This window comes from Arachis hypogaea, chromosome 3 (genome assembly GCF_003086295.3).
Source record: "Arachis hypogaea cultivar Tifrunner chromosome 3, arahy.Tifrunner.gnm2.J5K5, whole genome shotgun sequence".
NCBI lineage: Eukaryota > Viridiplantae > Streptophyta > Magnoliopsida > Fabales > Fabaceae > Arachis > Arachis hypogaea.
The window spans coordinates 127,031,064-127,175,242 of record NC_092038.1 but is presented as its reverse complement, the minus strand read 5'-3'; the positions used below and the strand labels follow the sequence as shown (position 1 = coordinate 127,175,242).

Sequence of the window (144,179 nt, the reverse complement as noted above, 5' to 3'; positions counted from 1 at the left end):
TTTGTTACTGTGAACAGTCATGTAAATCACGGGTAACAGTTTCAAACTATTTAATGATGACTTTTATTTGAAGTTTGACCACGTGTATTTTTAAAGTGTAGGATCCGAATGACATTTTATAATGTATGTATAAAAAATTGTTAATATATATTAAAATTTGACTATTAAATTAATCATTATATATATATATATAATTATTTGAGTTATTTCACATATTTTAAATTTAATATGTATTTTATATTTTAATAATACGTAACTGGTTTTTTATATATATTTAATTAGCAAGATGAATAATATATTATTAATATTTTATTGCTCAAAATATACTTTCATGTTTTATTATTTGAGCCAGTGAAATATGTTTACTGTTTTCAAATGCACACTTTTATTTTGAATACTTTTGCTTTTCACTAGTAAAATAATTATGAACAAAATTTTAACAAGCAAATTTTAAAATTAGGGCAAAAAACGTATTTAAGCCATGGAAATAAAAAATTTACCGAAATCAGCCAAACTGAATTCCTAGACACCATTCAACCAGAACCAAATTTTTATATAATTCGAATTTAATCGACTCAAATTATACTCTCATGTAGTTCGAAATAAGTTAATTCGAATTACAATGGAAGGAATAGCATCAAGTAATTCGAAACAATATGTTACGAATTATAAAAGAGTAATTCGAATTAAGTTAATTCGAATTACTATGATAGGCTGAAATAGCACATAATTCGAAAGATATTGATTCGAATTATTGAGCAATTGTAATTATACTATAAAAAATATTTTATTCAATGCAAAATAATTTTAAAAAAATAGCTTAAAAAATATTTTTTTGTGGTATAATTTAAATAAATTTATTAAAAAATATTCATGAGCTATCAAGAATGGGCAGAAGAGTATTGTATAAAATTCGAATTGCTCACCGTATAATTTGAATAAGGCTTGGTTTGGTAAAGTTTTTACTTTTTAAGAGTAGCTTATGAAAGCTGTCTTTTAAAAGACGACTTTTTAAAAGCTACAGCACTTGCGTTTGGTAAAATCACATTAAAAATAGTTTTTAATAAGCACAAGTACTATAATTGTGTTTGGTAAAACAGCTTTTAAAAATTAAAAAAAATATAATAAACATATTTATAACGAAGAATAATATTTTTTTTTCAAATTTTAGAGACCAATAATTTAAATATTTATTTGATTTACTCTCTATATTAATATAAATAGAGTTATCATTAGTCAATAATAAAACTTGTACTGATACGTCTATTACCCATTTATAAACTTGGAGTTCGAATTGTATCAATTCGAATTAGTAGGGAGACGTGCTTTGAAGGGAGTTCGAATCAAGTTGATTCGAATTACTCCCTTTTCGTAACAAATTCTAATAAATATTTTTAATAAATTTATTTAAATTATACTACAAAAAATATTTTATTCTATGTAAAATAATTTTAAAAAATAGCTTAAAAAATGTTAGGAGTACTATAAAAATTTGTAATGTTCTAATGACTTAGGTACTCAAATTTTAAATAAAGTACTCTACATAGTCAATAATAATTTAGAAATTAAAGAAAATATTTTATTCCATACAAAACAATTAAAAATATATTTTATTTATTTTTCCACACATATGTCCTGTCATTATATTGTCATTGGAATCCTCATATATTTCTAATTTCTCAACCTAACCTTCACAAATTCTAACATAATCTTCATGTAATTTTACTTGAGAGATGTGTCTCATATTTTGTGATTTGTATAAGTGAGTCAATATATATAAATGGGTAATAGATGTATCAGTACAAGTTTTATTATTGACTAATGATAACTCTATTTATATTAATATAGAGAGTAAATCAAATAAATATTTAAATTATTGGTCTCTAAAATTTGAAAAAAAATATTATTCTTCGTTATAAATATGTTTATTATATATTTTTTTAATTTTTAAAAGCTGTTTTACCAAACACAATTATAGTACTTGTGCTTATTAAAAACTATTTTTAATGTGATTTTACCAAACGCAAGTGCTGTAACTTTTAAAAAGTCGTCTTCTAAAAGACAGCTTTCATAAACTACTCTTAAAAAGTAAAAACTTTACCAAACCAAGCCTTATTCAAATTATACGGTGAGCAATTCGAATTTTATACAATACTCTTCTGCCCATTCTTCATAGCTCATGAATATTTTTTAATAAATTTATTTAAATTATACCACAAAAAAATATTTTATTGTATGCAAAATAATTTAAAAAATATTTTTTAAGCTATTTTTTTAAAATTATTTTGCATTGAATAAAATATTTTTTATAGTATAATTACAATTGCTCAATAATTCGAATCAATATCTTTCGAATTATGTGCTATTTCAGCCTATCATAGTAATTCGAATTAACTTAATTCGAATTACTCTTTTATAATTCGTAACATATTGTTTCGAATTACTTGATACTATTCCTTCCATTGTAATTCGAATTAACTTATTTCGAACTACATGAAAGTATAATTCGAGTCGATTAAATTCGAATTATATAAAAATTTGGTTCTGGTTGAATGGTGTCTAAGAATTCAGTTTGGCTGATTTCGGTAAATTTTTCACTCCCATGGCTTAAATACGTTTTTTGCCCTTAAAATTATATAGTATCAAATCTCGCCCTATTTTTGTTAAATTTATAAATTTTATTATATCTGAATTTTAATATCTTTATTTAAAAATAAGAATTTAATTTTTTTGTATTATCAGATAAAATAATTATATATATATATATTTAATTACATAATATTATATTAATAAAAATAATTATTTTTTATATTAATTACGTAAATATTTATATAAAAATCCAAATATAATTATATAAATATATAAAATATTTTACACTCTCAGTACGTTAAAATTAAACTCTAAAAATAATTGAAGTTTTATTTTTGGACTTTACTAATAATTAACTTGTGTTACAAGTCAAGTACTAAAGTGGCCTCAAATATCATGACATATTAGAAGTTTCCATCCACAACTAGAAGACACACCGCAAGAAGGTACTGAGCACCTTCTCATTTCATATGAATCTCAATCTCATTTGTTTTCTCTTTCTACCTTATTAGCAACCCTCTACTTGGTCCCTGTGACTTCAAATATCAACAAAACGTTTTTTTTTTTCTTTTTAGAAATTGAGACCATTCATGCATGATGCATGGAATATATATATATATTTATAGATTCTGTATTAAGACACAAATACAAAGATAAACACGAAAAACAGAAATAGAAAAATGTTTGGAAAGAAAGACAGAGACAAAACATTGTTAGGTGACAGAAATTTGTTATACCTCTTTTTTCTTTTTTCCTTTCATTTTGTCTTCATAAAAATATCATTTTAAATTTTAACCCTCATTCTTCCTGTTTAGCTTCTCCTTTTTTTTTTTATTTTTTTAAATTTTATTTGATTTTTTATTTAACTCGATGATTCAAATATTATATTCTAATATTTGTGAATTTTGGTTTACAATTTAGTATCTAACATTTGCTAGCCACATATATCACAACATGATTTCATTCACAGTCGGTATAAGTTTTACTTAAATCCAATAGTCGTATTTTCTTCTATTTTTAAAACTATAATATATGTAAAGTAACAGTAAGGTGATATAATGACATATTAAATCAATAATTCTAGGAAGTTATTCAATTGTGTAAGTCAATAAAACTTACCTGATATAAACAGATCAATAAAAAAACGTGTGACGTATGTTATTTTAAATATGGTTTAATTATTCTCTAAGTATTTATAATTTTATATTTATTTAGGTTATATAATTTAAAAAATTGTAATTGAATCGCTGATTTTTTATATTAGATACAGATTTAAAAAGTTTGATATAGGACAAGTTATAGAAGGATAAATTTTATTTAAAATCAAAGTGGGTTTAAATTTGAACATGAGTTCAAAACTCTTTTAAATAAAAATTTTAACTTGCATTTTCATTTAGATAGTGGTAGAAGTCCTTGCAAAAAACATCAATTTAACAAAAAATTTATATAAATTTAGGTGAACTGAATTTGATGTGATATTTATAGGAATACGTAATGACTTAACCATTATTTTTGTATCTTTTTACTTGTAATAATAGATAGTTTTTTCTTAATATTTATTAAGACACGTTGTGTTGGAGATTAAGGTATGGATAATATCTAAAATAATGGATGACAAAGTTTTGTTTGTAATGCAAGTTGAACCGGCACACAATTTATAACGCCCATGTCCCAAATATATCACGTAGGTTAACTATTATAACTTTTTAGATTAATCTTATTGAATCTGCTGGTAGACTTTTATAGGTTCTTTGAATGGTTAGATTAACTTTATCTGAACTATGACTTTATTTTTATGCCATAGTATAAACACATTTTATTTCTAAAATTTTTAGAGAAATTTTAAAAATATATTTAACTTTTTAATTTATTTTAATTTTACTCCTAATATTTTAAAGGGAAAACACTGCGTACAAGCGATTAGGGCTTGTAAGTATTACAAGCCAATTAAACTCTAATTCCCAAAATTCGCTGCAAGTGCTACGATTCCTTACACGCGCTACATCCCTTCTTCTTCTCCTTCTTTTTCGATCGTTCTTTTTTCCTCCTTTTTCACTGGTTTGTTCTTCGTCGTTGAGGTTAGTTCCTCCACATACTGTTACGGCACGTTTTCATTGCACCTTCTTCTTCTTTTTGCTGCACGTTCTTCTTCCTCTTCCTCTTCTTCTTCTTTTCTTTTGTTTCTTGCCTTCTCTTTCTCCTTCTTCATTTATGTGCTTTTTTCTCTGTTTTCTTTTTTCGTTATTCTCGATTTCTATTGTTTTTTGACATCAAGCTCTGAAATCGTTTTTGAAGAAGAAGAAGTAGCAAAAGATGAGGAGGAGAAAGAGAAAGAGTTTTGAATTATGCAAGATTTTGGGTGTATTTCTTAAATCCTTTGGGTGTATTTTCTGTAATCTTTTGGGTGTATTTCTATAATCGTTTGGGTGAATTCCTGTAACCGTTTGGGTGTATTTCTGTAATATCTTGGGTGTATTTTATGTAATCTTTTGGGTGTATTTCTGTAATCTCTTGGGTGTATTTTATGTAATCGTTTGGGTGTATTTCTGTAATGCTTGCCATTTTTTTTGAAATGAAAAATACACCCATAGATATCAGTAAGATACACCCATAGATATGAGTCAGATACACCCATAGATATCAGTCAGATATCACTCAAATACACCCAAATGATTACAGAAATACACCCAAATGATTACAGAAAATACACCCAAACGGTTACAAGAATTCACCCAAACGATTATAGGAATACACCCAAAGGGTTACAGAAAATACACCCAAAGGATTTAAAAAAATACACCCAAAATTCGTTGAAATACATCTTATGCATAATTCAGAACTCTTTCTCTTTCTCCTCCTCATCTGCTGCTGCTTCTTCTTCTTCAAAAACGATTTTACCATGAAAAATCGAAAAAAAAGAGAAAATAGAGAGAAAAGACGTAAATGAAGAAGAAGAAGAAGAAGAGGAAAACGAGGAAGAAGAACGTGCAGAAACGAAAGAAACTGAGAAGAAGAAGAGTAAGAGGAAGAGCAAGAAGAAGAAGAAGAATTTCAGAAACCATGAAAATCGAAAAAAAAAACGAAGAAGAAGAAGAAGAAGAGGAAGAGGAAGAGGAAGAGGAAGAGGAAGAGGAAGAAGACGAAGACGAAGACGAAGAAGAAGAAGAGAAGAAGAAGAAGAAGAAGACGAAGAGGAACCGTTTGAGTGGGGCGCGTGTAGTTACGCTCCATTCAAAATGAGTTAATGCGCGTGTTAATGAAATTTAGGCTGATAACTTGTAAAACTTGTACGGCCTTTTTAGTTGTATGTGTAGCAGGCCCCTATTTTAAATATTTCTCAATTATACATTTGGAGTTTACATTGTAATGAAAATGTTAACCTCTCATTTAGCAGGTGAGATTTAACAATGATTTTTTTTGTCTTCTTTGAATTAATTTCATGACTGAATTTCTTTTGACAAATTTTTTTCTGGTTCAAAAAGTTAAAAAGATTAACAAAAATATAATCGTTGTGTCAAAAGAATATTCCTTGATCCTTTTATTTATTTAGTTAATTTTTTTTTTGTTTTGGGGGGGGGGTTCTTCAGGAATATTGCTTGATCAAATCTAACGGTTCAGTAGTGAGTTGGTCCCGATCTGATTTTACGTGAGGCTATTTCGGACCAAAATGGGCCTAGCTAAAGATAAAAGTTCGGCCCATTTAAGATGAACCCGCTAAAAACAAACCGGGTTCGGACCGACCACAGCCATCGACCGAAAGTTCTTGCACCCTCCAGGCCCAGAGCTAGCTACTCTGCCTGCGCGGAGAGAGAGAGAGAGAGAGAGAGGGGTCGCCAGAACCTACATAGACACTCATTGCGGAATCGTCTTTTGTCGGAATTACTTTCCCGGAAAATAACAGTTCTACTATATTTTCCCTGAAAATACTTTTTGCGGTAAAATCACATTCTGCCGACCTTTATTTTCTTTTTTGTTTTTTGGTTTTGACCTGGATTTTAGTTCAGGAATATATAATTTAACGGTTTCGATAGTTTCTTGCAGTGCAGGGAGACCGTCGTCGTTTCGCTTCGCCTCGGACTTAATGGAGTTGAAGCTGGTGCACTGATGTCACTATTCTGGATTGTTATTCGTGAGCTCGCAGAAATCGAGGCAATGGTAATTTAATTATTTTTATTTGTTTATTTTTTAACAGTTTCTTTAGGTATTAGTTTTGAGCAAAGGATTCCCTATTTGTGTTTCCTTAATTAACAGCTGATGATGCTTTATTTTACGTTTATTTGCATGATTCTGAATAGATTTAGAAAGATAGTTCGGATTTCATGTAATTTTGAGATTTCCTTTCACTGATTGTGAAATGCTTTATACAATGCTTTGATTGTAATGATAGGGTAGTGGGAGGAGATTGGTTTAGTTTAGCGTGTGAGGTGTTTTCTTATGTTATACTATGTTAAAATTAAAAAGAGTAAAGTACTATTTTGGTACCCAATGTTTGGGCCAAATCCTAATTTGATCCCTAACATTTTAAACATCATATTTCTGTTCCAAAAAGTTTTATACAGGCTCAATATTGTCCTACGGTTAAATTTGACACTAATAGTTAACAAAATAAGTGACATGGATGTGAATAACGTTGCTAATTAAGTCATGTCTTCTTCTATGTGGAAAAAATATAACGAAAACCTTCTTGTAACACTTCTCTCCTCAATTTTTTTTATACTAAACTCCAAATCCTTACATTCAATCATCAACGCTTCAAAATCGAAAGAAAACTTTTATATTTCGTTGGACATTGATAGATCGATTTTACTTACATAATAAAATCGAATGCTATTGGCACTTCAATATGCGAATTGTTTGTGTCAAATTTAATGGTGCGACAGCATTGAACCCGCTTAAAACTATTTTGGAATTGAAATAGGACGTTTGAAAGTTTTTGGGATTGAAATAGGACGTTTGAAACATTAGGGACCAAATTAGGATTCGGCCCAAATGTTGGGGACCAAAATAATACTTTATCCGATTAAAAATGGTTGAAGAATTGCGATGTTCTATGTACTTATTGCTCAATTTATTCAATTGGTTGCTTCTTTTTTCTTCCGGAAGTTACTGTGTATCGAGAATGAAGTAATTGTGGACAGTGTTATGCGGACTTAATGGAATGTGTAAATTACAAATGTCTCTGCGGTGGCATGCTAATGCATTTTTCTTTGAACTTGTTTGTGCTAAGGCTGCATCAAAGAAGGTGATAACAAGAGAAGAGTGGGAGAAGAAGCTTAATGATGTGAAGATCAGGAAAGAAGACATGAATAAATTGGTCATGAATTTCCTTGTGACTGAGGGTTATGTTGAAGCTGCTGAGAAATTCCAGATGGAGTCTGGAACTGAACGTATCCTTCATTAAACCATGTCTCACTGTTTCTTTTAATTTATGTATTTCTTTTCATTATTTTATTGGAATCACGTCTTTGCTGTTTTCTGCTTTGGTTTTCCTATAGACACACAGCAGACATAGATCTCGCAACAATCACTGATCGCATGGCTGTTAAGAAGGCAGTTCAAAGTGGTAATGTTGAGGACGCAATTGAAAAAGTGAATGACCTAAATCCAGAGGTAGGTTGTCAATACCTTTAGTTTACCCTTGCAATTGTAATGCAGCGTTAACAATATAGTACGTTAATTACTTTTATACGAATAAACCTGTTCTCAATCTACTATATACCACAATGCATGTAATACAATTTTTGGTGTAATCATCAGATTTTTGTTCATCTTTTTATGAACTTAATATTTGTTTTGGAATGCTGTTTGCAGATACTAGATACAAATCCACAACTATTTTTCCATCTCCAACAACAGCGGCTGATAGAATTGATTCGGAATGGAAAAGTAGAAGAAGCTCTAGAGTTTGCCCAGGAGGAGCTTGCCCCAAGGGGGGAGGAAAATGTAAGTCTAAATTTGATTAGTGTTTTCTTTTAATCTATATTTTCCTCTGTGGTATCTTGATTAATGAAGTATTTTATTAGCTTATTTATCTTTTTTAGTGGTAGATTGCTTGCACCCTTAGTTTACTCTGGTTGAATGAAGCTTGGAAAGATGCAGAATGTGAAAATAATTTTTCATCACAGAGAAGTTTATATATAGCATTATTAGTTGCACTAGTGTTACCCACTAATGCTTAATTTAACTTTTTAATTACCTCCAGCAAAGCTTCTTAGAAGATTTGGAGAGGACTGTTGCACTTCTTGCCTTTGAAGATGTCTCTAACTGTCCTATTGGAGAGCTTCTTGATATATCACAGCGTCTAAAGACGGCAAGTGAGGTGAATGCTGCCATCCTTACAAGCCAGAGTCATGAAAAAGGTCTGTATCTGCTGCACCATCTGTTTTCTAGTATTTATGACTTGAGCATGGACCCTGGTTTTTTACTTTGTCATATTCCACATGTATACATCTGAGGAATCTGTCTAACAAGCATGTATTCCTACTAGCTTTTCCTGATTGACTTATAAAGTTTGTTAGGTAGCATAGCAAATTAGCAGATGTTATAAAATTTCTGGGCATAATTTTCTGAGATTCTATGTCTGCACCGAAAGATGGATTCAAATTTGTTGTGCTTGTAACTTATTCATTACCTGAAATATATGCCCCCTTTAACAAATATAAATTGCAAGAGGACAAGGAGTGCACATATGATACTATCGTTTTGTAGTTTTTTTTATTCCATGTTATGTCATTGGGGGACGTCAAAAGCATGTTTGGATGTGCTTTTATTCCATCATATGTGTACTTGAATTAAAGACTTGGCCTGTTATGAGCTTTTCATAGAGAAAGAGAGAATATAGAAGTAAACTGAAAGTATTGAATTGATATGAATGTGTTATGTTCTGATACAAAGAGATATGCTATTTATAGTAGTGGTTGTTAGCTCTGACCACATTCTGTTATCTGTTATACTATATATAGCCTAATACTTGTAAAGCCAGGAATGAGTTGTCTATGTATGACTTATGGCCTTCAATTTGCTTCCACTTGAGAGATGAGCAATGAGAATTTTCTTCCATTTGGTGATTTAAAATTTCTTCTAAAACTTCTTTATTTTGATTTCTGCAAGTAGATTAAAAATATGTGGAACCAAGTCCACAGGATACATGCCTAACAAGAGAATATATGCATAATAGCAAAGCATGAGGTAGTGGCTGTATATAATGTTTGAGTGACTGATATTAAATTTTGTTTTTCTTTGGTTATAGAGATATAGTTGTCAGCTTTTGCTAACTGGGGGGTTGCTAGTTTGAAATTCGCACTTGTTTTTTTGGTCTTGTTCCATTCCTCCACAATTGGATTTAATAACCTTGCCTGACTTTTGTTGTATCAGATCCTAAACTTCCAAGCTTGTTGAAGATGTTGATATGGGCCCAAAAAGAGTTGGATGAGAAAGCTGCTTATCCTCACATTAATGATCTATCCAAGGCTGTACTAGAAGACCCTGCTGTTTGAATGCTTGCAAGTTTACTTGCAATTGCATTGTGCAAGTTTTAGATGAAGATATGGTCATCATTCGCATCAAATGCGACATTTAATCCGAACATGGCCAATCCAATGTCCAGATTCTCGTAGATAGTTCGTTTAAGTGGTGTTATACCGTTGTAAAAAGATAATTCAGTACATTTATCAATTCTTTCGTTAAACTTGGTGTTTGCAGCATTTTCATATGCATGCTTTTCGTTACAATCTATAGAATTTGTCCTGAAATTGCTTCTGAGTGTAGGCGATCTTTTCACTTTCGCTGTCTTAACTCCTAAATGCGTAATCTGTCCTGGACTATTGATTTTTCTTATTCTGGACTCGTGATTGGCGATTACATTTACCTCCCAGGCATTTATTATTTTGACATTGTGTTCTAGCTGGATTTAGCTCGGATAGCTAGTTAAAGGATGTGCTATTAACTAACAGCTACAAGTGAATCAAATTCGAAAGTTCACCAAAACGAATAAAGCTTAGATAAACTTAATCGGAAAAGCTTAACTGGTAAACACTACTAGTGAAATTAAGATCATGGGCTAACTATAAAAAATCGCACCTAATTCGAGATAGAAAACCTATTTATAAGAAAATAACCGTATTTTCATTTTGCAAGCCAACCTATTCGTGGTATGATCCAGGGGCATGGAGATTCTTGCAAGTCCAAGAAGAAGGTTAACAAGAAGAAGAACTGGTGAGATTAGTAATGAGGTCATGCATGCATGGTTTGATTAGAGTAGTATATGGGCGTGATGGATCTTCGCTAATGATAGTAGCTTTGAAGAAGTGGATTCTCTTAATTTAATTTTTTTAGTTGACAAAGATAAGTATAATCCTTATCATACGATTTCTAAATGAGATCAATATATTCAATACAAGGCATTTACCAATTTATTTCTTTAGGGATTTAGAAAATAATAGATATAGGAATGAATGATGCATTCTCAAGGTTTGATATTTCAATTATAGCTGCATACCCCAAGTACATCACATCAGATTTACTAACTAAGATGGCACGTTACTCAAATAAAACAAAACACCACTCAATGGATCACTTTACAAAGTCTCAATGCCTTGTCCAACTTCAAAATCCACGCCTCTAAGGAGACATTAAACAATTTGCTTTTAATCCAATCAATTGATTACAAGTATTTAATACTTGCTACAAAAACCTTGTAGAATCCGGAAAATTCATGTTTTAGCTTTATGTTTAAGAGATAAAAAGACAACAGTGCATACAATGGGCAACAATATATCAAATGTGTTACAATGTTATCACCACAAGTTGATGTTAACACGCAAACTCTGATCTATATGCATTTTATTTTTGTTTTCTCCGCCAACCTTCCCTACAAATATCACTCTTCTTCATACTGTAACACTTCCCAGTTCCCAGTGGCAACTTACACAAAACACACATAAGAGTGATCATTAACAGTATCCCAAAAAGAATGGGTTCCCTCTCATGTTTGTCAAGGCCAATGGAGGATGATTTTCTTTCCAATTATGCAATAGTTGCTGTGTTTTGTCCTACAAAACCAACAACCGACAATAAAGCTATTGTTCCTAACTCAATGGAGCTCTTTAATCCATCCACCAACACATGGAGCCATGTGACCTCAATTCCAGGACTAATTGAAGGCCAAATCTTGAAAGCCTTTTCCATGGTCTCCTTAGGGGACTCTGTTTACATAATTGGTGGCCTAGTTTGCCACAAAGAAAGGGTTCATGTGTCTGATGACTCAGCTGAATTGGTTGATGTGGGTATCCATGTTTCACCAAATGTCCTGCGTTACAACATAACAACCAATCAATGGTTCCATTGCGCGCCACTTGGCATGCCAAGGTATGATTTTGCCTGCACCATTTGCAATAACAGAATCTACGTGGCAGGGGGGAAATCCAAGCTGGCGAGCGCACACGGGATCTCGTCGGCTGAGGTGTATGATCCTAGTCTTGACACATGGACACCTTTGCCTAGTATGCATATTTTGAGATATAAATGTGTAGGGGTGACATGGCAAGGAAAAGTATATATTATTGGAGGGTTCACAATACCTAGCCTAGTGGAGCGTAGCTCTGCTGAGGTGTACGACACGCTAGCAAAAAAGTGGGACCTTGTGGCAGGGATGTGGCAGTTGGATGTGCCTCCTAATCAAATCGTGGCGGTTAATGACTCCCTTTTTAGCTCAGGGGATTGCTTGAATGCATGGAAGGGACATGTTGAGGCCTATGATGGGAAGCTTTGGAATGAAGTTGAAGGGTCACAGAAACCAAGCCTTTCCACATTGGAGACCAACTATGAGAATTGGCCTCATAGCCAAAGATCATACCTAACTATGGCCCCAATAGGGACTCAATTATTTTTCTTGGCAGGGTACAAGACAGGTAATGATTATGATGAGATAGAAAGATCAATGTCCCTTGTCCACTTGTTTGATACAACAAGGGGTGCATGGAGGAGCCTTGAGCCTGTGGAATTGGAGGGTGAGAAAGAGCTCTGTAGTCATTGTTGTGTTGTGCAACTATCATAAACATTTATTTTTCTAAAAAGTATGTTTAGATCAATGGTAATCCAAATCCAATAAAGATATCATACAGAATAGTAGTGGCATTAATCAATGCATGCATGACTTTTCGATTAAGACACTCTGCATTTTCCAAGGCAGCTGTCTTTGTTTGGATTGATTATAATGATGGGGCAAATCAAAACAAGAAAAGATCTTGTACCATGTTTTTAGAATGTAGGAACGTGATATTATAGTATTTAGATATTAATGAATATTAAATCTTATTAGATGTTTGGATATATATAACTCTGATAACTCTCACCCTTTGGGTGATGGGAGGATTTAGAATAATTCTCTGAAATTAGAAAGAAACTAGTGATCCAAATCATGGTTACCTTTTGGTTAGCAATGTTTCAGAAAGTTAATTAATTTGCTCCGCACTTTGCAAACAGACATGACAAACGGACTGAATTGAATAAATGATCAACACGTGTTATTTGCACAACTTTTTTTCTTTTTTGGTTGCACACAGTATCCTCAAACTCGACAAGTCAAATACTAATTCGTTGCGAATCTGAGTTCTATTTAAGGGTCTGCCGCTGACCAATGGATTGCTGCATTCACGATGTGAGATTCAAATTCCCGACACTTGTTTAAACGGACAAGTAAACTGACCACTTGACCAACCAAAATTAATTTATTTGCACAACTTTTTCTAACACATTTATGTTCTCTGAGTTGGGGCTAGGGGAGAGTCCTTGGTCTATATCATGAAAACGATGTACAATATTACTATTTATGTGAGAATGCTTTTTATTAGCAGAAATATTGTGCGATTAATTTAAGAGTAACATACTATATAGAAATTTTAAAGATAAACACACAAATTTTTTAAGAGTAACATAGGATAAAAATTTTGACTTAATCAGATAAATTTTTTATGCTAAACGAAAAAATTCTTTAAAAATAAACACACAAATTTTTGAAGAGAAATATGAAAGAAATACACAGAACATTTTTTTCTAATTACATAAATTTTTTATGTCAAACATAAAAATTTTATGATGTAAACATAGAAATATTTTGAAGATAAACATACAAATTTTTTTATTAGGTATACTACAAAGGAGGGGTATTAAAGGCTAACAAAGAGATGAATGGAATGTGTTTAAGGAGCAAATAAATCTTTGTGGGTGAGGCTAAGTACAGGAGGAGAATTGATGTCCGGAAAAAAAATCACTACGCATGATGAAGATTCTCTTGATGTAAAACAAGAAAAAATTAAAGAAAAGGATAGTGAGGTGAACGAGAAAGAGAGAGTTGTTTTGGAACACCATAGAAATGAAGAATTAGAAATTCAGAGGGAACCATTGGAGTTGGAATGGGATGCGGTGGTAATGATGCCACAGGAGTTACGGGAGGTAGAGCATGACAAGGATAGAAAGGTATTTGCTGTTGAGGATTTGGATGAGTGGCACGAGCGTTTTTTGAAAACGTGAACGGATAATCCTTTGGTGTATCCGGCAGTTATGGTGAGTGCGAAATCTATGGGATCTCAAACAATCAGTAATGAAGTAATCTCTAAAAGAATAGAGACTTGAGAATACGGGGATAAACGAAAAGAAGGGGTTGATCTGGTGTTGAACAAAAGTTCAGTTGGGGTTGGGTTGAAACATATAAGACCCAATATGTTAGTGGGGTGTGGCGGCGAAGTGGCTGTGTGGTGCGATGGAGAGTACGTCATTGTGCGTTTTAAAAGAGCCTCCTTGCTGGCTGCTGCGGGCGACGATGAAGAGAGGGTCGTGGCTGGTCATGGAGTTCATGAAGGGATTGATGCTACGATGAATAACGCCGACGAGGTAGATCTGAGAGCAGTGCGGAAGTCAGCTGCTAGTGGCAGAAGTGATAATGTCCACGCTGAACTTGATGGCATGGAGGGCAGGGAGGAGCGTGAAGCCCCTTATGCACCCGACGAGCAGAATCAATCCGGAAAAGAGATTGGCAGAGGTGCAGATAATTATTCGAACAGCACAGCGAAGAAAAAAAATTCCACCAAGTGTAGTTAATGAGATCCACGCCAGTTTAGACGACAGTAGTAAGCAGCATGTTGGCATATGTCTGATGAGGGGTGATGCAGGAAATTGGGTTAGATGATAACTTGGAAGATTCGGACGACTCAGAGCAGGATGCAGATGGTGAAACTAATCAAGATGAACACGGAGGAAGTTGAGATAAAGATATGGCTGAAAATAAGGCTACTTGGGATCTGACTGTCGAATTAGGAGCTGTTTTATATGACGAGAATGAGGACAATGGTTATTCTCCAAGCTCAGAATGAAGTATTGGCAAAACAGAAAGAGAAAGCAAGAAGGTGCCGCCCCAAAAACCGAAATAAGGTGTGTAATAAAGTTTTTAAATGATTTTAGTTCGTGGAATATGAGGGGTTTAGGGAGTGTTGGAAAGTGAAAAATGGTAAAAAATTTAAGCGTAAAAATAATGTGAATATGTTAAGATTGATAGAAACAAAGAAGGAGGTGATTTCTAAGTTGGATATAGTACAATTTTAGGATAATGATGCGGTGAGTTTGGAATTTGTAGGATCGAAAGGTGCTTCTGGAGGTTTATTAATAATGTGAGATGTTATGATGTTTAGCTTGAGTAATTGTTACAAAGGATAGAGATGGTTATGTATAAAAGGGGAATTGACAAATAATAATTTTTATTTGTGCTGCTTGCTTGGTATACGGTGCATATACAAAGGAAAAGAAGCTTGCTGTGTGGAAAGAGTTGAATTTTTTATCGAAAATATGTCAGGTTCTTCTTTGCTACATGGGTGTCTTCAATGAGGTTGTGCAGTTGGAAGAAAGAAAAAGTGCTAGTGTTTTAACAGCATTATCAAACTAGTAGATATAAAGCTGAATGACCGTAAATTTACATGGTTCAGGGTCAATCGTGCAGTCAAATTAATAGAATATTGGTGAGTTTGATTTCATTGTTATCATTTGAAATCAGTGACGGATTTAGAAAATTTTGACAGTGGGACAAAATATATATAATATAATAATAATTTTTATAATAAAAATATTATATATACATAAAAATTAACTATCAAAATATTCATTAATTATTATATATGTATATAAATATATGTATTATTTAATTTATTTTTAATGTGTATTTTTTATTTTAATATATATATAATGTGTATTTTTTATTTTAATATATATATATATATATATATATAGAGGTGGTTATTTTCTATGTACATATAATATGATTAGTCTTTAAAATATTTAAATTACAAATTAAAACATTAAAATAATAATTTAAATAATAACACATAATTTAAAATATTATTATTTAGGTTTTATATTTTTAAAAAATTGAGTAATCTTTTCCTTAACAATACAATCGAAATATCTCTCTTTTTATGTAAAATAATACTACACATTCAAGTATTTTTTGTTAAATAAGTCCAACCAAATTAATCTAAGATAACAAAAATCAATTATGACTAACATTATTCTAATCTTATTATTTAACTTGCTTAGACTTAGTTCATAAAAAGACTTAAATGTGTAGTATTACTCTTTTATATATATATATATATATATATATATATATATATATATATATATAGTAAATGCTTATTTAGAAATTTACTTCTCATATAATTAGAAGCCAACTTTTATTGAAATTTATAATAAAAAAATTTCTTTCAATTAATGCAGTTGTTACAAAAAATATTAAAACTAATATAAAAAAAGATAAGTAATACTCTTTTAAGTTGATTTCTAAAAAAAAACATAAATTTTATTTAAATTGATAATTGATCATTCTAATGACATCTAATATGAAATTTTTAAATTGATTATCAAGTATCAAAAATTGAATAAAAAATTATTGTGGGGTCAAATTTAATAATTTAGTGGGACAAATAAATATTATTATCATATACTAGTTAAAAAAATTTCAAATTGTAGTGGAGGCGGTTGCCCCCACAACCAAACATATAGATTCATCCCTGTTTGAAACACTTGATTGAAAATGAATGATAGGAATCAAGAATCAAGTGTTGCAGGAGTATTTAATAGGTTGATTAAGAGTTACAAAAAATGGAGTGATATATGATCTTTTGGATTGTTGATGACTTTGGTCGAAGATAATTAAAAATTAGTTTATTTTAACTGTTTAATACTTTTCTGTTGAGACGTTGATACTCCAACTTATTATGTTGAACTTTTTATTTAAAAAAAAACAACAAAAACCAAATATATAATTTTTTTACGATAAGCATACGAAAAAAAATTTAATGTAAGAACACAACTTTTTTATACTATTAATTTATCTATACTCGATGGAAAGATTTTTCAGTCATGATTAATATATATTTCTCTCTGCAAGACACACTTATTAACGTTACTATATATATACACACTAGCGTGATAACCCATGCAATGCACGGACTTCACGAAATTTAAATCTTTTTTTTTAAAAAATACTAAGAATATAACTAAAATGTATTCTATAAAAATAGATATGTTGTATTAAATTTAGATAATTATAAAATTATCACTACACTAAAATAAAAAAATAAAATATAATAATTATTCAATATGTCAATAAATGGTATAACATATTTTTTAAGATAATAAAAAATAATAAAATATTCAAATAATTGTTAGCCATTAAAAAAAATAGAAAAAAAAGTTCAACAGAGATGTAGTTTACTATTACGTATTATCTTAAAAATACATAACGTCAAGATACCTACTGATAGCAAAACAAAATATATACAACATATATAAATTTGTTCATTAAACAAAAAACAAAATATGTCCAAGACAACTTAACGTATAATTCAAAATATCCATTAAATAGAGTTATACATAGGAGGCCTAACGTCGCTGAATCGATAACTCTATCTGGCGGTTAGCTATTGAGCTGAGTTTCAAGGTAATGATATCACCCTCCTTTAAATTGTATACTCTACAACATTCATTCCACCCGACCCCAAGTTTCCATTCTCCACCTCTTCCTCCATTTTTCAGTAAGTGGAAAAAGAATACATTCTTCTTTACATTAGAATCTAGATCGGTGATCGTCCAAATCAAACCATCTCCAGATAATTTAAGATACGCAGCAAATTTTGAAGCCAAATACTGCAACGAATAATTCATAGTTAACATAAACATAATATTTTCATACACAATGAATAACAGATTTAGGAAGAACATCCAATAAGCTTGCAAGAAAAAAAATAAAAGAAATCACTCTTTTGAGATGAAGTTACCAATCTAGATTGACTCAGATCCGAAGCCGTGATGATCTTTTCGTAATAAACCTTTGGAGCGTATCTAATTCAGGACAATTTAAATATGTTAGTCACCACCCTAAAAAATAGCAAGCTATGCTATGATATTAAAATCCAAACAAACAAACAACAACAAAGCCTTGTCCCACTAAGTGGGGTCGGCTACATGAATCAAACGACGCCATTGTGCTCTGTCATGTATCATGTCTACAGAGAGACCGTTTACATGTAGATCTCGTTTGACCACCTCATGGATGGTCTTCTTAGGTCTTCCTCTGCCTTTCGCCCTTTGTCCATCTTCCATCTCATCCACCCTCTTGACTGGATGTTCTATCGGTCTTCTTCTCACATGTCCAAACCACCTGAGACGCGATTCAACCATCTTTTCCACAATGGGTGCTACTCCAACTCTCTCCCTTATATCTTCATTCCTTATTTTATCCAATCGCGTATGACCATTCATCCATCTCAACATCTTCATCTCTACTACACTCAGTTTATGTTCGTACTCCCCTTTAGCCGCCCAACACTCCGTACCATACAGCATAGCCGGTCTTATAGCGGTGCAATAGAATTTACCTTTAAGTTTTAAAGGCACTTTTTTGTCGCATATAAAACCAGATGCACTTCGCCATTTTGACCAACTTGCTTGGATCCTATGATTTACATCTTGTTCAATCTCTCCATTATCCTGTATGATGCACCCAAGATACTTAAAACTTTTAACTTTTCCTAGGATGTTTTCTCCAATCTTCACCTCTATATTGGGTTTTCCCTTCTCAGACTGAATTTACATTCCATATATTCCGTCTTGCTACGGCTTATGCGCAGACCATACACTTCTAAAGCTTCTCTCCATAACTCCAACTTCTTATTTAGGTCTTCCCTTGACTCTCCCATAAGGACGATATCATCGGCAAAAAGCATGCACCATGGCACAGGCTCTTGGATGTGCTCTGTGAGTACTTCCAAGACTAATGTGAAAAGGTATGGACTTAAGGATGATCCCTGATGTAATCCTATACCAATAGGGAATTCCTCCGTCACACCACCTTGACTCTTCACACTAGTTGTGGCCCCATCATACATGTCTTTAATTGCCCGAATATATGCGACCCTTACTCTCCTCTTTTCTAAAACCTTCCATAAGACCTCCATTGGTACCCTATCATACGCTTTTTCCAAATTAATAAATACCATATGTAGATCCCTTTTATTACTACGATACCTCTCCATCATCCTTCTTAATAGGTATATCACTTTAGTGGTAGATCTTCCTGGCATAAATCCAAATTGGTTCTCTGTTACTTGTGTCTCTTTTCTTAACCTCCGTTCTATCACCCTTTCTCATAACTTCATAGTATGAGTCATAAGCTTAATCCCTCTATAGTTTTTGCAACTTTGTATATCCCCCTTATTCTTGTAGATAGGTACCAAGGTGCTCTTTCTCCACTCATCAGGCATCTTCTTTGACCTTAAAATCTCATTAAAAAGCTTGGTTAACCAGTTGATACCTTTTTCTCCAAGACCCTTCCAAACCTCAATTGGGATATTATCAGGTCCTACTGCCCTGCCATTTTTCATCTGCTTTAGAGCCTCTTTTACCTCGAAGTCTCGAATCCTTCGATAGTAGTCAAAGTTTTGATCTTCTTCCCTTGTGAATAATCGACCAAGGCTCATAAGAGTCTTTTGTCCCTCATTAAATAACTCGTAGAAGTAGCTCTTCCACCTTTCATTAATCTTCTCCTCTTGAGCAAACACCTTTCCATCCTTATCCTTTATGCACTTAACCTGATCCAAATCTCTCGTTCTTCTTTCCTGACTCTTTGCGATTCTATATATACCTTTTTCTCCTTCTTTCGTGTCCAAAGACTGGTAGAGACCCTCATATGCTCTTGTTTTTGCTTCACTTACAGCCACTTTTGTCTCTTTCTTAGCCGCCTTATATTTTTCCCAGTTATCTGCATTGCGGCATAAAGACCACTCTTTAAAGCATTCCCTTTTTATCTTTATCTTTTCTTGTATACTCGCATTCCACCACCAAGACTCCTTGTCTCTTGGTCCTATTCCTTTAGATTCACCAAAACTTTCTTTTGCCGTTCTTCTAATAACTTCTGCCATCTCCCTCCACATCTCTTCCGCGCTTCCATTCCCATCCCACTTTGCCTCTTTTCCTACCCGTCTTAGGAAGCTTCTTTGTTCCTCACCTTTCATCCGCCACCACCTCGTCTTTGGGTTCTTCGTATGATGTCTTTTTCTCAATTTTTTCTCAACGCGAAAATCCATGACGAGTACCCTATGTTGTGTTGTCAAACTCTCTCCCGGGATAATTTTACAGTTAATGCAAAATTTCTTGTCGACTCTCCTCAACAAGAAGAAGTCGATTTGAGAGCTTGTCATGCCACTCTTATAGGTTATAAGATGTTCGTCTCTCTTTTTAAAACATGTATTTGCGATGAGAAGATCAAAGGTTGAGGAAAAGTCCAAAATAGTTTTACCCTCGGCATTGATCACCCCGAAACCATGGCCTCCGTGAATACTCCCATATCCAGTTACTTCTCTCTCAACATGGCCATTTAAATCTCCTCCTAAGAAAATCTTAACTCCCAAAGGTATGCCTTGAACCAAACTCTCTAGATCCTCCCAAAACCTTATCTTGTGTTCGTCCGAACCCACTTGCGGTGCATAGGCGCTAATCACATGGAAAGCACCTTCCTTCACCACAAGTTTGATAGAGATGATCCGATCTTTCACCCTCTTGACATCCACTACGTCCTTCTTTCACTGCTTATCCACAATTATTCCAACCCCATTCTTATTCTTCACCTTTCCTGTATACCAAAGTTTGAAACCAGAAGTATCCAACTCCCTAGCCTTTGCACCAACCCATTTCGTTTCTTGTAGGCACATAATGTTAATCTTCCTCCTTGTCATGGTGTCCATCACCTCCATGGACTTTCCTGTTAGAGTGCCTATGTTCCATGTCCCAAATCTCAACCTTCTGTCGTTTCGACCTTTACCTTTTACTTTGTGAACTAGCTTATTTACCCTCGTCTGTTCATGAAAATGCGAGAACCCTTGCTCATTTAACACTACATCCGGGCACCGATGCAGCGGATCTTGCTTTGACACTGTACTCAGGCCATAAGGTGCGTTACTTCCGGGCAACGACCTAGCTTTAGCGCAATAATGTCTTTGATTCATGTCATGGGGGTTCGGCTATATTTTTATGTTGGTTGCCGAAGACCTAACACAACCCTCCTCCTTTATCCGGGCTTGGGACCGACTATGTACCACAAATATAACATAGGCGGAGTTATGATATTAAAATCCAAAACAGAAGGAAAAAAAGTTACATCTAGCATTACATAGGATCAGACAATTCATTTGCCGCGTTACTTTGTTCGTTGACCTCCAATGATAAACTGCTTCCATAGACAAATCTATCAGATTATACGGATTATCCCCTATCAGTGTCCCATCTTGATCATTGTTTTCATCACCATCTGATGAAAATTGATCATCAGATGGTTCAGACCCAGATAGAACCATCACATCAGCTGATGACTCCTCATCAATCCTAGTATACTTGATGTAGAACACTCTTGATACATTATTCAAGTTCCATTAGCTCAGGCACATATGCATCAGGATCAAGGTGAACTTGGATGGGTTGGTTGTCCTTATTCCACAATGAAATAAAAAAAATTCCAAAACTAACATACCTAAATTGAACAGATGCCCCTCTATCGATAAAATAGAAAGTTCTAATCTGTTCAAATGAGCAGTCAGTTATGAGCAACTGATCATTCTTTCTTATCACCTCCAGGAGTAAACAATTATCTAGCTCGTCAATGACATAGAACATTGGCCCAAATCATTCGCCATGAGTTGAAACAAAAGTTGAGGAAAGAGGTCTCTCACCCTATATTCAAATTTGTTTCCAAAGTTAATTCATGTCTAACAAAAGATGCTAAAAATGCTTTAGGTAATTTTACCTAATTATTTAGCAAAGAGGGCTATATATACCTTTAAATCTACCATTATTACCAACTGAGCAACACAAGAGAACAATAATCACGTAAATGAATAGACATTATAATCAGCATCACAAAAACAGGTAACTAAGTAACTAACACATATGAGGTCTTTTTGAATGTCCAAGAAAAAAATACTAAAGTTCTGAAAGAAACAATGAAAAAGAAATTATTGTTATCTTGATGGATTCTGAAACCAAATCATGTACATAAACTTCGAATCATCTTTTCACATATTAATAAATGATGAATTTTTAAAGTCAGTATCAATATATGTATGATTAGTAAAGATTATATTATTTATTTTGAATAGACATTGATAATTTATGAAAACTAATCTTTTTAGATTTGTTTAGTCTACACCCATTTGAGATTAGAAATATCAAGAACTCAGAATTAGCTAATCAAACTCACCTAACAGGAAAAAGAAACTATCAAGAGGAGGAAAGTAGAAAAGACCACTAACTGAATATAAATTAAAAACAAACCATTCAAAGTTAAAGATTAAACCCACCTCTTTAATCGGTTAACATGCATGATATAATATTCCATAATATATTTCGTTACCTGGTCACTGAAAAGGCAAAATCTAAAATTCAGTTCTTTTTCGTTGGGCCAATATTGCTGGGTTGCTAAAAACCTCCTATTAGCACATAATGGTACGATTAGAATATAAGACTGAGACTTTTAACCAAGAAATGAACTAACTAAGTATACAAAAAAAAGTTAAGTAACAAATCAAAAGCATATTAATGAAAAATACCTAAGAAACCACTTTGGAAAACCACTATACAACATATTTTACAGATTAGGACAACTTATGAAATCTGGCCTACATATAAATGCGAAGACAATAAAATTAAATTACAACATGAAAAATATCTGAGAAAAAATTTTAAAAAAATTATAGATGGCATAACACGATATTTAATTGACATTAAAATTTTCAAAAGCTAATCTGAAATATATTGAATGGAAAAATAAATGAGATTTCAATGGAATTGAAAATGCAGTAAAGAAAACATCTTTTCTAATGCTCAACACCATACCTGTTTGGATCTTCTCTATTAGCATTCATCGCCATTCAGCCTTATCAGATAGAGAGACTTGGTATAAAGATTCAAGAACAGAGAAAAGATCTTGTGTCTTACTGCAAAAGAGAGTACTATAATAAAGTAAACCCTAATATGAGATTTCAACAAATTCAAGAAAAATAACTGATAAAATTGAATCCAGAAAGATAAAGAACAAACATAAAGAAGGAACAACAACCATTGATAAACAAAAGAAGAAATAGATGAACAAAAATATGGTTATTTATTCTAGTAAATTAAATTTCTGCTAATGCTAATTATAAAGCCGAGAAGTTTTAGAAAGCTAACCACTACTACTAATAATAATTTAAACAAACAATCATGAATTATCAATTTGTTAATTACAATACGCATTACAAACGATATGGAAAAAAGAAAATATACAAAAATTAGATCAATATTAAAATATAAAAGACCAGAATGAATATTCAAAAATTATAAATATGATAAAACTGATTTCAAGAAAATCTTTTTTATATTTTAAAATGATCGATAAAATAATGTAAACAATGATTATATGTTTTAGGTTGAGGAAGAGTTTACAAAACTTAAAAGAGTAAAGCCATACCTGAGAATATGAAATTGGGATTAATAGTTGGAGTACTTTGCAAAATAACTGATCCTTGTAGGGAACAAAAAAAAATTTAAAAGTAAAATTAAAATCATGCTAAGAGAAAGCATAAAAGAACAACTTGATAAGAATCAGATGTTGCGATCAAGGAAGTATGAGACATGTCATGTGCTGAAAATCAACTGTGAAGGTTGTGGTAGGCTTAGAGAAGGGGGTTGAATCTATGCCTTCCTTTTCGTAGCTGTTATAAACCTTTTTAAACAAAAATTTCAAATCTGATTCTATTTGTACTCAACAGCGAAAATTTATGAGATAATTTATTTTTGTCTCATGAATAGCAGAAAAACAGAACACAACAGAGAAGAGAAAAGCTAACACCAGCATATATCTTGGTTCGGTTGCCTTGTGCTATGCAACCTACGTCCAATCTCCTCCACAACAATGAAGGAATTTCCACTATAGTTAAAAGTATTACATACACCAATTTCACACTCAAGTTCTAACCTAACTTGACATTGGCTATGCTAACACCTAACTATTCACTCTTAATGCTAACCCAACTAAGAAAGGGATACCAAATATGTACAAGATACAAGACACTTAATCAACCTAAAGAAATCAGAAAATAACTCTAGGCTTTTCTCTCAAGTGTATCACTCAGCCTTTTTTCACTCATGGCTTTTACTTGAGCTTTCTCACAATGTCTTTTCTCACAAGAAATTACAGAAAGATAAACTTAGAAAAGTACATTACAATCAGTAAAACATGAAGGATATTGACTTCATCAACAGCCTTTGTGCTATGCGAAAACTAGATTAGCAAGCCTCTGATTCAGTTCTTCTTACTGACGGAATGCACCTTTGATTAGGTTACACTGTCAGTTAGTTGAACTCTCTCAAATAACACTTCTCAGAACAAAACCTCAATATTCTGGTTATCTCTCCTTAGTTTCTGAATGAACACCAAACTTCTTTTATCTCCTTGCATGTTACTTGGTTCTTCTTCTAAGGTCAACACCTTGAGCCTTGAGCTTCACCAACCCACAGATTCACTTTTTCTCATTAAACCTTAGAGTAGAAACTTTTTCTTCTGACTCATTCATCTTGGCCGAAAGCCATAAATCAGCAACCACAAAAGCCTTCTAGTGGTCAACTTAATCTGGACCCTTGAAAACCAACTTGGTCCCCAAGACAAATTTGAAACCGTGGATACATAGCAGATTGGGGCTGAAGGCAACTTTCCCTTGTATGCCATTTTCGGACTTGCAGAGAGTTGGGAAGAAGAGAAGAAGATCTGATGCATGGAAGAGGAAATAGTTTACCTCTAATATTGACCTAAGCTTGATTTGGTTTGAACTGGATGATTAGACTTCGGCCTCTCAAGCTTGATCTTTCTCTTTCTTTCTTCTTTTGTGAATGGCGTGTGGAAGAAGCTCTTTCTCTTTCTCTTTCTTACTTTTCTGAAACTCTAATTTGACTAAGACAAAAGAGAGAGGAACGTTACTTTGGTAAGAGCAAGATGGAGGGAATTGCTTGCTGAAGTAAAATCGGGCTTAGATCGGGTAGTGATATGCTTGGCCCGTTCTGATTTCTTCATCTTTGTTTCCTTATGGGCTTCGTTTACATTGTTGGCCCATCAGCCTTGTTTTATTTCTCATTCTATTTGGGCTGTAATTCACATTTTGGCCTGTAATATTTTATAAATAATTAGTAATATGCAATTATAATTAATCAACACTAATTATTCATTTTGTCCAAAAATAATGTTTGTCATCACTAATTAATTTAGTTAATTTCTTAACTCAACAAACTGTTTCTTTCTTTCCCTTTAAATTTGCAGCTAAACTTTCACCGAATAATACATGCATGTCCAGAAAAAAAAGAGTTTAAAGGCAAAGAAAGCTAGCAGAACTGAAAAGAAAACGAAAAGGAAAAATACAAAATAGAAAACTTAGTTACCAGTGCAACCATTAGAGCAAAAGCTGAAATTGATCATTGATTTTCGGTTTTTAAAGGATTTACCTTAACAACACCTCCCTTGTTACTTGGCTGAAGTTTAGTGTCTCGATCTGTCAAAACCTAAAGATAAAGAAGTATCTGCTGAGTCACCGAGGTAGACTGGTCTGTCGGAGGGATTCGAAGCACTGGGAGCCACCGTAGATGAGGACAGCTTGGTATCCTATAGGAGGATATGGGGTTTTGAATATGGAAAAGTTTGGTTGTAGACTTTGCGGGTTGAGCGAGGTGAGACGATACAGAGAAAGACGAAGGAGCTTCAGTAAGTATGTTGTTGTCGAAGGAGCTTCAGTAAGTATGTTGTTGTCGCGTTTCTTTCCTTTTTTTTCGCTGGGGGAAAGGTGGAGAGAGTGGGTCATGACCTTTGGGTTTTTACTCTTTGCTGGTGATTACTGTTGATCTTCTTAAACCTAGGAAAAAATTAAAGAAATACAAAAATAAAAGATAGTTAATTTTAAAAAAAAAAAAGATTATACTGGACCATTATAAAGAATTAATTACTAATGATCATAAAGACTTTTAATATTCAAATTGTTAAGAAGCACTTATTTTTTTTAGTATTTATGACAATTAAAAAGAAGGGTTAAATGTTGAAAAAAATATATCATGAATTATTTTCTTTATTTATTTCTGAATTTTTTATAGAGTTAATACTCAAAATCGTCCCTGAAAGATACCCCAATCTCCATTTTGGTCCTCGAAAGATAAAGTTAATCAAAATCGTCCCCGAAAAATACACGACTTGGTCACGTTAGTCCTTCCGTCAGTTGGCTGATGACGTGGTGGGTGATGCCATGTATCACGACATGATTGGTTGACGTGTCAGATCAGTGACGCGTGGCACGCCACATGTCAGGTCAGTGACACGTGTCACTTGACATGTAAAAAAGTTATTTTTAATCAAAATAGTCCTTGAAAGTTCAGACGTAAGTCATTTTCATCCCTAAAATTTTAAAAAATAATCAAAATTAGTCCTTATATAATTTTTTTAATTTTTTCTTGATAATATTAAATTTGAAATATTTTTTGATACTACTAATTTTAATAGAAATATAATTGACAAACAAAAAATTAGTAATTATATCTTTTATTCTTAAAAATTTTGTCAATAAAATTATCTCTCTCCTTTAAATATTTTTAAAATCTCTCTTATTCTTTTCTATTCTAAAACTTTTTTCTTATATTATCATATTTTGCTAGAATATATATATATATATATATATATATATATATATATATATATATATATATATATATATATACTCAAAATTGAAATGTATGTATTTGTTAACCTAAACAAAGTTATATGCTCAAAATCAAAATTTATGTATTAAAAAAAATTATATAATCTATCTCAAACATATGAAACACACAAAAATTATATAATCTTTCACAATTATAAATTGAAACTAATTAAATTTAGAAAGTTCTAAGAAAAATTGAATTTCTTTTCAAATTCATTATTTAGAAAAAGTAAAATGACACTCCTTCGACCCTTGAATAACATCACTTATAAATTTAGATGTGATAATCACGTAATTAGTTTAATAATTTCGTTTGTGCTTTTTTATAGTTGTTTCTTGTAAATATTTAAAAAAAAAGAAAATATTTGGATCTCTTAATAGATCTATTTGACTCAAACCAAAATAATTTGACAACTAAGATATTAACGCTGGTAACGAATATATATTATGACCAGATTAATATTTTCTATTTTGTGTGTTTCATATGTTTGAGATAGAGTATATACTTTTTCTTTGAATACATAAATTTTGATTTTGAGCATATAATTTTGTTTAGGTTAATAAATACATACATTTTAATTTTAAGTATATATATATATATATATATATATATATATATATATATATATATATATATATATATATATATATATATATTCTAGCAAAATGTGATAATGTAAGAAAAATATTTTAGAATAGAAAAGAGTAAGAGAGATTTTGAGAAGACTTAAAGGAGAGAGATAATTTTATTGACAAAATGTTTAAGAAAAAAAGATACCATTACTAATTTTTTGTTTGTCAATTATATTTCTCTTAAAATTAGTAGTATAAAAAAATATTTCAAATTTAATATTATCAAGAAAAAATAAAAAAATTATATAAGGACTAATTTTGATTATTTTTTAAAATTTTAGGATGAAAATGAGTTACGTTTGAATTTTTAAGGACTATTTTGATAAAAAAATAAATTTTTTACATGTTAAGTGACATGTCAACCAATCATGTCATGACACGTGGCATCACCCACTACGTCATCATGTGCCACGTGGCACTTAACGTGACACGTCATCAGCCAACTGACGGAAGGACTAACGTGACTAAGTCGTATATCTTTCGAGGGCGATTTTGATTAACTTTATCTTTCGAGGACCAAAATGAAAATCGGAGTATCTTTCAACGACGATTTTGAGTATTAACTCATTTTTTATATTAATAAATTTTATGTATCCTAAAGTTTAAGTAATGTTCACATTTTTTTCAATTGTTTTTTCTATTGTTAATGCGTATAAAAATGACGAAAAATCACAAAAAGCTAAAAAAAACAATAAATAACTAAATTATTGATAAAAATTTTACGTGACACAAAAAATCATTAAAATACAAATTATGAAAATTACATAAGAAAATAATTACGGATATATTTATTTTTTTATAAAATATTTGCTCCTTCTTAAATATGATACATGTTTAAACAAAAGTTGATTATTTTTAACAAATTTGGTACTAAAAGTCTTTTTAATAGGACTTAATTAATGATCTTGAGTTCAAATAATAAAAAACTGACCTTTTCAATCTCAACTTTTACTCTCTTTTTAATTAGATTTTTTTTTTATATAATCTTGTAGTAGAATAACAATAAGACATTTTTATAAAATTTTAATCAACTCAAAGAAAATTAGAACCAACTAATATTCGCAATAATTATAGTTTGAAAAATTAATATTTACTTGTTAATGATTCAAATGAAATTTATAGACCAGAATGAAAAATATTTTACTCAAATCACCAATAATAAGATATTTCTTCACTTTTGAATAGATATTCTTGTGTTCATGTAAAACTTTCCTAAAAAAGTCAAACGTGCCTCAACCTTGAACCAATACCAAACTGCTCTATAAGAATTTATGATACATGTTAAAAAAAATTTGATTATTGTTACTAATTTTGGCATTAAAATTATTTTTAATAAGACTTAATTAATAATTTTGAGTTCAAGTAATAAAAAACTGACCTTTTCTATTCTCAACTTCTCCTCTCTTTTTAATTAGATATTGTTTTGATATAATGTTGAGTGGAATAAGATTAACAGATTTTTATAAAATTTTAATCAATTTAAAGATAATTAGAACCAACTAATATTCACCATAATTATAGTTTGAAAAAATTAATATTTATTTCTTAATGACTCAAATGAAATCTATAGACAACAATGAAAAGTATTTTAGTTAAAAATTATTATTCAAATCACCAACAATCAGATCTTTCTTTACTTTTGAACAGACCTTATCAAAGCAAAGGTAATATCCTAGGAATCTTTCTTGATAGATGTCTATGTCAGTACGATGTTATCAACTTGTAATCAGAGTATCAAAGCAAAGGTAAAATTCTAGGAATCTTTTTCCACCACATAAGTAAAACTAGAATGAAACTTGAATATCTATGAAAGTGAATTTTATATAATGCAATGTGCAAAATAATGGAAAATGAAAACAATAAGGACCACACTTTAAAATATATCGTGTTGCAAACCTAATGAAGTCTCACAAATTGCAAAATCACACTAATAGAAAATGGATCCAGCAAGAGCATAATATTCGAGAACCCAATTTGCAAATAAATCAGAATATTTTCTCTAGAAAATTTATTTAAACACATCAGTTATGAAGATTGACCTAAATGAAAATAAAATAAAAAATACAAACTTTTATCACTCATGCAAAAGAGTTCAGGTGAAACTTCAAAAGATTTGAAAAACAAAATAAAACCTACACCCAAAAATAGAAAAATTTGAGACGAATCCACACCAATTCAAAATCAACTAATCACATTTTTTGTCATTGATAATTTTCTTTCAACCTGAACCTAGATTAGAAAATCATTAAGGAAGTTGATTAAAGTCTTACTTTATCACTTTACCAACTTCCTGAAAACATATGAAGATAAGTCAATTTTTATCCTACCATACCAAAGATAACATAACTAAAGGGAGGGAGAGAGAGAGAGAGAGAGAGAGAGAGAGAGAGAGAGAGAGAGAGAGAGAGAGAGAGAGAGAGAGAGAGAGAGAGAGAGAGAGAGAGAGAGAGAGAGAGAGAGACTATTATCATGGGCGCTGCTAGCAAGACTGCTGCCTCCATCAAAAGAAAAGACTCCATTAACCAAAGAATCAGCTCAAAATCATGATTCTTGGTGGATGAGTAAACCAATTGACATGTGATGTTTAATATCACAGAGAGGAAACACCTTCCTACATAATTACAAGAAGAAGTTAGAAAATATACTAACATAAGTTTAATTAATGTTAATGATGAATTCCTACAAACTAATAAGCATAAAATTGAATCTGAAAACACATAATTAACTAACAATCAGAAGATAAAAGCATCAAAGATTGTAAACACATAATAATCAAAACCCACCATTTGTTGCAAGGGATCCATATCCACAGGAAATAAAATTTAAAGAGAAGAAAATACCTACTTATTACACATAACATTATAATCTACTAACTTTAAAACATCTGCACTAAAAAATATTTCTCCTTCATTTTCTTTACAGTGCATATCGAAATTATAGTTATATGAAAGTGCTCAAGCTTAACTTCAACCGGGATAGCAATAATTCAAACTTTCATCCATGTACATCAGAAATCCAAAAAGCACACAGTTATACCTAAGAGACACCTAATGAAGAACTAAGAGATAGAGAAGAGGAAACCACAACGAAACCCAAGAATCTAATATTATGCACAATTTCACTTAACTCTTAAAAAATATCCCACTTCTAACCGAAATGAGACGAAACAGAACAGACAAAACCCCCCCAATTACTACCTCTTTCCCCTAACTTACCCCTAAACACAATAAAATCTCGCCTAACCATAGAACAGATAGCAAACATGATCACAATTTGCACAATCAGAAATTTCAAAAACCCTAGACAATAGAATCTCGGTTAACCATGGAACAGATACAAAAAATGATCACATTTTGCACAATTAGGAATTTCTCAAACCCTAGACAATTGAATCTGGGTTAACCCTGCAACAGTAACCAAGATTGATCAGAAGAATGTACACAATGAAGAAAAAGAAATAGGATGAAGAGGAAAATAGGTTTGAACGCACCTGATTGATTAATCATAGATCTTCCATTTGAGCCTCCACTAGAAAATGGCTAAGCTGGATGAATGGCGACGAACCAAAGTCCCAGGAAAACAGGGCTCCTGAACAGAACTTCCTAGGGCAAAGTAAGGAGAAGAAAGCAAAGCTCGTAGGCTTTCAAGTAATCATTACTTGTTCAAATAAATCGATGGAGAAGCCAGGTTGCGTGAAAGACTCGCTGAAAGGGAAGGTAAGAAAAAAATCAGACATGAAAGAAGGGGGATAATAAAAGGTTCCTAGAGAGAGAAAGGCTAGGATTTTGATACAGAGAGAGAAAGAGCATGAACTCACAGTGACATTGAGGTGGCTCCATTGAAGTTCGAGACTGATTCCCCCCCCCGCCCCGCCCCGCCCCGAAGAGTGTCGAGCCAAAGCGTTAGGGTTTTAAAAAGGGAATATGTTAAACAAAAAAAAAGGAATATGCATCTAATATTACTTTATGCATTTATAAATAACAAAATTTATATAACAAAATACATACATATTAAAAAAATAATGAGTGAAAGATATGTTAAACAAAATAGACAGAATAAAAAAATAAAAAATTAAAAAAAAAAGAAAAAGAAAATAGAGAAAAAGAATTTATAAAAAATAAAAAAGGATGAGAAACAGTAAAGTGTAAATTTAGTAATATACATTCCATGAATTTTTTTTAATAAATTTAAAAATCATTTAACCTTTTTAACTTGGTCAAAATTTAAAAGTGTAAAAAGATTATATGTGAGCATGTAATCCATTAATGTGAGCATAAAAAGATTATATGTGACCGAAAAAGTTTGCATAATGGAATAGAAACATATTGTTCACATATAATCTTTTCACACTTTTTAAATTTGACCAAATTAAAAAAGTTAAATGATTTTTAAATTTAAAAAAAAAATTAATAAAATGTATATTACTAAATTTATACTTTACTGTTTCTCATCCTTTTTTAATTTTTTTATAAATCTTTTTTCTTTTTTTTTCTTCTTCTTTCTTTTAATTTTTTATTTTTTTTATTCTGTCTCTATTTTGTTTAACATATATTTGACTCATTATTTTTTTAATATGTATACATTTATATATATATATATGTTATTTATAAATGCATAAAGTAATTTTTTTCACTGATTATTTATAAATGTATTATATTTTTTCCGATAAAAAAGGAAAGAAAGAAATCATAAAAAGAATATCTCAATAACAAGAACACACACATATTTATAATGTTTCAATTTTTATTCTATTAACAGAAAAAAATAACTTTCTTTGTATAAAAAAGGAAAATAGAAATAAGTACAAATTATTAACAGAAAAAAATACATTTTTTAATGATTTTGGGTTCATTATTTATATTATTGCATACATTTAAATAACTTGTAAGAATATATATATATATATATATACCAAACAAAGTACATGTATATATATAATAACCATGGTTTATTCAACAACACAGAGAAACATACTGGTGCACGAAATTGTGATCGTCAACAATGGCGCCAAAAATTTGGTAGCGCTCTCAAACGTAAATCACACTTAGTCATAACTTCGCACAACTAACCAGCAAGTGCACTGGGTCGTCCAAGTAATACCTTACGTGAGTAAGGATCGATCCCACGGAGATTGTTGGTATGAAGCAAGCTATGGTCATCTTGTAAATCTCAGTTAGGCGGATAATAAATGTTATGAAGTTTTCGAATAATAAATAAAGCAAAAAATAAAGATAGAGTTACTCATGTAATTCAATGGTTGGAATTTCAGATAAGTGTGTAGAGGTGCTTGTCCCTGTTGGATCTCTGTTTTCCTACTGTCTTCCTTCAATCCTTCTTATTCCTTTCCATGACAAGCTGTATGTAGGACATCACCGTTGTCAATGGCTACATCCCATCCTCTCAGTGAAAAAGGTCCAAATGCTCTGTCACGGCACGACTAATCATCTGTCGGTTCTCCATCATGTTGGAATAGAATCCCTTGATTCTTTTGCGTTTGTCATCACGCCCAACAATCGCGAGTTTGAAGCTCGTCACAGTCATTCAATCCCTGAATCCTACTCGGAATACCACAGACAAGGTTTATACTTTCCGGATTCTCATGAATGCCGCCATCAATCTAGCTTATACCACGAAGATTTTGGTTAAGGAATCCAAGAGACATGCGCCCGGTCTAAGGTAGAACGTAAGTGGTTGTCAGTCACGTGTTCATAGGTGAGAATGATGACGAGTGTCACGGATCATCACATTCATCATGTTGAAGTGCAACGAATATCTTAGAATAAGAACAAGCGGAATTGAATAGAAAATAGTAGTAATTGCATTGAAACTTGAGGTACAGCAGAGCTCCACACCCTTAATCTATGGTGTGTAGAAACTCCACCGTTAAAAATACATAAGTGATGAAGGTCCAGGCATGGCCAAATGGCCAGCCCCCAAACGTGATCAAAAGATCGAAAAATACAATCAAAGACATTGAATACAATAGTAAAAAGTCCTATTTATACTAGACTAGCTACTAGGGTTTATAGAAGTAAGTAATTGATGCAGAAATCCACTTCCGGGGCCACTTGGTGTGTGCTTGGGCTGAGCTTGAGCTTTACACGTGCAGAGGATTCTTTTGGATTTGAACGCCAAGTTGTAACGTGTTTTTGGCGTTCAACTCTGGTTCGTGACGTGTTTCTGGCGTTTGACTCCAGAATGCAGCATGGAACTGGCGTTGAGCGCCAGTTTACGTCATCTAATCTCGAATAAAGTATGGACTATTATATATTTCTGGAAAGCTCTAGATGTCTACTTTCCAACGCCGTTAAGAGCGCGCCATTTGGAGTTCTGTAGCTCCAGAAAATCTATTTCGAGTGCAGGGAGGTCAGAATCCAACAGCATCAGCAGTCCTTTGTCAGCCTTTTATCAGAGTTTTGCTCAGGTCCCTCAATTTAAGCCAGAAATTACCTAAAATCACAAAAAAATACACAAACTCATAGTAAAGTTCAGAAATATAAATTTAGCATAAAAACTAATGAAAACATCCCTAAAAGTAGCTAGATCCTACTAAAAACTACCTAAAAACAATGCCAAAAAGCGTATAAATTATCCGCTCATCACATACCCACACATATAAATTTAAATATACGAAAGAGAACAATAAGTTTCATAAACATCACAACTCCGAAAATGAGTTGATATTACATACCAAAATAGATATGTTGACAACAGATTTTACCAATTTTCCAACTACTTAACACAACTAAGCAAACTTCTGACAATTCTTTACAGAGTTGAAATTATATTATAGATATCTATATATATTGTAATGTAACAAATGATTAGCCACTAAACTCATCCATCATTTCAACAGCCTCGACAGTATTTTCACATTGTCCAAAAGCACTCCGAAGCTCTTCCCTAATAGTGAGAGGCTGATGACTCCCAAATAAATTCGAACCTTGTGAGGAAGAGATTCTTGCATGAAAATCATGGTTAACAGTCTACAAATAACACAAAAAATATAAGAACAATGAATGAAGAAGCCACAAAAAAAGAAATGAGAAAGAAACCAGGTATGATGAAACTTTGAAGAGTAATAAAACAAATATTAAACAAATAAAGTAAAAAAATTTAAGCGATACATATGTAGGAATATATTTGTTACTGTTCACATAGTTTAGCAAGAGATAAAGAATCAAAGTGCATTAGGTCAACAAATACCCAACAATTCCAGTTGAGAATAGAAATGGGTGAAGCCTGACCCACTGCAGGACCTGAGCTCGATGAACATTGAATGCTTGCATTGTAGTGAAACTGAACTGGATTCTTAAATTCGAAAGGAAAATGAGGAACAAAGGGATCCAGATCAAATTTCTAAATTGAACAACAGAGGAATAACATCAGTAACCATTAACACATGACACATGGAAAACACAGAACAATATAGCTAATTCAGGTTGACCTGATTAGAAACAAATTCGACTAACTCAACATCAGATTCACTTAACAATCTTATCGCCTGCTGTTAATTATCATGGCTGGAGTCCTCCAAAAATTTCACAATTTCAACATCATCACATACTGCACGAACAACGTGAAGAGATGTATTCAATTTATATCCAACAGGTCTAGGATCTACTATGAAGACAATTTTTTTGTTCATCAACTGAGAAATCATCCCATTTGGAACAGTGTAATCATCGGTTGACTAAAAAAAAAGAAGAAGGTACATTAGCAAAATCCACATACCTGAACCATAAATACTAAACCGAAAAGAAGAACAACTAAATTAAATTAAAACCAAAATGATTACTTGGGAGGATTTTCTTTCGTCTATCAAAAAGTCTGAACAACTCTTTTTGAGTAATTGCATCACCTCATCATCCTCAAGTATGAAAATATTGCTGCCATTTGAATGGGAAACAATAATTTTGATCCGATACCTAAATAATGTAAACAAAAAAAATATACAATAAGAAACATGTGCAGAAGATACAATAAACCAAAAAGAAAACTGGTACCAACAACTCCGAGAGATAAAATAGATACCTTCTTATGGCATCAACACACTCAACTCTACATAGATAACAATAAAATACATTTTCAACATGAGAAACAGGTGCATTACACAAACAACAGTAGTACCACCACTTCTAATGTTTCAGCACATCAATAATCTCACCGATCAAAAAATAAATCTGATTCTGTAGACAAACAATAATTGGTATATTATGATACATGTTTTATCATACTACACATTTTGAAACACAGTTTAGATGGTTAAAAACAAAAACATAAATATTAACATTTCTTGATGCAGAAGAATATATCTTAGCACAAAGAATGTCAGCAAGCATCTCTTTAATGCTATGCAGTTGGATTGGAACACCAGATATGACTTGGTTCTCATAACTTCTAAGCTGTCCATATGGAGAGAAGTCTTTAAATATTGGCCTAAAGGCCAAATCAGAACTAACATCCTTAAAATTTGGAAAGAAAACATGAATTATTAAACGCAGCCAACTTTGTAAAGTATGAGGCAAAATCATATTGGCATATAAAGGATACCATTCAAAATAACAGCCAAATAATTAGAAAATGGGGATTAACAAACTATATATAAAAATGATTCCTCCAATTCATCCATATCTAACATAAAGAAAGAATACTAACCTTGATGCACTTATCAGCCTGAAGTTTATTGAAAAAACGTGCATCACTAATGACATTGATGACTTTAAAGGTACCACAATAACCCTGAGTGCTAATCCTCTTTGCTTGAACTTTGAAAACAATTTCTTTTCCAAGGAGTTTATGAAAAAACTGTGGACAATATCGGTGCTCAATTCTCTATCATAGATATTGAAAAGTGATCACTAATTAGTGGACAAAAATGAAGTATAAGAAATACTTATTCATAGAGTATACAGCAATAAAATCTAAGTGGATAAACCATACATCCATTTTATCTTCTAACAACAAAAAGACATCAGAACAGGTTCTCCCTAATAGCTTAGTGGCTGGGCTGTCTAACAAGACAAACATTCCATAAGAAGTACCGTCTTCAACAAGTATCTTAATCCTGTAACTATAACAAAGAAAGTAAATATGAGATTCACCTATTTCTGAGTCCAAGAAGAGGCTGATACATGAAGGCTACTTATATTATTCAATCAGAACACACGAAAGAAAATTTGTGAATCATAACCTGGATTTACCTTATCATAAAATGCTGAACCTCTCTGCTGCACAGCTGACAATGGAACACATTATCATCACCTACAATAGGATGACCGCAAACACAAGAAAAAATCCACCACTCCGGATCTTCAACAATCTCCTTAATTTTTCCAACCACAAAGAATTGTCCATCCTATTAAAAAAATTATGAATTGAATGGGTAAGGGATGTCTACAATTTTCAAAAATTAATTAACATGAGTACTTCTTACATAGCACTAAAACATGTTAAAAAACTAATAGTGCGCACCTCATTGTTTGCCTGAAGATTATCAATAGTGCGTATTAGCTTCCAATCAAAATATTCATTATCAATTACACATACTAAATCCCCAACCTCATTACTACGGAGTCTGCTGAAATGGTGGCTCACAATACCATATCTATTTTTTTAAAAAAATAATATTAGGATAAAAGAATTTCAAGAAGAGAGTTATAGAGGGACACAAAGAGAAAGAAAGAAACAGAAAGAGATAGAGAGAGAGTGAGTCATAGAGAGGGAGGCACAAATTTCGAGTTTAGAAAGACAAAACTTAAAGAGAACTGAATAAAACTAATTGATTCAGAAAATTCACAGTTTCCTGCATATCAGGGTTGATCAAAACTCGGGAAATATTGATGACATTTTGGAGACTGACTTTATCTACAAATCAGAGAAGACAATAAGAAGAAATTAATTCATAAAGAAAGTATTCATTCGTATAAAAAAATATTTAAACAAATCAAACTGAGACATGTGCAACATGGACAACTCTTCACCTCCATTGACTTTGATCTTGAAAGATTACAGAATTACAACAGGTGGTCTCTGGTACCTTTTCAAAGTATTCATGTCTATAAGAGCAGGACAATCACCAACAAAATTGCAGGAGATCTTCTTCTTGGGTAATGATTATAAGAAAGGATGGACAATAATAGAATAATTCAAGAGCAGTAAAAAAACAAGAAAAACAAACACAATGTAATTTAAAAAAAGGATGAGAAACAGAAACATAATCGATACCCATCAGCAAAAACTTCAAGGGTTAGAACTTTCAATATCTTTCCATTACACTCAACATCCCTTCTCTTTTTCAATCCGCAAAGGACCCCAACAAAATATGTTTAGTAAAATTATAGAAGACAAGATTAAACCCTCAGATAGAATACCATGAGACATTTGTTGAATTTTTATTAATTTCAATTGAAAACACCTTTATAATGGTTCATATTTCAAAAAGTGAAACTTAGCTATTAAGTACTCATAGCCAATGCACTTCTGAAGAATCTGGTCCATAGAAGTTACACTTAAACCAGGGTTGGGTATGACTGTACTTGCAGCAGCAACAACAGAGGTACTACACTTGAAAAGGATGCGAAACCGATGTCTTGTAACCCTGACCAATCCACGATTAGGTATCACTTTGAAGTCGAAAATAATGAATACTTCTCCTTCTTTTAACTGATCAATAAAAGTTGCAATCAAATCATCCTCAACAGTTGCTTGGATTTTATGGTGCTGAAAAAAAAGAAAAAAAACACCTCAGCCTTTATAAATATTATACCATGAGACATTACATGCTAAAAATTATCACATATAGAATTTTAAAAAACAGAATTTAGTTAACTAAAAAATAAGTTTTTGATAGAACATACGCACACACGAACACACAAACACACACACACACACACATATTCACCTGTTTATCCATCAAGACCATGTGTAAGAGTTTCTGCATATTTTCATTAACAATCATAACATCTTTTCAAATGGTCAAGATCTTAGCCTCAATACTCCAAGCTTCCTTCCATGGAGAGATTTTTCCAAGAGCATCAATAGCAAGACTCATCTTATAAATAGTAAAGATGAAAGAATGTAGATGAAAAAAATAGAAAGCAAAATGTTGGCAAGAGAAAACTGTGTCAGATCTGAGTCTTATCTCAATGGAAGGGAATGCAAGAGAAGAAAAGCAAGTAAGGGACAAATGATAGCTTCTGAGAGATCAGCACAATACTCCATCACCTCATCACTACTTATAGCAGAGAAATGAGCAAACATGTAATGCAAAGCTTGTAGAATACGTTTCTGTTGAAGTCCTTGCATAGATTGATTGATTGATTGATTGACATATGACTTTCAATGTGTCCATACTTAATTAAATTACATATACTCATACCTCTATATATAGCTATGTCATATCAACCTATCTATGAATCTATATACATCTATCTATCTATCTATCTATAAACAAACCATACCTATTGATTCATGATATCTTTGACTATATAATTATACTGTTTCCCACCAATATGAGTGGTGAGATAGAACACATGATCAAGATTCACACAAATAAAAATAAAATAAAAGCTACAAAATTTTATCAATCATGCCCAAGAGCTCAGCTGAAACTCCAAGAGAGCTGAAAAAGAAAGTAAAAACTACACGCAAAAAAAGATAAATTTCAAACCAACCCAGACTAATTCAAAATCAACAAATCACTTGTTTTGTGGTCAATAATTTTGTTTTTAACCTGAAACAGAAATCAACATAAAAAACGATATCCCTTTTTCAAATTGTTATCTTTTAAATATAGTAGAGCTCCCAATAACGACAGGCTTTGGAGATATTTCAATTGAAGAAATGTTAACATCTTAGTTTGATTCTTATCAGCATAGATTTTAAGGACACCATTTTCCTGAGACCAAACATGGAAAAAAATCTACAAATGAAAACAAGTATACTGTCCCAAGAGCCCCATAGATTTTAAGGACACCATTTTCCTGAGACAAACATGGAAAAAAACCTACAAATGAAAACAAGTATACTGTCCCAAGAGCCCCTGTATAAACGGTATAATCCCTTGCATGCTTCCCACTTGAATCCGTTCTCTCCTTCACTACCTGAACACACTCAGAAAGAAACCAAATGACCCAAAACAGCTGGTGAGAAAAATAAAAAAAGCTGATCACAATTGAACATAGTTTCTACACAAATAGCTCAGAAGAAAAATTATTTAACTTAACTTTCTTGCAAATTTTTTGACCACATCTCGATTTTCAGTGGAACCTGGTTGCAATTTCAGATCCAAAACCAGCTCCATTCTCAATTGATCTCTTATACATCTTCATCTACCAACGGATTACAGTATAAAAATTACTAAATTAGAATTCTATTTTAAACAAAAGGAAAAAAATCACAGAAAAAACGATGATGATAGGAATACTGTTCCGAGGGGACCTTTGAGACCAAAAATGTCAATCGAAGTGGGTAACCTTGATGCACAGTTTTCCAATAGAGAGAAAACTCAGTTAATCCAAGAAAGGATCCAGAAACACGAACTGCATAGGGATAAAGAAAACCAGGTTGAGGATGCTGAGGGACGAATCGGGGTCACAACAACCACAGAGAAGAAAGAAGCAGGAACGCGAGAGTGGCAACAGCTAGCAAAAGGAGAAAAGAGAAAGATAAGGCTGAGGTCTCGGTAAGGAAGGAGAAAGTTATGAGGAAGATGACTATTGATGTTCCAACCCATTGAGCACCAAACAAAGTAATGAAACCAAAATAAACCAATACTAAACATTCGAAGATTATCATAATGTTGTTTTATTAATCCAATACTATTGTAATTAAAAGCAAATAAAATCAACAACAATGAAAGCTCATCCTTAAACACTCTTTGTTAAGTATGGAGTGTTGCACATTTTGTTAATTCATTAAATCTGAATTATTTATTTTCTATATCTTATTTGAATGGTCTAGATTTAAAAACCTAACATGTTAATTAGGTGAACCATTTTTTTATGTTTTAGATTCTTTTATAAGTTTCAGATATTAGCTTGAAGTCCAAAACAAAAATAAAATAGTATAAAAATATTAAAATCAACATATCTGTACAACAAAAGAAATTACTGGTCTTTAAAACTAAAATAAATAATATACGAAAAAAAGTTGAAAATCTATGTACTAAATTATGAAAAAAAAGATATATTAGAATCTTAAAAAAATTAATATTAAATATATATTAGGTATATAATATGAAAATTTAAATAAATTTTGTTTTGTATAAAACAAAATTATAATATTAAATGTAAATACAATAATAGAAGCATTTATGTTATATAAAAGAATATTTAAAATATATATTATTTTGTATTATAGCTTTAGTGATTGATGAGACGGCTGATGCTACAACACCCTACCATCACGACCACGCCACCGACACCACTACCCTATGATAATGATACGATGTTCACCTCACTAAGTAAACTAACTAAAATTGTATATATATGTATATTAATTAGATTTATATATTATTATAAAAGAATATTTAAAATTTATTATTTTGTTTTAAAGATATATTATGAGTTTTTATTAAAATAAGATTTTCTTTTTTTGTTCAAATACCATGAAAAAATTTTTACACCACAATTCAATAAACATTATATAAGATCTTTTAGGTGAGCATGAAAAGAGTACACCAATAAGTTTAAAGTTTAATTATTTTTTAATAAATTAATAAAAAATAATACAAATAATTCTTTAAATATAATTGTATTTTAATTTTTCATGTTATTACGTACACGTTGAGAATAATTTGAAATAAAAGATAATGGACTTGTTGTAACTACAATATATTTTGTCTTTTGACTACGTTGTCATAAAAAATCCTTTCATGAACACCGGAGTTCTTCTACAGAATCGATTCTGTATTTGGAGTTAGCCAACCAGCAATAGCTTTTATATTTATATTTCAATTTGAAATGTTATAAATTTTTAAATGAAGACAAGATATATATATATTTTAATAACAATTAAATTTAACTTTAGCTTGAATACATTTAAAAATGTAAATGTAAAGCATTTTATTAACCAACATCTATATCTTTTTGGCCGATTATAATTTTTTTTTGTTTTTATCAACAGAGTAATAATTAATTAATTATTGAACCAGTTCATTTGAAATTGATAAAATAAACGAATATTTTCTTTTCTTGTAATTAAAAATAACTTTCATTAAATACATAAATATCACAATTATATCCATATTAGAATTCAAGAGACACTAAGTATCACAAATCAAACAACAATTTAAAGTAGTATGTGAACACATTAAACTAAAAAGCATGCAGATCCTCCACAACCTCATGATTGCTTTCACATTAGCTGAAAGCATCTTCAACTTCAGGCATAGAATCAACCAGAACATGAATCTAAAGAAAATTAAAATCCTCTTAGTTATTGATATTTTTAAACACTAATAATTGAACAAATTAAAAAAATATACAACAGACCTTATGCTCATTCATCTCAACAGCAGCCTCAAAAACATTAATAACAGAGGCATCATCCCAAATTTGTTGAACAATATACACAGATCGATTCATCTCATAACCCACAGGCCTAGCATCAACCATGAATACAACTTTTTTGTGCAAAAGACTTGAAATGAGTTTCAATAGAACAACTTTGCAATAAGATCCCTAAAAACAAAAAAAAAAACAAAAAAACAAAACAAAATACTTAACAAAATACGTCAATAATAATTTATGTTTTCTCTAGGAATTTCAAAAGAAACAAAGTAACTATATCTATATCTATATACTAATTAAAACCACAATTGGATGACAATCTGATTCAACTCTGGGTGATTATCCAAAAAGCTCGAGCATCTTGTCTTTATTATTTGGATGACTTCACGATCTTTAAGAACAAATATATTATTCCCATTTGAATGAGACACTACAACCTTCAAGCAGAACCTTCCAAAGCATGAGAAAACAACAAAAATTTGAGTTAACATTGAAATAATAATTAGTTACCAAAACAGAATAAAATGAAAGAACAAAACACCTTGGGACAGCATCAATACATTGAAGTTGACATAGATCACATGATAAATTATTTTTATTAGTTGACACAAGAGAACCACATAAACAAGTTGAGAACTACCACTTATGATTCTTCAAGACAGATGATATAGTTCCCAGAATAAAAATGAAACCACCTTGCAGCAAAGAAAAAAGGATTACAGCATTTAAAATTTCAAATAATTTACAAAACTATCATTTACTAACTTTTCGAGTTATGATATAACAAGATTAACAAAAACGAATGATCTAAGAGATTTTATTCCAAATGAGGAAAAAATATACGTTCTCAGCATCAGAATAGCAGCGGTTCGGTGAAATAAGATCAGTGATAATATCTTCAATAGTTTCTTATTGAATATCATTATCACACATTACTCGAGTCTTGTAATCTTCGCCATTTGCATACTGCAAGTAGCTATCATAGATTGGTGAGAAAATGGGACCATGAAGCATTGCATACGATAAGTTGGTTAGAATAAGTATCGAATGCCGAATGCATTGATTGAGAAAAAAACAATTGCATAAACATGTTGTAACATAAGGTGAGGAATCATACATTAATATAATCATCGGTTGCAACTAGTTCCGGATTATGACTAAAAATATTTACAATTTTAAAGCAGCTGGAGTAATCTGGATCAACTACAGAATCAATTTCAACCTTGAAAACTGTCTCCTTTCCAACAACATCATCAAACATTTGTGGAGAATATGACCGACAGACCTTAGGAGTTTAATATAAAAGAATCAATAAACTTGAACACAAAATATAAATAATAAAGATTAAATGAGGTTCGCTATGAAAGAGTTCATACTGCAAGCACACTAGGATCAACAGAAAATTCTTCTTCTATCCTGAGAAATGCTTCAGAGCAGGTTCTTCCAAATAGTTTTGTTGCCGCACTATCAAGTAAAACAAACAAAACAGTACACCCACCATCCTGAATCTTTACCCGAATCCCATATCTAACACAATTAACAACCAAGAATGATAACTAAAACCAAGAAATCTGCTTAACAACACATAGAGTGGGGCATAACAAAGAACTAACAAAAAATCCATAAGATTATTAATTAATCTATTCCAAAATAAAGTTACATATGAAGCTCACTTGACCATAACATGTTCAACACATGAACCACAAGCATCACAAAGGTAGAGATCCTCATGTTCAACAACGGCATGACCACATACACATGTGTAGTACCACCAATCTGATTCATCTATAACTTCCTTAATTATCCCAATAACAAAGTAATGAGGATCCTGTAAAATTTTAAAAACAATGATATATTATACAATAATCATTAACAAACCATATTACAAAACCTAAGACACATGTTTAAGAAATTCAAGTTTAAGTATTAAATGAAGAGTTTGCCAATCTAAAATAGTACCCCATTATCTGAATGAAGATCTTGAATATTACTGATCTCTTTGGGATTGAAATAATCACCATCAACTTTAGAAACTAAGTATCCAAGGTCATTGGTCACAAGTCTTGAGAATCCATACTGGCTACACTAAATCTACACACAAGATACAATAACTAATCTTCATAACACAAAACATATACATGAATACCAACAAAATAGGCATAGCAGCTTATAGGTTTTCAATATTTTTTTCACAACTAACCTGCTTAAGAACTCAACAGACTCAGGAATGTCAGGATTAATGAATAACCTAGAGACATTTATCACATTCTGTAGGATTACCCCACCTGCATGCAAGAATCCTATTCTATTAGCCTCAAACCATATTTAGAATAAAAGGTCAAAAAATAGAAAACTAAATATTAGAGTAAAAATTCGCTGAATATGGGTGAAACTAACCTTCAATTGCTTTGATTTTAAAAGACTCGAGGAAAACCAGCGGAGATCTTGGATATTTTTGTAACTCATCATATTCTAACATATCACAAGCATTTCCAAACACATTGCATTGTACCCTTTTGCTGAACAGATAAGTTTCAAAAGATCAAAAGGATCCAACTATATATTTATTCTTAGAAACATAAAGACTGGAAGAAAAAAAATAGAATGAATAGAAGATAATTATTGATATAGGAGACAGTCAGAGAGATATTACCCATCAGCAAAAACTTCTAGCACCACTGCTTTGACCAGCTTCCCATATGATGCTACATCTCTTTCTTTTCGAACACCAATAATGATCACAACAAAGTCTAATAATTAGATTGAAACATATACAAATTTCAATGAGAAACCACACTTTTCAAAACATAATACTATGATAGTAAAAGGGAAGAGTAAGAAACTTGTACGAACCAATGAGGAAATTATCGTCCTTTGTCATTTGATCAATTTCATCTATTGATGCAAAACACAGACCCGAATGAGGTATCCTTGGAGATACCACAGAAACGACAGAGGTGTTGTATTGGAACAAAAGTCTGAACCGATGTTTCGTTACCCTGTTCAAACCAGTGTTCGGTACAACTGTAAAATGGGTCATCAAGTACACATCCCCTTCATTTAGAGACACCGCAAAATTTGATATAAGCTGATCTCTAATGGTGGCTTGGATCTTGTGTAGCTGCAGTTGAAAAAAAGTGCTTCATATTTTGAATTTATTAACATATTTAGGTATCCAAACATCATAACAACACTTGATTAAAAAAATAAAACAACAAAAACATATCAGTTTCCAACCTTCCCTTCTGCATATTAAAAAAAAAGAAATAAAATAACAAAAACATATCAGTTTCCAACCTTCCCTTCTGCATATTAAAAAAAAAAGAAGAAAACTTGCAACAACCTAAGGAAATGCTAACATAAAATAAAATTCACCTTCTCATCCATTAAGAACATATGCAACAGATTTTGAGAAGGATCCAAAGCAGGATTCTTGTGGTACCACAACTTCACAACTTTAACATGAACTTTTCATGATTTTCTCCATGGAGTGATTTTCTCTACCAGATCAACACAGTTATTCATTCCCAAAATATGTAGGATAAGAACACCAAACGGAGAAAATATACAGAGAAGAATTCAGAACTAAGATGAGAAGATAAACACATGAGTTGGAGTTATAAACTCCCAAATTTAAGAAACACTAAAGCTTACAATGTAAGCTTCACATATAGGACAGAGATAGACTAATAGGCATACATAGATTGATATGGCTACACACATCATTTAGGAAGATATCACAAGTAACCAAATACTCATGGGAAAAGAGCAAAAACAATATGGAAAGAGGCCTGTTGCAAATTACCAAATACCTACCTCATATAATTGATTTGACAATTCACAATAAAGCAAAAACAAAATTTCATCAGTCAACTATACCAAACACTACAGTTAACTTCAGTCTAATAGCAGAAAGAAAATTATATAATTTATAATGAGCAAACCCCCCAAGAAGTAAATTATTTCACAGAAACACCAACAGCACAAACATAGGAGAGAACCATTGATTTATAAAAACAAGTAACAATCACTATGATTAAATCAGAAACCAAACAACTCAAAATTAAATGATAGATCCAGAAAACAGCAACAATTAACACAAAAAAAAGAAATTGAAACTGCAGAAGGAATCAAAAAAGAGATTGAACAGGAGGAGAATAGAACCATAGCCCACATATACCTCTTGAACCGCGGTGGCAATGTCTGCTATCCAAAACCAAGAAATCAAGATGGAGAATGAGATATGCTCGACAGAGAGAGACAGAGCAACCCTGGGGAGAAGGAACAGACACAACGAAGAGAACAACACCCTCATGGTGGGATCGAATGGAATCGCAGAGATAGCCATAGCTTCTCTGCATGAGGCCAGAACCGAGGAGGAAAGCCGAAATATTAGTCGAGGATGGGGGTGCAGACATCATGCGACGGATGGAGATTGGGTTAGGGATAGAGGAGATGGGGTGAGGTAGAAACGCCTTTTAGGATCCCTAATCAACCGAAAGTGATGAATTTGCTGAAAAAAATTAGAATAATCTCACTTTAATTAAGTTTATCGTTTAATTGAGATGATTATATTAATAAAAACAAAATCCTGCAACCAAGTGTTTTTTAGACTCGTACTAAAAAAAAGAAAATCAATAATTTTATATATTTAATTTTTTTATTTTATGCAAATTCAATGTATTAAAAAAATAATTTAAATTGAAATTTTTAAAAAATAAAAATCTCGTTCATCTATTAAAACAGATACATTTTAACTAACAAAAAAAAACAAAATCAATTGAGATTTAGATAAATTCACAAAAAAAATATAAAATAATAACAATATATTTTATTTGAAAAAAAAAAACAATATCAGATTTACAAAAGTAAATAATCAAGTTTTTTAATAAAATTTAATATTTTCAAAAAGATATAGGGCCCGTTTGCAAAATTTTAGAAGTAACTTTTTTTAACTTTTAACTTATGAAAAGTATTAGTATTAATGTCTGATACAATTTTCAAAACCAAATTGCAACTTTCTAAGAAGCTATTTAGGAGCTTATAAAGAAGTTAAAAAAAGTGACTTCTCTCATAATACATTTACTTTTCATCACATTTCTATAAAATAAGCACTTTTAGAGTTAAAAATTCAAACACAAAATAACCTATTTATAAGTTACTTTTAATAGAGTCATTTATTATTTAAGTTATTTTATCAAAAGGAGAAGTTGGTTACCCAAACTGGGCCATAGTCAATAAACTTTTTGATAGTCGATAAAATAACTGTATTTAAAAACTGACTTTTTTAAATGAAAAAAATCAAAGTAAAATATGAACCATCAATTCTATTCATTAAACAAGAGGGTATATCTTAAATGAGAACAACAATTATGTACTTATAGAGTATGCCATATTTGTATAGAGCATTAGATTATATTACATAGAGATCAAAGGTTAATATAAAAGAAGAACATTGATAGACTGTAATAGATACATAATATTTTAGTGCATAATTAAGTACTTTAAATAACAATACTATAACAATATTTAAATTCGTACAAAATTATTTTGAACTAAAACAAAATATTTAAAATATTAGACATTAAATTAGAATTTTTACTAAATATTAAAACCAAAATAATAAAAAAATAGAAGACAGAAGGCACCAAAAATAATTGATACATACATTATAAAAAAGTTATTACTAATAATATATATTACCTAAATATATATCATAGAAATAATTAACAAAAATAAAATAAAATTGTATGGACCGAGTCTAATTAAGATTAAAATAAATTTTTTGTTTATAACATTAAAATGAAACTTGCATTGGTATCATATGACTTTTCTTGCTGTAAGAAGATAAATAATTATTTTTCATTAATAAGGTTGTCATATTTTATTTTTATTAATATATTAACAATATAATTTTTTTCTATTTTTTGGAAAAAATAATATTAGAATTAAAAAAGTAAATAATCAAATTTTTGAATAAAATTTAATATTTTCAAAAAGACACAATATATGGAAGAACATCATTATATGTGTAGAAGACATTTTTAGGGAAAGATAACAAAGGACCATGATGCCAACTTGGTGTCACAACACCCATTCCTTTCTCAATGAAGCTATTAAATTCAGCGCAAACAACTTTATGTCTACGAAATGCAACAGATGAAATATAAAATAGTTTTTATTAAAAAAATAAAAAAAATTAAACAATATAATAAACAATTTAAATGGATTATTGAATGAGAAGGAAAATCGAAATGCAAAACTCGAATAGGAGAGGGTGGATCCATAAACTCACTTTGTTGGAAAAACTCTGCCAATTACATCACTGTTGACGAAGTAGACTAGGTAGAAACCCAATACCTAGACAATGACTGACAAAACCAAACCATGATCTATAAATATAAGAAAACATAAGTAGAAATTTCATCTTTCTAATCATTATAAAAACCAAAATATTGATAAAATAGACAAACCACATACAAAAAAAAACCTCAACAACTAACAAAAGGAGAAATGATAATCAAATTAACACGAAATTGCAGACAATGAAGGTGAAGAAGATGAATCCAATTGATAGACCATATTCAAATTAACATCAACTTCCAAAGAATATAAAAAAGAACATGAACCCAGAAACATACAAAGCCAGATAGACAATTCACAAATTAGCAGATTCACAAACCCTAGACAGTAAAACCTGGATTAACAGTGTAAGAGATACGAAATTTGATCACAAGAATATACACAATGAACAAAAAGAAAAACGATGAAGACGAAAACAGGTTTGGAAGTAAAGAGACCAGAAGAGTGTACCTGATTGATTGGTTGCAGATCTTCTATTTGAGACTCTATGGGAAAATCCTTAACCTGCACTAAATGACAAGGAACCAAAGACCGAAGAAATAGAGGCTATATACAATGTTTGGTAGGGCAGAGGGAAGCAGATCAGGAGATGAAAACAAAGGGGCTCGGGTTCAATTTGATGATTACCTGATCAACTAAATCTACAAAAAAGGGCTTGCATGAAGGAATCGCGAGTAAAGACAGCTGACGGCAAAAGCAAAGAGGAGCACCTGCACCCTTCCTGAGGAGAAGCCACGCTGGAGAAGAACGTCCAGCTTGGATGTCTGCAGGCCTGAAACGCGGATAGCTCTCCACATCGGAGATAAAACCACGCGTATGCTAATATATAGTAATATATTCTATATTTATAAATCATATGAATACTCTTCTTTCATAACATCCTTTGATTTTCATTTAATAGAATCTAACGGTTCATAAAAAATGGTGCATCTAGTGCACACAAAATGGTTGAGACGATTTTACACATACCCCAAAGAAACTATCCCTCTCTAAAGAAAACATAGACCAAAATAAAACTATAAATTACATAGATAAGATTGGAATGTATAAGAAGAAACTACATTATATCTTATCAAAAACTTCCGTAAATACAACGTTTTCAGTCCTGATAGGATCAACTAATCCATCATCACAAAGTAAAATCTTAAGACCATTTCTATTCCTAACTCGGGAAACAGCTACATAAAGTTGACCGTGACAAAATACAGGATGACGCAAGAACAAACCAACTCTTGATAATGTCTGACCCTGGCTTTTGTTTATTGTCATCGCAAACGACAGAGAAATCGGAAACTGACGGCGTTGGAATTTAAATGGTATAACTGTATCACTGGAAATCATATTCATTCTACTGATAAAAATTTATCCCCAACATTGCTACCAGAAACAATATCCGCACCGATCACATTTCTCCCTAAATCTCACACAAGTCGGGTCCCATTACACAAACCCCCAGCTAGATCAATATTCCTCAACAAAATAATAGGCACGCCTATTTTCAACTTCAACGAATGATTAGGTAGACCAGAACACCTAATCTGATTCAAGAATTCAACATTTATCCAATCAACATCAACATCAGAATAGACATCACTACCACATATCGAATCAGTACTAAGATAATTTTTCTTCTCCCCAGGCAACAAGTCAACTATATAATTGTTTATCTCTTCAACATTGTCGACAGTCGGAGCCAAAATTGCCCTATCCTGGAAAAAACTTAGATCACAAAAATTCTGAACCAAATTCGAATAGATTGTATTTACAATATCTTCCACTGGATTTTCCAAGACAAGAATGATTAGATCAGAAGGAATATCAACAAAAAGTTTATCATTGACCACTGTTCCACATCGACCTTCACCGATTTGAAGTATCCAATTTGAAAATGACCTTAACTCTTAAGGAGTTGATTGTTCCAATCCCATTGTTAACCTCATATTTTTCGTCAGACACAAAACTTCACAATATTTCTAGAGGACAGAAGAATTTATCGAAGCCATGACAATCTCATCACGAGAACCTTTCGGAATAACTGGCAAGACCTGCCTGAAATCACCACCGAGAACAACCACCTTCCCACCAAAAGGTAAATCTTTATTCCTATCAGAGACCGAAACCATTATATCACGTAACATCCTATCGAGCGCTTTAAATGCCAATTTGTTAGTCATCGGTGCCTCATCCCAAATCAAATCGGCTAATCGAATTACCTCAGCTTTTGCACTATCCTTCTTAATCCGACAAACAGTATCTTTAGTCAGCTCAACAGGAATATTGAACATAGAGTGAGTCGTCTTACCATCAGGTAACAACAGAGAAGCAATACCACTAGAAGCAACGTTTATAACAATCCTTTTCTCAGATCGCAATCTAGCCGACAAAACCCTGTATAAAAAAGTTTTTCCAGAGCCACCAAACCCATACACAAAAAAGAATCCGTGCCTCTTATTCGAAATGCAATCAATGATTTTATCGTAGACCACCCTCTGTTCTTCATTTAACTTTAACACATTTGCATCATGCTCACGAGTCAAAGAAATAGTGTCATACTGCAACTCACGCAGCAGCATCAAGTTGCTAAATTGAGATACTAAAGAGTTATTAGGAACCGGCATGCCAGCATAATTTCTCAATGATTTTCCATTACTCTGCAATAGTTTCTCAATCTCCAACAAACAAAATGTTTGCAAATCGTCCTGACTAATTGTTAGATCTACGTTTAACAATAATTAATAAATATTAGCACGATAATATAATTTCTGCATTGTCTGTGTCTGTGTGTGACTGCTTGTCATATAATAAAATCACCATGAACAAAATTTTTACCAGGATATTGCAGCTCATGCCTTCTACGATAAAGAATATCATCAGACAAATAAGCCCAAGTTTGTTCCCAAACTGACAGAGGCCTTCCCATGGAACCAGATAGCAACAACATCACAAAAGGCTTCCTTAGCTGTGCAGCGGACGCTACCTCAGCGACTTCCTTAATAGTAGAAACATACTCCTTATCATCTATCAAGAATCCCATGGCAGAACATGCCTCCTGAAATGTATCATAAGTAACACCATTCACGGTTCTTATACTTCGAAAACTGGTACAACCTCTCTGCACATTCAAAAGCATCCGCATATAGAAAAGTTCACCAGATGAGGGATGAGAAAAACTCAATCTTCCAATTGAGAATCCCCTCTGTCTCGGCTTCCACTCCCTACTATTCGAACAATAGACAAATTTTCCTGGATATTCAACATATGTTAAAGACCACCCATCCGAGAATCGCCTGTTGGCCATCATCCAACCCGTAAACATCGTCAGCAAATCTTTGTTGAGCAAATAAACATGAGTAGTGATATCACCATCATCGAATACAACATGCTGCTGGTTCGGTAAGTGAAAAGTCAACCTCTGTACTGACGTCCATCTATGATGAATATCATAAGCAAAAATTCTCCACATGGATTCAGACGGTGATAAATAACGACAATCGTAATACTGTTTTATCTCATCAACCACCTGAGAAGATTCACCAACATGATATGTTTCTCCAACAGTTGTAGCCACCCAATCCGGACCCTTATTGATATACTTAAAAAGATACTTGATGACGTTTGACTTGTTATAGAACTCAAGATTTATGTGTTATAACCGAAGAAAAAAAAAAGGAAGAGGGGTTTAATGAGTCACGTGACTCACCCCCCTCCCCAGCCCCACTTATTTTCTTTTACCCGAAACCCGTCTCCCTCTTTTTCAATTTCATTTCTTCTTCTTCTTCTTTTTCTTCTTCTTCTTCTTCTTCCTTTCCATCTTCTCATCTCTTCTTCTTGAAATCATACACTATCTTTAAATCCACTTCTTTCATTTTACTTCCTTCTCCTTCTCTTCTCTTCTTTATTTTATTCATTCAAATTTCTTTTATCACAACCCTAAATCATGGAGCTTCAACCTATTTAGTGAAGAAAATATTCAAATTTTGAGTTCTGATTATTATTGAGGCTTCAAGGTAACTCTTTGACTCAATAATTAGCTATATCTCAAATTTTTAGCATCCCTATACTTGTGGGTATAGCAAAATCCAAATTAGGGTTATTATGGTTAGAAAATTTGGGGCTTTTGTCAATGTGAGTAAGATTATGTTAATTGACGATATTAGTAGCTCACAAATATCATTATTGTCATATTTCTAGAGTTGTAGAGTTATTGGACATCATTTGGTAGCTCGTTGACGCGCTCAGAGTTGCTTCCGGTTCTTTGGAATAAGTTGTGAGTGGATATTATATCTATAATTGTTTTTAAATATATTATTATCAATATCTATGTTGAATCATTAATTTTGGAGTTTGAAAATATTTTATTATTGTGATTTCTGAATTTTTGAAAATAAATATTGATTTGTGAAACTTACAATTTTATAAAAATACACACGAGATGATATTTATATATTTTGTAAAGTATAAATGTTTTCTTATTTGACCTTATGTAAATTTTAATTAAATTTTAGTATGCAATCCTATATATATTGATTTGCTATGGAATTTAGTAGTATGTTATAAGCACTAGAGATTTTTATAAGTGATTTGGTTTGGATTGGTTTGGGAGACTCTGACTAGAAAACCGTAGTTAACGGCGGTTATGACGTTAACCTAGATGCATCTGGCTCAGACCTCAGCTAGCAGGGGCGTTGCTAGCCTAACGTGTAGGCCACACGTTGGATCTGTTATACCGTACGGGCACACTAGAGGAAAGGGCTACCCTTAGAGGTGGAGCCGCCCTAGATGTGTAATATTTGATTTGATTTGACTTCTTGAATGAGAACTCCCATTTCAGTTCATCCGCTTAACTATTTATCTAATGTTTGTATAATTAATTAATATGAATTCCTCATCTTCGAAAAGAAATATAATTTTCAAGGTAAACTCTGTATTGTCTCGTGTGGGTTATAGATGTAATGTTTGCTCACTGAGTTGCAAAACTCACCCTATTATATTCTCATATTTTTCAGATACAGGAGTCATTCCAGGTTCCATTCCACCAGCCCCTCAGTAGATCTTAATCATTTTGGTGAGCCCTTCTTCTTTCCAAGGGCTAAGTAATTATGTAATGGAACCTTTGCTCAAAATCTAGATTATGTCAATGCTCCATATGTCATAGGCAGGATCCTCGTGTGGGTTATGTTATTTTGAATCTTGAACTGTTTAGGTAGTGATTATGATTTGGTTACGTAAGACTTATGGTTTTAACTATATACTCTAGTTATCAACTTGATATATATATGATGCGTATTTTGGATATATTTGGTTGTGGATATAATTTGGAGTATGTTGTTGTTGTTGTCTTGGAAATGGAGGTTTATTATTAATACAGGAAGTTAATATTTATGTTGGTAAGGTCCTAGAAACAGAAGAGATTCTGTCCATTTTTCTGAAAATTTAGTCGTTTGGCTTGCTGAGGGACTTGTCCCTTGAGCGCCAGTCATGGCTTGGTTCGGGTCATGACATTATGTGAGCTTGATATTTCATTAACAGCAGTGGATTTTAAGGCACAACAAATCTGTTGCCAATATCAACGTCGTTGATCTTCACTGTCACACCCATATTACGACGTCTATATATCGGATAGCCATCTTCATCAAAGCTCGTTTGATCAACGAATCTTTTCGGATAAAATTTTGAGCACTTACCATCTTTCATGCAAGGAGAACTCGGTCTAAGTCGACCGCAGGGACCATGGATCATGTACTTAGTGACGACATTATAAAGAGCTAGAAATTTGAGGGGATTGGGTAGCTCGGCACATATGAATTCATCAACAATTTCAACACTTTGTAAGTTTCTTTCCCCGTTAAGCCATAGTAACATGTGTGCATGTGGTAGAACTCTTTTTTGGAACTCAATAGTATACATACCTAAAAAAATACAAAAGCATCATTAAGAAGCCAGACAACAACATGTCCGAGCACAACAGACAAAAATTGAAATGCCAAGCAAGAAATAACATACTTGTACTAAGTGAACCAAAAAACACACCTTCCTTGAGATCGCTTAGAAGGCATTTCAACTTAGCATGAAAAACACGGCAAGAGATATCAGGACGATCAGCGATGGGAATTCGCTTTCGCTCTGTGAATTGCTGAAATTCAGGCCAATTTGGATTACATGTAATAGTAAGGAATAAATCTGGATAGCCAAAATATTTACAGATTGCCATCGCATCCTGACAATGATTAAACATATAACGTCTACTACCAGTGAACGAAGAAGGCAAGATGACTCGTGTCTCAATTGAAGAAGCTTCATCATCACCACGACACATAGCCTCTTCTATTCCTTGAAGCACTTCTCCTCTAATTGTACTTTGCTTTATTCTAATCTCATACAACCTCTGGGACTCAATCATGGTGAAACAGTCAACAACAAATTGATGAAATAATCACCTACACTTGTGAATAATTCCATCTTCTTGCTCTCTAATCTGTAGACAAAAACATATGAATTCCCTGAGAGAAACCTTTGTTCTCCTTCCAGGGACATATCCCTCCTGTTGACCTCGATAAAGAATATTCAACTGGTAACCATTCTCGCCATATGGAAACAACAACGGATACTGTAAAGGCCAATACAGAGAATGAGTTTCATAGATACGTTGCAACTGACCAGCAGTAGATCGAACAATAATGTCACGACCATGATCCGACGAATCAAAATCTCCAACAATTAGAGCAGCAACTTCGTCACAAGAGGGAGTATTGTAAGTTCTTCGATCAATTTTCCTATGCGAATACAACTTCAAAAAGAAGATCTCGGATGGATGACACTGATAGAATTCTCTGACTCTTCGAAATAACTGCGATATGACATTATGAGTATCGATCATTTGCAATAACTCAGTTATCAATTCTTTATCTATCTCAGATGTTTGCCTAAAACAAATATACATTAACCACAAAAATATATTAAAAACCACACAGAATACAATTTTGATATGTTTTGATACATCATTATAAGTCAGAAATGATTAATAACACATTATAACGGGAATAAAACACAATATAACTATGCAATGACAGATATAAACGTGTTTTTCAATGCAAATAACATTAAAAAATTAGGGAAATAAAATAAAAAAAAACTTAACAACAAAACTTCAAACACACATACCGAAAGATTCCCTGCCTATGCATTATCTCATGCTGAGTGTCGTATATATATAATTGCGCAAATTTAGGCTTCTGACCAGGATCCGGGAGCAAACTTTCAATCCGATGATAATTTTGACTAGTTATTATAAATTGCAGTGGACCACTCCCATTATTCACTGAATCCAAAACCTTACCACCAAGATACGTGAAGGCAAACATACTGTTATAAGATCGAATATTTTTTTGGAAATACAAACTCTTCCTATCATGTCCATTAATCAAATTATATAGTAGATCTGGGGGCTTTCGGAGATAAGGTAACTGAATTTTTCCTTTTGAGCAACAAATAGTAAAAACAGGACGATTAATTGTAGAGTCTATTTCAACACGTTCTGATAATCAGAAACACGCCCCACAGATTGAACATTCATAGCTAGGATTCACCAACATCAAGACAACCTGGTAAAGATAAAGCAGAAAAAAACATGCATAACAATAAAAAAAATTATCTCAATTAGATGGCATGAAATAGATTCAACATAAAATGAATAAACCATTAGCTTACTGATATAATATATAATAAATACTTGACTCGTTTAAATTTTGTCAAAAGAATATATCACAAAATACTATTTCTATTTTACACTGTCTGAATAATATCTCATCATGGAAGTATAATGGAATCTTTTAAAACTAAGTAAATAAGATTTCTATTTGACTATTGATTTAAGAAAGAGAGCGTACCTTGTATCTCACTTTGCAAGAACAGAGGATGATCAATAACAGAACCAACTTGACTGAATAAATTTATCGAATGATCATATATTTCTGATTGGTCTATATTATCCATTTTAATTTAAGATAACAACACAAATTTATGTAAATATATATTTCACAACCAAACATAAAAAAAAGTTAATGATGAAATAAGAAATCAATTAATTATTTAATAATCAGCATGCAAATTGAACATTAAAAATGTAATAAACTACAAAAACCAATCTGAATTATTTTAATGCAGATTCAAGAACAGTTTGATTTTAAATAACTATTTAATAAACTACAAAAACCAATCAATTAATTATTTAATAATCATCCATTATTAAATAAGTAAATTTAAATAAAGCTTAATGCAGATTCAAGAACAGTTTGATTTTTTTTAATGTTAGAATAGACTTTGTTTCATTATTTTAATCACTCATACTAACTATCTAGGTTGCAATTAAATAACCTAAGTCACTATTAGAATCATTTTGTATTTTTTTAGACTTTAATCACTCTATTGCTCCATAGAATCCTGTAAAATTTTTAACCAAGTGCGTATATTTTTTTTTCCACTATCAAGGGAGGCATAATAAAATATTTTTATTAACCTCTAGTACTTGTGTATGTTTGAAACAACAATATAAATTAAACCTATATACTAATCTAAATCATTCCATATAAAAATTTATAACAGTGTAAAAAAAATAATAAATCAACAAACCAATCTATTATTAGATATAAATCAAAAGAATTTAAAATATAATTTAACAAAAACAAAATTGGACAGGGATAAAATACTTAAAGATATTATTATACCTGACAAGATAAGATTTGAACTCTGATTAACATTCTGGGACACCTCAACAAAATTTTCTAAAAAATAAAAATAAACAAAAACATTGGAAACATATAAAATAAACAGATAAATTTTTAAAAACACAAAGATTAACTAAAAAATATAGGTAGAGCAAAATAATTACCCATATAATCATTAAAAGAGAGAGCAGGCATCGAGGAATCGAGGACCTCTAAAACATTAAAAAACAAAAGAAAATTACAAAAGATTCCCATAGATATAAAATCACTGAAAAATAGAACATAAAACACTAAAAATATCACGAAGGTCAATTCAGTACTGACCTCTTACATTTCGATGGTGACTTTGTGTTCGCTTTTTTTTTCAAAGAATTTCGCCTATATTCTCTGGCACGAACAGAATTATGAGACATCTTTGTTACTCGTACTAAAGAAAACAAGAGGTTGAAACATAAATCGCAAAAACTACCCTTAATTCATTGCCCAAAAGACATCCACATTGTTAAGTTCCTATAAGCAAGAGGTAAAAAAAGCGGGGGGTTGAGTGGAAAGAGAACTTGTGAAACACACCAACAAAGAACTTATACAACCATGCACACCTTTGATAACGCAGAACATAAAAAAAATAAAGTATTATAATCAACACCAATAACCAATTGACATGAAAAGATAAAGTTGTACAACAATAAAGAAATAAAAATAAGAACTGCCGCATTTCATTAAAATAGTGATAGTGATATACACAATTACATATGGGTATCTCTCCTATGATAAGGAGGATCCCAAGATCTGATACATATCCTAGTATATAACCTAAAGAGGGTACAACATTGAAAATGTGTCCAATTCCTAGCAAAGTCACTATTACAAAAGAAGGAGTTGACAATAGACATAGTTGACAGATGACACGAGCCAACAGAAAAGAAAAACCCCTATATCTGACAATCCTATTTGTTGGACACAATCCAAAAAGGTCAAATTAAAATACCATCCAGCCAGCATGATTATATTTTGATGTATTTGGAATCACAAGCCTTCCTAAACACTTGTAGATATACTATATAAACTACCTACACCTAGACACATCAGCTCAATTCCACACCTTAGATCAAACTCCATTAACCTTGGCAATCTTGAACCCACGCCCATCTACATCAGCAGCCGCCTCTTCAAATTGGGGATTCAGATTCCTTTTGCCCTTGAAGGTGACAACATCATTTTCATGAATAAGCTTCTCTCTATATTTGGAAGGTGCATCAATAACGTGGGACAACACCTCCTATCACAAAGAAATTAACAAAAGGTATGAAAGTCAGTCAAGATATGCAAAATCCATTTAGAAACAACACACGTGAGAAGGAGAAAAAAATATTATATAACAGCACCTGAGTTTCTTTTTCTGGTGAGCTAAGCAATATATCTAGTTCAGCAGAAAGATCATCACTAACAGTATCATTGCTGGGTGTTTTCTCATCTTTTCCATGTTCATCATTAATTAAGGAAGCAAACTCAGTCCTTCCGGAAACAACTGGCTATTTTCCAGCCAGAAAATCAATAAGAATTAGGGATTTAGATAAAATCCCAGAAGACTCACCAGTAACTTTCTCACTTTTGATCAAATTCTTTGATGAATTCTTCTTAACACCAATATCCCCTTCTCCATAGGGAACAGATTTGTGTAAATCAGCCTCCTATTCATATGCCACAAGAGTTTAAAAATACATAAGACCGTAAGAAAAATTCACCACAGCACAATAAATAAAAAAATGAACAAAACATGAATTTACACAATCTAAAAATAATTATATTTATATCTAACCTTTTTTGGAGTAGACTCATCATCAGCATCATAATCGGGAAGCTCAAACATGGCAATAATGGTGGGATCATCACATATTCTCCTAACTCGGAAAGTGCCATAAAATGTATCATGTGGCACACCTTTGGTATCAACCTTCAGCAGTAACTTCTTTCCAATGAGCCCTTGGAATAAGGAAGGATAAGTATCCCCACATACAAGCTATTTTGAAATAATACATAACAAATACAGAGTTTAAATAACACATATCACATCCCATAAAGGGAACAATACACTAAAGAAAACTAAGAACATACACTTGCATATATTTGAACCTCGGTAAACAAATCAGCACATGATTTTTTAAGCAAATAAGATGCCTCACGATCAAAGAGAAGAAAAATACCCTCCCCACTATGATCTTCAACTGTTATTTTAAATTTAAATCTACAGAGAAAAAAAGGAACACAATGATTCGGAATAAATAATACCAAGAAACATTATTTTCATAAACAATCCACAAGACAAAATGAAAAGACATTTTGAAAAAAATTTCTGACCTTGGAGTCACATTAGTTATGTGCTTCAAACAAAAATCACAGTAATATGCACCATTTTGAGGATAGATACCCTTTTCACACACACAAGCAGAATACCATCAATTGATGATTTGTTCGATCAACTTCAAGGAGCTACATGTTTCTCAAAAATTGACCTACGTTCAGGGTACCATCAATTGAAGATAAAAGAGGAAGACATTCCAAAAACTGCTTTTCGTACTCGCTATGGGCACTATGAGTTCTTAGTAATGTCCTTTGGTCTGACGAATGCGCCTGCAGCTTTCATGGACTTAATGAATCGAGTCTTCAAACCTTTCTTAGATCGCTTTGTTATCGTCTTCATCGATGATATCTTGGTGTATTCGAAAAGTGCTACGGAGCATGAGTATCATTTGAGGATTGTGTTACAAACCTTAAGGGATCACAAGCTCTATGCTAAGTTTTCTAAATGTGAGTTTTGGCTTGATCAAGTGACATTCTTGGGACATATGGTATCAAAAGATGGAATTATGGTGGATCCAAAGAAGGTTGAAGCCGTTCAGAAGTGGCCAAGGCCTACTATAGTGACAGAAATTCGTAGCTTTCTAGGGTTGGCCGGCTACTATCGGCGATTCATCAAGGACTTCTCGAGAATTTCTGCACCATTAACCAAGTTAACTCAGAAGAATGTAAAGTTTCAATGGTCAGAAGCTTGTGAGGAAAGTTTTCAGACACTTAAGGCTTGTCTAACCTCAGCACCAGTTCTTGTTTTACCTTCTGGGTCCGGGGGATTCTCAGTCTTTTGCGATGCATCTCGGATAGGACTTGGTTGTGTATTAATGCAGCATGGCCGCATTATTGCCTATGCCTCGCGACAACTCAAGAAGCATGAGCAGAATTATCCAACTCATGACCTGGAAATGGCAGCGGTTGTCTTTGCTTTAAAGATTTGGAGACATTACCTTTATGGTGAGACCTGTGAGATCTATATGGATCACAAGAGTTTGAAGTATATATTTCAACAGAAGGATTTAAATTTGAGGCAACGGAGATGGATGGAGTTGCTAAAAGATTACGATTGTACCATTTTGTATCATCCTGGAAAGGCAAATGTTGTAGCAGATGCCCTCAGTAGAAAATCTATGGGTAGCTTGGCCCATATCACTCTTGGAAGGAGACCAATTGTTGAAGAAGTCCATCAATTGGAGGCCAGTGGATTTCAATTTGACCTTGGAGAATCAGGAGTTTTCTTAGCACATGTTCGAGCCCAATCTTCCCTAATAGAACAGATCAAGGTTGCACAAAGTGATAATCCGAAACTAAGAAAGCTTATGAAAGATGTTCGTAATGGGAGGAACTCAGACTTTTCTCTTGATCAAGATGTATTACGTTGTGGTCAACGCTTATGTGTGCCAGATAACCCCGACTTGAAGAAAGCTATTTTGGAGGAGGCTCACAATTCTAAGTATACCGTTCATCCAGGCTCCAATAAGATGTATCAAGATTTGAAACAATTGTTTTGGTGGGAAGGCATGAAGAAAGACATAGGAGTTTTTGTTTCTCATTGCTTAACTTGCCAACAAGTTAAAGCTGAACATCAAAGACCTGCTGGGTTATTACAACAGATTGAGATACCTGAATGGAAGTGGGAAAGGATTACAATGGATTTTGTAACAGGTTTACCTCGTAGTTTTAAAGGATTTGATTCAATTTGGGTAATTGTGGATAGAATGACGAAGTCAGCTCACTTTCTTCCGGTGAAAACAACTTTCAGTGCAGCTCGGTATGCTCAACTTTATGTTGATGAGATAGTTAAGCTACATGGAATTCCAGTGTCCATTATTTCAGATCGCGGGCCCCAGTTCACCTCTCATTTTTGGAAATCTTTTCAAAAAGCGTTAGGAACTCGTCTAGATCTTGGCACAGCTTTTCACCCTCAAACCGATGGGCAATCAGAGAGGACGATCCAGATATTGGAAGACATGTTAAGGTGTTGTGTTCTAGATTTTGGTGGGAATTGGGACAGCTATCTACCTTTGATCGAGTTCTCTTATAATAATAGTTATCAAGCCAGCATTCAAATGGCACCATTTGAGGCTCTTTATGGGAGAAGATGCAGGTCACCTATTGGGTGGTTTGAGGTTGGTGAGGTTAAGCTTTTAGGGCCAAATTTGGTACAAGATGCGGTTGAGAAGGTTCACATAATAAGAGAACGTTTATTAGTAGCTCGGAGTAGGCAGAAGGCTTATGTTGATAACAGAAGGCGTAACTTAGAGTTTTCAGTGGGTGATCAGGTATTTCTGAGAGTGTCGCCTATGAAGGGAGTGATGAGGTTTGGGAAAAGAGGCAAGCTTAGTCCTCGATACATTGGTCCATTTGAGATACTGGACAGAATAGGTGCAGTTGCTTACCGCTTGGCATTGCCGTCTGAGTTGTCTATGATTCATCCAGTATTTCATGTATCAATGCTGCGCAAATACCTTCCCGACCTATCTCATGTGCTTGCACCACAAGCCATAGAGCTAAACGAAGATTTATCATTTGAAGAGAAACCGGTGACTATAATAGATCGTCAAGTAAAGAAACTACGTTCTAAAGAGATAGCATCTGTAAAAGTTGTTTGGAAGAATCATTCGGTAGAAGAAGCAACTTGGGAAGTGGAGGACGCTATGCGCGACAAATATCCGTATTTGTTTGAGTCTGAAGGTAACTATCACACTTATCATAGTTTATGGGTTTGAAATTCGGGGATCGAATTTCTTAAGGGGGAGAGAATGTTATAATCGAAGAAAAAAAAAGGAAGATGGGTTTAATGAGTCACGTGACTCACCCCCTCCCCAGCCCCACTTATTTTCTTTTACCCGAAACCCTTCTCCCTCTTTTTCAATTTCATTTCTTCTTCTTCTTCTTTTTCTTCTTCTTCTTCTTCTCCCTTTCCATCTTCTCATCTCTTCTTCTTGAAATCATACACTATCTTTAAATCCACTTCTTTCATTTTACTTCCTTCTCCTTCTCTTCTCTTCTTTATTTTATTCATTCAAATTTCTTTTATCACAACCCTAAATCATAGAGCTTCAACCTATTTAGTGAAGAAAATATTCAACTTTTAAGTTCTGATTATTATTGAGGCTTCAAGGTAACTCTTTGACTCAATAATTAGCTATATCTCAAATTTTTAGCATCCTTATACTTGTGGGTATAGCAAAATCCGAATTAGGGTTATTATGGTTAGAAAATTTGGGGCTTTTGTCAATGTGAGTAAGATTATGTTAATTGACGATATTAGTAGCTCACAAATATCATTATTGTCATATTTCTAGAGTTGTAGAGTTATTGGACATCATTTGGTAGCTCGTTGACGCGCTCAGAGTTGCTTTCGGTTCTTTGGAATAAGTTGTGAGTGGATATTATATCTATAATTGTTTTTAAATATATTATTATCAATATCTATGTTGAATCATTAATTTTGGAGTTTGAAAATATTTTATTATTGTGATTTCTGAATTTTTGAAAATAAATATTGATTTGTGAAACTTACAATTTTATAAAAATACACACGAGATGATATTTATATATTTTGTAAAGTATAAATGTTTTCTTATTTGACCTTATGTAAATTTTAATTAAATTTTAGTATGCAATCCTATATATATTGATTTGCTATGGAATTTAGTAGTATGTTATAAGCACTAGAGATTTTTATAAGTGATTTGGTTTGGATTGGTTTGGGAGACTCTGACTAGAAAACCGTAGTTAACGGCGGTTATGACGTTAACCTAGATGCATCTGGCTCAGACCTCAGCTAGCAGGGGCGTTGCTAGCCTAACGTGTAGGCCACACGTTGGATCTGTTATACCGTACGGGCACACTAGAGGAAAGGGCTACCCTTAGAGGTGGAGCCGCCCTAGATGTGTAATATTTGATTTGATTTGACTTCTTGAATGAGAACTCCCATTTCAGTTCATCCGCTTAACTATTTATCTAATGTTTGTATAATTAATTAATATGAATTCCTCATCTTCGAAAAGAAATATAATTTTCAAGGTAAACTCTGTATTGTCTCGTGTGGGTTATAGATGTAATGTTTGCTCACTGAGTTGCAAAACTCACCCTATTATATTCTCATATTTTTCAGATACAGGAGTCATTCCAGGTTCCATTCCACCAGCCCCTCAGTAGATCTTAATCATTTTGGTGAGCCCTTCTTCTTTCCAAGGGCTAAGTAATTATGTAATGGAACCTTTGCTCAAAATCTAGATTATGTCAATGCTCCATATGTCATAGGCAGGATCCTCGTGTGGGTTATGTTATTTTGAATCTTGAACTGTTTAGGTAGTGATTATGATTTGGTTACGTAAGACTTATGGTTTTAACTATATACTCTAGTTATCAACTTGATATATATATGATGCGTATTTTGGATATATTTGGTTGTGGATATAATTTGGAGTATGTTGTTGTTGTTGTCTTGGAAATGGAGGTTTATTATTAATACAGGAAGTTAATATTTATGTTGGTAAGGTCCTAGAAATAGAAGAGATTCTGTCCGTTTTTCTGAAAATTTAGTCGTTTGGCTTGCTGAGGGACTTGTCCCTTGAGCGCCAGTCATGGCTTGGTTCGGGTCATGACAAAGTGGTATCAGAGCTTTAGGTTTTCCTGTGTAATATGGAGCAAGTGTTCTTTAGTAAGATCACAATTGTGCAAATGGAAGCCGGCCCATTTTCACAAAGTGTGATGTTACTAGAGGCCTATAGGAAGTTGTCATCAATCCTTTGTTCTTATAATTCTTTCTGTCTATCCTATTGTCTTTGAACTCCATATACGTATGTCGTTGGTGACTCAATCGCTCTACTTACTCGATAGGTGGAAGATGCCACCTAAGAAAAGACGTGGTGGAACTGTTGGTGCTCCTGATACTGCTGAATCCAATAGGGCAGTTTCTCCGCCCCTTGGAGCGCTTCGACAAAGGCCAAGGAGCCAAAGGATAGCTGATAGGCGCGAAGGAGAGATACCCCGCGAGAGAGTTCAAGAGAACCCCACAGTAAGAGAGGCTCAACCGGACTTAGCAGCTGAATTGAGGGGAATGAATCAAACTCTTAATGCGGTGTTACAGGTTCTAACAAATCAAAATAGGGGTGAAGCGAGACTTCCTAATGCGCCAAATCCTCAGCCTCATAGGGTTCATCAATTGTTTGGGGATCAAGAGCCGCCAATTGAAAAGTATTTGAAGTTGAATTCGTCCACTTTCAAGGGAGATTCATTGGATGAAGATCCACAACAATATCTAGAGGATGCAAAGAAAGCTATTCGAGCTCTCAAGTGCACTAAAGAATGGGCTGTTGAGTTAGTATCCTACAACTTGCGTGGTTCAGCAAGATATTGGTATGAGTCTCTTCTTGAGAGCAAAGAAGCAGCTGGGCTTCCTCCTCCTTCCTGGGAAGAGTTTACTGAAGAGTTTCTTGCTCGATTTTATCCAGCTAACAAGCAAGCAGAAGATGCAATTGCCTTTGAAAGATTAAGGCAAGAGAATATGACAGTGACTGAGTATGCTAAGGAGTTTACTAGACTTTCTAAGAGTGCTCCGTACTTGGTGAATTCAGAAGAGATGAAAGTTCGTCGTTTCGTTCGTGGATTGGCAGAACCTATGTTCACTACTCTTATGCCTGAAGTCGGACGCATGTCTTTTAAGGATGTCCTAAACTCTGCCTATGGAATTGAAGCTGGGATAGCGGAGAGAAATGCTTTTAAGGATGTTGGTAAGAAGCCCAAGATGAAGGGACAATTTTCTGGTGGATCTAGTTTAGGAGGATTTCAGTCTCATCATGGTCAAACTAATCAGCAAGGTTATTTGGGGTATCGAGCTCGTCCTTAAACATCTTTTGGTGGGGTTGCTTCTTCTGGATCTGCTCCCATGAGTGTTTCGAATCCCAGACCTTTTGTTAAGAGCACCTCTCAATCTAGTGCACAGGGTTCAAATCAGACAAGGCCAGCTCAGCCCTATTGTCTTCAGTGTGGGAGTTACCATTCCGGTATATGTTTCAAGGCTACTGGTGCATGTTTTGGTTGTGGTCAATCTGGTCATCTTAGGAGGGATTGTCCAAATCCTAGAGGAGGCTTTGCTCCAGGTATTGCACGTCCTACAACACCAATGCCATCATCTTCAACTATGTCTCTTGGAAATTCTTCTGGTCCTAGTGGCAGAGGAGCAGGTGGCAAGGGTCAGACTTATAACAGAGGAGGGAGCCAAAGAGGAAGAGGTCAGGCACGTGTGTATGCCTTAACACGTCAAGATGCTCAAGCTTCTCATGCTGTGGTGGCAGGTACTTTACAAGTTTGTTCTTTAGATGCTCGAGTGTTATTTGATACGGGTTCTCATTATTCATATGTATCTCCACATCTTGCATCTTGTTTCGGTAAACAACCTGAACTGTTATCCTACCCATTTCATGTTGGCACTCCGCTTGGAGTCTCCACGATGGTTCGAGTCGTATTTCGGTCTTGTGTTGTTAGAATTAATACCGTTGAAACCTTAGCTGATTTGATCCTTTTAGAACCAATGGAAGATATTGATGTCATCTTAGGCATGGATTGGTTAGCAGCTTGTCATGCTGATGTGGGCTGTTACTCCAAAACTGTGAAGTTTGACATACCGGGTATCTCACCTTTTGTTTTTAAGGGTGATGACTGTCCCACTTTAGCTAGCATCATCTCATCTATGAGTGCTATGCAATTGATGGATAAGGGAAACCAAGGATTTCTGGCAGTTGTTAGAGATGTTGATGCCGAAGTGCCTAGTCTTGATCATGTTTCGATTGTTAGAGAATTCCCTGACGTGTTCCCTGATGAGCTACCGGGGATGCCGCCTGATCGTGAGGTTGAGTTTTCCATAGAATTGGCTCCGGGAGTCCAACCTGTGTCCATTACTCCCTATCGTATGGCTCCAACTGAGTTACGAGAATTAAAAGTTCAATTGGAAGACATGCTAGAGAAAGGATTCATCCGTCCTAGCACTTCTCCGTGGGGAGCTCCTGTTCTATTCGTAAAGAAGAAGGATGGAACGATGCGACTATGTGTGGATTATCGTCAGCTCAATAAGATAACTGTTCGCAACAAGTATCCATTGCCAAGGATTGATGATTTGTTCGATCAACTTCAAGGAGCTACATGTTTCTCAAAAATTGACCTACGTTCAGGGTACCATCAATTGAAGATAAAAGAGGAAGACATTCCAAAAACTGCTTTTCGTACTCGCTATGGGCACTATGAGTTCTTAGTAATGTCCTTTGGTCTGACGAATGCGCCTGCAGCTTTCATGGACTTAATGAATCGAGTCTTCAAACCTTTCTTAGATCGCTTTGTTATCGTCTTCATCGATGATATCTTGGTGTATTCGAAAAGTGCTACGGAGCATGAGTATCATTTGAGGATTGTGTTACAAACCTTAAGGGATCACAAGCTCTATGCTAAGTTTTCTAAATGTGAGTTTTGGCTTGATCAAGTGACATTCTTGGGACATATGGTATCAAAAGATGGAATTATGGTGGATCCAAAGAAGGTTGAAGCCGTTCAGAAGTGGCCAAGGCCTACTATAGTGACAGAAATTCGTAGCTTTCTAGGGTTGGCCGGCTACTATCGGCGATTCATCAAGGACTTCTCGAGAATTTCTGCACCATTAACCAAGTTAACTCAGAAGAATGTAAAGTTTCAATGGTCAGAAGCTTGTGAGGAAAGTTTTCAGACACTTAAGGCTTGTCTAACCTCAGCACCAGTTCTTGTTTTACCTTCTGGGTCCGGGGGATTCTCAGTCTTTTGCGATGCATCTCGGATAGGACTTGGTTGTGTATTAATGCAGCATGGCCGCATTATTGCCTATGCCTCGCGACAACTCAAGAAGCATGAGCAGAATTATCCAACTCATGACCTGGAAATGGCAGCGGTTGTCTTTGCTTTAAAGATTTGGAGACATTACCTTTATGGTGAGACCTGTGAGATCTATATGGATCACAAGAGTTTGAAGTATATATTTCAACAGAAGGATTTAAATTTGAGGCAACGGAGATGGATGGAGTTGCTAAAAGATTACGATTGTACCATTTTGTATCATCCTGGAAAGGCAAATGTTGTAGCAGATGCCCTCAGTAGAAAATCTATGGGTAGCTTGGCCCATATCACTCTTGGAAGGAGACCAATTGTTGAAGAAGTCCATCAATTGGAGGCCAGTGGATTTCAATTTGACCTTGGAGAATCAGGAGTTTTCTTAGCACATGTTCGAGCCCAATCTTCCCTAATAGAACAGATCAAGGTTGCACAAAGTGATAATCCGAAACTAAGAAAGCTTATGAAAGATGTTCGTAATGGGAGGAACTCAGACTTTTCTCTTGATCAAGATGTATTACGTTGTGGTCAACGCTTATGTGTGCCAGATAACCCCGACTTGAAGAAAGCTATTTTGGAGGAGGCTCACAATTCTAAGTATACCGTTCATCCAGGCTCCAATAAGATGTATCAAGATTTGAAACAATTGTTTTGGTGGGAAGGCATGAAGAAAGACATAGGAGTTTTTGTTTCTCATTGCTTAACTTGCCAACAAGTTAAAGCTGAACATCAAAGACCTGCTGGGTTATTACAACAGATTGAGATACCTGAATGGAAGTGGGAAAGGATTACAATGGATTTTGTAACAGGTTTACCTCGTAGTTTTAAAGGATTTGATTCAATTTGGGTAATTGTGGATAGAATGACGAAGTCAGCTCACTTTCTTCCGGTGAAAACAACTTTCAGTGCAGCTCGGTATGCTCAACTTTATGTTGATGAGATAGTTAAGCTACATGGAATTCCAGTGTCCATTATTTCAGATCGCGGGCCCCAGTTCACCTCTCATTTTTGGAAATCTTTTCAAAAAGCGTTAGGAACTCGTCTAGATCTTGGCACAGCTTTTCACCCTCAAACCGATGGGCAATCAGAGAGGACGATCCAGATATTGGAAGACATGTTAAGGTGTTGTGTTCTAGATTTTGGTGGGAATTGGGACAGCTATCTACCTTTGATCGAGTTCTCTTATAATAATAGTTATCAAGCCAGCATTCAAATGGCACCATTTGAGGCTCTTTATGGGAGAAGATGCAGGTCACCTATTGGGTGGTTTGAGGTTGGTGAGGTTAAGCTTTTAGGGCCAAATTTGGTACAAGATGCGGTTGAGAAGGTTCACATAATAAGAGAACGTTTATTAGTAGCTCGGAGTAGGCAGAAGGCTTATGTTGATAACAGAAGGCGTAACTTAGAGTTTTCAGTGGGTGATCAGGTATTTCTGAGAGTGTCGCCTATGAAGGGAGTGATGAGGTTTGGGAAAAGAGGCAAGCTTAGTCCTCGATACATTGGTCCATTTGAGATACTGGACAGAATAGGTGCAGTTGCTTACCGCTTGGCATTGCCGTCTGAGTTGTCTATGATTCATCCAGTATTTCATGTATCAATGCTGCGCAAATACCTTCCCGACCTATCTCATGTGCTTGCACCACAAGCCATAGAGCTAAACGAAGATTTATCATTTGAAGAGAAACCGGTGACTATAATAGATCGTCAAGTAAAGAAACTACGTTCTAAAGAGATAGCATCTGTAAAAGTTGTTTGGAAGAATCATTCGGTAGAAGAAGCAACTTGGGAAGTGGAGGACGCTATGCGCGACAAATATCCGTATTTGTTTGAGTCTGAAGGTAACTATCACACTTATCATAGTTTATGGGTTTGAAATTCGGGGATCGAATTTCTTAAGGGGGAGAGAATGTTATAATCGAAGAAAAAAAAAGGAAGATGGGTTTAATGAGTCACGTGACTCACCCCCTCCCCAGCCCCACTTATTTTCTTTTACCCGAAACCCTTCTCCCTCTTTTTCAATTTCATTTCTTCTTCTTCTTCTTTTTCTTCTTCTTCTTCTTCTCCCTTTCCATCTTCTCATCTCTTCTTCTTGAAATCATACACTATCTTTAAATCCACTTCTTTCATTTTACTTCCTTCTCCTTCTCTTCTCTTCTTTATTTTATTCATTCAAATTTCTTTTATCACAACCCTAAATCATAGAGCTTCAACCTATTTAGTGAAGAAAATATTCAACTTTTAAGTTCTGATTATTATTGAGGCTTCAAGGTAACTCTTTGACTCAATAATTAGCTATATCTCAAATTTTTAGCATCCTTATACTTGTGGGTATAGCAAAATCCGAATTAGGGTTATTATGGTTAGAAAATTTGGGGCTTTTGTCAATGTGAGTAAGATTATGTTAATTGACGATATTAGTAGCTCACAAATATCATTATTGTCATATTTCTAGAGTTGTAGAGTTATTGGACATCATTTGGTAGCTCGTTGACGCGCTCAGAGTTGCTTTCGGTTCTTTGGAATAAGTTGTGAGTGGATATTATATCTATAATTGTTTTTAAATATATTATTATCAATATCTATGTTGAATCATTAATTTTGGAGTTTGAAAATATTTTATTATTGTGATTTCTGAATTTTTGAAAATAAATATTGATTTGTGAAACTTACAATTTTATAAAAATACACACGAGATGATATTTATATATTTTGTAAAGTATAAATGTTTTCTTATTTGACCTTATGTAAATTTTAATTAAATTTTAGTATGCAATCCTATATATATTGATTTGCTATGGAATTTAGTAGTATGTTATAAGCACTAGAGATTTTTATAAGTGATTTGGTTTGGATTGGTTTGGGAGACTCTGACTAGAAAACCGTAGTTAACGGCGGTTATGACGTTAACCTAGATGCATCTGGCTCAGACCTCAGCTAGCAGGGGCGTTGCTAGCCTAACGTGTAGGCCACACGTTGGATCTGTTATACCGTACGGGCACACTAGAGGAAAGGGCTACCCTTAGAGGTGGAGCCGCCCTAGATGTGTAATATTTGATTTGATTTGACTTCTTGAATGAGAACTCCCATTTCAGTTCATCCGCTTAACTATTTATCTAATGTTTGTATAATTAATTAATATGAATTCCTCATCTTCGAAAAGAAATATAATTTTCAAGGTAAACTCTGTATTGTCTCGTGTGGGTTATAGATGTAATGTTTGCTCACTGAGTTGCAAAACTCACCCTATTATATTCTCATATTTTTCAGATACAGGAGTCATTCCAGGTTCCATTCCACCAGCCCCTCAGTAGATCTTAATCATTTTGGTGAGCCCTTCTTCTTTCCAAGGGCTAAGTAATTATGTAATGGAACCTTTGCTCAAAATCTAGATTATGTCAATGCTCCATATGTCATAGGCAGGATCCTCGTGTGGGTTATGTTATTTTGAATCTTGAACTGTTTAGGTAGTGATTATGATTTGGTTACGTAAGACTTATGGTTTTAACTATATACTCTAGTTATCAACTTGATATATATATGATGCGTATTTTGGATATATTTGGTTGTGGATATAATTTGGAGTATGTTGTTGTTGTTGTCTTGGAAATGGAGGTTTATTATTAATACAGGAAGTTAATATTTATGTTGGTAAGGTCCTAGAAACAGAAGAGATTCTGTCCATTTTTCTGAAAATTTAGTCGTTTGGCTTGCTGAGGGACTTGTCCCTTGAGCGCCAGTCATGGCTTGGTTCGGGTCATGACATTATGTGAGCTTGATATTTCATTAACAGCAGTGGATTTTAAGGCACAACAAATCTGTTGCCAATATCAACGTCGTTGATCTTCACTGTCACACCCATATTACGACGTCTATATATCGGATAGCCATCTTCATCAAAGCTCGTTTGATCAACGAATCTTTTCGGATAAAATTTTGAGCACTTACCATCTTTCATGCAAGGAGAACTCGGTCTAAGTCGACCGCAGGGACCATGGATCATGTACTTAGTGACGACATTATAAAGAGCTAGAAATTTGAGGGGATTGGGTAGCTCGGCACATATGAATTCATCAACAATTTCAACACTTTGTAAGTTTCTTTCCCCGTTAAGCCATAGTAACATGTGTGCATGTGGTAGAACTCTTTTTTGGAACTCAATAGTATACATACCTAAAAAAATACAAAAGCATCATTAAGAAGCCAGACAACAACATGTCCGAGCACAACAGACAAAAATTGAAATGCCAAGCAAGAAATAACATACTTGTACTAAGTGAACCAAAAAACACACCTTCCTTGAGATCGCTTAGAAGGCATTTCAACTTAGCATGAAAAACACGGCAAGAGATATCAGGACGATCAGCGATGGGAATTCGCTTTCGCTCTGTGAATTGCTGAAATTCAGGCCAATTTGGATTACATGTAATAGTAAGGAATAAATCTGGATAGCCAAAATATTTACAGATTGCCATCGCATCCTGACAATGATTAAACATATAACGTCTACTACCAGTGAACGAAGAAGGCAAGATGACTCGTGTCTCAATTGAAGAAGCTTCATCATCACCACGACACATAGCCTCTTCTATTCCTTGAAGCACTTCTCCTCTAATTGTACTTTGCTTTATTCTAATCTCATACAACCTCTGGGACTCAATCATGGTGAAACAGTCAACAACAAATTGATGAAATAATCACCTACACTTGTGAATAATTCCATCTTCTTGCTCTCTAATCTGTAGACAAAAACATATGAATTCCCTGAGAGAAACCTTTGTTCTCCTTCCAGGGACATATCCCTCCTGTTGACCTCGATAAAGAATATTCAACTGGTAACCATTCTCGCCATATGGAAACAACAACGGATACTGTAAAGGCCAATACAGAGAATGAGTTTCATAGATACGTTGCAACTGACCAGCAGTAGATCGAACAATAATGTCACGACCATGATCCGACGAATCAAAATCTCCAACAATTAGAGCAGCAACTTCGTCACAAGAGGGAGTATTGTAAGTTCTTCGATCAATTTTCCTATGCGAATACAACTTCAAAAAGAAGATCTCGGATGGATGACACTGATAGAATTCTCTGACTCTTCGAAATAACTGCGATATGACATTATGAGTATCGATCATTTGCAATAACTCAGTTATCAATTCTTTATCTATCTCAGATGTTTGCCTAAAACAAATATACATTAACCACAAAAATATATTAAAAACCACACAGAATACAATTTTGATATGTTTTGATACATCATTATAAGTCAGAAATGATTAATAACACATTATAACGGGAATAAAACACAATATAACTATGCAATGACAGATATAAACGTGTTTTTCAATGCAAATAACATTAAAAAATTAGGGAAATAAAATAAAAAAAAACTTAACAACAAAACTTCAAACACACATACCGAAAGATTCCCTGCCTATGCATTATCTCATGCTGAGTGTCGTATATATATAATTGCGCAAATTTAGGCTTCTGACCAGGATCCGGGAGCAAACTTTCAATCCGATGATAATTTTGACTAGTTATTATAAATTGCAGTGGACCACTCCCATTATTCACTGAATCCAAAACCTTACCACCAAGATACGTGAAGGCAAACATACTGTTATAAGATCGAATATTTTTTTGGAAATACAAACTCTTCCTATCATGTCCATTAATCAAATTATATAGTAGATCTGGGGGCTTTCGGAGATAAGGTAACTGAATTTTTCCTTTTGAGCAACAAATAGTAAAAACAGGACGATTAATTGTAGAGTCTATTTCAACACGTTCTGATAATCAGAAACACGCCCCACAGATTGAACATTCATAGCTAGGATTCACCAACATCAAGACAACCTGGTAAAGATAAAGCAGAAAAAAACATGCATAACAATAAAAAAAATTATCTCAATTAGATGGCATGAAATAGATTCAACATAAAATGAATAAACCATTAGCTTACTGATATAATATATAATAAATACTTGACTCGTTTAAATTTTGTCAAAAGAATATATCACAAAATACTATTTCTATTTTACACTGTCTGAATAATATCTCATCATGGAAGTATAATGGAATCTTTTAAAACTAAGTAAATAAGATTTCTATTTGACTATTGATTTAAGAAAGAGAGCGTACCTTGTATCTCACTTTGCAAGAACAGAGGATGATCAATAACAGAACCAACTTGACTGAATAAATTTATCGAATGATCATATATTTCTGATTGGTCTATATTATCCATTTTAATTTAAGATAACAACACAAATTTATGTAAATATATATTTCACAACCAAACATAAAAAAAAGTTAATGATGAAATAAGAAATCAATTAATTATTTAATAATCAGCATGCAAATTGAACATTAAAAATGTAATAAACTACAAAAACCAATCTGAATTATTTTAATGCAGATTCAAGAACAGTTTGATTTTAAATAACTATTTAATAAACTACAAAAACCAATCAATTAATTATTTAATAATCATCCATTATTAAATAAGTAAATTTAAATAAAGCTTAATGCAGATTCAAGAACAGTTTGATTTTTTTTAATGTTAGAATAGACTTTGTTTCATTATTTTAATCACTCATACTAACTATCTAGGTTGCAATTAAATAACCTAAGTCACTATTAGAATCATTTTGTATTTTTTTAGACTTTAATCACTCTATTGCTCCATAGAATCCTGTAAAATTTTTAACCAAGTGCGTATATTTTTTTTTCCACTATCAAGGGAGGCATAATAAAATATTTTTATTAACCTCTAGTACTTGTGTATGTTTGAAACAACAATATAAATTAAACCTATATACTAATCTAAATCATTCCATATAAAAATTTATAACAGTGTAAAAAAAATAATAAATCAACAAACCAATCTATTATTAGATATAAATCAAAAGAATTTAAAATATAATTTAACAAAAACAAAATTGGACAGGGATAAAATACTTAAAGATATTATTATACCTGACAAGATAAGATTTGAACTCTGATTAACATTCTGGGACACCTCAACAAAATTTTCTAAAAAATAAAAATAAACAAAAACATTGGAAACATATAAAATAAACAGATAAATTTTTAAAAACACAAAGATTAACTAAAAAATATAGGTAGAGCAAAATAATTACCCATATAATCATTAAAAGAGAGAGCAGGCATCGAGGAATCGAGGACCTCTAAAACATTAAAAAACAAAAGAAAATTACAAAAGATTCCCATAGATATAAAATCACTGAAAAATAGAACATAAAACACTAAAAATATCACGAAGGTCAATTCAGTACTGACCTCTTACATTTCGATGGTGACTTTGTGTTCGCTTTTTTTTTCAAAGAATTTCGCCTATATTCTCTGGCACGAACAGAATTATGAGACATCTTTGTTACTCGTACTAAAGAAAACAAGAGGTTGAAACATAAATCGCAAAAACTACCCTTAATTCATTGCCCAAAAGACATCCACATTGTTAAGTTCCTATAAGCAAGAGGTAAAAAAAGCGGGGGGTTGAGTGGAAAGAGAACTTGTGAAACACACCAACAAAGAACTTATACAACCATGCACACCTTTGATAACGCAGAACATAAAAAAAATAAAGTATTATAATCAACACCAATAACCAATTGACATGAAAAGATAAAGTTGTACAACAATAAAGAAATAAAAATAAGAACTGCCGCATTTCATTAAAATAGTGATAGTGATATACACAATTACATATGGGTATCTCTCCTATGATAAGGAGGATCCCAAGATCTGATACATATCCTAGTATATAACCTAAAGAGGGTACAACATTGAAAATGTGTCCAATTCCTAGCAAAGTCACTATTACAAAAGAAGGAGTTGACAATAGACATAGTTGACAGATGACACGAGCCAACAGAAAAGAAAAACCCCTATATCTGACAATCCTATTTGTTGGACACAATCCAAAAAGGTCAAATTAAAATACCATCCAGCCAGCATGATTATATTTTGATGTATTTGGAATCACAAGCCTTCCTAAACACTTGTAGATATACTATATAAACTACCTACACCTAGACACATCAGCTCAATTCCACACCTTAGATCAAACTCCATTAACCTTGGCAATCTTGAACCCACGCCCATCTACATCAGCAGCCGCCTCTTCAAATTGGGGATTCAGATTCCTTTTGCCCTTGAAGGTGACAACATCATTTTCATGAATAAGCTTCTCTCTATATTTGGAAGGTGCATCAATAACGTGGGACAACACCTCCTATCACAAAGAAATTAACAAAAGGTATGAAAGTCAGTCAAGATATGCAAAATCCATTTAGAAACAACACACGTGAGAAGGAGAAAAAAATATTATATAACAGCACCTGAGTTTCTTTTTCTGGTGAGCTAAGCAATATATCTAGTTCAGCAGAAAGATCATCACTAACAGTATCATTGCTGGGTGTTTTCTCATCTTTTCCATGTTCATCATTAATTAAGGAAGCAAACTCAGTCCTTCCGGAAACAACTGGCTATTTTCCAGCCAGAAAATCAATAAGAATTAGGGATTTAGATAAAATCCCAGAAGACTCACCAGTAACTTTCTCACTTTTGATCAAATTCTTTGATGAATTCTTCTTAACACCAATATCCCCTTCTCCATAGGGAACAGATTTGTGTAAATCAGCCTCCTATTCATATGCCACAAGAGTTTAAAAATACATAAGACCGTAAGAAAAATTCACCACAGCACAATAAATAAAAAAATGAACAAAACATGAATTTACACAATCTAAAAATAATTATATTTATATCTAACCTTTTTTGGAGTAGACTCATCATCAGCATCATAATCGGGAAGCTCAAACATGGCAATAATGGTGGGATCATCACATATTCTCCTAACTCGGAAAGTGCCATAAAATGTATCATGTGGCACACCTTTGGTATCAACCTTCAGCAGTAACTTCTTTCCAATGAGCCCTTGGAATAAGGAAGGATAAGTATCCCCACATACAAGCTATTTTGAAATAATACATAACAAATACAGAGTTTAAATAACACATATCACATCCCATAAAGGGAACAATACACTAAAGAAAACTAAGAACATACACTTGCATATATTTGAACCTCGGTAAACAAATCAGCACATGATTTTTTAAGCAAATAAGATGCCTCACGATCAAAGAGAAGAAAAATACCCTCCCCACTATGATCTTCAACTGTTATTTTAAATTTAAATCTACAGAGAAAAAAAGGAACACAATGATTCGGAATAAATAATACCAAGAAACATTATTTTCATAAACAATCCACAAGACAAAATGAAAAGACATTTTGAAAAAAATTTCTGACCTTGGAGTCACATTAGTTATGTGCTTCAAACAAAAATCACAGTAATATGCACCATTTTGAGGATAGATACCCTTTTCACACACACAAGCAGAATACCACCAATCTCCATCCTCAACAATACCTTGGATTGTACCAAAAATGATAAAAGAACCCTCCTATGCAATCAGCATTTCAAAATTTGTTAAAAATATGAATGGAAAAATAGATCTGGAAATTGTTTTTTAATTTTCCTTTTAAGTTCATTTCTGTATAAAATAAACATAAACACAACTAACTCAAAAGAAGACAACCTCATTGTTATCTTGAAGCTCTTCAACAGTGCATTTTCTAGTTAAACGCATGAAATCATCTTCCAAGGAGACAACTTTACCCTCATTTGCAATAAACAATGGCTGGGTACCATTGACACCTTGCTCAACCATACTAAAAAAAATATATGCAAATACTTGTACTTGTTATTCCAAATTGGTTGTAAATAAAGAATACAATAAAAATCAACAAAATAAAACATCCTAACCTCTGCCTGAATTCAACAACTTCAGGAAGATCAGGATTAAATAATATTTGAGTGGCATACATCACATTTTGAAGGCCTACTTGACCTACAGAGCAACATAGAAATAGTCTAGCAAAGTTTATTGCAGACAACACCAAGAGTAGCAATGAGATGTACAAAAAAGAAACAGTTTACCTCTAAAGAACTTGACTTTAGCAAGTTGAATCACTACAACAGGCTGCTCCACATAGCCAGAGGTAAGAAAATGATTTACTTGATTAACATAGTCCCCAAACAATGCACATCGCATTGTAAGACTGAAACTCAAAACATGACAAATGATCAAACAGAAAATAAGAAAAAAAGATTATTAAAACATAAAGAGAAACCAGCAGAAATGACTCAATCAATATACTCTTTTGAACTTAATTCAAGCACAATCATTTTCACAATTTTTCCCTCTTTTGCATATTCTTTCTCTTCTTCCACTAAAGTTAAAAGGCCAATGACATCTATTCCAAATAAACACAACCTATTAAATATTGAAACCATTTGTTAAAAAAAATTTGAATAACAACAAACCAAGAAGATAGACACACCAACTAAAAAATCATAATCTTGGGTCATGTTCAGCAGCTCAGAAAAAGGAAACATGTTGAAATAAGTCTTAGGGATAACATCTTCATCAACAGCTACAACAGTGGTTCGGTGAAGAAAAACCAATTTGAATTCATGAGAAGTTGCTCTATAACTACCATGATTTGACACAACAGTAAAGTATGTCATTCTATAAACTTGACCTTCAACTATATGATCCCTAAACCTATTAAGGAGTGATTTCTTAATTGTAGCTTGAATTTTTTCACACTGAAAATTCAACAAAAGAACGAAATCAGATCAGTGAAACACATCATTTAAAACTGAAAACTTAAAAAATAACAACTAAGATCATATTTAAAAGAGAAGCTAATAGGGTCTAACATGCTCATCAAGGAGAATCATCTCCATTGAGTTAGGAACATCATGATTCCCAAAAGAGGGTACAACCCAAAGCCTTAGAACCCTAACTTTCAGCCTCCAAGCCTCTCTAGGAGGATGCATCTTAGAAATCATATCAAATAGAGGAGGCATTGCAGAAAAAAAAAAGAAACAAAGGAGGTAAATAGAGTTGATGAAATAGATCAAATGTAAACAGAAAAATTCTGATGTAGACAAAGCTTAGGAGGAAATAAAACAAAGCAGAATATTTGTGCATTGAATGTGCATCACCAACCATCCTTTTATAGAAAAAATCAAGGGCTTTAGGCTCACCTTTTTTAATTCAAATTGAATATGCAAAATGGAGGGAAAATAAAACATGGGTCCATATGCATCTCCATTCAATGCCATAGAGACAACTAATGAGAGGGGCAAAACCTGAACCAACACAAAAATAGTAAAAACAATTGAAACTTTCAAGAAATCAAGAAATAGGGACCAAAAAATGAGATATCACACCATACCTGCTACAGTGCACCTACATGTCATCACACCATAGGGAAGGCAGTCATCAACTACCCCAAACAATCATTGTACTCATGGCAATGAGACTTGGTAAATGTCTTAGGTAGAGATACATTGGAAACAGCAAAATGAATGAGGAAAAAAAGTATACATAAACATCAATAAAAATCTGTCAATCACATCAACATTCAGGAAATGGGTGAGATTGAAACCTCATACCTTGATAATGATTGCCAAATTTCCAATGAAGAATAAATAGCACAACCTTATTATGTGTGCAGAAGACATTTTCATGGGACGAGTAGCTGGTGGATAGATTTTTCTTTGGATAAAGAGATGGGCTAGTTAGATAAACAATACCATGGAGCCATTTTACTCGCACAAGGCCATTCTTTTCTCAGTGAACCTCTTAAATTCAGTCTAAAGAGCTGTATGTCCATCCAACAACTGATATATAAAATAATATTTACACAAAGAAAAAAAATGTAATGCAATTCAGTTGAACTCAAAAAATAAATAAATGACCAGCAGGCTATACATAAATTTCTGTCAATCACATAACCACGGATAGAATACATTAACCACAAAACTAATTCTTTGATAATGATTCTCACAACCCACATGCAACCAGCAATTCATTTTAGGTAAATTTAATGGATTTGATGGACATAGCTTAAAAAAAAGATTCATCAATGACATTATTGAATCAGAATTGAAATGGGAATGCAAGACTTGAACAGGAGAGAATGGAATTGGGACGAAAAAACTTGAATGGGAGTGGCAAAAGCATATTCCTTTAAAACAGAAGCACACAAATTCATGACAATCAGCTCTACTTCTATGCAACAGGCGAAATATAGAGCACTATTTGCATAACCAATAAAGAATTCAAATGCAAGTTAGTTGACTAACAAAAGCTTTCATCAAAATGCAAATCAAAATGCAAAAAAATCACGAAGAAGCTATCAATCAATTCCTATCAATCACATTACCACTCATCAAATAAACTACCTAGAAGAGAATTCCCTAGTAACACAAACAGTGGAATGAGGCCATCTGATTGTGAGAAAGCCACCTCCTTCCTATTAATCACATCACCACTGACTAAATAGATATAAAATAGAATGAAATTGACCTAAACTCAAAACATCAAAACATATAAATAAACAACCAGCAAGCTATACATCAATTTCTGTCAATCACATCACCACCAATAGAACATATTAGGTACAAAACCCATTCCCTCATCATGATTCACACAACCCAGATGCAACCATCAATTCACTTGATCTAAACTTGATGGATTTCTTGAATATACAGAAAATAAAAAAATAAAAATAGATTCATGAAATTTTAATATTGCATTCAATAGGTCTACTCTCAATATAATTATGAGAGTGCTTCATAAAATTTGAAATCAAACATAAAATGAACGAACATGATCCTGAATACAGAAAATAGTATAAAAACTAAATGGATTTGTTGAATATATACAAAGTAAAAGATTAAAAATAGATTCATCAGTGGATATATAGGATTTAATGGTCTACTTTGGATATAATTAAATGAAGCACACAAATGCATCACAATTAGTTCTACTTGTATGAAAGAGGTTCACCTTTTTTAATTCAAATTGAATATGGAAATACAGGAAAAACAAAATATGAGTCCATATCCATCTCCATTCAATGCCATAGAGACAACTAATGAGAGGGGCAAAATCTGAACAAACACAAAAACAGCAAAAACAAGTGAAACTTTCAAGAAATCAAGAAATAGGGACCAAATCACACCATACTTGCTACAGTGCACCTACATGTCATTTCACCATAGCAAAGGGAGTCATCAACTACCCCAAACAATCATTGTACTCATGGCAATGAGAGCTGGTAAATGTCTTAGGTAGGCATACATTGGATAAAGCAAATGAATGGGAAAAAAAGTATACAGAAACATCAATAAAAATCATGAAATTTTAATATTGCATTCAATGGGTTTACTCTCAATAAAATTATGAGAGTGCTTCATAAAATTTGAAATCAAACATAAAATGAAAGAACATGATTCTGAATACAGAAAATAGTATAAAAACTAAATGGATTTGTTGAATATATACAAAGTAAAAGATTAAAAATAAATTCATCAGTTAATATATAGGATTTAATGGGTCTACTTTGGATATAATTAAATGAAGCACACAAATGCATCACAATTAGCTCTACTTGTATGAGAGAGTCTCACCTTTTTGAATTCAAATTGAATATGGAAATGCAGGAAAAACAAAATATGACTCCATATCCATCTCCATTCAATGCCATAGAGACAACTAATGAGAGGGGCAAAATCTGAACCAACACAAAAACAGCAAGAACAAGTGAAAGTTTCAAGAAACCAAGAAATAGGGACCAAGTCATACCATACCTGCTACAGTACACCTACATGTCATTTCACCATAGAGAAGGCAGTCATCAACTACCCCAAACAATCATTGTACTCATGGCATTGAGAGTTGGTAAATGTCTTAGGTAGGCATACATTGGAAACAGCAAATGAATTGGAAAAAAAAGTATACAAATAAATTGGAAAAAAAAGTATACACAAACATGAATAAAAATCTGTCTATCACATAACGACCAATAGAATACATTAGCTACAAAGCCAATTCCTTGATAATGATTCTCACAACCCACATGCAACCAGCAATTCATTTTCGGTAAACTTAATGGATTTGATGGACATAGCTTAAAAAAAGAAAAGATCCATCAATGGGATTATTGAATCAAAATTGAAATGGAAATGCAAGACTTGAACAGTAAAAAATGGAATTGGGAGTGCAAAAAAATTGAATGGGAGTGGAAAAAGCATATTCCTTTATCAAAGAAGCACAAAAATTCATGACAATCAGCTCTACTTCGATGCAAGAAAAGGAAAGACCCATCAATGGGATTATTGAATCAGAATTGAAATCGGAATGCAAGACTTGAACAGTAGAGAATGGAATTGGGAGTGCAAAAAATTGAATGGGAGTAAAAAAAGAATATTCCTTTATCAAAGAAGCACAAAAATTCATGACAATCAGCTCTACTTCTATATATTCAAAATACAAATAAATCACAAAAAAATTATCAATCAATTCCTATCAATCACATCACCACTCATCAAATAGACTACCTAGAAGAGAATTCTATAGTAACATCAAATTGGGAATCCAAAAGTTGAATAGGAGAAGCTGGGTCTATAAATTTTGATTCTGAATGCAAAATAAAATTAGAAATTGCTAGATTCAGCCCAAAAAATCCAAATAGATTAGTGAATCAAAATGAAAATTGGAATGCAAAAGTTGAATAGGAGAGAATGAAATTGGGAATGAATTGACCTAAAATCAAATCAAACTATATAAAGGAACAACCAGCAAGCTATACATCAATTCTTGTCAATCACATCACTACCAATAGAACAGATTAGGTAGAAAATCCATTTCCTCATCATGATTCACACAGACCACATGTAACCACCAATTCACTTGATCTAAACTTAATAGATTCGTTGAATATACACAAAATTAAAGAATAAAAATAGATTAATGAAATTTGAATATTCCATCCAATGGGTCTACTCTCAATATAATTATGAGAGTGCTTCATAAAATTTGAAATCAAAGATAAATAACAGAACATGATTCTGAATAGAGAAAACAGTATAAAAACTCAATGGATTTGTTGAATATACACAAAGTAAAAAATTAAAAATAGATTCATCACTTTTCAATATAGGATTTAATGGGTCTACTTTGGATATAATTAAATAAAGCACATAAATGCATGACAATTAGCTTTACTTGTATGAAAGAGGTGAAATATAACACTTTTTTGCATAACAAATAAAGACTTGAAATGCAAGTGACTTGACTAACAAAAAAGGTTTCATCAATATAATTATTTAAGTTCTTCATAAAATTTTACATCAAACATAAATAAGAGAATTTTGATTCTGAATGCAGAAAAACTTATAAATTGCTACATTCAGTGCAAACAATTTAAAGGGATTAGTAAATGCGAATGGAAATTGGAATGCAAAAGTTGAATAGCAGAGAATCAAATTGAAAATGCAAAACTTGAATAGAAAAAGCTGGCTCTATAAATTTTGATTCTGAATGCAGAATAAAATTAGAAATTGCTACATTCAACCCAAACAATTCAAAAACATTACTGAATCAGAATGGAAATTAGAATGCAAAACTTGAATAGGAGAGAATGAAATTGGGAATGCAAAACTTGAATAGGAGAAGCTGGGTCTATAAACTGACTTTGCTGAAAAAACTCTGTTAATCACATCATCATGAAAAAAGTGGATTAGGTAGAAACCGCATAACTAGACAATCATTCAGAAAATCAAACCCATGATCCATAAATATAACATAACGTAAGTAAAAAGATAATCTTTATAATGATTATAAATACCCAAATTTTGATGAAATAGACAAACCACATGCAACAAACAATTCAAGAGATAGGAATAGGAGAATTGATAACCACATGAAATTCTAAATAAGGAAATAAAGAAGATGAAACAGATTCATAGACCATACTCAATGTTAACAACAACTGGAAAAGAATGTAACCAACAACATGAACCCACACACAAACCAAGTTATATACACAATTTTCAAATTACAATTTTCATAAATCCTACACAGTAAGATCTGGAATAACAGTGGAACAGATACCAAAAAGGATCCGAATTTGCAAAATTAAAAATTTCACAAACCCTACACAATAAAATCTCGCCTAACCATCGAACAGATAGCAAACATGATCACAATTTGCACAATTAGAAATTTCAGAAATCCTAGACAATAGAATCTCGATTAACCATGGAATAGATACAAAAAAGATCACATTTTGCACAATTAGAAATTTCTCAAATCCTAGACAATTGAATCTGGGTTAACTCTGCAACAGTAACCAAGATTGATGAGAAGAATGTACACAATGAAGGAAAAAAAATAGGATGAAGAGAAAAATAGGTTTGAACGCACCTGATTGATTGATCATAGATCTTCCATTTGAGCCTCCACTGAAAAATGGCTAAGCTGGATGAACGGTGATGAACCAAAGTCTAAAAAAGAATAGGGCTCCTGAACAGAGCTTCCTAGGGCAGAGTAAGGAGAAGAAAGCAAAGCTCGTAGGGTTTCAAGTAATCATTACTTGTTCAAACAAATCAATGGAGAAGCCAGGTTGCATGAAAGACTCGCTGAAAGGGAAGGTAGATTGCGTGAGCGAGGAGATGAAACGGATGACTGACAGCGATTTGACAGAAAAGCACATGCACCTCCTGAAGATCAGAAGCGTGGCACCTCCTAAAGATCAAAAGCCACGCTGGAGGGGAGGCCACCGGAGGCCACCGTGGAGGAGAAGTATATATATATATATATATATATATATATATATATATATTCAATTTCCAAAACCAATGTTATTTCCAGCGTTATATAATGTAATAGCTAATATTCTTCAAAAATAAGTGTTTCTAATTAACATAAGAAGCACCACAGCAGAGTAGAACTAGAAAATAGCTAATATTTTAGAAGAATCACAAAATAGCAAACGGAGTAGAATAATTTTGGACCAATGCATTATTGAATCAAATTTAATTGGATTTGGTTGTAAAAATAATTTATTTATAGCTATATTTTTTATTAGTGAGTGCAGATTTTTGTAATACAAGTATAGATTATATTGATTTATATATACACGTGTGTTTAATTGAAAATTGATAAAATAGCAATAATTTAATATGTTGATTAATTGTTTGCAAAAGTTATTAATCTTTTGAAATTTATGTTAATGTGAATATAAGAAAAGTTATAGTCAAGAGAAATCTTATAATCAATATATCATTAATTCATTATGATATTTTAATATGACTTGAGTTGTGAAACAGATCAATTCGGTCTTTTCAAGTCTAGTTCGTCTAAAATTATGGATTAAATGGATTAGTTGATTTAAGGTTTTGTTTATAGGTCATAAATTTTCAGCTCAAATTGTTTATTATTAGCATGATGAGTTAAATAGATTTTAATTTTTATTTTATTTTTTAAAAATATTTTAATAAAAAATATATTTTTAATCTAAAATTTTAAATAAATAATGTTTTATTAATTGGTGAATCGAGTTTTCGAATCAAATAAAATTACTAGTCTCCTAAACTTTTCTTAAAGAAATATATTGACTAAAAATACTTTTTTAAATGTAAAAAAAAAAACCGTCCGATTAATTTGTAGAAACGTCCATTTAATCATTATTTTTTTAGATTAATTGAGTTCAACTCATTTAATTTTAAAGATAAAATTAGTCTTTTTTTTGTCGATAAATTGAACAACCCCCAATTTTAAATTATACAACACACACCCACTCACACACAATAAAGATCGTATCACTACCCAACTATAGCTGGAATTCGAACCTGAGATGTAGCTTCTATGAGGCAAACATATTGGCCATTGGTGCAATGCCCACAAAATTAGTGTATCTAAACGAGTAAAATGGTTGGTCCCATAGGCTTGGCCTATTTTAACGGTCGCACCCACCTGGCTGATAAAAGCTGTAAGGCAAAAGGAAATGGAACAACAGCGGACATGTCCTTGACTATAAGCCCAAAATTGGCCCATATGTTAAGTGGACCCATGACAAGCCTTACGGGCTCCACCCACTGTCTATTGGACAAAGAAACACAGATAAATATATACAGCCCATCATACTTTTATGTCCTCAAAGTTGAAACCCTAAAAATAGGTAGGAAAAGCCCAAAACACATTCCTTTTCCTTACCTTTGCTTTCTTCTCTTTAGAGGGGTGAGGGGTCAACAAGACAAGAAAGAAGCATTGACAAGCTTTTACAGCCATGAAAAGAAGATAAAGTTGGTTAGCAAGCAAAAGTGGGCATTGTTCACGTGAGCCACGTGAGCCATGGGCTCAGTCTCCTAGCCAGCACGAGCCCGGGGTCAGCCCCCCCATGACCTGACTTGACCTGAACCACTCTGGTCGTTGGGTGGCCCCACACACTCTGACAACAACCCACGCTACAACACAGTGTACTAATACGTGTTCACACGTGCGAGATGTGTCATCTGTTGCATGCATGCATGCATGCTTATGTATGTAGACAGTGAAATATGATCTTATGTTTCTGTAGTGTGAATTGAAATCAACGGCCATGATTTGTTTCTAGGAGGACCACATGTCGGGTTTGGGCCTGAAAAGCCCGACACACGAAATAAGTTGATGTGGACATTGACACGTACGTGTAGGGGGGTATACCCTCTAACCCTAGCTAGTAGCTGAGACTTGCATTGAGAGGTTTGGGAGTAAAGAAAACTCTACACTTGATAATGTATTATCATGTGTATTTATTTGATTACTATACGCAAAAATGAATAAATTTGCAGTTGATATAAATGGAAAGTTTGAAATGTGAGGTTGACAGCATGCATGTGGTATGTTTGGATGAATGGATTATACACATAAGGGAAGAGAGACATGATGGAGTATGATTTGATTCATATTATTATTGTATGTTCTCATAGGTCCCTTGCACGTTGGATAATGTTGTTTCTTTATCATGGATTATATGTGTGTGTGCGCGCTTTTGTATCAACATGCATCTTCATTTTAATATATATTATTGTATTCTTCTTTTATTAAATCACAAAAATGCCGCACAAATTAATTACTTTTTGTTTCTTTGCGTTCTTCCGTGCTTAATTTCATATATATGCATATGGGGTAATAATAGAGCTTCATTCTTGTTACTTTCAAAAAAAAATACTATTTTAATTTTTAATATTTAGGTTAAATTCTATCTTTAAATTTTAAACATTTTTATTTTAATTCTAAAAAAATTTAAACTTAACAGATAAATTTAATATTATTTTATCATTAAATTTGACTCGAATAATTTAAAAAAATATATATTAGTAATTATTGATAATATAAGTTTATTTTACTTATATATTAACTTTAAATATATTAATTATTTATATCAAATTTAATTGTAAAATAATTTTAAATAATTTTAAAATTTTTAAAATTAAAATAAAATATTAAAATATTAAAAATAAATTAAAATTTAATTTAAATATTGAATATCAAAATAATACGTTATCCTAAAAATAAATTTAAAGTGAGAAAGTGCAAAGACAACAAAATATATACTCCTAATCAAGGGAGAGATAATATAATAATAAGCACAACTTTATAAATACATTGAATAAAAAGATAACATAAAGATGTATCTGCATATTAATACCAATGATAATACAAAACTAAACAATATAATATAGAACATTACAATAATGATTAATTAAGGTTAATAATTAATTTAATTGATTAAGTTGTTTGAGCAGTAATTTTGACCAATTGATTAAAGCATAGTTGAATAAGCAGCAGGCGGTGCAGGAGACCTGCAGCGGTGTCGTAATAATGAGCAAGTATCAACTTTTTATTATTTTTTTTTCTTGTTAAAGATAAAAAGTTGAGAAACTAATTTATTAATTCATTTTTATAGTCATGTATAAACATAAACTAAGGTTAAATATAATGATCGATATAGTGTCAAGCATTCAATTCCCTCAATTAGTAATGAAAATAATAATAATTGAACTTTTACTTAATCTTATCTTAACATATATAATTAGTTTATAATATAAAAAATAATAATATTTTTAAGTTTAAAGCTCCGCTGTGACATGATCCCAACCTTAGCGGGTAGTGAGAATCATGATAATCTATGCTTTATCCTTTTCTTAGTACAAAATAAAATATTATCAAAATAACAATTTCAAAAATAAAAATATAAGATTTTTAAAAGAAAAAAAATTTAGATCTTTTTGTCTTGTCCTTTTCTATCTTTATTTATTCTTACGATTTTATAATTTATTTATCTTCTGAAGTATAAAAATACAAGCTTTGACCTCAAATATTGACTGTATTTTTATATAAAATTATAAAAATTATATAATATAATTTTTTTATTGTTAAAATAAATAAATAAATAAAATGCATTTTCTTTTGCTGATGTTATTACTGAGACACTGCAAGGTCTGTTCCATTTATCGAATTTTAAAAAAAAATAAGTATTTAACAATATTTTATTTAAATTAGATTTTCACTTAAATACGAATAGTAATTATTGAAAGTAAATTAGTATGTGTTAAAATACCAACAATAAAGTAGCGCTCATCAAATGATATTATATACTTTTTTTTTTTTTGGAACCGATGAAAAATGTGTTAGATCCAATTTTACATGTATTAAACTTTATATATATAATATTCCAAAGCTTCTACGTATTAGATTTTGTCACCCAAAAAAAAAAACTAGGGGCCAAAGAATAACCTAGATTTATAAAACCTGCTGACAAAACCAACAAAAAAAAAACAATAAATATAAAGATAACTTTTTTAAAAAATAAAATACAATTGTGGATTGACTGTGGGAATAGCTGATAAGATATTGCTTGTCCTCTTCTTTATTGCTGCATGTAATAATGAAAGATGCAAGAAGTGATATTTATTTTAAGCTTGTTTAGAGAGCAATTAGCCACAGATTTTTTATTAGATTAAAGTTTGTCGAATTGTTGAATTGGGATTAGACACAAAGCCTGAATAATTGAAACCTTCGATGAGAGAAAATTTTAAATGCAAAAAAAAAAAAAGAAGGATGTTACAGCCATCTATAATAATCTATTGCATGCAAACTTCGATCATACATAAAGGGCTTAGATATGAAAAATATTATTTTACACTAATACAGAGGTAAAAGTCAAAATCATGATCAAAGGTGAAAAGGCTTCATCATGTCGCTAACCACAAATTAAAGAAATTAAAGACACCTAAAATTAAAAAAAAAAAAAACACCATTATTCCTTCCTCCGTTCTATGGTTTAAAAGAGAGAGAGAGAGGATAATAAAATTTCCCTTATTTTATCTAAAGAATAACTTTATTCTGTTATTATTACAATTAATTTATGTTAATAGTCATTAGCAGTTTAGCACCAACCATAATAGCTTTCTTTTATTTTCAAGGAATACATCATAATGTGTCCTCTCCTATATGTAAATTTTGTTTATACTATAGGTGTATAAAAATTATTATCTTTAATTATTTTAATTCAAAATGCTTATAATTTTTATGAGTGCAGCAATCAATTCAATAAAAATTATGTTATCCATATTGTTAAAACACAATTATATAAAATAAGACATTTTATGTTTTAAATAATTTAAGAACCCTAATTATTATGACTTTTTTTTTTCTAGGGTATATATTAGCTTAAGGGTAGTACCGTAAAAGAGTAGTTTTAGTTATTTTCTGTTTTTTATCGTTTTTGTCGAAATACAAAAGGAGACAATCCCATTCTGCCATTCACATTCCAATGTTCCTCACTTCAACACTTCTCTCTCTCTCTCTCTCTATAGCTACTTAACTAATTCTCCACTAAAACCAAGACAAGCTATTACCATTACCAGAATTAATTAAAAACCAACATGCTGAAAGCATAGCATAACAAAAGAGTACTACAGCATCAGCGTAGTTTTGGAAGAAATGGTGGTTGAAGAGAACAACAGCAACAACAACAATGGTGGGTGGGCACCAATAGGGTCTCCAATGAATGTGAATGTGCAGAGCAGAGATGACTCCCATTGGACCAACTTTGAGAGTTCAGTCAACGCTGTCTCCTTTGGCTTTGTGGCCACTGCCATACTCATCTCCATGTTCCTTCTCATGGCCATCTTTGAGAGGTTCCTTAGACCCAACAACTCCGATGAATTCTCCCCCTCTGCTCGCCGGACTTCCACTGATGTTGAGTCCCAGATGGCCTTTCCCGGCAAGCTTGGCCACCTTTCACCCAAAGTCAGTCAAAAAACTTTCTTTATTCCAATTCTCATTTCAATGTTTTGGGGTGTGGGAAAAGGCTTTAACTTTTGCTTCTTTCATGCCAAAAGTGCTTTCTTTCTTTGCTGTTTTACTGATTTACTCTTTATTACTCTCACATTTTCCTGAGAAATGCTGGTTGTTGCAAAGTGCTGTTTTTTACTTCAAAAGTCTTGCCTTTTTTTATTTGGGGTAGCTAAATTTGGGTTTTGGATAATTCATGATGAGGATTCTCTGACAAAAGATGAAGATTTAGTTTCCTAATTTTGTTGTTGTTTTAGGTTGCTCTCAATGTTTCAGATCTTTTGCTGTCAAATATCATTGCCATAAATTGCTTGTAGCTTCCCCTGTTGCTGTCACAAAAATGCTGGATCTTGGATTGAACTTTTATGAAAACCACCACCGTTTTCTGTTTCTTTAATCAATTTTCCTACTCGTCTATTTGTTCAATTCAAAATGATTCTATTCTGTTCTGTGCCTTATCACCTCCATCACCATGATTAGCAACATCTCATTGATCTCCTTTGGTGTTTGTCCTGTTCCATTGTCACTCACATTCTCCACAAACACAAAAGGGTTCTCCATTAGAATGTCTTCCAAGTGGCCTAATAGTAAAATGGTGTTACTCTTTCCATCTTCAATTGTCCCAATTTATCAAAAGTTTTATGCTTTTCTTCTGTTTGGTAGTTTACTGTGATGATTAAACCCCAAGTCCACTTTTGAAGCAAAGGTAAAAGAAAAAAATCCTGTCAAAATATGAATCAACCTCCTAAGAAACATATATATTTGTTTTTATTATAATGGAATTTTGAACTTGATGGCTTTATCCTAACCCCACCATATTTTCCATCTCATTTCCCCACCACTATTTTACACGTTCTGTCAATTATCTTCATCATGATTCATGAGTGAACCTTGTTGTCTCCTTCTAAAATTCTATAAGGTGATGGACCTCCTGAAAATTTGTAATGAAAGTTTGGTACCAAGCCACGAGTCTTAGAATTTATTTCTAGTTTGTACATTCTTAGCATGTTTTTCAGAGTTGAGACCCTACATTGTACCTCCCATCTTCAATGACACTGTGCATGGCTGGTGTGTATGTCCTGAGACATATTTTCAACCATTCTCTGTTACTAGTCTTATCTGCTAACTGATAGTGAAAATCAACCCTATGAAGTTAACTGTGAAAAAGAGATTAGCCTAAAAATGACAAACCAAGAAATACCCTTTTAATTTATTCTAAATAATAAATATATATTCTTAGTTCTTACGTTGCAACTTTAGGATTTTCTTTTATATAATATTATTTATTTAATGTAGTATCCTATGATGAACAAACACCATGTAACAATTGTGTTGTCTACCTTTTGCTACTGCTTTGGTGGAACACGGTGGCCCACATACTTATCAAACCTCTGTTCAGTAGGGAGGCCTCAACTTGATTGTGACTTTGTTTATAGTAATGTTTCTGTCATCTTTTAACAAAAATTATTAAAGATTCCATTGTAATGGCCAATGAGGTTCCAAAGACATAAAAGCTCCCAAATCAACTAATCTAGAATTTAATAACCTATTTGTTTGGCATTTTCATTACATCAGGGATCTTAAGCATGGTGATAATGGAATGAGAATATGGAAGAGTTAGACAAAATGCTTCACCCACTTAATACTCTTTCTATTTTTTTTATATTAAAGATGCTACTTAGAGACCATTTTTCTTCCTTGTCTCGTCACTTATTAGTGTTTCATTTAATTTAAAGTCAGTTTGACATTTTTGCGTCTTTGACAACAAGTAAGAAATTGGATTAAATGTAGCATGTTATTCTTGAATAACTAAACTATTCAGCATGTAGAAAGGTAGAAAGTAATTAATTATAGAAGAAATGCATTAAGAGGTAAAATAAACCTTCTAATTCTAAGAGAAAGTTTGATATCGGAACAAAAATTGAGGATAAATTTTCATGGAGGAAATTTATGTATAAAATTGCATATTGATATTATCTATAAAAATCTATCCTCTGTTATTACTTCCATACCAAACACAACCTAAATTTTTAAAACTGTTGAACTTCCCCTATATATGCAAACATTGGCTTTCTTCAATATTAAGTCAACTATGTTGTTTCCCTTGATCTGAATCTATATGGCTCATCTGTATGTTTTTATCCTGGTGGTAATTACATTAATCATTTTATTTATTCCTTTTATTTTATTTCATTTTGTTTCACTTGATACCAAGTGAGGTTGATAGAAGATTCAGTGTACCTTGTAATATTTATACAATGAACTTTAATCACTTTGATGTTTAGCATCAGATGCAGACAATTTAAGGGTACAATTCTGCTTCAAACATGGTTTTCTTCTTCTTATTTTGATGATTAAAATGGCTGTCATTTTTGGATGCTGTCGATGATTTGGGCCACAATTCACTTTCCCTTTTGTGCTTGTACCTTAGATCCATATATGCCTTTGATGTTGTGTCAAACATTTTTCAAATCTAATCTTATCTTCAGTGTAGAAAATCCATGATACATGGCGAGTGTTAATCGGTTGCTTTCTCCTTTATGATATATTATTACTGCATACTTTTGCATATGTAAGTAAGTAGGTTAGACCTGATATTTCATGTGATTATCAACAAGGTTTTTGGTTTCTTATTTTTGAGTTTGTCTTATGATGCTGAAAGCAATGCCTTTTAGATATGCTCAATAAAAGAGAAATATGGCATCTACTTTTGGAAACATTTAATGTATGTTCTTAGAACATTTATAATGCCTAAAAGTTATATTAAGAATGAACAGTGGTTTGTCTTAACATTTTCTGGTTTGATGTTTAGTCCACTAATTGTGTAATTAACACTTCTAATTTGTTTCATCTCAAGTAGGAAGTTACTTAGAATTGGGGAAATATCTTTTCTGTTAATAATCATAAGGTGATGATATCTCATCAATAATCAATTCTCCTTGTTTAATAAACTATGTGCAGATGAGTGTATATGCAAGTGGAGTTTCAGTTCTTATGCCAGGTGATGAGATTCCAACATTCATAGCACACCCTGCACCTCCACCATGTTGCCCTGAACGAATTTCATTCCCTTCTCATCACCATCATCAGCACCATAACACTTTCAACATTTAGAGATGGAGCTGAATTAATATCAGAGTAGTCCTGCATGCATGCATTTTGGGTTGAAGAGTAGCACCTTTTTCTTGCATCCAATTTTTCATCCATTGGATCTTATCCTTAATAGTTCTATGAAGATAACATGTATATATGATTTAGTTTGAGCAAATTGGTTTTGCCATTCATATATGTTTGAAAGTGCAATATCAATTTGTGTCCAAATTGTGCTTAATTCTTGTCCAATTAATTAAGGATGAAGAGCTTTTATGGGAGGGACTTTTCTGTAAATCATTTCTCTCTATCTATAAGATACTAGTCACCTAAATATTCTATGATCATTCAAGCCCATTTGACATGGTGTTACCATGACATCACCAGTCAAGAGTATGAAGCATTTAATTGTTTATAAATTTTCATTCTTTTTTGGTTTTTTTCCACTTTCTTCTTCTTCTCCCCCTTTTCTACTCTGGATGAACGAAAAATGTAATAGTGGTAGTGGATGTTCTTAAATAAAAGAGTATATGTTTGGGTCAGGGTGTAATTAAACATGTTAATGGGTTTTTATAAGATTTACCAATTTAGTTGGTCGACTAGTCGAGTGATTAGTTTTTTGTCTGTTAAGGTAAGTATATGAAGTTTAAATATCGTCTTCTTGTATATGTAGTAAGTTATTAACCACTTAAACTTTAAATAGAGTTTAAATTGACGACAAACTAGTATTTAACTTGTTGGATTAGGGATTAGAGTAGGAAGCTAAAAAATAAATTCTAAAACTAATTTATTGATCAGATGTTCTTTGAGATCCACTTACCTTCATTTGATAGCAAATGTTTTCTTTTCTAAATACAGATTAGTTAGGAATTTAGGATAAGAATACATTATTCACAACCGTGAGCCTTTTCTTTTTGAATTCCAGTGGTGGCAGGGCAGGCAGATATAATTAACGAATCCCAAAAGCTGAGAATAATTCTAAAATAAGTTTTTTCTAGAAAAATGCATAAAATAATTGATTCTTGTCCACTATGGAAACCAAGATGGTGGTGTTTTAGGTGGAATATAAATTTGAACTTAGAGCTTTGAGTATCTCGGGACATTCCATTTCCATATTCCACTTCCCACATGATTGATTGATTGATGGCATTAGATAAACTATTTGTCTCTTGTGCTTGAAACAACAGAACATGCAACACAACCCTCCAAAACTCTTGATATGATTTGCACTTGCCACCATATAAAATATTCTACACACTCCATTCAATTCAAGGCTTTCATATATTTATAAATAAAAATGAGGACCACTCCACTAGGCATCAATTTTGTCCCACTCAGTTCCCTCCATCCTCAAATCAAATTCAACTCTCGAATTTTTTCGTACTTATTCCAATCACACAAGACAAAGTTGGGGAACATTATATGAAGTTTGGAATAGTTACTCATTAAATTGGACAACTGTGGCTAGCCAGCTAGCTGGATAGATTGTACAAAAAATAACACAGACGAAAACTATTCTCATTTCTCAATTCTCAAAGCTTTTAAGTTACTATCAAATATAGAAATTGAAAACTCATAGCTTACTTCTTTGGACTTTGGAAATTTGTAACAAACAGTGTGTGAATGTGACTGTGACTGTGACTGTGATGTGATCTGAAACATCTATAAAAATGGTGAAATGGGAGATGTATGTAGCAGTAAGGTAAGTTTGGATTTTGTATTGCCATGAAATGGAGTAAAGAATATTTTGGTACAGACCTAAATCACATTTGGCAGAAATGCAATCTTTCTTTCCTTATATATATCAATTATTCACCCTCAATACTGTAACACAAGTCAACACAAGTCAAACTAACTCATTCTAATTAATTTGTTTAGCATAAATCATAGTTGGACTTAACTGACCGACACTGAAACAAAAGAGAAAAACGTGGTTGGTGATCATTGATTAATGTTTGTGGTACCATTCATGAGTTGACTTTGACTTCAATTATTTACAGACAAACTGCCTTAACTCCTAACATCGAAACAAACTAGAAACTACTACTACTGTGGTACAGAAAATTAATCTATTATTATTGCATTGGAGTTAAGCGAACCCAACTACCGACATTTCACGGTGGTTGACGGTGGCGCCCGCCGCCTGTTATAAGAATATGAAGCATTCCAATGACACAAGTGGATTCTCCAGTGTCTCACTAGCAAAACCTGCTCCTTTTCGCTCCCTCGCCGGAACCTCCGTTTTCCGGCAACTGTTCTTCTCCGACGTGACGGTTCCGGCAGCCGTCAAAGGTGTCCTATTTGTTCTTCTCGCAGACGGGCACCGACCCATCACGGGCTTTGCTGCACTGTCGGATGCGACACTCATCGCCAGCGACCTTGACCGCCGGAAAGAGGTTTCGCCGAGGTCTCGCCGGCGAGGCTGGTTCCTTGCCGCTTGGTCCCTGCACTGAACATGCAGCCTGGCCGAAGCGTTATTGTTGTTGGAGGCATGAAGCTTTGCGTCTCTTGTCTTGGCAGTGACGTCAGCGCGGGAAAAGGAACGATTTTTTTGGAGTTTGTTGGGAGATCTGATGACCCTTTTGCGTGTTTGTTCTTCTCTGATGAGTTCGGATATGGTTGTGGTTGTGGACATGGAGATGGTGTCACTCTGACTCATCAAGCTGCAAACTTCTTGTGAGACCTTCCCCTGCGAGTTTTCTTCTTCTTCTTCTTCTTCTTGATGTTCTGCTTTCTTAACGAGTAATGGTGATGCCTTCTTGATCTCATATTCCTTGTTTTGTGGTTGTGTTGGGTGGTTGTTGTTGTTGTTACATGTGGGGGTTTCTGATGAGAGGACTTGCTTAACAGTTTCTTCCTCTGGTTCAGGTTTTGGTGGCTCAGCAACCACCGGTGCTGCATCTGCATGGCCTTTTCTTGTTGAAAGTTTGTTGTTACTGCTGACACAGCAACCCATTTGGAGTAGTTGCCTTAACACAAGATACTATAGAGTTGAAGAACAAGTATATAGACTCTATGTTATTAAGGATGAAGCTTTTTAGGGACTAAGGTTATGGTTTTATGCAGTATGTATCCCGAAAGAGGTAGATTGCCATTATTTTGAGACATGAAGATATTGTTAATGCGCTAAAACACACAAGATAAGTGAAAATGAAATGAAGTTGGAGGGATATATTTAGATTCAGGCAAAGAGTTTGCTACTTTTCTATTGTGTAACTATTTAGGAGGGCATGGATTGCTGGCACCTGTCATTTTTCTGCTGTCATGACTTTGAGGACATTAGCAACTTCTCCATTCTAAACAGTGACCACTGACCACAGAGTAATACATCATATTCATGCCACATACAACACGCGTATTCACACTCATTTACTCTCTTGTCTTTATTATGTGTTAAATTTTTTGAAGAAAGTAAAATTATTTATTATGTGCTCAACAAAACATTCAATTATCGTATAGGTAAAAACCAAGGAGAAATTGAGCATTATTATGGTCCCATTTTAGTTGATTGGGATAAAGCAGGACCCAATAAACGAGGAACAAACAAGAATAAACACACATTATGGAGTAGAGAATAAGGAGCACTTGAGGTAAAAAAATTAAATTCAGTCATTTCTATACTTTCTATAATTTTAAAAAACACTTAAAATTACTGTGTTAAAATATATTACCCATCTTACCTTCACCAAGAAAAAAATTAGCCACATTATGGAGTAGAACTGTAGAAGAGTAAGGGGCAGTTGAAGTTCAAAGAACCGTTACATTGAGGTCAACAATCACTAATCACTAATCACATTAATATCAGGAACTCTTCAAAGTTCAAACTTGAATAGAATGCGTCATCCACCTCCATCACTTGAACGCTCTCTCCCATTATTCTAATTAATTAATAATTATGCATACGTGAATGGATAAGAGAAAATATTACATTATATTAGTATATTTCATAACCTTTCATGTTATATAGCCGTTACCTTAACTAGAAAACAGTCACATAACAAGACCAAAGAAATTAGCGTGGTGTCATCATATATCATATGTGGCAGTCCAAGTAGGTTTAATGGACCCCATAATCCTGATTTTAATCACAAGAATTTGAATCGAGTAACTAACGTTCAGATAATTATATAAACAGTGCTATTGGTTCTCTGCTTTTTCTAAAGTAGTACAAAGAAAAAAGCAGCACACAGAAAATAGTGAGATTGTGTACTGTAATTCTGCATGTACCTTGGACGATCCGAACCTTCTATTCTCTCTCTTCTTCAAACATTATCTACCCTCTCAACTCTCAAGGGTATGTTTCCTTTCTCAGTTTCGTTTCAAAGTTTCTACTTGTCTTTTGATCTATCTGTTCAATCATTCAATTTTGAGCTTTGCTTCTTCATCAGAAGGCATTGGAAACAGTGGTGGAGCTATTGAAGAGGAAAAAAAATGGCTTGTGCAAATTTGGCATTGCATTTTCGAATTCTCATCATGTCAGTGATGATTTTTGCAGCTACTTTCTGTGTTGGAGACACTGACCCCCTTGATGGTATATTACATAACATAGTTCTTATTTTCAAGTTCTGTTTCTAATTTCATGATGATTTCTTCCATTCTCAGACCATAATTAACTATAATGCATTGAATTCTCTCACTTGTAATCCAATTTCAAAAAGTAGCAAATTATCTGAATGTGGTTCTGTTGATGTGTGTTATGATTCACACTTCCCAGTTGCAGCAATCAATAGCTTATATGTAGCACTAGGATCACCTCCCCTTCAAGGGTGGAAACCTACAGGAGGAGATCCATGTGTGGAACAGTGGCAAGGTGTCAGCTGTGTCTTCTCCAATATAACTGCTTTGTATGTTCCCTCTTCACTTTGTAAACAACTGTTAGTTTAATGTTGTGTTGTTGTGCTCATATTCTAAACTATTTAGTGTTCTATTTGGTGTTTACTTAGTTGTTTTTGATTGATTAAGTTGAATGTGACTGTGACCAAATTTTGGTATATGTCTTGCCTGAAATTTGTTGTAATTTTTGGATGGATAGACAACTTGGAAGCATGAATTTGAGTGGACAGCTTGGAAGTAATTTGGATTTTCGATCCATCATAGAAATGTAAGTTTTTTATACTTCAAACTCGATGTTACCTTACTGAGTTAACATTTAAGTTTTGAACTCCTCCTATTTTGCATGAAAACCTAATGAAGTTTTCTGTTCCTCAATTGGCAGGGATATTAGCAACAACAGCATTGGAGGGACCATTCCATCCACTCTGCCATCTACTCTGAAGAGATTGTATGTTATCTTTGTCATCTTTAAACTTGTGATTTGTGACTTGTTTTGTTGTATCATTAAACAAGTTTCTATTTCCTCCTTTCTTTTCAACTTAGGTCTCTTTCGGAGAATAAGTTAAATGGAAGCATTCCAGATGCCTTATCCATATTAACTCAACTAACAGAATTGTGAGTTTATAGAATATCTGATCTCAATAGTTAGATTTTATCTTTTTTCCTGCATAATCTGTTTCTTCAATATGAATGGCAATTTGCTGCTGCCCTTAGGTCATTAAACAATAACCATCTAACTGGACAAATCCCAGATGTGTTTCTACAATTCACCAGTTTGACAAATATGTAAGAAAATTATGTAAAATCAGATTGATATTTCGGTGTTTTCAACATATCCGGTTTCACAATAATCCTTTAATGCTGCAGGAATCTGTCAGGGAACAACTTGAGTGGTCACCTACCTCCCTCGATTGCGAATTTATCATCTCTTACTACATTGTGAGTATAATTTCTTACAACTAAGTGATTCTACTTGACCTTGCTAAATCAATGTTGTTCTTATTCATTTATTTATTTCTTGCAGACACTTGCAGGACAATCAACTTGGTGGAACCCTTTTTGTTTTGGAGGACCTCCCTCTTCAGAATCTGTATGTATTTTAGAACACATTTATTCATTGCAGACAGCATACATATAAGTATATAACTACTACCTATATCTAGCAACAATGCTTAGGAAGTTTATTGTGAGTTTTAGTTAAACCATGAGTTTATTATGGTGTAGGAATATAGAGAACAATCTATTCTCTGGGCCGATTCCTCCAAAGTTGTTGACTATTCCTGAATTCAGGTTAGTCATAGTTTGAACTTGATTTTCTTTTTTGTGCTAACTTCTAGCTTTCCTTTTAGCCAATCTGCCTTTTCTGTTTCTAATCTAAACCTTGCTTAATACAAGTTAATTATAGTTGCATTTACTTTGCAGAAAAGATGGGAATCCCTTTAATACTACTATTATTCCCTCACCTCCAGCTGCAGCTCCTTCACCTGAAGCCATGGTTCCTTCTCCTTCCCCTACTCCTTCCACTGAAAAGTCACCTGGTAAAGCGGCAAAAAGTCCCTCAACGACCATGAAAGCTCCAACACCTTTGATCACTAGGAGTTCCTTTGAAGTTAAGAACATGGTTTGGTGGATTGCTGGTTTTGGGATCTTAATATTTATTGCGTTAGGAATTTGCCTTTTTATGTGCTGGTACTGTAAGAGAAAACCAAGGAGCAAGAATCATGAGGAACATAAAGACATGGATGTTTATATTGATGAAGAGAAAGGTAAATCTAATTCATCTTAGATGAATCTCCCTTTCTCCTAACTTGTTATAGTGTAGCTTTTCAAATCCTGCTTGCAATTACAAATAAAATAGCTCAGAATGCAATAACTGTTGTGAATTACATAATATAGGACAGGGCTCAAAACTTCCACCGCTGCAGCAAGCACCGCCACATCCTCTCCCAATAATTTCTGGAGAGAATTTCATCAGTCCAGCTAAATCCACCAAAGTAATTGAAGGTGGAAAACAAATTATAACTAGTTCCATCAGGGTTTATTCTGTTGCATTGCTTCAGCAGTATACAGATAGTTTTTCACAAGAAAATTATATAGGAGAAGGCACACTTGGCCCTGTTTATAAGGGTGAGCTCCCTGATGGAAAGGTAATATTAGTCTAATTTATTTGGAACTACCTTCCCATTATGCCATTATCCTAGTTGATTTCTATGCTTATAATCTGTCATATGATTCTTGCAGTTGCTGGCTGTGAGGAAGCTGAATGCTTCCATGGTGCAAAATCATGAGCAGTTTCTTCAATTAGTATTCAGTATCTCCAAAATTCAACATCCTAACATTGTAAAACTTTTAGGCTACTGCGCGGAGCATAGCCAACGACTACTTGTGTATGAGTATTGCAGCAATGGAACCCTTCATGATGCATTGCATACTGATGATAACACTCGTGTTAAACTTTCATGGAACGAAAGAATCCAGGTGTCACTCGGAGCTGCTAGAGCTTTACAGTAAGTCTAGCTGCTACTCAATATCTAATACTTATTTGTGCAAGAATGTCTTCAAGAAAATCATCAGCATAGAGGCTAACTTTGTTCAACTCCTTTTTTTCTTCTAATTCTTGATGTGCAAGGTATCTGCATGAGAACTTCCAGCCACCTGTTGTGCAGCGAAATTTTCGATCTTCTAACATTCACCTGAATGACAAGATGGAAGTGTGTGTCTCTGACTGTGGATTAGGTTCTTTGCTATCTTCAGAGCAGGTCGTGACGGCTCAGGGCTATGATGCTCCAGAGTTTGAATCAGGGAGTTATACAGAAAAGAGTGATGTATTCAGTTTTGGAGTTGTGATGCTAGAACTCCTAACCGGGCGAAAAGCCTTTGACAGGTTAACTATCCAATTACTTCAATGTAAAGAAAAAAAACATTTGATTTAGCTAAGGAGCAGTTAATTCTGTTACTATGTAGGTGGCGGCCTCGGGGAGAGCAATCTGTGGTGAGATGGGCAGTGCCTCAGCTGCATGACATTGATGCATTGTCTGAAATGGTAGATCCCTCCTTGAATGGAAGCTACCCTCCTCCTCCTATGAAATCCTTGTCACGTTTTGCTGATGTTATTTCTTCATGTTTACAGGTAACCTTCTTAGAGTTTAATTTTGATGCACTCATGTAAAATATTTTATACAATCGTGCAATTACAACCATTCTTTTTTATGACCATTCATGTGGTTAATGTAAAAAGGTAGTTAGTTTTAATAATATGGTGTTATGTGATTAGATACACGTATAAAACAATGCATCGAACTTAAAATTAGTATTCTTCTTGTGTTTTCCTTTGATTTCCAGCATGAACCTGAATTCCGACCAGCAATGTCTGAAATCGTTCAGGATCTCTTGCGAATCACGTCAAGTCTTGGATGAACATCAACTCCCTTAACTATCAAAATTTATTAATTCTTTCTATTATTCTTTTTTTCTCATATTATTCAATTGATTCAATTCAGTGTGTGTGTGTGTGTGTGTTTTTTTTTGTCAGAATTTCAGTGTATTTGATGTTTTTTTTTTGGTCAACTCAGATTAATAAGCATAATTCATATTAATCTGAATTGGGCTTGTGGCTTAAATAATCTATTGTAGTCGCTGACTTCTTGGTCCAATACAAACATGAAATTTTTTCATTAAAAAAATAATACATTTACATTTAGTATTATTGAAAACCCAAACCTCTTTTTTTTATATATAATAAAAGTTTTTTATATTTGCATCTTTAACGAGTGTCCTTTTAGGGCATGACTTGGTGGGAGTGAATTTTTTCAATTTTTTTTGTCAATTGTTTGGTAAAGTGTGATTTTTTATTATTTAATATTTTTTTATCTCACTTAAAAAAAATATATTTTACCATACAATTGAGAGAAAAAAAAATTAAGATCACATTTCTTAACTTGTTAGTAAAATATTACATGAAAGCATAACTAAACACACGCTTAAAATGTGAATGTGAAGAAGTACATGTTATTTATTGTTAATTTGTTATGGAGAAGCGAAGGCAGTTTCCTAAACATTAATGTAAAGTAATATAAGATCGTAATTTGTTTTGTTTTGTTTAACGAACAATATCATATGAACAATAAGTTCAAGTTATTATGGATTGAAAAGGAGAGTATTCAAGTTTGTTGCTGGTTCATAAAAGCATCCACGTTTAGTAATTAATGGACCAATGAAAATGATAAGAGTCTAAAAGGATCGTGAGGAACGTGGTTATGACTTCATTGAAAGATATATATTGCTAATTTATAATTTTAAGAAATTAAAGTTTAACTGGTTGCAAGGATAATTAAAGAGTTTTATATTAGACTGATTTTGTTAGTAAAATGAATTTAATTATTATGCATCAAAAGTGTATAAAATAATTTTACAATGTCATTTTAATTAGATACCTGTGTTTATAAAAATCCGTTAGAATAGAAAAAATAATCAGTTAAGTCTAATACATTATCCATATGTTTTTGTTGGTTTCTAGATATCTTTCGATCCAACAGGTCAATGACTAATTTGTTACGATATTAAACTTTATTTGAAGATTTGTTGCTGACTAATAAGTTACTGCATGTATAAAGTAAAATTTGAACTTCTATCACTTATTTAAGCGGATTAATGAGTAATATATCATATTTGAATATTATTATTTGAACAATAATATTTTTATAACCTTTAATAACATTTGCTAGTAATGATTTAATCACAGGAAATATTGGTTGGTACTTGGTAGCTTGCGATGGAAGTTCATTAAACATAAATAAGCACATGGTGGTGTCGTAAACGATGTTGTTGTAAACGTCTCAATTACGGATGTTTAAAAGGGCTTACAAAGTCCTAACGACTTTCGTTGAGCATTTTTATGCAAAATTTTGGTGCAGTTTTCACAACGAAAATTATGGACAATTTACTGAAATATTGAGAAAAATAAAGAATTTAGTCCATAGGAATAGTGTGAAATGCATGGGCTATTTCTTTTGGATTTGAATTTTTTAAATTTTGAATTTTATTTTAGAAGATAAAGTATGATCTATCACTATTTATTTTATAGGTGAAACTAAAAAAAATATGAGAGAGAAAATATTCAATAATAAAAAATCTCACTCTATTCTCTAAAGTAAAAATCTAAAATTTAGATAATTCAAATTATTTTTTCAACATCGATGAAAATAATTGTGTATTATATATCGTTATTAAAAAGATTGGTGTTTCTTTTTATTATGAAGTTAATTTTTTAAAATTGTTATTAAGTAAATCTAACCGTTTGCTTTGTTAAGAGACAAAGAAGAATATAAAATTAGAACTTTAGTCTAAATAATTAAAAAAAATAGTACGTTAGATTTTAGTGCATTTTTAAAAAAAATTAAAAATACAAATTTTTAAATTAAATTTGCGTAGTATAAAAATTAGGGGTGGCAAAACGGGTCGAGCCCGTCGGGCCGATCCGCTAAACCCGGTCGGGTTAGGATTTGGAGTCCGCCAAATTAAAAAAATTCGCCAAACCCGCACCGCCGAATTGGCGAATTTTGGCGGGGCGGGGCAGGCCGGTCCGCCGAGCCGAAGATTTTTATTTTTCTTTTTTTTATTAAATAAAAGAGTGCTTACTATTATAAAATTAATAATTATAGAATTTTTAAACACTTTTTTTTTAGTTTTTGTTTTTATTCCTTCTTTAGTTATTAACTTTATTTATTTTATTTTACAATTTCGTATATATGCTCAAATTATGTGATTTATTTTTTAAAATAAAGATGATTCTATTGACAAATATTATTTTGAAAATTTTATTGAAGTTAAAAATAAAAAAAAAGTTAAAAAAATTATATTATAATTTGATTATTTTTTATTTGTATTTGATTTTTTAATTATTAAATTTTTTGTTCATTTTAATGAATTTTATTTTTCAAAAAGAAAAAAAAATAGTCAAGCGGGCTAGCCCGCCAATCCGCCATAAAATGGGGCAGACTAGTATTTTGAACCCATTTTAATTGGTGGCCCACCCCGTTTATGAGACGAGCCTAGGCGAGGCGGGCCGGCCCGCTTTGCCACCCCTAATAAAAATCAAACAGTCATAATTAGATTTACAGATTAAGAATTAATTCATTATAGATCGAAACTTTATTTAAATATTTAATCGTTGACTAAAAAATTATAACATACATAAAATAAAATTTGAATTCTTAACACTTATTTAAAATTTAAACAAATTAATAAATTAATTACTAGATTAATTCAACTTAGGGCCCATTTGAGAAATTTTAGAAGTAACTTTTTTTAATTTTTGACTTATGAAAAGTAGTAGTATTAATGTCTGGTGCAATTTTCAAAACCAAATTGCAATTTTCTAAGAAACTATTTAGGAACTTATAGAGAAGTTAAAAAAATGATTTTTCTTATAATACTTCTACTTGTCAGTTGTCACATTTCTATAAAATAAATACTTTTAGAGTTAAAAATCCAAACACAAAATAACTTATTTATAAGTTACTTTTAACAGAATTATTTATTGTTTAAGTTATTTTATCAAAATAAACTTAATTAAGTTAGTTAACCAGATTTTAATCTAGACTCTTAGATTTATTCTAAATTATCATCCTTGAGCCCAATAAAGTTGCATATAACCCAATATCCAAAAAAAAAAAACTAAAAGGTAGCCATGCATGAGTGAAGAATGAATGCAATGATGAGGATAGACCCATGTTTGAGTAAATGAAGCATGTTTAAACATTCCCTTTGCCTACTGCCTAGAAATCAGAAATGAACTCCATCATTACATCACCAATTCAGTGAAATCACCAATAATACTCAATTCACAAATTAATGTTGGGAAAACCATACCAAAATATTAAAAAAACCCTAAAACAAAAAAATTAAAAAGAAAGAAGCGACAAAAAAAACTTTCAACAATAGTAAATATTTGATAAAAATATTAGAGACTTTTTTTAACATTTTGTTCGATTTAAAATATTATGAATATTATTTTAATAGTTTACGATCAAATTTTTAATCAAATAGTTTATCTAACTGTATTTGTATATATAAACTAATGCATATTTACTCTCAATTTCTCATGAACCCCCACTTTTTTGTTTTGTTGACTTTTTCGTGCGCTACTTCTCTCCTATAATTAAGAGCGAGAGAATTGCGGTAAAGAATCATATTATATTTATATAAAAAAATCAATTATTATAATTAAAGTGATATATATTAGTATTCCCGGAAAACAATTAATTATGTTGTTATAATTATGCTGTTAAATATTTACTTATTTTAATAGTTGATTACTAAAAAAATTAGGTCAAACAACATGAATCTAAAGAAGATAACCATGGGCTTTTTTCATCTTTTTTTCTCTCTTCTCCACCTTTTTGGAATAAAAATTAATGAGTAATAGTAAGTGTATATATATAGAAGTTATTATATATTATATTATTTTATATTTATAAAATAAAATAAATAACTGTCTTATACTAATAATTAAATTATTAAACATATTGAATGTTTAATTTAATATAAATAAAATTTCAATCTAAATATTTTTATCTCTAATAATTAAAAAACAAGTGATAATATATATTAAAAAAAATTGTTACTACCAAACACTTTTTAAAAAGATAAAATTCTCAAATTTTCGATGATTTGGCCTTTTATAATAGGTTTTTTAGGTGCAACCCTAAATTGGTGCTTACTTAAATTAGGTAATATATATATATATATATATATATATATATATATATATATATAGGAAAATAACAAATAGAATCAATGGAAGTATAATATTGGGGCTGAGAGGATTGAAAATTTATAATAGTAGCTTGATTCAACTTGTACAAAATTACAGAACAGAAGAAAGAATGAGAAACAAAAAGAGAATCACAGGAAGAGAATTCAGAAAGAGATTCAAAAAGGAAGGCTCACAATTCACACACATCAATTTATAATGGTAGCCTGCTGCACAACGCCACAAAGCAAAAGAAAGAATGAGAAACAATAAGGAAATCACAGGAAGAGAATTCAGAAAGAGATTTAGAAAGAAAGGCTCACAATTCACACACGTCAATTTATAATAGTAGCTTGACTCAACCTGCACAACGCCACAAAGCAGAAAAAAGAATGAGAAACAACAATAAAATCACAGGAAGAGAATTCAGAGAGAGATTCAGAAAGAAAGGCCCACAATTCACACACGTCCCTCTTGTCAATGTCACATCCGCTTAATAAATACCAATTCTATTAGTTATTCTTGTTGGTCATTCTTGTTACAATTCTCATTGTGCTCTGCATGCGTTGCTCTCTTTGCGTGCAACATGTTACTACTCTTGCTATCATTAATATATATAAAAATATATAAATATATGATCATCAGTATTTTGTATTTATAGAATATTTTTAATATGCGATAAATTTTTTTACCTCATTAGATTGTTGTATACATTGTTTTTTTTAAATTGAATGTTAAAATTTTTAATCAAACATCTAAAAGTATTTTCTTTTTTAATTTTTAAAAAGTATTTTCTTTTTTAGTTTTCTAAAAATATTTTATTTTTTTATATTTTTGGTAATTGTCCTACCACCATAACAGCCTATAACTAATTAACTCGGATTCATTGAGTAGAAACTTCATATAGTACTTTTGGTAAAAGGCTTCTCAACTATTTCAAGAAAAACGATGCGAGTTTATAAGCATTGATAGGTATTTATTTTAGCACCAATATTGGAGGCGTATACAATATGCAGTAAATTATCTACAGTCTAAACATTGAGGTACCTTTAAACTGTTTTTGTTACTCTTATTTAAGTTATGGTCGATATTGTTAAATATATATCCAACACCCTTTTTTTATTCAATGTGTGTTCTTTTTCAAATAAACTAACATAATTTGAATAGTTTGATGCAGTTGATAGGTGCCCATCCATATGAATATGATTCAATGACAATAAAGTGTGTAGTGTGGGTGTCACTATCAAACTTTTCTCCTAAATTAAATTAAATATATAATGGAAAATTAAAGCTGAAGAAATGGGGATTATTCTATAAGGAATTCCCCCCATAGTTCGATACAAGTCATTTTCATACCTTTTATTCACATCAAATTTTGCATCTCCATTCTCCATGAATGTTTGGTGAATCACACTCCCAAAATTAGGTAGCCCTATACAGTAAGTATTATAAGAATCTTTAGTTGCCTTTTATTCATTTTATTTAATCCAATCAATAAATCAACCTAATATCAACTTAAAAAATAAAACTAATATAATTATCATAAAGAAACGTGAGTTTTAAGTCACTCTCTAAAAGGTCATAAAACATTAACGACGTATATATAATTAATACATTGGATTTATTATCAACATACAATAATAATTTAATTTATTCTTGGATAAAAATTTACGTATAATTATTTTTATATTAAATTATTAATTAAAAATTATTAAATAATTTTATATTTTTAACTAAATTACTATCTAACCATTCTCAACTTATAACACTGCATTTCAGTTTTTTTTATCATTATAAAAATATTTATTTAAAGTAAATAACTAGATATAAAATAAAATACTTTAAAAGATATACAAAACTTAAAAGAACTCACTTTTTTTCACTATATGAATAAAAGTTACTATTATTATTTATTGATGATATATCCAAAGTGAGAGACACAATAATATAAGAAAGCAACGACTTTAAAAAAGAAATAATAAATGTTATCATATAATGAAATCGTGCATTACACATTTCCAATATATTATATAGCTAAAAACAAAATTGCAATATCCACAATCTATATATTATATTATTATTTATTACTAATTGGGGGGTGTTTAGGTAAAATGGTAATGGCAACAGCAAGAATAGAAGGGCAATTTGGTCCGAGCAGTGTAAAACAGTGGTCTATGACTCTCTCTCTCTCTCTTGAGCTCGTTCTCCACGGACAACAAAATACGAAAAAAGTTGACACACAAATAATAAATAATAATTATAAAAAAAAAGTTTTCTTTTCTGACTACTGAATCTGAAATCTTCTTCCTTCACATCATCTTCTTCTTCTTCTTCTTCTTGTTCAGAGCAAAACACCAAAATCCAATTGCAATCTTGTCCTTTTGGATTTCCATTTTCATCCTACTCAGCCAGAAAAGGTGTGGCCTTTTCCATTCTGCTATGCTTCTGAAGCAGCATCGGCCACATTTGAAGTATACCCAACTCGCCAATTGCTTCATTTCTTCTTCACAAGCTGGTTTTCAGTAGCTCTTCAAGAAACCAATGGCTAAACCACCATACAAACTACGTATCCTTTTCTTTTTCTTTCGGTTTTTATCATTCTTCTTTTTTTGGCCTCAGAAAATGCTTATTAGGGAATGCAAAGTGGGTGTAAAGATTTGAGCTTTGCATCGTTTCTTGGGGATTTTTTAGTGGGGAAGGGGGAGTGAATGAGTGCTGCAAATGTTGGTAGCTAAAGAGCAAGTTGGAAGTTATGGTGAAAAAAGATGACATATTTTAGGCATTTCCTCCCTCTCTTATGGAAACTTTCAAGTTGCAATCTATGATATCTATTTTACTGGATTTTTTTTTCCTTTTTGACTTAAATAAGTTGATGCATTCTGCTAGAACATATAGTATACTTTGATGCCTTAGCATAACTTTTTAAATATAACATGCTAGGGACTTGATTTTGTGTTTCTGGATCTGGATTAGTCTGCTATCACTTCTGTAAAGCATAGATATTTGATGGTTTTGATAATGTGCTTTCCTTAGCCAATGAACTGCAGAGGAATTTGTGGCTCATTCAGGCAATGTGAATTGTTTAAGGATAGGAAAGAAGGCATGCCGCCTTTTCGCAACAGGAGGGGATGATCAAAATGTCAATCTATGGACAATTGGGAAACCAACTTCTTTGATGGTTAGTTTGGTTGCTGGCTTGCTGCTGTTGTTTCTATAGTATCTTGGATTATGGCTACTAGTGGATCATTAGTCAGTCATAGAAGGGTCATGTGCATTGTGTTGCAACTTATGTTATTGTTTGTGGCAGCAAAGCCATGATCTTAACAATACTTTCTGCTATAAATGTATGCAGAGTCTCTGTGGTCATACAAGTTCAGTAGAATCCGTTGCTTTCGACTCAGCAGAAGTGTTGGTTCTTGGTGGAGCATCATCAGGTGTAATAAAGCTTTGGGATCTGGAAGAAGCAAAGAGTGAGTTAACTATTATATTTAATAATATGGTTACCACCATATACTAACATTCCTCAATATGCTTCTAATGTATCATTTCTTGTTCTTGAAGTATAGTGGTTCGCTCTGTTGCTGGACACAGTTCCAATTGCACTGCCGTCGAGTTTCATCCATTTGGTGAGTTTTTTGCATCTGGCTCCTCGGATGCTAATCTAAAGCTTTGGGATATCCGGAAGAAGGGATGCATTCATACATACAAGGGTCATAGCCAGGGTATTAGTACAATCAAATTCACTCCAGACGGCCGTTGGGTAGTTTCCGGTGGATTTGATAATGTTGTGAAGGTAATATTATGGAATATGGTGTGCTTTTGCTAGCAATATTTTTGAACTCTTGGATTTGTTCTATAAAAAATTATATCAATGTTACAGGTCTGGGATCTAACAGCTGGAAAACTCTTGAATGACTTCAAGTTCCATGAAGGACGCATTTGCTCCCTAGAATTCCATCCTCTTGAGTTTCTTATGGCCACAGGTGGGTTAGTGACTTTGGAGCAGTTGCACATGGTAGATGATGCTTATCCATGCAATGTCCATGAAAAGATTCCTTATTTCATTTTGTCTTGCTATTTCTATTAGGTATTCATTTACAAGCAAATCCTTCTACTATATTGCCATTTCAAATGCACTAAATGAAAATTTAATTAGGTTGGTATAAGTGGTCCTGATTTTCTTTTTCTTTAAAAAATTCGGTTCCAATCCATTCAATAGAATGATGTATTTGGACTTGTCATTTATGCATATATTTATTTTCTCCAATCTTGGTTCATTTAGTTGTGACTTATACCTAAAAGATGGGAACTCTCATGTCAAGCAACATGTTTATTCTTAAGCTTTTCAATATCACAAATTGTATTGCAGGGTCAGTGGACAGAACAGTGAAATTTTGGGATTTAGAATCCTTTGAACTGATTGGATCTACTAGACAAGAGGTAGCTAATTTTGCAGAATATTTCTACCTTTTTAATCCAATATATATGCCATTAACATGCATATCTAGCACTTCTCAGTTGGAATTTATTGCAACACCTCCATCAGTTTTATATTTATACCATTACAAACTTCATGGAAACTGTTATATAACTGCTGCAGTGGATCACCATTCTTGACCCTTATAATGATAAACAATTTTCCCCGACATTATTGTTAGTTGTGAATGTTTAAAAAGCTGTTAGTTAAGTTGTGTCCAAGTCCTTTTTCCATTCTATGTTTTCCAGGCTTAAATATTTACTTAAACTTGAAAATGTTGGTATATCATGGCTAGTGGTTAATAATATACAGTAAAAGATGCATAATTGTGTTTGTGCTTTAATTCAAATATTGTTAATATCAAAGCTATTACCTTCAAAGCATGCTAAATTGTTTGCTCAAATTATGTTGCATGTCAACTTTGTTATTTATTCTCCTTCTAATGTAAAGTAAAATCAACATTTATTTGTATTTATTATTTAGTCCACAATTGCATTCACATGCATTGAAACAGGACAACTTTTTGTAAAACATTGAACTTTAGTAATAATTATACAAGGATATGATTTCAATTCTGTTCATATTACTTCTCTAATCATATTAAATGATTTTTTCTTAGGTTTCAGGGGTACGTTCAATAGCGTTTCATCCTGATGGACGGACCTTATTTGCAGGACTTGAGGGTAGTTTGAAGGTACAGATTATTCACTTTGATAAGTACTTTATAATAATGAAGCTTCTCAAGCAGGGGTAAGTTATCATTTAGTGCTCAATTAATGTAGGTCTATTCATGGGAACCTGTAATATGTCATGATGCTATTGACATGGAATGGACAACACTTGGTGACCTCTGCATTCATGATGGAAAACTTTTGAGTTGCTCATTCCACCAAAATTCAGTTGTAGTATGGATAGTGGATATATCGGTAGGACTTCCACCATTAAGAACAGCTCCATTTCTGCTGTATTTTACATGGCAATAGGATTTCTTGAGACATGTTTGCTATTCTTTGTACTCTGGTAGATATCCTTCTGAGTGTTATTTATTTGTGTATAGTGTATTGAACCATATACTGCTGGCTTGGAAACCAAGAACAACGAAAGAACAGAGCAGCAACTTAGTCTTCAGGCGAGTCCAATAGAGAAAGTCGAGGTTGGTGTAGGACTTACTTCTGGGTTGCGCAGTGTTTCTCCGGACATTGAATCAAAAGAGATAAAGAATATATATGTTGACTGTAAGCCACTGATCTTGTGTCTTCCTTCTATATTAAATCTGAATTTCTTGAAAAAAAAAAATTCAGCTTTCAAAATGGAATTTTCACTATATAGTGCCTCTGAGCAATATTGGTAAGATAGGATTGCATCAGTTTATTAATTTGGTATTGGAAATTTAATGCACGAGCAAACATGAACTCTTGTTCTTGACACAGTAATAATTTATATATGTACCTGTTTGTTTGTAGTCACAATTATGTATCTAAGAACCTCTCTCTTACACACAATTATGCATATACAGCTTCTGGAGGGGATCCTATTGCTTTACAGAAATCTAGGTCTTATCGTTCTCCAAAAGTAGATTTCTCAGAGGAATCAAAGGAAATGCTAAGGCAAAGTCCTGTAAAAGGTGTTAGTGCAAAACCAAATGAACAATCAGTAAAAAGATCTTTCATTTCACCTAACATTGTACCTCGGGACATTCCTCATAGCAAGGACTCAGCAAAATCTGGAAATGAAACAATCGCCTTTTCAAAGACAAAACCTGGGATGCTACTTAGGCCAGCTCATGCTCGGAGAGCATCTTCCGGCATATTTGATTTTGATAATGTGGATACCAATAGTAAACTATACAGTGCTAAAGACTGCAACTTCCAGGTGACAGTAGAATCTCAGAACAATGTCAAAGAAGCTTGTGAAGACAAACATCCTATTAAGAGTGTTACAGAGAAGTTTGAAAAGACCTTAACTCCGGACACATTTTCCGACACAGACAAACGTAAGTGATTTTGATTAAGCCACTGAGAAGGTCAAATGCAAGTTCTAAATGATTATATTTCCTTATTGTTCTCCCAATTTCCTTTCTTTGGTTTATATATGCACTATGAATATTCCTGAAGTTATATGGAGTCTAGTATACTGTATGCATCTTATTGTATTTGAAGCAAAGAAAATGTATGTGTCTGATATAGGATGTAGCATATTTGAAATAAAGTCATTCTGACCCTTTTTACCCATTATGTTGCAGGTGTTGAATCCTCACCCTGCAGTGAAGAGATTACTCCGGTTAATATCAATGGAGGTTTGTCATAGCTAAAAAATGTAGATCTATTCAATATTAAAGCCTCTCAAAACTTAATGATCTCCATTTTGCTTTTGCAGTTGCTGTTGTCCGAGGAAGGACTCGTTCTCTGGTTGAGAGGTTTGAAAGAAAGGAAAGAACTCCTATCAGTGAGGATCAAACTAAGGCATCCCTCATCACAATACATGAAAGGAAGGAAAAAAATCTCAAGGAAGACCAAAGCAACGTGGCCACCACCCCCACCACAATATTTGAGAGGAGAGAAACAATTCCCATTGTTGAAGATCGTAACAACACACCCAACATTCCCAGCACAATGTCTGAAACTGATAAATCTCCCAACATCCTGGTAAATTTCTAGCTTTTACAAAAGAGACAAGCTTTGCAAAACTTTGGACACTAGCATTTCCACTTTGTATTCTTTTCTTCAGCTAAAATCTATATTGTTCTCAATTCAGGACTGGTAAGACATAATATGCTACCCTTGGTTACACGTATTTGTGGCTGATGTCTTGTTAGAAATCTTTGTCAAATTTAGAAATCTTCGTCCAAAGGGATTTGGGATTTAGGAAAAGGAAGGATATCAATAGGTTGAACAAATTGTTATTTCTTATTTTCTTTTTGGTTTCCCACGGTATCGTCACTCGGCAGGCCAAGGAGTAAACCATCGAGGATCTGAGCTCATTTAAGGGTTTGTTACTGCCCAATGAGTTGCTACATGCAAAAGGCCGAATTCAAACCCTCGACACTTGCTCAAAAGCGGATTAGTGAGCTAACCACTAGACCAACCCAAGTTGGTTACAAATTGTTATTTCTATTCTTTCAATTTTGATCTCATGGCTTTGATACTTCTTTTCTCGATATTGAAGAATGAAAATTCAATCATAAAACCTCATTTTTTGGGTACATAATGCCCCTTTTTTATGTTAGTTGAACTTGCAAATTCATCCTGTTTTTTAAAATGGTCAGAAAGCAGAGCCTCAAATTGATGAAAGGATCTCAAACTCTGGAAATGAAGGGGAACTAATCGAAGGTCTCATGCAAACCCATGATGTAACATTAAGTAATCTTCGATCACGTTTGACAAAAATACAGGTAAGTTTTGCTAATCATTGAAATTAATAAAATTATAGAGTTGTGTTCTGATTAACAGTGTTTTGGTATAGCCTATATGCTCGAGTGTGGAAGTTCGTCTTTGCATTTATTTGCTTGACAAGGATAAAGAAAGAAAATGATAAGAACTGGAAACATTAAGAATATATAGTGTCACTTACTGGCTGGTCTAATTTGCATTGGTAGGTAGTGCGACATTTTTGGGACCGCAATGATAGTAAAGGTGCCATCAATGCTTTGAGAAAGTTGCCTGATAAATCTGTACGTATCTCTTTCAATAGCATATGTCAGCCTTCTTGGCTTTTTGTTTGATCAGATATTAAATGCTTTAGGCAAGTTATTTATGGATTTGTTATTAAATATTTAGTCCTGAGAACAGCATCATTCGGATGCAGGTTCAAGCAGATGTTATCAGTGTCCTTGTTGAGAAGATGGAGATTCTCACTTTGGATTTATTTTCCTCCTTACTTCCTGTGCTCGTAGGTTTGCTTGATAGCAATACAGAGAGGTAATTCTTTGTCAATTGTGAAGGAATTATTCTCATTCTGGGAGTTGAAATATTTGGTTGGTGCCTCATGCATGTTTCTCATTCAAGATAAAGTGGCTTTGATGGATGTTTCCTATACTCTTACTGTGCAGACATGTGAAGGTGTCGTTGGATTTGCTATTAAAGCTTGTAGCAGTTTTTGGTCCAATGATACGATCAACTGTTTCTGCGCCTCCGTCAGTTGGGGTTGATCTACATGCACAGCAAAGGTGTCCTCCATCTTCACCCTTTATATGGCTTTGGCTCTATCCTGAAGTTTATATTTGTAGTAACTTAATTTATGTGAACAGGCGCGAATGCTGCAACCAATGCTTTATGCAACTGCAGAAGATCCATATGATTCTTCCAATATTAGTAAGGTAATCAATCATCCAGTAGGGCTCAACGCACGAGTAACTGATTCTTAAGCACTCTCTGAAGTTTCGAATCGAGTCACGGCTTCTTTTTTTTGGCTGCAGGAGGGGTGGCTTGTTGGCCAAGTCTGCACAGGAGCTGAATTTAGTCCTTCAACAATCCTAACTGAAGATGAGTGTGATCCAGCCACAAATATGGTTAAGCAGAATTATGTTACAGAAGATGAAACCTTCTTGTTGGGTTATTTTGATCACAGCCCAACGATTTTGTCTCGATGATTCTCGCGCATCGTCGTCGGCAGAGAAAAGTACAACAAATGAACTGTGTGAGACAGCTGAATGAATGGTGTTTGGATTATTGGAAGTTGAAAGCAACCATCTAAGGATGTTGGTATTCACCCTTCAACTTGTATTTAGAACTCATGAGTTTTCTTTGTAAAATGCAATGTCATATATGATGGCTAATGAAATGGGAACATTGGAGTGTTCACTGTACATTGATATCTTAATTCTACTTAAAAACTCAAATCTATTTATGCTGTTTTGGATAGATATGAAATTTCACTGATACTAGGAAGTGTAGTGTGGTCAAAATGGGATGATCAAGGCATTTTTGTTGGATAATATTTAATGTAATTAGTATTCTATAAAAATTGAAATAAAAAATTAATATCACTAGATGTGAAAAGCAAATAATAATTGTTTATTAGTGCCGTAAATGATGATTACAATATATGAAGTACGGATACTTTGCTGAATTGCATGTTGGACACATTTTGGACACGACATTCATCACGTCTCATACGCGCGTCTGCTGTGTCTAAACTGTGTCTTAATAAAAAATAAAAAATTCTTTTTCGGACATATTTGGACACACCTAAATATCATCACGTGTCAGCGTGTTCGGTCTTATTCTTAATATATATTCTTAAAATAAATTTAGATATAGTATATATTATTATTTATTAAAATAAAAAATATTTTAAATATTTGATATTATTAAAATAATACATTAAAAATAATTTAAAAAATTAATTTACATTTTAATATAATAAAATATTAAAATATCATTACAGTATCTAAAAAATACTTTATATTTTATATGTATGCATGTCCCTGTATCATGTAAAATTTTAAAATTCGCGTATCGGCCGTGTCGTGTTCTTGTCCGTATAAATATCCGTGCATCATAGATTACAATTCATTTTTCCATCACAAAAGTTACAATTTCATTTAAAGAGAAAATTATCTTTTCCGTAAAAAATGGTGATGTACTCAATTCAATAGGTCAAACATGTCTACTCACTTGACACTGAATCTATGAACTAGAAAAAATTGTAGTTGCTTCCTAGACTTTTTCATAAATTATTTCTTAGAAATCATACCCATGTACTTCGAAATATAATCATTATTTAGTTTTCTTATGCCTTTGGTTTCATATAAGAACTTCTTAATTAGTTTAATAAGTACTTCAGTTAGAGTTAAAATACTTGTGTGCAAGACTGTGTCCCACTAAAATTCAACGATGGTTACTTGTTAGGAATGTTTTACGTATATTATACAATTTGGTTAAAAGGGTCAACAATTCAAAGTCCTGTCTAGCTAAGGCTTTATCCTAAAGTATGAAATGCATTAGTTAGGAAACGAAGAAGCCAAAATACGAAGACAGAAAAGTGAAGACTTCGTGAAGAAGGAGTGTATGAGTTCGTTTGGGTGGCATTTATTCGTTGGAAAAAAATTGTAAAAAAATCTTTTTTTATTCTTTAACATATTTAATCATTTTTAATAATAAAAATAAAAGTATTAGTAAAATAAAAAATACTTTTTCAGAATTTATAATTTACACTTTGTTATTTTAAAAAATATTTTTATATAATAAATAAATAAATAATATTTTTTATTATTATATTCAAATATTTTTTTAATTTAGCACAAATAATTAATATATTTAAGAGATAAATAATGTTTGATTTTAGTATGTATGTAAAATTGATTTATCAATAATTATAAATATTAAATTTTTTATTAATTATTTGAGTCAAATTTAACTATAAGATAATATTAAATTTATTTAAAACCTTTTAAAATTAAAATAAAATATTTAAAATGTTACGAATTAAATTAAAATTTGACATAAACGATTTGACTAAAATAATATTTTAAACATGATAATAATAAACACAAGCAGTACCATAATGCTTTAGAAATATATTGAACATCAATTAAATTAAATCTTTGAAGTTGATCAAGATTCAAGAATTAAATTACGTGATTGCATTGACTTTGAACATATTGCACTTTCAATCCAAATCATGGCTTATTATTTTTTTGAATAATGTTTGCTTGTGTTTTAAGTGGAAACGAAGTTCTTTTATATATAAAAAAAATTAAATGCAGTATATATAAGCCTATTAATTTTCATTTCTATTAATATAATGCTATATTAGCTACACTAGTTTATTTTATTAATAAAAAAATATTTTTATGAACTGATAGTTTAAAAAATATTATATAAGCAACTACTTATATATAGTTATATTGGTAAAAATAATTAATTTTTAAATTATTACATAAATAATTATATAAAAATATGAATTTAATTAAAAAATTTATTTTTTTTATATTTTTAGTGTATCAAAATTAAATTACAAAATGTTATATAACATAAATCGACAAAAAAAATTATATGTCAAAATTGTATTTAAATCAGACGATTTAAGAAAAAAAAATATTATGTAACAATTTTGTTACACATCCAAATTTTTTTGTAATCAATTTCAATTAAGTTGGTTCAAATCTAATAAAAATCATTTTTATTAATAAGAGTGTGTAGACATATTCCAATTTCGAGTAGTATTGCGCGTTTTTTCTTCCTTTTTGTATTTTATTTTCTTCTCTATATGCAGTTGTTACGTTTTTTTTTTCTCCTCATCTTTCTGGTGTTTTTTGTAGTATTATATTTGTTTTTTTTGTTTTTATTTTTGTTAAGAGGATAAATAAAAAAAATTATGTGAATGTGAGATAAGAAAAGAAGAAGAAGATGATGATAACGAAAAAGAGGATAAGAAATTTTGAATTATGCAGAATTAATTAGAAAATAACACCAAAATTTTTTAACATTAACACGAAATTTATTAATTTTGATATCGAAATTTAACTATAAAAATACAACTTTAATCCTACATTTTTTTAGCATATGATGATGATGAGTTGTTATTAATAAAAAATTGAATGAATGTAAAAAATTGTATAATAAAAAATCACAAGATAACACTATTATTACTTGAATGAATATTTTGTACTATGTTAAAGTTTTATTTAGTTAAATGAATGTATGTTTATATTTATTGAATTGAATTCTCGTTAGAAATAAAAAAATACCGAAATTTTTTAATTTTGATACTAAAATAATGTTACAACTTACAAAAACACATAAATCTCTTATTTAATGATGTATTTTTTTGTTTCTTTTTTTTTCAGTTGTTCTTATTTTTTTTAAGAATATTGCTTTTTAATTAGACTTGAATTCATATTGATTGGATTAAATTTTTACATGTGCAAAAATTTTAAAAAGAATGAAGGAAGAAATAAAGTACAGTAATTTACGTATAAAAAGAAAATGACAATGATGTCGATAACGACGATGATAATGATAATGGTGGAGGAAGAGGAAAAAAAAGAATAAATTTAAATTAAAAAGAAATGAGAAAGAAAAAAAGAAGTAATAATAGTAGCAATGATGATAATAAAAGAAAAAAAATAAAAAAAGATAATAACAGTAGCGAGGTACGAAAAGAAGAAAAAATATATAAATAAAAAATACATTATAATAATTTGATTGAATTCGATTAGATAAATGAGTTTGAAGTAGAGGTTTTTGATTATGTAAAAAATTATTTAAATTTATAAGACTTTGACGTTATTTAATGCGGAGACTACTTAATAAAATTACAATATTACCAAACAGAAATCCAATCCTCGAATAATTTACAAAAAATATTGTTATTAGAAACTCACTCGATTTGAATAGAAAGCATGAAAGACAATAGCAAATTGATTGTTAAACCAATGGAGATTCAAATTTTCGGCTTCGAGCCTCTTCCCCAGCCAAAACCGCGCAATCTCGTCTCGTGAAAAGTTTAAAGTTATGCAACAATAAACAATAGAAAATAAAAACCACATACTTCTATTAATTTCTATCATTCTATGCAATTCGGTGTGTTAAAATAATTGCACTTTTACATTATCTATTAAATTAATACTTTAAAAATAGATAAATTTTAAAATAATTTATAATTTAATTTTGATGCATAATAGAATAAATTTACATATACATTTAATTATATAATATAGATAATACTAAAAGACTAACATAATTTAATATTTTTAAAAATATTGACTAAAAATATGTTATTATATTATTAAGAATATTAGACTACTAACTAAAAGTATTGGTCAATATAAAAGAAAAATATTAACCTTTAAACTTTTTTCATATAATATTTCATCAAAAGAAATTATAATTAAATTTATCACATGATTATTTAAAAGAATAAATATTATTTAATAATTGAATTAAAATTAAATATATATTTTTAATATATTAAATAATAAATGTTAAAACCTTTCAAATAAAGTAAGGGGTATAATATTTTTAAAAAAAGAACTTATTATTAGAAGTAATGAATAAAATACATGTTATTATTTTTCTATTAATAAATGTAATTAGTCTATTTAAAAATATAAAAAATAGTTAATCGGATTGATAGGATATTTTTTTAAATATCAATAATTCATATAAAATATAATAAAAAATATAATTTGTTTGATTAACAAAAATAGTGTTTAAAGAAGCTCCTTTAAATTCATTCAAAATTTTAAACCCTGAAAGTATTAAATATTAATCACCAAAAGAAAAGTTGAAAAATGTAAGCAGAAGTAGTGAAGAACAAAATGGTAATTTCACACAGAATTCATGGGAAGTATATAAAAAGGCAGAGAGAAGAGAGAGAAAACTGGTGGTAATTAGGAAAATGAAAAAATCGAATTGTACAATTTCCATCCTTTTTCCCTTTGCTACTTGATTTGATTTCTCTCTCTCTCTCTTAACTTGTCACTCCCAATTCGGACTTCAAAGTTGAAGCTTTTTCTCTCTAACTATCCCTCAACCCTTTCCCTTTCAATTCGTTTCTCCCATTCGCATAGCCCTAACCTCAATTCACAATCCTCCACCTCCGATTTCGGCCGGAAAAGGAATCAAAGCTGCCTTCTTCCCACGTCAGCAAAAAATACGGTTTTTTTTTTACGATACCCAAAAAGCTATTCCTCTGTTTCTCGGTTGGCGAATCACGAGTCATTTTCCGTTTCCGTTTCCGTTGTGTTTGTTACTATTCGAGGTTGCCGTTTAGATACCCGCAAAGGCTGGTCTTTTTCTTCTTCTTTTTTTCGGTTTTTCTTTTTACGAGGGGCCTGGTTGCTAACGTGATCCCGGGTGCGTAGGATTAGGAGGGTGTGTTATTTCTTTTGTAATCGGGGGCGTACACGTGTACGGCGGATGGGAGCGGAGGTGATGGTGACGTGGGGAACCTGGGAAGAGCTTCTCCTCGGCGGAGCTATTCTCCGGCACGGCACCCGTGACTGGACCGTCGTCGCCGCCGAGCTCAGTGCCCGAACTCACCTTTCTCCATGCACTTTCACACCCGAGGTAAATTAATCATTTTTAAATACAATTAACTAAGCCTATCTATCTAATCTTTATGCTATTCTGTTTTAAAGTATTTATAATAGAACAAAAATGATTTAATTTGTGATAAGTTGATAACATTCCAAACCGTTACGTGGTCATGACTCATTGCTATTACTATAGTAATACTATATTTGCTTAGCTGGAAAGTCGTTTTTATCATTCCCTTACTTTAATAATAATTATTATGTTTGTGACTTATATAATAAAAATAATATACTTTCTAATCGCGGTCAACCTAACGGAATGTTGAATTGAAACGAAGATCTTAGATTGGACCCTTTAATGGGTCATTACTGAAATTATTATTCTAAGAAGATGCGAATACTACTACAATGAAGAACATTAACAAGTTGAAGAAATGAATGGTTTGCGTGAATTTAACGTGGAAATATAATAAGTGGCGTACACGAGGGGCACTTAGTTATAGTTAACACTGCTTGCATCATCGTTTGCACATGCTTGCTTTCAAACCATACCTCTCTTTTGTAACGTTTATTTAATAGAAATCGCCGCCATCACATGGCAGGTTGCCTTAACATATCTAGAGGGTTCGAATCTTGTGGCTAATTGCTATTTTTAATTACTATCATGTACAAAGATGGTTATTTTTGTAGGCCTGCAAAGCCAAATATGAAGACTTACAACAGCGTTATTCTGGGAATAGCACGTAAGTTGAATAACTACTCTTTTTTTTTTTTTTGATTCAAACTTTCCCTGTTTGGGTAGTACATATAGAATAGAAGTCTAATGCTTTAACTCATTTAATTGTCGTATCAGGACTTGGTTTGAGGAGATTAGGAAGAAGAGAGTTGAAGAGCTTAAGAAAGCTTTGGAGCTATCTGAAGATTCTATTGGGTTGGTTGCATGCTTTCTTTCTTTCTACGGAAAGTTAATCATATTCTGAAACATAGGATGGTACCATTTTTTGTATTCCAGGTGTCTTGAATCAAAGCTTGAATCCCTTAAGGCTGTGAAGAATGAGAATATAGATGATTGTCATGTTGGTGATGGCTCAGCTGGACCTGAATTACATGCTCCTCCACAGAAAATGGCAAGAGTTGAATCCTCGGCTAAAGAGACGTCGAAGGATGGGCTATCTGCCGGGAGTTTCACACACGAAACTCGGCCGAACTGGTCAACTGAATGCCAGGTTCCAGCAGTGTCTTCTGAAGATGTGGAGACTAAGCCTGAAGTTGCAAGGTCTACTGACCACGAGAAAGATTTAGATGTAGATAAGGTAGAACAAACTATAGATGAAGGAAAAGGAGTAAGTTTGAAAAAACGAAGAGGGACGAGGAAGAGAAAGGATTGTGGCAAAAATGCTAATGAAGCTAGCGGTCCTGAAAGTGACAATTTGGTTTCTATTGATGCATCACGGTGTAAAGAAAGTTCTACCAGCAACTGTGATGATGTTGCCAAATCTTCCGGCATTGGTGAGGACAATACAAACCCTAAAAAGGATGGAATACAAGAAATGATGGAGACTTTAGATTCCATTTTGGAAACCAAAGGTGCTTCTGCCTTCCGCCGCAGACATGATAGTCAGGTATGTGTATAATAGAAATCCCATCCCATCTTTCTATAGTTGGCTCCTGAGTTTTGTCACCATAAAATTGCTATTTAATCACTGATACAACGAAGGAGGGATGGATGTATTTTACCAATAACTATATTTCATAACAGAAGCGCGGAAGGTACAAGAACATGATCCGGCAGCATATGGACTTCGACACCATACGAACAAGAATTAGCAACCAAACAATTAAGACATCGAAGGAACTTTTCAGAGACTTTCTGTTACTGGCCAACAATGCTCTAGTCTTCTACTCCAAGTGCACCCGTGAATATAAAACTGCCCTATTGCTTAGAGACCATGTCACTAAAATATTGAGGGAGAAGCTAAATGCTTTTGGCAGCAGCATCACTCATGCTAATGTCTCAACTGCATCGCTGACCACGGATCCTCCTGTGGAAGGTGGAACTGTGCGCCCCAGTGATTGCAAGATTGCTGCACCGGCAACAGCTGATGGCAGCAAGGCACCCAAGAAAGCCAGTGAAGTGGCTTCCCCGCCTTCGGTGGAATCCTTGCCCGTCAAGAAAGCTTCTGGCAGAACCAAAAAGGGAGGACGTGGAGCCGCGGTTGAGAGAGCTGCAACACCAGTGAAGGGAAAGAAAAGAGGGAGAGCAAAGTAATATTGCTGAGGATTAATTTTAATTTTGAGCGGTGTATGTACAAATATTTCCCTTTTTCAGTTAGATTTTTTTGGTTGCATGATGAACCTTGAATGAGGGAAGCTAACATATGAAATAGTTCTAAATTACAGTAGTTAAGAATTAAGGTAGTGTGGTCTGTGTCTAAATGTTCTATAAGATGTAAATACGAATTTTGTTTGTATCAATAGAGAACTATACTAAGCTTATTAGTCAAGTGATTGTCTTGTCTGTTGAGACTAAATTGCTAGTATTTAGATTTTATTTGACTAGGAAGATGTGATGTTAGTTAGTCTTATAATTAAACTTGGATGTAAATTAACAGAAGTGAAATTTTTGTTAATATCATTATTATTTATTCAATAGTCAAGGCCTATTGGTAAATGGGTTCTTGGCCTGACCCATTGTGATTTTGGTTTGGTTCGGTTTAACTTCATCGTTGTGAAATTGTTATTTCAAAAGCTTCATAGAGTAGCATGAATGATATATATTGAATAAATTATCATTTAGCCATATAAAAATATGTATAATTCTATGAGAAAGATATTTTTTAAAGAGAATAAAAAATAGTATATAATTTACTTTAAAAATTAATAAAAATAAAAGTGAGTTTTTTTTTAAATGTGTTTTAATTTTCATTTTCTTTATCCTGCTTACCATGCATTCCGTTTTGGTTTTGGTTAGGTTGGGTCCGGTTTGGGTCAACCGGTGGTGTGCAAAAACTAGTCTCTTCGAGAGCGGTATACCTTACAGGGAAGATGAGGTACCGAGGCGGCGGCGTAATCGGAGGGTTACCGCCGCAATCCCAACCGCAGCGTAGGAAGAAGCGGAAGCACAAGTCCGCTCACCCTGAATCCGTTACTTTTGATTCCGTTAACGGTTCTAACCATGACTTCGAAGTCAACACCAGTCAACTACTCGCTGAGGTCACAACCGACGAGATGCCTACCACTTCCGCCACGGAACAAAGTACAGCCACTGCTGCCAGCGGCCACGGTTTCAGCTACGGCGAACTGCGGTATAGAATCCTTAACGGCGGGGCTACTTGTGCGGTTTCGGCGCTTGATGACGGTAACGCCAAGGAACTTAGTTCGGTAACTTCGGCAGAGGTTGAGAATTCGCAGAAAGAACTGGTCCTGAGTGGCGGTGGTAATGTTGCCAGATCTGACACCGTGGAGTTGAATCGTGTTTTGCTGGTTCATGGTTCTGATTGTGAGTACAAAGATCCAATTCAATTAACGTCATTGCTTTATTTCATGGTTCATCAACCAATGGGAACTAGTGAAAGCAGTTTCTTACCTGCAATTTGGTGTCTTATTCGTGATATTGTGCTTTATATGTTTCAGCGGATAAGTCACCTGTAACATACTTCCTGGAGGAACTGTACAATGGAAATTCTTTGAGGGGCACAACTACTCTTGGCGACGAAAAGGGAAGAGAAAGAGTTTATGACACGATCTTTCGATTGCCGTGGAGATGTGAATTGGTACTTGTATACTTTCATTTGTTTTCGTTGTTCACCAGTAATGGAAAACAATAAAATGATGAAATCTGGTTGCAGTTCTGTGATGCCTCTATGGGTTTATGCTCCATTGTTTAGACCTTAGGTGATGTCTGAGTTATGGGGAAAGGATTTGGCTTGAGACTTTATGCTGACTGTACGGTTGTTATTTTTTACAATTGCGCATTTCTAATGACTAATCACTTTTTCTGTCTTGTTGTCTCATACATGAAATCGATTTGCAGCTTATAGATGTTGGCTTCTTTGTCTGCTTCAATTCTTTTTTGTCATTGTTAACGGTGATGCCGACAAGGATTGCTATCACCATTTGGAGACTTCTAAGAGCAAGGTCTGTGATTCACCTCAGTATTTTCTCTTATTGTACTTAAATATAATCTGCAAATGGCAGTAGGATTTAGATGATAGATTTATCCTGCTGTGGTTGTTTTCTTTTGCTTATTATTTCTGGTTTAGGCAGTGTCCATTCAGTACAAAATCATTCTTCCATGTACTCAGGCTCTGAAATCGTAGTAAATCTTTGAAAAAGAGAACAGGGTGATTGTAGTTGAACCATGTTACCTGTATTATGCTGTTAGATATGTTGTAAGCTATACAGGCATTAGGCCTCAAAGTCTCAAACTTTTACTGCTTAAGCTGTGTTTGCTGAAGAGATTGAAACTTTATGATATGATCTTCCACTTTATGTGCTTTGATTTGTATGCTTTTCTACCAACTCTCTTTTACTGTCCAAAAATTTGTGGTAGGTTTTCATGGTTTTCCTCATTATCTTATGATCTTTTCACGCCTATGACAGGAAGTTCAAGAGGCCATCTACTGTTGAGTTGTCGGATTTTGGCTGTTTTCTTATGATGGTATGTGGAGTCATTCTTTTGCAGCAAATAGGTACAGTGATAGTGTGCTTTGATATTTATTGGTTATATATTTTCTTTTTGTATTAATCAGTTTTGTTTTGTTGTAATAAATTGGTTTTTATGCTCCTCCTTTTTAATGTTTGTTGTCTTTAGATATCAGCTTAATATATCATATGATCCGAGGTCAATCAACCATCAAATTGTATGTGATCTACAATGTATTAGAGGTGAGCATAAATTATTATTTGAATCTGGATTATACTGACTAGTGACTAATTAGATACCCAGATATGTCAAATTTATGGACCTCTGATTGCAAGGTTGATATTCAATTAGATTTTGTGCATGACATTTCCTTGTAATGTGAGTGTCTGTAATGCGGCCTTTTGGTATTTGAACAGTTTACTTTACAATTACACAAAATTGTAAGCCAAGGAGTCAGATGCTGTTATTTTTGGTGCGTTGTGCACTACTATGGCGATTACATTGGTTTCTTAATGTTCTGGACTGAGTGATCCTTGTACTTTCTTGCAGATATTTGATAAATTATGTCAGCATTTTAATGGGGATGTAATGAGAATGTTATTTCATTCAGCTGAAGGGCTAGCAAAATTTCACCCAGAGATGGAAAGTACAAGATTCTGGATTTGGAGATTCATTTCTGACCAAGTTGTAGCTATTGTTGCTTCAAATATCCTTTTTCTGAGGATAATATTTTTAAGAATAGTTTGCAATATTATTTTATTTATGAAGGTTAAAGAGAAAACTGAAGTGCCGATAGTTTCCTTGACTAGTTGTACTTGTTCATTCTTGTATCCTGTTAGTTCAAGCAATCACTTTATCAGCCTGTATGGTTGCTCACAATAATGCATTGCCAGCTATGCTTGTGTCAAATAATTTTGCCGAGATCAAAAGCTATGTGTTCAAGGGTTATAATAAGGATAATGTTCGCAGTTTGGTATACTTCGGTGAGGTGTCTTTTTCCCTTTCTTTTTCTTACTATATTTTGTGCAGTTTGGTTGGGATATCATTCTTTTTCATTTCAAACTTGGAAAGAACAATAATGTTTGTACTTAACACCTTGTTGTTAGAATACTGTGTACACGCCAGCATAATACTTGCTTTCCATGGAGTGCATGTCTAGCAATTCATGTTTGTATTTAAGATGTGCTTGTGCGCGTCCATGCATGTTTATGTTTATAGCATTTGTTCTTAATTTATCAATTTCTGTTTCCCATTTCTATTTTACTGCTGACAAGCAGATTCCATAGAGAGATTCCACATATCAGCACTTATCTTATTTGTTTTGGCTCAAAATATTCTGGAAGCAGAAGGCTCTTGGTTAGGAAGTTTTCTCATTGTAAGATCATTTGGAAAATTATACATTCCATATGTTTATTAAATGGAAATCAAATTCTCTGCTTCTCTCGATCTTGCTAGTAACACAGGTATTCTGTATGGTGCAGAATATCCTCTTGGTTTTTCTATGTGAAATGGCTATTGATATTATCAAGCATTCGTTCATTGCTAAATTTAATAACATTAAGCCCATTGCATTCTCTGAGTTCCTTGAAGCCTTGTGTAAGCAGGTATTGTCATGACTTTTTATTTTGATCATCCATTTGCCGAAACATTTTGTTTGTGTTTTCTTTAATGGACCTTCTTTTTTAATACGCCTGACTGCTATTTTTATTTATTAGACACTAAATATAGAAACTGAGGATGCAAAGAAAAACCTAACTTTTGTCCCTATTGCTCCAGCATGTGTGGTAAGCATGAATTATTTATTCTGTGTTTTACCATGGTTTTTAGCTGTTGATTCCATGTCTTTATATCTTCCCTTTTTCCCCCTGTTCTTAGGTCATTCGAGTTCTGACTCCAGTATATGCTGCTAACCTTCCTTACAACCCCTTTCCTTGGAGGCTTTTCTGGATTATGCTGTTTTCAGCAATGACATATATTATGCTCACAAGCCTCAAGGTTCTAATTGGCATGATTCTTCAGAAACATGCCACTTGGTACATTAATCGCTGCGAAAGGAGGAAACTTCATGCAGATTAATTTACATGAGCTACTGAGTTACTGTAGACTGCTGCTCAAGCATTCCTTTGTGTTGTGCCTCAAGAGTGAAGACCACATGCTGAGATGGATCTGTTCAGGTGAAGTATTAACTCTGGGATCATCACAAGGACCTGCCACATACAAGACAGGTTCAACCAGTTTTTAAGGTTTAACTTGGAGTCTCAGAGTGATTTCCCCTTTGAAAATTTGTTTGTAAGAAAGAGCTTATTGATGGCTTCCATGCAAGTTGCCTGAATTGTGTTTCTCTAGTAAATAGTATCTATTATATATCTCTAATTTTATAACTAAAATGTGCTACATGTCACTTTCTCATTGTAATTGGAATCAAATTTTTCCCTTCAAAATTAAAGAATTCTCCTCTACTCCTTACTAATTTTACAACCAAAATGTGTTACATGTCACTCCCTCATTGTAATTGAAATTAAATCTTTTCCTCCAAAATTAAGAAGAATATTTCCCTCATCCATTCTAATTTTACAATCAAAATGTGTCACATGTCACTTTCTCATTGTAATTAGAATCAAATCTTTTCTTCCAAAATTAAGAAAAATTTTTCTACTCCTTACTAATTTTACAACTAAAATGTGCCACATGTCATCCACTCATTGTAATTGAAATTAAATCTTTCCCTCCAAAATTAAGGAGAATTCTTCTCTCTTCCATACTAATTTTACAACCAAAATGTGCCATATATCACTCCCTTGTTACAATTGAAATCAAATCTTTCTCTCCAAAATTAAAGAGCTCTCCCTTCCTCCTTCTTCCTTTCTCTATCTCTCTCATTCCTTCAACCACTCTATCTATTTTATATATCATTATCAATATCAATGACTAATTACTAATTTTGATAATCAAAATGTGCAACATGACATTCTTTAATTGCATTAAAATTGAAATTGAAATAATACAATTGAAATTAAAATATTCCTATATTATGTATCATATATTACTATCTAATTTAATAATCAAATGTGTCACATGACACTCTTATTAAAATTGAGAGAAAATATTTTTCTCCAAAATTAATAAACTCCTTTCCTAAATTCTCTCATCTACTTCTCTCTATTTTCCTATTTCTCTCTACAATTTTCACTCTATATATAATTTATATTTTATATTAGTAATTTGACAAATCAAAATATGTCATCCAATATTTTTTTTATTACAATTAAAATAAAATTTTTTCTTTCAAAATTAACAAACTCTCATTCTTCATCTTTATATTTCTCTCTCTTTTCTCTCATTCTCTATTTTTTTTACTTTTTGTTCTACAGAAAATAAAATTAACAAAATAATATAATTCAAATAAAAAATTAGACTTTTTCATATAAAAATAATAACTAAAAATTTTGTTATTTAATTTTTTATCTATAGAGACTTTGATCTTCTTAGTTCGAGACTTTTGTCAACCTACGACTTTTTTTTGTAAAAATAATTTGATTTTGTAAATCTTTTGTGCCATGTATAATCTATACGGTCAAAACAAAGTGAACCGTAATTTTAAAAAATTTATATTTTCGTAATGTTATTACAAGTAAAAATAATAGTTGTTCCACTATAGTTGGCATAAAAAGGAAAATTTAGTCTGGCTACTTTAATTTTTATTTTCACTGTTAAGGTATTGTATTAACTGCAATTATTGAATATAGTAATCAATTTTTCGTTATTCTATTTGTTAAGTTTTACTATAATGAAAGTTCGTTTTTCCCTTGAGGAAAGCTTCTCATTTGTTCATAGTTATTAATTAATCAGAAATGTTAATTTAACCTCATTTAGTAATATGTGGTTGATTTACCAATTATCACTAGGAATGCATGGTACATAACCGACTAATAATATTGAGTAAATGGCAAGTCAATTCTTAATCAGATTTTTAATTAAATTTTGGCTAACAAGGAAAGCCACACCCCACACCTAAGGCTAAGGGTTACTTTTCCATGTTTATTTAATGCGCCGACTAAGATATGGAAACTCCCTCGATCATAGATACAATAGATCTACCCTATCTCCATGAACACGTCACACTTCATTAATTATTAGTTATAATTTATTTGTGCTTAATCTGCTGTCTTTCTACTTTCGAAGATACTCATAAGAAACTGTTGTAAAACTTTTTCATGAACTCGAGAAGTTGTTGGATGACATACACAGAACAATAGATAAAGACACTAGCCAAAGTGAGTTTCTTTATGAGTGAAGGAATTGCTAAAAGGGGCTCTTGATATTGTGTGCGCCAATTATTAGAAAAGCATACACCATTAGAAAAGGTTGAAGGGACAATATATAATCATTAAGTTAATAATATTAAATATTGAGCAATCTCAATTTCTCAACTGTTGAATTTGTCCAACAACTCCTTTGTTGTTTGACTCTAAATATACATCTAGCTTCAACAATCAAAATCAACCAACTATATATATCTTGTTAGCTACTCAAACTTTTAGGTTAAACTGATTTAATTTGGTGTAGGTCGTTAGACACGTATCCTGTATGGTGAGCTTAACAACCGGGATTAGAAACACCAACCGATTATGTTTGTTAAGATTATGATTATGAAGAAGCCTTCCCTGGAATCCAAACGTGTAATTGAAAACCTGAATTTACAAGTAAACAGATGTAAGAGCAAATTAGCAATCTACATTTCAACGTTAGTTTAGTTAGCCTAAGATATCATATCTATAGTTTCCTAGTGATTTGTTTCAAATTCCAAGTTTAGCCTTTTTTTTTTTTTTATAGAAAATAGCTCAACACAAAATGGTGGAGAACTAAAAAAAGTTAATTAGCTAATATGCAAAATGAAATTTTCTTGGGATTATATTAATTTTCTTTATTGGTATGAATTTTCAGAAACGAGTGAGTTTCAGATCAGCAGAACAAGTAGAAATTCGTGTTGAGGCAGCAGCTCCTCCTTCCTCGTAGTCATTCATGTGGAAGCAATCATAGCAAGATAGCCACAACCTTCTTTTAACTCTCTTTTTGAAGCTAGTTAATTTTTGTACTATAATCTGTAGACTCTGGTAGTCTGGTATATATATTGAAATAGACATAGACATGTCTATAAATTCATACATCTTTAGTGCTCATATAAGATTAAGCAGATGCAAATGTTATCTCAAATTATCTTTTTTCCCCTTAAGAAAATAGGTTCATATGTCAGTGTGGACATAAAACTATAAAGATGAGACATTCAACAAGGTGCAATTGGTGTCTAGCATGACCACTCAAATCAATCAACTTTCGAAATGTGTAACGGCATTGCTTTTAGAAGCACCAATTAGGAATAAGTACTAAACTAAATAGCATCCATCACAATTCACAGATATGAAGTATTCTAAATGTCATATGTCCAAGCCTTAGTGTTCAACTTCAATTTTCAGCTTGAAATCAAGAGTTCGATAGGCACTGAATTCCTTGCCAAAGAATCACAAAATTGTAACATATGGTTATTTAGACAACCTAAGGTCATACTTACCTCTAATGGATTCCCAGAAGGCAGGTATTGAGATTTCACGAGGTACTTCCTTAAATGACGGGAGATAATTAACATCCACAATTACATGATCTTGCGTACCTTCCTGAATTACAACATCAAAACCAAAGATAGTAAGCTGAAGCCTTCTTCTAAGCCAATTTGCAGCATCTGTAACCAGTTTAACATCAATAGACTCTCTGCTCGTCATGCTGCAGTCACCACTGGCTGTGGGTAAAGATTTTAAGCTGTCAAACTCTATAGGTTTGAGTTCATCACCGTTGGATGATTTCTTCAAAACATCAGCATTTGGTATCGACTTCTTGACAGCATGGAAAACTTTCTCACCCAAGACATAAAATTTATACAAAGTGGACGAATGATCCACATATTCCTGGATAACAGCTGGAAGAGGAACATTTACATTCTTAAAATCATCAACTCTGAAAACAATTGCCATCTTATGTGCATCACTGACACCACAAGCAACCTTAGATTTCACTATACATGGAAGAGACAATCTGGCTTCAGCTAATCCAGTCTCAAAATTAAATTCTTCAAAATTATCGATCTTAAGAAAATGGGCCCCTCTGATCAAATGGCTGCCTTCCTTATTTAGTTCTTCTAAGCCACGTAGAATTTGCTGTATTTCTAGTCTATCCAATAATGGATATATGTTCTTCAGTGGATCAATCACACAAAGATCCTGGTGAAGTTCCAAATATCTTTGCAGTTCTTGTATGTTTTCCGTGAAAGTAATTTTATTGTCTTCAATGGATAATATCTCATCTGTGGCTTTGTGGAGAACTATATCAATGTCCTTCAATTGAGTTGATAAACGAAGCATGGGTGTGAGAGGCACAAACATCAACCCATTTTGAGTAGGACATAATGGAAATGCACCCCTCATTGCAAAATCTTCAACTCGAGAAGGCTTCATTATATAACCCACAGTTGCAGCATTAGTTCCGGTTGAACTTTTATTTAACTGGCACATAGTCAAGGGAAACTCCGCCAAATTTTGTATTCGAAGTGCATCTGTTGTGTAATACAAGCTTTCATCTCCATCGTTCAAAACAACAAGAAGCCATTTATAACTGCTTAATTTAGGTAAGACCTCCTTCTTGTTAGAAACTAGATAAACAATCCCGCCATCAGTATTAATGCTCCATGCAGGCATAATCTCACTCGTAGGATCATTTACGATAAAACAATCAAGAGGGTACGAACTTGCACTTTGAAGAACACTCACCTTGTCATCTGGAGAGTTTACGTCATACGAGATTCCTATATGAATTTTGGACAGGGAGAGGGTTTGGATGAGAGACTCGGCTCCCGGCCGTAGTATGAATCCATTTTTATCCCCACCACCTTCAGTTAAGAGTGCCGATTCATCCAATATCACTCCTCTCACTACACCCATCTGATAGTGTGAGCAACAATACAAAAGACATAAAATTATTACAAACTTTGCCAAGTAAAAAAATGAACAAGCATCACTTAGTAATGATCAAATACACATTATCAAAGTTTTTCCAATCAATCTACTACAAATTTTCAAAAGGAAAGAAATGAAAAATGCACTAGATTTATCCGGCATATATATTCTATATAGTATATAAACAATGATCTAAATACCAACTTTTCTTTAAGTTTCAATGCATCCAAAAAGTTCAGGGTCCCCAGTTTCCACACCTGAAGGCTTCGCAACACCCCCCCCCCTCCCCCAAAAAAAAAAAGTATCCTGTTTACTATGACATGATTAATTCCATAGTCTCTTCCATTACCTATTTTATTTCATATATCATCAAAGTTGAGCAGATCTCTAGAGGGGGAAAAAGGCATTTAATGAAACCGGTAGATTACAAGTTTAAAATTTTGGAAATAGACCCAAATTGACATTAGGAATTAGTTTATTAATGAACATGGCACTGGGAGTGTGAATGCACCCAAGAAAAAAAAAACCTCAAATAGAAACTTGTGGATGTAACATAGAATACACAAAGAGAAATAGCAACGTGTGAAGTGAAAAAATCCAAACATGCATGCAAAATTGGATGAAGAAATCATGGAAAGGGTGAAGAATTACCGAAGACCTGATACGGATTTGAATTTGTCTCTGCGATATGAGAAAGTTATGTGTCCTAATAGGTAGCTGGAATTGCGAGGGTTGGGTTCTGAGTACGACGCTGCAAATCACAATTTCAAAGCTTTACTAACTGAGAGCTTGGAAGAAGAAGAAGAAGGATCAAGTGCAAATTGCATATAGAGGAGTGCATTCATACGACGCTGCAGTGGTAACGGTGTTCGGATTGGTTCGGTTTTTTTAAGAAAAATCATCCGAACCAATTATATATAAAATATTCGGTTTAATTTGGTTTGATTTTTTTTTCTTTTTTTTTTTAAAACCAACCAAACCAATTAAAATTAAATTGGTTTGAGTCTGTTTTTAAATTTTTGTCGCTACTTAAAAAAACAAAAAATAACATGTCCTAAACTCCTAATCATATTTAGAGTACTAAAAATTTGTCCTAAGTTATTTTAATTAATATGCAGCAAAATACTATGTACCAATACATAATTAATAAAATAACAAATTCAATTTCACAAAATTTAATTTGTAGTAGTTTTTCACCTCCTCTGATGATATTAGCCAGCTTTTTTAATAATATATTTTTACATTACAGACCATTAATTTTCAATACTTTTCATGCAAAAAACATTCATATCATATAGGCTATAGCACCACTCAAGAAAATTATGTACGATGTTGAAAATTTAGCATGTGCATAAGGAAAAACACCTTGAAATAGTATTTATAAGATTATATTTAGCATTACATATAAAATAAATGAACGGAGTACCATAAATACTAAAAGGGTGCATATTAAATCACTTTTCATGCCAGTGAAAAATCAGCCAAATTGAAGGTAAAAAATGAAGGCAGTTTTGGAGAACACAGTGATAAAAAGAAAGGTTTCATCACAGTACTGATTTTTATGATTTTCAAACAAGTTCTTAATGTAAAATTTAAAAAAAGCTACTTTGTCAATGCAATAGAATAAAATTAGTGGTCGTGTTCATGCATGTGTGGGTCATAAAAATAAAACCTTAATCACATGGTGAGTGTGAGTGTGAGTGTATGTGTACGTTGACAAGTTAAATTGACTATGCTAATGGTAACATAAAAACACAATAAAAGAATTTTAATTACATGCCATGTATATAGAAAATTTACTTCTATAGTTCTATTAGAATGAGTAGAACCAAAGAAAACGCATTTTGCAATCCTATTATCTTTCATATTATTTAATTTAATTCTTAATTCTACTTATTTGTTTGGGTGCGTGGCATCAAGTTATTGGACCAAGCTCTTCACACCAAACCCATTGATTCTAAGCTCTCATCAATTTTTATATTTCGGAAATGGCATTCACATAGATTCTGATAATCAATTGCCACTAGCGTGTTAATAGTAATATTTTATTTCTTGATTACTCAACATTTTAATAAATCTAAGTTGAGAATCATCCGTACGTTAGTTTTCTTAAAAACACAAGCACTAGGAATTTAATTAGTTAACATGATCACCATGTAAAACCTTTATTATTATTATTAGTTAAAGCTGTTTATCCATCACCAAACTCAGCTTTTTCAATTATACGCATGTTACCCCTTAATTAATTAATTAATTAATAGTTACAAACTTACAATACAACTCTTCTCCACTCTTTGTTTCATTTTCTGTCAGAGAGGAAAAAATATTGGGCCTTACACAAACACACATAGCTGTCATCACTCTTATAAATTTCATTATCGTGTGCTCAAATAAATAATTGGCTACTCATTCATATTTATGGTTTTTCTTCTTAACTTATCATGTTTCATTAAAAGATTAATACCAAAGAGAAAATAAATAAATAAAAATTGAATAGTTGAATACTATTCATAGCAACATCTCACGAGATTATATAAAGAAAAAATCTTTTGAAAGATAAGTATTTAGAATTTTAGTCGGACAATGTCTATGAAAGCAAAAATATTTTAAAAAGATAAATGTAACTATAATTAAATAAAATAAAATAAAATAGCCGGTATTGTGAGTTGTGACCGTATTTAAGAATAGTAATATAAACCATATCATTATTTATGTAACATAGTTTCACGATTCAGGAACCGACAGTGTTAGCGAATAATTTAAGCGTTTGAATACTTCAATACTGTGCTCTTTATTCCATGAACAACATTTTGATCTTATATTTATTGTATTTTATATAGATGATTTATTATTTTAATTAGTTAAAATTTTCATAATATATTATTTATGATGATAAAAGTTTAAATAATATCTTACTTTAAAATTTAAATATTAAAATAAAAATTCAAGTACAAATAATTTTATATAAAATTAATAGTTAAGAAGCATTAAATAATTTAATAAGTTTGACTAAATTATTAAACTTCATGTAAAATTAATTGTATCTAAATTTTTTTTTGAATATAACATAAATATATAAAGAATTTTATTATACTATAAAACAGTAAAATATATTAGCATTTTGGTTCTAAACGACTATATAAATATAAAATATTAATAATTTTTTAGAATAAAAATTTAGATATAGTCAACTTGATATGAAATTGATAATTAAAAATTATTAAATAAAAATTTAATCAAATTAATCAAATCACTTAATAACTTTCGATATTTAACTTTATGTAAAATTGAGTGGAGCTAAATTTTTAGGTTTTTTGAAAGGTAAATATGTTTTATTTACAATAAAAGATAGTACAGGGATGTGAGCACGTCCTTCATAACTCTGTTGAAGTTTTTTCTAAATTTGGATTACAGTAATATGTATGATGTATGGGTCCAATTTTTCTCGATTTCTGAGTTACCAAACAAACATGAATGAGCTTTATAGTTGTTATAGCTACCACCACCATCCATGCACTCCCATTCTTCACTCTCTCCCTCTTTCTCGCTCTTATCGCCACATTTCTCTCCCTGTTCTTTTTGATCTTCATGTTGGTATTCTGATCTTCAAAGTTCCTCTCTTTTCCTTTTTTCATGCCTGCCCTTTTTGTTTTCCTGCCTATTCTATCTCTGTCTCCATTGCCTTCTCTCCTTTTTCGCTTAACATTCATGCAGGGGGGAAGATTTTCAAATGTAACGAACCTCTCAGTAAAATAATCGAAGCTATCCATCATTAACTTCGTTTTTGGTTTTTGTTGTGAAGCTCTTATTTTGGGTTGTGACTGAAAGTTAACTCTTTCCTAAATGGTATTGAGAATAAACTCTAGGAGGAGTTAGATCTGATTGAAATGGTAACAGTCGTTTTCTTTCTTTGTTTTTTTCTGTGGAAAGAAAGTACTTTTGTTTTTTTTTCCCCTTCTCTTGCCTTTGTTTATATATTTATTTTCTTTTTTGCATTTAGCTTATTTCAAATTTTTTTTTAAATGGGGAAATCAATTGGAATTTGCTGTGAAAAATGAATTTTGATTTTGAGGTGTGTTTTTAGTTATGGACAGCTATGCATATTTTCATGTGATCCTTGGTGCCGTGGATTCCAATACATAGAGTTCTGTTTCCGTGTTTCTGGGTTGCTTGTTTTGTACCATACTATCATGTGATGTCAGTTTCAACAGAATTGCTTTGGTTTGGTTGTTCTCTTTTGTTGCTATCTTATTATGATAGAGGTTTTGTTGGTGGAGTAGATAACTTAATGAGTGTTGATTAAGCAACCTGAGATTCCCCCTTTTGCCATGATTGCCAATGTTCTAAGCATGTTTATCTCAAATTCACATGATGAAGTGCCTCTTTCTTCTCACACTCATAACAAGTGCCTTTGTTAATCTTGCCAAAATCATGCATGAAATTCACTCAGTTCTAACAAAGTTGTTTCTGTTTCATACCTTGGATTGACTTTGCCACTAATAGCAATTCTGGCAATCGTTGTAACATAGTTTCTGCACTTTTTGTTTCCAGCATGCAGTGTTTGTGATGAATAAGAGACTCAATTTTCTATGAGGTCAATCAAATCATGGAGGTGGTTGATGGGAAGAAAGATTGTCTTGTCTGATGGTCTGTTCTCTTTACTTCGGAATCACTGGCCTTTAGATTATTATAAGTGGAATTTCTCGTATACATTTTTTCAATATCGAGTTCTTTTGTGCTTTGTAACCCTCATTTGTGCTTTCTTGATGCAGGGAAAGTCAAGTTTCAAGATGAGACAACTGCCTATGGCAGTTGTTTGTATAGTGATGTTGTTTGTTTTGTTTAGAACTATAAATTATGAGTATTACCAAGAAGAGGTATGAGATATATAGAATTCTTCTGATTATTCTATTCTATGACAATTTCTATTTAGAGAGTATCACAACATTGCAGTGTGCTGCGTGTGCTAATTTGAAAATTTCTTCTGTTAATCATTCTGGCATAATCAGAGAGAGAAAAAGTGGAGTTTCTTTGGAGAAACAATGTCACAGGTATTTCAATGTCTCTATCTTGCTTTCTGCAAATTGTCAAACTCTTTGTTCCAGATTTTATTTTTGATGAATTAAACAAAGCGTTGTAGTAGATGATGTCTGGGGCTGCTTTAAAAAAATTCGATGCGCACCATCCTACTTTTCAATTATTGATTTAGTTTGATAATGTAACTTGGATGCATATGTTATTCACACTGGTACTTTTGATGCCTTTGCAGGAGAATGCTGACAATTTTGCAAAGTTAAAAGGCCTGCCGCAGGGTATAGTACACGCTACTTCAAATTTTGAGTTGAGGCCTTTATGGTTACCAAGTGGATTAAGGTCAAAGGTAGGCATTGTTGCATTAATACCATTACATTATAGTTCTATTGAAACTGAGATTTGATAGCCAAAATTTAGTAATGAGCATTCCCATGTTTATAATGTTGCTTCACCTGATGATTGCTTGGTTCCAATTATTTGACTGCAGGTTAGTGATTACTCTAATAGGAACTTGCTGGCAATGCCAGTTGGAATTACACAAAAGAACAATGTAAATGACATGGTGCAAAAGGTATTTTCATCTTTTATTATATTATCAAAACTATTCGAACCAGCATTCCTTATGTAATTTCATTGATTTCAGTTTCTTACAGGAAATTTTACAATTATTTTATTCCATTATGATGGCAAAGTGGATGAGTGGTCAGGCTTTGATTGGAGCAGAACGGTCATACACATAGCTGCTCAAAATCAAACTAAGTGGTATGTATTATGATGGGTGATTTCCTGTCTGAAAATCTTATATTGCGAATCATATGTTCATTGGAGGGAGATTACTCTAAATCTTTTTAGGAAAACTAGGAATGAATGGCGTATCTTTTATATATTAATGGCAAGGATTCATTGAACATCAAAAGGGTTCTTGAGAACAAAAGGAGCCAGTGAAGTTTGTAAGCTTCATTGAAGTTGGGAGAACCATTTATTCACTTAATGCTGTGGATTCCATTGTTATTGTTACCCTTTTTCTTCCTGGGAATCAACACTAACCAACTGAAAAGAATTTGCATAGCAATATAAGGTCTCATTGAAACTATGAGATGGATTCTCCTCTTACTTTGGTTTCCTAACATTTATGCTTTCCTTTTAAAAAGACTTGCAACTTATGGACTTCAATTGTTTACGATATTAATTCTTTGTGTTCTTTTCTAGGTGGTTTGCAAAAAGATTTCTACATCCAGATATTGTATCTACTTATGATTATATCTTTCTCTGGGATGAGGATTTAGGGGTGGAGCATTTTTCTCCATCAAGGTATGACTGATTCATATATTCCTGAGTGTTCATTCTTATGTCAACTGTCAATAATGGAGATGCATTATCTTGTTTCAATTTAAATATGGACCTGTGATTTCAGTATTTCTAAAATTATTTCCCACTCTATATTACATCCTTATTAGATTGATGAGGTCACATTATGTTCCTACATTATCTTTCCTAAATAGTATGAATGGCTGTTTTCGTAGATACATTGAGATTGTGAAGGAAGAAGGATTGGAGATATCACAACCAGCTCTTGACCCAAATTCAGTAGAAATACATCACAGAATTACAGTTAGAGCTAGGATGAAGAAAGTTCATAGGTGACTTACATGTAGAGATTATTGAAATGTACTGCTAACCAACATTTGTTATACTCATACTGGAGTTTTTATACATGCAGAAGAGTCTATGAACTTAGAGGCAAAACTAAATGTTCAGAGGAAAGCCAAGGGCCACCATGTACCGGGTAGCTCTTTCTTTTAATCTGATCTCGCTGTTTAGTTGTTCATTCTGGATTTCATTCATGTGGTTCCATCCTTCTATCTGCCATCAAGATGGGAGGAGATTTTCAAATATAACCTCTCAATGTACTGAAAAGGAAATTTAGTAAAATATTTTATTTGTTCTGTAATTTATGATAAATTTTACCATTTTGGTATACATGGAAATCATGTTATGAATGACATAGATTTGACTACAATCTTTGCAGCTTTGTGGAGGGCATGGCTCCTGTTTTCTCTCGTTCGGCATGGTTTTGTACTTGGCATCTTATACAGGTAACTTGTTTCCAACTTTTCACAGTCCAAAGGAACAGAAACAACTCAGGAATTCCTTTCAAAAGTATACTGTTATGAGCCGATGATATGATGAAACCTTAAACACTCATTATTCATTTTATCTGTGCTCTCTCCTCACTCATGTTCTACTCCATTAATCTTCCACTACAATTTTGTTAGGCTCCTCCCATTCTTTCCATTCCATATTCTCATCGTTCTCTGCTCTACCCCCTTTCATACTATTTGGTTCCCTGCTTAAGCCTTTTTGAATAAACAGCTGTTATGAACCTAACATACTTCTATTTTTGTGGAAGCATCGCTTTATTATATTCATACCAGTTGTTACAGCCTGCTTACAACTTTCAGAGATGAGGTTGTCGATTGGCTTTTTGTCCTCATCTAGTAGCCAAAAATAGAGCTTAATTCCAATATACTTGGATTCAATTACATTTTACTTTGATTGATTTCATGATAAAGTTTAACTTTTTCTCATTATTGAATCGTTGCATTGGATCAGTAATAGATCAAAATAGTCCATAATTTTGGTAACTCATTGTCATAGTCATTTTCGTTTTGTCAGAATGACCTTGTCCATGGATGGGGAATGGATATGAAGCTAGGATATTGTGCACAGGTATACTTAAACATCTTTTTAATTGTGCATCAACTTGGAATATATATAAAACTTGGTTTGTTTACACTAGACTGATCAGCACTTCTCCTTTTCTTTAATCTTCATTTACTGAATGACAAAGATCATGAACTGCGTAGCAAATGCTATTTTTCAGGGTGATCGCACAAAAAATGTGGGGGTTGTCGATAGCGAATATGTTGTACATAAGGGAATACAAACTCTGGGTGGTGATTTAACAAAAGTATTCTCCTCCTCTTCAAATATTTTGAATTAATTTTGGATCAATTAGCTGCCTTTTCAGTTGTTTTGAAAATATCTATCTGTTCATTCTTTGCATAGTTGATCTTAAGATTCTTTTCCCCATTTTTGTGCAGGATGCAAGTACTAAAACACCACCTACGGTAGATCATTTACTTTTGAGTGTCATTTAGACTCTTCTTCAGTTTTCTATAATCCTTATCTATAATTCACTTAACATTCTTGTTGGTTTACTTCAGAAGCATGGCTTGGACGTGCGAACAGAGGTGAGGCTTTTGAACTTCTTTCAAAACTTAGGCTTGTTTCAATCATCACTCAAAAAGTAGCTTAGAAATGATTTTATTAACATTTTGGCATTGCTAATGAGCAGATACGAAGACAATCAACATGGGAACTTGAAGTCTTCAAAGAGAGGTGGAATCGAGCTACTTCTGAGGACACTAGATGGGTAGACCCATATAAAAGTGATCAAAGGCGCTTCAGACGAAGGCGCAACAGCAAACGGCTATCATAACTGCTTGTTTAACTAACTTGGTTTGATTTGTTAGCCCTACTTCTTTCATGGGTACAAGTCTTGCTTAAAGGTGCAAGGCCGATTGCGGTATTGGAAGGTGATATGTAGCCTTATAGCCTTATCTGCAGCATCAAAGTGGCCGTTTTCTGGCTTCATACACAGGCATGAGTCTTCTTTATAGGCATATTAGCATTTTGGTAGCTCAATGAATCCTCAATTCATTCAATTTTGAAAAAACATTCTTCTTTTTTTCTTCTCTTATTCTTTTGTTCTTTTTTTTTATATATCCTATATGGCAGATTCTGCTACTAGCAGAATTGGCTACTTCCATTTTGTAATTTCTTTTCAATGTAATTATCATATATAGATAAAATGCAGCCTTAGATTTACCATTAGAGCTGAAATGAAGAAGTTTCAATTTTCTTATAGTGATTTTGATTTTGGATTCTATGTCCATATAGTACTGAACCTCTACAGCACATACTGCTATATATTTGGGATACATCATAGTATCATGTTTATTCATTTATTTTTTAGAATTTATCAGCTGTCGTTATTGTTCTTTTTCATCCTATTAGTGGATTTTGATAAGATGGTGTAATTGTAATACCAATTGCTACCTTAAAAAAACTGTAGCTGCTGCAAGACATTTTCCAATATGCAGAAGGGGAAAAAAAAAAAGAATCAATACATTGTTGTGTTATAAAAAAATTGTATAATCTTTTAATCATATATTTGTAATATTAGATTAACACATGATTATGTAAAATTAATATCTTAAGGAAGAATGATTTGTAAAGGGCTCGTACATTAGTAAGGTTGAGAAGTTGGTTATCATTTATTATGCATAAAGGACACTAATTTTAGGTAGGGTTAACATAACATATCATGTATATGTCTCTTTTTGGTGACTGTATATGTTCTGACTCCTCTAATCTCCAACTTATATTACATAATTAATAATTAAATATGACTAGTAAATAAGTTTTACATCTTGGGTTGGACTAAAAGGTATTTGCGAATATAAGTAACTATTTATTAAAGTAAAAATAATCAATTATATTTTTATATAAATATAAATAATAAAATTTAGGTATATTTTTAAATTTTAAGAAAGAAATATTTTTTTTACTTTTACTATCAAAAGATATATAATTATATATAGTTAAATACTTAATATTTATTTTCCAAACAAAAGTTAAATAATTAAAAGCAGTAACGCAACGTTAAAAATGAATTTTTTTAATTTTTTTTTTCACTTGATAGTATGAAGTATGGTTATTAACTCTTAAACGTTTTTTTTTTAATATTTGTTTGTCTTACTTACAAAATTTATAATAAAAAATTATACTTTATCTTTTTAAATGAGAAAAAAATTGAGAAAATTCAATCCGGACAAAGATTAGCATCCAAGTTGAAGACATATGGCCTAATTTTTGAATAACAGCTTTGGAGAAAATGAGGGAATCAAAATTTGAAAACAAATTTGTCCTCTTTCTAACAGCAGCTGCACAAGACACATTGGGACAAAAAAATTATTGATTACCTTTTTTAATTTTTTCGGGGTGGTAATCACCTTTTCTCTTTTAAGTTTTAACCAGAGGTATGGCAACACATTATTTTCAAAAGAAAACTTGATTATGCTTTTCTGTCACCGAATGCAACTCTAGTTCGTTTTTCAATTCGGTCTTAATAAATCAAATTAATAAAAGCTCACATAAATTAGATTTTATAACACTTACTCTAATTAGAAAACATATAATGAATGATAATTCGTACACAATTTTTCATTAAGAAAAAAACACACACAATGAATTAAAATGAAATTCCACAATATTCATTTTTATTTTTTTAAAATTTACATTCCAATACTTTTTCAAGAAAAAATTTAATTTGTTTGGAAAAAAGTTGATTATTATTTATTATTATTATTATTTATTCTTTTTTTTTTTCTTGGTTCATGAGCAAAGTTGAATTTGAAAGCAGAGTGTCTGTGTTACTCTGTTTTCTTCTGTATTAAGCTGACCAAAGATAAGCTCTTTTCTTTTGTAGCTGTAATTTTTGCTTCTCTTCTTGCAAACCCTTTCTTCCCTTCCCAACAAAGTTTCCAACTTTCAGTCTCAGCTATTCGAAAAATTCTCTCTTTCTGGTTACCCATTTGACTCTGTTCTCCGCAGAGTCCCCAGATCTCTTCACCCCCTTTATCTCTGCTTCCAATTCCAATGGCTGGTCGCTATGACAGTAACCCCTTCGATGAAGAAGAAGTTAATCCCTTCTCTGTAAGTCCCTTCTTTGCGAATTTTTTGTTTGATGTTTATCATTTTCGGTTGACTTGTTTTGATTCTATAATTGATGTGCTTGAGGAAGCTGGTTTTCGGGGCTAAGGTAATTTTCTTTTGGAACCAAAAATAACATGGTAGTTATAGTTTTTGTTGTCTGTGGTTCTTCATGTGTATATGGGATTTGGTGCTATCAGATTTTAGTTTTGGATTGTGAAGCTGTCTTTGCAATTGGGTATAGTGACCGACGTTTTTTATTGAATCAAGATGAAGTAATCATCCCGTATGAGGTAGGGTTTTGAAGAGATTTTCAAAAACCATTCTTAATGAAAGAAAAGAAATATTAAACCAACTAGTCTTGAGTATCAACTAGAAAGCTAATGATAATAATTTAGTCCGTGAGACTGCAGAGAAACCATAATTTTAAAATATGCAGGTTAAAGCTGTATGATAGTATGGTTGATCTTTGGCTGGAATATAATCTCTAGCTTATTGTCAAACTTTATTTTTGGAGAGTGTGATTGTTAGATGCTTTTACTTGCGCCGTTAGAATTCTGAACAAACAATTCCCAACTTATGCTCTGTATTGTTTATCGATTGTCAGAATCCTGGGACTGTTGCCCCTGCCACAAATTCAAGGCTTCCACCTCTGAAGCCGGAACCTGCTGATTACAATTATGGCTTTGGTGCGACTGTCGACATACCTCTTGATTCATCGACGGTATGTATTTAGGTTCTTGAATTCCTGCTTCATTTATATGTGTATTTCGTGTATTGTTTCTATGATTGATTGTTTTTTCTGAATCTATTTCAAAATTTAGGATATGAAAAAGAAGGAGAAGGAACTCCAATCCAAGGAGGCTGAATTGAGAAGACGGGAACAGGTATATACCTGGATGTTTGGTGGTTTTACTTAGTTTGGAGTTTCCATGATTGGTAACCATAACCTGATAACATGGGAATTAACGTGCATCTTATTTCATTTGATGTATCAAAAATATAGGAACTGAGAAGAAAAGAAGAAGCAGTTGCACGAGGTATACATTTCCTTTACGGCTACATTTTTGGAAGACCTTAATGTTTGCTGATTTGGGTTAAATTACTGGAATAAGCAACTATGAGGCATCTTGTATTTAATGTTTTGGCTTGAGTTTGCTTGTTTTTGTAAACTTGGTGATGAATTTTTTGGTAATGAATTAAATTCCATGTTTTTTCCCTTTTAAAAACTCCATGTTTCTTTTGCTATTCAAATTCTGTGCTTCATGTATTAGATTCTGTTTTGCAGCTGGAATTGTTATTGAGGAGAAGAATTGGCCACCTTTTTTCCCCATTATCCATCATGATATTGCTAATGAAATTCCAATTCATCTTCAAAGACTGCAATACGTTGCATTTACTACGTTGTTAGGTATGTTACTCCTCTCTTTCTCTTTCTCTTTCTCTCCCTCTCTGCCGGAGTATTTGAAGGTGTTTTATGCATGTTTATTATTATTATTCTTGTTACTTCATTTCCATTCTTTAAGAAGATTCTGGTCCAGGGATCTTTTTGTATGTAAAATTTAATGAAAATAAAAGAAATGTTTTTTGCACCCAAAGAAAAGGGGAAATTTTTCTAAAGTTGTTGTCATTAGCTATCACTTTACATCTTCTGCTGCCAACATGGAACATTTTATTCTTTTTACCCCGAAAATCTTTTGAAATGAACGATTTATAATATTAAAAAAAAAAAACAAAGCGAAGAGGTTAGGTACTGATAAGCTAGTTTTATGAGCAATCAAAACCGCTAACATGTCAGGCTGGAACTAACCTTTTCTCCCTCCTTTGAGTAAAATAATGGCTTGATAAGACATGGTTCACTGTGGAATGTATCTGTGATATATATTATTATATTTATTCACATGTCATGTTATATCATTCATTTCACCATGAAGTTGTACGGATGATGTG

General features: G+C 32.6%; 14 protein-coding genes and 1 long non-coding RNA gene across 28 annotated transcripts in view; 10 read left to right on the top strand and 5 right to left on the bottom strand.

Annotated features, from left to right (window-relative positions):
- Window positions 1-6,162: 6,162 nt before the first annotated feature.
- Window positions 6,163-10,347, top strand: LOC112791423 (protein GID8 homolog). Of its 2 annotated transcripts, none has more exons than XM_025834255.3 (7): window positions 6,163-6,524; window positions 6,621-6,744; window positions 7,817-7,976; window positions 8,093-8,199; window positions 8,401-8,532; window positions 8,792-8,948; window positions 9,964-10,347. In XM_025834255.3, exons 2-7 carry the CDS (start codon window positions 6,694-6,696, stop codon window positions 10,083-10,085), a joined length of 729 nt encoding a protein of 242 aa, XP_025690040.1. In that variant the 5' UTR covers window positions 6,163-6,524; window positions 6,621-6,693; the 3' UTR covers window positions 10,086-10,347. The 2 variants fall into 2 exon arrangements, with proteins under 2 accessions (XP_025690040.1, XP_025690039.1); XM_025834254.3 differs by having other exon boundaries at window positions 6,306-6,524; window positions 6,631-6,744.
- Window positions 10,348-11,350: 1,003 nt separating this feature from the next.
- Window positions 11,351-12,757, top strand: LOC112771362 (F-box/kelch-repeat protein At1g16250-like). Its single transcript, XM_025816088.3, has one exon. The coding sequence runs from the start codon at window positions 11,561-11,563 to the stop codon at window positions 12,641-12,643; it is 1,083 nt and encodes a 360-aa protein (XP_025671873.1). The 5' UTR covers window positions 11,351-11,560; the 3' UTR covers window positions 12,644-12,757.
- A 37,067-nt stretch (window positions 12,758-49,824) lies between these two features.
- On the bottom strand, window positions 49,825-51,866 carry LOC112782175 (uncharacterized). The gene is made up of 3 exons (XM_025824574.1): window positions 51,233-51,866; window positions 50,427-51,119; window positions 49,825-50,261 (listed from the first exon to the last, which is right to left on the bottom strand). The coding sequence occupies exons 1-3, from the start codon at window positions 51,864-51,866 to the stop codon at window positions 49,825-49,827; spliced, it is 1,764 nt and encodes a 587-aa protein (XP_025680359.1).
- A 2,075-nt stretch (window positions 51,867-53,941) lies between these two features.
- LOC140183595 (uncharacterized) lies at window positions 53,942-55,764 on the bottom strand. Its single transcript, XM_072232054.1, has 4 exons — window positions 55,565-55,764; window positions 54,915-55,326; window positions 54,407-54,788; window positions 53,942-54,312 (listed from the first exon to the last, which is right to left on the bottom strand). Exons 1-4 carry the CDS (start codon window positions 55,762-55,764, stop codon window positions 53,942-53,944), a joined length of 1,365 nt encoding a protein of 454 aa, XP_072088155.1.
- Window positions 55,765-71,137: 15,373 nt separating this feature from the next.
- Window positions 71,138-72,960, bottom strand: LOC140183594 (uncharacterized). Its single transcript, XM_072232053.1, has 4 exons — window positions 72,761-72,960; window positions 72,111-72,522; window positions 71,603-71,984; window positions 71,138-71,508 (listed from the first exon to the last, which is right to left on the bottom strand). The coding sequence occupies exons 1-4, from the start codon at window positions 72,958-72,960 to the stop codon at window positions 71,138-71,140; spliced, it is 1,365 nt and encodes a 454-aa protein (XP_072088154.1).
- A 16,072-nt stretch (window positions 72,961-89,032) lies between these two features.
- On the top strand, window positions 89,033-93,073 carry LOC112791422 (uncharacterized). Its single transcript, XM_025834253.2, has 2 exons — window positions 89,033-89,591; window positions 92,598-93,073. The coding sequence occupies exons 1-2, from the start codon at window positions 89,283-89,285 to the stop codon at window positions 92,748-92,750; spliced, it is 462 nt and encodes a 153-aa protein (XP_025690038.1). The 5' UTR covers window positions 89,033-89,282; the 3' UTR covers window positions 92,751-93,073.
- Window positions 93,074-94,644: 1,571 nt separating this feature from the next.
- On the bottom strand, window positions 94,645-96,161 carry LOC112791421 (uncharacterized). Its single transcript, XM_025834251.3, has one exon. It carries the CDS (start codon window positions 95,680-95,682, stop codon window positions 94,873-94,875), a length of 810 nt encoding a protein of 269 aa, XP_025690036.1. The 5' UTR covers window positions 95,683-96,161; the 3' UTR covers window positions 94,645-94,872.
- A 24-nt stretch (window positions 96,162-96,185) lies between these two features.
- Window positions 96,186-101,245, top strand: LOC112791419 (protein STRUBBELIG-RECEPTOR FAMILY 3). Of its 5 annotated transcripts, none has more exons than XM_025834246.3 (16): window positions 96,886-97,020; window positions 97,115-97,257; window positions 97,441-97,570; window positions 97,759-97,827; window positions 97,942-98,007; window positions 98,103-98,174; window positions 98,274-98,345; window positions 98,427-98,498; window positions 98,584-98,649; window positions 98,784-98,849; window positions 98,982-99,325; window positions 99,456-99,706; window positions 99,801-100,066; window positions 100,189-100,443; window positions 100,524-100,689; window positions 100,902-101,245. In XM_025834246.3, the coding sequence occupies exons 2-16, from the start codon at window positions 97,158-97,160 to the stop codon at window positions 100,974-100,976; spliced, it is 2,070 nt and encodes a 689-aa protein (XP_025690031.1). In that variant the 5' UTR covers window positions 96,886-97,020; window positions 97,115-97,157; the 3' UTR covers window positions 100,977-101,245. The 5 variants fall into 5 exon arrangements, with proteins under 5 accessions (XP_072089595.1, XP_025690031.1, XP_025690034.1 ...); XM_025834248.3 differs by having other exon boundaries at window positions 96,896-97,020; window positions 97,118-97,257; XM_072233494.1 differs by lacking the exon at window positions 98,274-98,345 and having other exon boundaries at window positions 96,186-97,020; window positions 97,118-97,257.
- Window positions 101,246-105,839: 4,594 nt separating this feature from the next.
- On the top strand, window positions 105,840-114,593 carry LOC112791418 (katanin p80 WD40 repeat-containing subunit B1 homolog KTN80.1). Of its 3 annotated transcripts, none has more exons than XR_003197217.3 (18): window positions 105,840-107,878; window positions 108,360-108,490; window positions 108,665-108,782; window positions 108,879-109,105; window positions 109,193-109,295; window positions 109,682-109,752; window positions 110,409-110,483; window positions 110,572-110,715; window positions 110,847-111,024; window positions 111,306-111,782; window positions 112,032-112,085; window positions 112,166-112,434; window positions 113,055-113,180; window positions 113,385-113,459; window positions 113,682-113,706; window positions 113,838-113,954; window positions 114,036-114,104; window positions 114,204-114,593. XR_003197217.3 is itself a non-coding variant. In XM_025834244.3 (18 exons), exons 1-18 carry the CDS (start codon window positions 107,854-107,856, stop codon window positions 114,262-114,264), a joined length of 2,433 nt encoding a protein of 810 aa, XP_025690029.1. In that variant the 5' UTR covers window positions 105,840-107,853; the 3' UTR covers window positions 114,265-114,593. The 3 variants fall into 3 exon arrangements, 2 of the variants coding, with proteins under 2 accessions (XP_025690029.1, XP_025690030.1); XM_025834244.3 differs by having other exon boundaries at window positions 113,594-113,706; XM_025834245.3 differs by having other exon boundaries at window positions 107,537-107,878; window positions 108,874-109,105; window positions 113,594-113,706.
- Window positions 114,594-119,115: 4,522 nt separating this feature from the next.
- Window positions 119,116-122,465, top strand: LOC112791413 (uncharacterized). 2 transcript variants are annotated; one of them, XM_072233493.1, is made up of 6 exons: window positions 119,116-119,494; window positions 119,598-119,802; window positions 120,459-120,511; window positions 120,622-120,699; window positions 120,781-121,390; window positions 121,528-122,465. In XM_072233493.1, exons 2-6 carry the CDS (start codon window positions 119,653-119,655, stop codon window positions 122,035-122,037), a joined length of 1,401 nt encoding a protein of 466 aa, XP_072089594.1. In that variant the 5' UTR covers window positions 119,116-119,494; window positions 119,598-119,652; the 3' UTR covers window positions 122,038-122,465. The 2 variants fall into 2 exon arrangements, with proteins under 2 accessions (XP_072089594.1, XP_025690019.1); XM_025834234.3 differs by lacking the exon at window positions 119,116-119,494 and having other exon boundaries at window positions 119,507-119,802.
- Window positions 121,928-126,859, top strand: LOC112782096 (protein POLLEN DEFECTIVE IN GUIDANCE 1). Its single transcript, XM_025824571.3, has 12 exons — window positions 121,928-122,070; window positions 122,740-123,267; window positions 123,402-123,541; window positions 123,802-123,905; window positions 124,371-124,459; window positions 124,582-124,655; window positions 124,963-125,119; window positions 125,229-125,396; window positions 125,691-125,788; window positions 125,895-126,017; window positions 126,129-126,197; window positions 126,289-126,859. Exons 2-12 carry the CDS (start codon window positions 122,814-122,816, stop codon window positions 126,487-126,489), a joined length of 1,677 nt encoding a protein of 558 aa, XP_025680356.1. The 5' UTR covers window positions 121,928-122,070; window positions 122,740-122,813; the 3' UTR covers window positions 126,490-126,859.
- Window positions 126,860-128,511: 1,652 nt separating this feature from the next.
- Window positions 128,512-129,580, top strand: LOC112791417 (uncharacterized). Its single transcript, XR_003197216.3, has 2 exons — window positions 128,512-129,126; window positions 129,358-129,580. It is a non-coding gene; the product is annotated as an uncharacterized lncRNA (long non-coding RNA).
- A 204-nt stretch (window positions 129,581-129,784) lies between these two features.
- LOC112791412 (inositol 1,3,4-trisphosphate 5/6-kinase 4-like) lies at window positions 129,785-132,312 on the bottom strand. 2 transcript variants are annotated; one of them, XM_025834233.3, is made up of 2 exons: window positions 132,076-132,312; window positions 129,785-131,402 (listed from the first exon to the last, which is right to left on the bottom strand). In XM_025834233.3, exon 2 carries the CDS (start codon window positions 131,400-131,402, stop codon window positions 129,954-129,956), a length of 1,449 nt encoding a protein of 482 aa, XP_025690018.1. In that variant the 5' UTR covers window positions 132,076-132,312; the 3' UTR covers window positions 129,785-129,953. The 2 variants fall into 2 exon arrangements, with proteins under 2 accessions (XP_025690018.1, XP_025690017.1); XM_025834232.3 differs by having other exon boundaries at window positions 132,069-132,311.
- Window positions 132,313-134,789: 2,477 nt separating this feature from the next.
- Window positions 134,790-140,357, top strand: LOC112791415 (uncharacterized). Of its 5 annotated transcripts, none has more exons than XM_025834242.3 (16): window positions 134,790-135,007; window positions 135,969-136,064; window positions 136,190-136,294; window positions 136,427-136,468; window positions 136,687-136,797; window positions 136,939-137,022; window positions 137,095-137,213; window positions 137,661-137,762; window positions 137,975-138,091; window positions 138,172-138,237; window positions 138,481-138,547; window positions 139,128-139,181; window positions 139,336-139,422; window positions 139,556-139,582; window positions 139,679-139,705; window positions 139,810-140,357. In XM_025834242.3, exons 2-16 carry the CDS (start codon window positions 136,062-136,064, stop codon window positions 139,951-139,953), a joined length of 1,155 nt encoding a protein of 384 aa, XP_025690027.1. In that variant the 5' UTR covers window positions 134,790-135,007; window positions 135,969-136,061; the 3' UTR covers window positions 139,954-140,357. The 5 variants fall into 5 exon arrangements, with proteins under 5 accessions (XP_025690027.1, XP_025690025.1, XP_025690022.1 ...); XM_025834240.3 differs by having other exon boundaries at window positions 134,790-135,149; XM_025834237.3 differs by having other exon boundaries at window positions 134,790-135,307.
- Window positions 140,358-141,745: 1,388 nt separating this feature from the next.
- Window positions 141,746-144,179, top strand: part of LOC112791416 (secretory carrier-associated membrane protein) — a 5,905-nt gene continuing 3,471 nt past the window's right edge. Inside the window, exons 1-5 of the mRNA XM_025834243.2 lie at window positions 141,746-142,232; window positions 142,837-142,953; window positions 143,054-143,116; window positions 143,236-143,269; window positions 143,518-143,640. Of these exons, the coding sequence (XP_025690028.1) occupies window positions 142,176-142,232; window positions 142,837-142,953; window positions 143,054-143,116; window positions 143,236-143,269; window positions 143,518-143,640 (394 nt within the window). The 5' untranslated portion in view covers window positions 141,746-142,175. The remainder of the gene's footprint in view (window positions 142,233-142,836; window positions 142,954-143,053; window positions 143,117-143,235; window positions 143,270-143,517; window positions 143,641-144,179) is intronic.

Coding starts and splice junctions, on each gene's coding strand:
- LOC112791423 (XM_025834255.3), top strand. CDS start 6,694: ATGTCACTATTCTGGATTGTTATTCGTGAGCTCGCAGAAATCGAGGCA. Junction 7,977..8,092: donor GATGGAGTCTGGAACTGAAC/GTATCCTTCATT, acceptor ATAGACACACAG/CAGACATAGATCTCGCAACA. Junction 8,533..8,791: donor CCCCAAGGGGGGAGGAAAAT/GTAAGTCTAAAT, acceptor AATTACCTCCAG/CAAAGCTTCTTAGAAGATTT.
- LOC112771362 (XM_025816088.3), top strand. CDS start 11,561: ATGGGTTCCCTCTCATGTTTGTCAAGGCCAATGGAGGATGATTTTCTT.
- LOC112782175 (XM_025824574.1), bottom strand. CDS start 51,866: ATGTGGAGAATTTTTGCTTATGATATTCATCATAGATGGACGTCAGTA. Junction 51,120..51,232: donor GCATGAGCTGCAATATCCTG/GTAAAAATTTTG, acceptor TGTTAAACGTAG/ATCTAACAATTAGTCAGGAC. Junction 50,262..50,426: donor CTTGCCAGTTATTCCGAAAG/GTTCTCGTGATG, acceptor AAATCGGTGAAG/GTCGATGTGGAACAGTGGTC.
- LOC140183595 (XM_072232054.1), bottom strand. CDS start 55,764: ATGTTTGCCTTCACGTATCTTGGTGGTAAGGTTTTGGATTCAGTGAAT. Junction 54,789..54,914: donor TCCCTGGAAGGAGAACAAAG/GTTTCTCTCAGG, acceptor ATTGAGTCCCAG/AGGTTGTATGAGATTAGAAT. Junction 54,313..54,406: donor TTTTGGTTCACTTAGTACAA/GTATGTTATTTC, acceptor GTATTTTTTTAG/GTATGTATACTATTGAGTTC.
- LOC140183594 (XM_072232053.1), bottom strand. CDS start 72,960: ATGTTTGCCTTCACGTATCTTGGTGGTAAGGTTTTGGATTCAGTGAAT. Junction 72,523..72,760: donor CATAGGCAGGGAATCTTTCG/GTATGTGTGTTT, acceptor TATTTGTTTTAG/GCAAACATCTGAGATAGATA. Junction 71,985..72,110: donor TCCCTGGAAGGAGAACAAAG/GTTTCTCTCAGG, acceptor ATTGAGTCCCAG/AGGTTGTATGAGATTAGAAT.
- LOC112791422 (XM_025834253.2), top strand. CDS start 89,283: ATGGTGGTTGAAGAGAACAACAGCAACAACAACAATGGTGGGTGGGCA. Junction 89,592..92,597: donor TTGGCCACCTTTCACCCAAA/GTCAGTCAAAAA, acceptor AACTATGTGCAG/ATGAGTGTATATGCAAGTGG.
- LOC112791421 (XM_025834251.3), bottom strand. CDS start 95,682: ATGGGTTGCTGTGTCAGCAGTAACAACAAACTTTCAACAAGAAAAGGC.
- LOC112791419 (XM_025834246.3), top strand. CDS start 97,158: ATGGCTTGTGCAAATTTGGCATTGCATTTTCGAATTCTCATCATGTCA. Junction 100,067..100,188: donor GGAGCTGCTAGAGCTTTACA/GTAAGTCTAGCT, acceptor TTGATGTGCAAG/GTATCTGCATGAGAACTTCC. Junction 100,690..100,901: donor TTATTTCTTCATGTTTACAG/GTAACCTTCTTA, acceptor TTTGATTTCCAG/CATGAACCTGAATTCCGACC.
- LOC112791418 (XM_025834244.3), top strand. CDS start 107,854: ATGGCTAAACCACCATACAAACTAC. Junction 108,491..108,664: donor GGAAACCAACTTCTTTGATG/GTTAGTTTGGTT, acceptor AAATGTATGCAG/AGTCTCTGTGGTCATACAAG. Junction 113,707..113,837: donor CTTGATAGCAATACAGAGAG/GTAATTCTTTGT, acceptor CTTACTGTGCAG/ACATGTGAAGGTGTCGTTGG.
- LOC112791413 (XM_072233493.1), top strand. CDS start 119,653: ATGGGAGCGGAGGTGATGGTGACGTGGGGAACCTGGGAAGAGCTTCTC. Junction 120,700..120,780: donor CTATCTGAAGATTCTATTGG/GTTGGTTGCATG, acceptor TTTGTATTCCAG/GTGTCTTGAATCAAAGCTTG. Junction 121,391..121,527: donor GCCGCAGACATGATAGTCAG/GTATGTGTATAA, acceptor ATTTCATAACAG/AAGCGCGGAAGGTACAAGAA.
- LOC112782096 (XM_025824571.3), top strand. CDS start 122,814: ATGAGGTACCGAGGCGGCGGCGTAATCGGAGGGTTACCGCCGCAATCC. Junction 123,268..123,401: donor GCTGGTTCATGGTTCTGATT/GTGAGTACAAAG, acceptor TATATGTTTCAG/CGGATAAGTCACCTGTAACA. Junction 124,656..124,962: donor TGATCTACAATGTATTAGAG/GTGAGCATAAAT, acceptor ACTTTCTTGCAG/ATATTTGATAAATTATGTCA.
- LOC112791412 (XM_025834233.3), bottom strand. CDS start 131,402: ATGGGTGTAGTGAGAGGAGTGATATTGGATGAATCGGCACTCTTAACT.
- LOC112791415 (XM_025834242.3), top strand. Junction 137,763..137,974: donor GAGCATTTTTCTCCATCAAG/GTATGACTGATT, acceptor CTGTTTTCGTAG/ATACATTGAGATTGTGAAGG. Junction 139,182..139,335: donor AGCTAGGATATTGTGCACAG/GTATACTTAAAC, acceptor GCTATTTTTCAG/GGTGATCGCACAAAAAATGT.